At 50.8% G+C, this 140,800-nt stretch overlaps 4 protein-coding genes across 11 annotated transcripts; 2 read left to right on the top strand and 2 right to left on the bottom strand.

Annotated features, from left to right (window-relative positions):
* Positions 1–572: 572 nt before the first annotated feature.
* On the top strand, positions 573–3,755 carry MFAP4 (microfibril associated protein 4). The gene is made up of 6 exons (XM_055306612.1): positions 573–640; positions 952–1,027; positions 1,290–1,444; positions 1,933–2,029; positions 2,133–2,315; positions 2,675–3,755. Exons 1-6 carry the CDS (start codon positions 635–637, stop codon positions 2,920–2,922), a joined length of 765 nt encoding a protein of 254 aa, XP_055162587.1. The 5' UTR covers positions 573–634; the 3' UTR covers positions 2,923–3,755.
* Positions 3,756–3,946: 191 nt separating this feature from the next.
* On the bottom strand, positions 3,947–8,931 carry MAPK7 (mitogen-activated protein kinase 7). 3 transcript variants are annotated; one of them, XM_055306609.1, is made up of 7 exons: positions 8,776–8,931; positions 8,245–8,481; positions 7,467–7,632; positions 5,792–6,870; positions 5,024–5,685; positions 4,496–4,629; positions 3,947–4,348 (listed from the first exon to the last, which is right to left on the bottom strand). In XM_055306609.1, exons 2-7 carry the CDS (start codon positions 8,474–8,476, stop codon positions 4,195–4,197), a joined length of 2,427 nt encoding a protein of 808 aa, XP_055162584.1. In that variant the 5' UTR covers positions 8,477–8,481; positions 8,776–8,931; the 3' UTR covers positions 3,947–4,194. The 3 variants fall into 3 exon arrangements, with proteins under 3 accessions (XP_055162584.1, XP_055162585.1, XP_055162586.1); XM_055306610.1 differs by having other exon boundaries at positions 3,947–4,344; XM_055306611.1 differs by lacking the exon at positions 8,776–8,931 and having other exon boundaries at positions 7,467–7,627; positions 8,245–8,398.
* A 17,416-nt stretch (positions 8,932–26,347) lies between these two features.
* Positions 26,348–40,557, top strand: B9D1 (B9 domain containing 1). Of its 3 annotated transcripts, XR_008661956.1 has the most exons (8): positions 26,348–26,521; positions 28,218–28,286; positions 30,364–30,475; positions 34,757–34,853; positions 35,763–35,825; positions 38,201–38,268; positions 38,576–38,777; positions 38,887–40,557. XR_008661956.1 is itself a non-coding variant. In XM_055306476.1 (7 exons), exons 1-7 carry the CDS (start codon positions 26,459–26,461, stop codon positions 38,716–38,718), a joined length of 615 nt encoding a protein of 204 aa, XP_055162451.1. In that variant the 5' UTR covers positions 26,348–26,458; the 3' UTR covers positions 38,719–38,888. The 3 variants fall into 3 exon arrangements, 2 of the variants coding, with proteins under 2 accessions (XP_055162451.1, XP_055162453.1); XM_055306476.1 differs by having other exon boundaries at positions 38,576–38,888; XM_055306478.1 differs by lacking the exons at positions 38,576–38,777; positions 38,887–40,557 and adding an exon at positions 38,466–38,567.
* Positions 40,558–43,170: 2,613 nt separating this feature from the next.
* EPN2 (epsin 2) lies at positions 43,171–128,228 on the bottom strand. Of its 4 annotated transcripts, XM_055305108.1 has the most exons (11): positions 128,070–128,228; positions 90,842–91,606; positions 88,790–88,960; positions 87,910–87,912; positions 69,790–69,902; positions 67,099–67,191; positions 66,026–66,200; positions 50,629–50,802; positions 49,979–50,065; positions 47,791–48,006; positions 43,171–46,050 (listed from the first exon to the last, which is right to left on the bottom strand). In XM_055305108.1, exons 2-11 carry the CDS (start codon positions 91,434–91,436, stop codon positions 45,752–45,754), a joined length of 1,926 nt encoding a protein of 641 aa, XP_055161083.1. In that variant the 5' UTR covers positions 91,437–91,606; positions 128,070–128,228; the 3' UTR covers positions 43,171–45,751. The 4 variants fall into 4 exon arrangements, with proteins under 4 accessions (XP_055161083.1, XP_055161081.1, XP_055161080.1 ...); XM_055305106.1 differs by lacking the exons at positions 87,910–87,912; positions 88,790–88,960 and adding an exon at positions 123,558–123,649 and having other exon boundaries at positions 128,070–128,217; XM_055305105.1 differs by lacking the exons at positions 87,910–87,912; positions 88,790–88,960.
* Positions 128,229–140,800: the final 12,572 nt, after the last annotated feature.

Below are 140,800 nucleotides of genomic sequence, written 5' to 3'. Positions count from 1 at the left end.
GGACGCCTGCAGGCTGCGCTCATGGCTCAGAAATGTCCCAGCCTTGCCAGGAGACTGCCTGGCCCCCGCTGCCCCTAACCCCCTCCAGCCCCAGACAGGCTCCCACATCAGGAGCTCTGAAGCTGCCTCCCCAGCCTTCTGCGCCCCCAGAACAGGCCTCCCCTCCCAAGAACCCTCCCCACCACTCCTTAGCTTTCCCCCAAAGACTGATGAAACACAGGCCAGGGAAGGAGAAAATAAACAGACATCTGTAGGGCGGGAGGTTGGGGGGTGGATCAGGAAGTAGGGGCTGGGTTGGGGGTGCCAAGGGTTGCACAGGTCCAGGTGGTGGGTGTAGAGGCGCCCCAGGGAGCAGTGTGACTCAGTGGGGAGTGAGATCCCCACTGCCCTGCCCCCGACAAACCTAATGAGACGCAGGTGGCCCCTAGGCCCGGCCCCACCTCCCCAGGCCCCCTTGGCTCCCCTGACCGTGGAAGCAGATGCTGGTGCCGGGAAGGGGAGAGGGGGGCTCTGCAGCTCCAGGGGGTGGGGCCGGGGCGCCTGGCCAGGGCCCAGCACATAACTGTGGGCGGGTGCAGTCTGGGGCGCAGTCTGGGGCAGCAGACACCCAGCCGCTCCGAGCTGAACTGGCAGCATGAAGGTACTGGGGCTGGGGACTCTGGGCACCGTGGGCCTGAGCCGCTGGGGGAAGAGGACCCGCACCAGATACGGTGCTGGGAAGCGATCCACTAGAAACTCTGAAGCCAGGGGGGCTCCAGCCTGTCCCAGAGACCAGTTTCTCAGGCTTCTCAGGCATGGGAAGAGGGGGGGAAAGAGGGGCCAAAGGGCAGGCAAGGGGTTCCCAGCAGGGGGCAGTTTACCTGAGGGCCAAGTGCAGAGTGCACCAGGGGCTCTAGGGCTGGAGGAGGCACGAGGGGGGCTGCAGTAGGTGACCCTGTCGTCCTGTCCCAGGTTCTCCTGACCCTGCCGCTGCTGCTTCTCTGCACGCCTCCCTGTGCCCCCCAGATCTCCGGAATCCGGGGAGACGGTAAGCGGCCCAGCCAGCAGGTTGGGGGAGGAGAGGTTCCTGGGAACCATCATTTCTGGGAGTCCAGCCTCAGGGCTGAGCCCTGCAGGAGGCCATCTCTCCTCCACCCCGGGGCAGGTGATGATCTAAGAGCATCCTCCCCCACACCCCAAAGGAGATCTTGATTTCTGGTGACCCTAGGGACGGAGGCAAACTGCAGGGTGCTGAGGGGCCGGCTGCGCCTTGGTCCCCCTCCCCTCACCCTCCCTGCCCCTGCCCCCAGCTCTGGAGAAGCCTTGCCTTCCGCAGCCCCTGGACTGTGATGACGTCTACGCGCAAGGGTACCAGGTGGACGGTGTGTACCTCATCTACCCCTCGGGCCCCAGCGTGCCCGTGCCGGTCTTCTGTGACATGACCACTGCGGGCGGAAAGTGGACGGTGAGTGGGTCGGGGGAACAGAGGCCTGGTCCTGGTCCTGGCCGTGCGCCTAGGCTTAACCTCCGTGCACTTCAGTTTTTCCATCTCTAAAATGGAGCTCATAATAGCCACAGCATAGCGTGGAGCTGCTGCCAACACTGAATTCTAGGTGCCTGAGGCAGGTTAGTGCCTATATCCTTGCAATGGTTCTGGGAGACGGGGACCCTGTACAGAGGAACTGAAACCCAGAGAGGTGAATAACTTGCCCAAGGTCACACAGCCCCCGCCGGGACTGACTACCAGGAGCCTGACTCTAAAACAACTCCTCCCTTCACCTTTGCGCCTGGCACCCAGGAGCTGCTCACTGAGGGGCCTGGGGCCAGCGTGTGCCTTGTTTCGGGGCCCAGCTCAGTCTTTTACCAAAACACCCTCAGCATCACCAGGTCCATGCCTGGGTGAGGCTCCCGCCCCTGGGACTCTTGATGGTCCAGGCCTGTCCTCTGCTCCAGGTTTTCCAGAAGAGATTCAATGGCTCAGTGAGTTTCTTCCGGGGCTGGAACGACTACAAGCTGGGCTTCGGCCGTGCCGACGGGGAGTACTGGCTGGGTAAGGAGGGGGCAGGGGACACCCATGGGCTGGGAGCTGCCCTGAGCCAAGAGCCAAGGCTCTGCTAACCAGGTGCCCTCTACCCACACCCCCACACCCCCAGGGCTGCAGAACCTGCACCTCCTGACGCTGAAGCAGAAGTACGAGCTGCGAGTGGACCTGGAGGACTTTGAGAACAACACGGCCTCCGCCAAGTACGCCGAATTCTCTATCTCGCCCAACGCGGTCAGTGCCGAGGAGGATGGCTACACCCTTTACGTGGCAGGCTTCGAGGACGGCGGGGCAGGTATCCCCTGCTGCCTGCCTCACCAGCGGCCATCGGGAGAGAAGTCAGGGCTGGCACTGCCCGCTGGGCCCCAGACCCCTTCCTTCCCCCTCGAGTCCCTGAAGGATCGTGCTGGCTCCCACCCAGGTTGGACCTGGGCCCTGGGAGAAGCCGTGTCCACTCACTCCAGGGAGCCCTGTGAGGAGCAGCTGCTTCTCTTCATGCAAAAGCCAGCTTGGGGAGGGAGCCCCATCCTGCCAGGCTGCCACGTGATGCCTCTCACAGCGTCACTCTTGTCACACTCCACCCGCCCCCCACCTGACGCCAGCTTGGGGCTGGCTCCCTGACTCAGCAGCCCCATCCCTCCACCCCTCTGCCAGGCGACTCCCTGTCCTACCACAGCGGCCAGAAGTTCTCCACCTTCGACCGGGACCAGGACCTCTTTGTGCAGAACTGCGCGGCCCTCTCCTCGGGAGCCTTCTGGTTCCGCAGCTGCCACTTTGCCAACCTCAACGGCTTCTACCTGGGTGGCTCCCACCTCTCCTATGCTAATGGCATCAACTGGGCCCAGTGGAAGGGCTTCTACTACTCCCTCAAGCGCACCGAGATGAAAATCCGCCGGGCCTGAGGGGCTGGCCCCCATCAGGCCCTGAGCCTCCCCTGGCTGCTCCTGGTCTCCACAAGGGCCCCCTCTGCACCCCACCCCACCCCTGCCCGCTGCTCTCTTAGCACCTGCTTCCCATGGTGGGGGCCTTGTGGTTCTAGCCCCAGCGGGTCCTGTCACACCCAGGGTGTCCATCTCAAAGCCAGGCCTTCCGCACCTCACCTATAGCTATGGGGCCAGCAGCTCTCCTGGGGCCCCTCGGAAAGGCACGGCATTCCCCCCTGGACCCGACCGGGCTCCACAAGACTCTAGCTTGCCTCTGCCCTCCCCCAAAGGTGGAGAGCTGGGAGCTATACTCCAAAGCTATGGCTTTTGTGTACCACCTTGGTGAGCTTCCTTGCTGTGGACTCCTCCAACTGGGGCCCCCCCAGTATGCTAGACTGAGCTGGCGTCGTGGATGCCAGGCCACCCATGCGTGGCCATCGCTGCCACACCCCAGCATGCCCCCCACTGTCCTCAGAGCATCTCCCCACCCTTGGCCTCCCTCCCACAACTCATTCCCTAGTGGGGAGCACCATGGACCCCCCACCCCCATCTTATGGCCCTACTCTGCTGCTCCCACCCACCTGTCCCAGCCCCCCAAAGCTCAATGCTAAAACTGTATGTCACCACAGCTACTGCACGCCACTCTAAAACAGCTACAGTCAAGGTAGGCATAGATACCAGGTCCCCCCACCAGGACCTAGAGTTGAGGTCTGACCATGGTGGGGGGGTAGGGGGTGGGCAGAGGACAATCTCTGAGGGGCTGTAAGCAGGTGGGGAGTGAAGATCTCAATAAAGCTCAGGATCTGAATGAACTGGCTTTGGCTGTCTGTCGTGCATGCAATTGTGTTTGCTTGGGTCTCCAATACAAGAACCTGGCTCCTCCTTGCTCCCCTACTGACAACACCCTGACCTCAACTCTAAAAAGACACCTAGAGTTAGGCCCTAAAGGGAACCTTATATTTCACAGGCCTCATTTTGATGGCAAAAAGACTGCATCACAATATTAATATAATAATAATAATTATAATAAAAATACAATACTGAAAAGGATCACTCAGGGAGTAGAGGTTTCCTGATCCTGCCATGGCTTGGCGGTGGCTCAGGTGGCTGCTTAAGGCTGCAGAGTGTGTCTGAGATGAACCTGCAGAATAATCGAAGCTGAGCTTCCACTGCTGGGCCCAAGGCTCCAGCTCTTGGAAATGAGTCTTGTAGCTGGGTCCGCCCCGGGCAGCAAGGCACAGGCTGTGGACCTCAGGGCTCCTGGAGGTCCGGCAGGTCAGCCAGCAGCATCGGGGAATCCATCTGGATCTCACGCTGCAGGGACTCAATGTCAGCAGGGTTCATGCCGTGGCCCTCCAGCCAGTCAGCAAGCAGGGAAGCCGAGAGTGAGGCTGAGTCTGCCTGGCTGCAGGAAAAAGGGAAGCAGGGAGAGCGGAGGGGAGAGGCCCTGTTAGCCTAGGCTGGCTCCTTGCCCATCCCACAGGCAAGCTCCTCCTGCACCAGGAAACCCTACCCACAGGCCCATTCCAGAAGCTTGGTCCAGCCATCTTACCCATCCTGTGGCCCGTCAGCCACTCCCATGTCAAAAGACTGGTTTAGGAATTCCTCCAGGTCAAAGCCAACACCATAGCCGGCCCCACTGCCCTTTGGAGTGCCCGAGAAGACTGGGGGCAAGGGGTCCTCCACCTGCAACGGGCGACGGCAGGTTACAACACAGGCAGTATCAAGAGCAGACAGAGGTTATCCCGCAGCTCTGTCCCGACCCTGCCAGTGACTCTGCCTGGACAGCCGCTGGGAACAGCACCAGCCTGGACAATTGCTGAGTGCCGGTCAAGGGCCTGTCTGCAGGCCAGGCATAACTTAGGAAGCATCTTAGTCGTCTCCCAACCGGTTCATTGGCATTAAGCTCCTTCTAAGAGCAAGATGACAAGTTCAGGGATAAAACCCCATTTGCCACTCAGTTTTCATGGAATAAAGGTACACTGAAGCCTCTCCTGTCCCCCCGCCCCCACCAAACAGCAAGGACTTCTCAAACCCATTTTCCCTGGGCCCAGATCCAGGTGTCTCCACAGCCTCTCACCTGTGACTTGGACAGCTGCTGAGTGACCAGGTTGACGTCGGGGGATTCTGAGGTGGAGGGCTGAGGGGCCCCTCCGGGCTCTGGAGGGGGCGGGCCAGATGGGAAGTAAGGCAGCACAGCTACGGCACCGGGGCCAGGCAGCCCAGACGGTGGCACAAGCGCAGGGGGAGCCAGGAGGCTAGGGGTAGCAGTCTGGAGTGGAGCTGGGCCAGGGGCAGGCCCCGGAGGGCTGACGGGGTGAGGAGCAGGCCCTGGGGCTGGGCAAGCAGGCTGCGGTACAGGACCAGTGGGGGAGCCTGCAGGTTTTGGTGGGGGGGCAGCAGGAGGACTGCTGGGCTGAGCTGGGGTGGGTGCTAGGACTGGGGCATGGGCTGGGGTTGGGGCTGGGGCTGCTGTGGGGGCTGCAGGCCGGGCCATGCGAGTCCAGCGCTCCAGCAGGCTGCGGTCATTGTCACTGAGCACCAGCCCAGCCAGGGGATCAGTGGAGGGACCCCCAGAGGTCCCGGCCCCCCGCTCCTTGCGTTCCCGCTCCTGCCGCCGCTTCTCCCGCTCCTTGGCTCGCTCTTGCCGCCTCCGCCGTTTCTCCTCCCGCTCCCGCTGACGCTCCTGGGCAGTCACGGGCTTTCGAGGCTCAGGAGCTTCCAGAGGAGCACTGGGGCCATCTGCAGAGAAGTTGGCAGGGAGAAGGTAAGAGTCTGCGGCCTGTCCAAACTGGGAGTACCCCTCTGCAACCCCGCTCCCTGGCCAGCTGCTGCCTCCGCAAGGCACCTCGGAGCCGGCTCCGCAAGGACTTGAGCAGGGCAGCTTTGAGGGCTGCCTTGGTGTTGTCTGAGATGGCACCCTCCTTCTTCGGAGGGGCTGGTTCACTAGCTGGCAGGGGTGGTTGCAGGGTCAGATCAATGGTGTCAGGTGCAGGGCCAGGACACGGCGGTGGAGCTGGTGGAGGTGACTCCATGGCACAGTCCCCACTGGGAGCCCAGGGACTGGGCATCTCAACATCAGGGCAGCCAGGCTCACTGGCCACAGGCTGCAGGGAAGGCTGGAAGCGGATCTGTTGGCGGATGCCCTCACGTCGTGCGTGGAAGTCCTCGATCTCCGCCACTATAGCCTCTTTAATGCGCTCCCGAGTGAGGGCTTCACGGTCAAAAGCAAAATCAAAAGGTGGGGCACAGTCAGGCTCATCATCAGGGTCATGGTACTTGGCCAGGAAGGGGTGGCGAAGGGCAGCAGCTGCAGAGATGCGGGCGCTAGGCTCGAAACGCAACATGCGTCCCAGCAGTGACAGGGCCTGGCGGTCGGCACCTGGATACACTGTCTCCCAGGGCACAGCCTGACGTGGTGGCAGGCTCTGGATGTAGGCCCGCACTCTCTCAGCCCCCACAGCCTGGATTACAGCTGGCGATGGGGTACCCAGCACCATCATGATCAGCTGCAGCTGGTGTACATAATTTTTGCCTGGGAAGAGCTGGCGCCGGGCTAGCATCTCACCAAAGATGCAGCCCACAGACCACAGGTCGATAGCCTGGGTGTACTCGTGCAGTGAGAGCATGAGCTCAGGAGCACGGTACCAGCGTGTGGCCACATACTCAGTCATGAAGTACTGGTGTTCAGCAGGCGAGGTGCACAGGCCACGGGCCATGCCAAAGTCGCCAATCTTGAGCTCACAATTCTCATTCACCAACAGGTTGGAGGGCTTGAGGTCGCGGTGGATGACCTGAGCCGAGTGCATGTACTTGAGGCCCCGAAGCAGCTGATACAGGAAGTAGCGCACGTGCTCCAGAGTGAGTGGCTGGGAGGAGTGGATGATCTGGTGCAGGTCACTCTCCATCAGGTCCAGGACCACATAGCTAGAGGGGACAAGAAAGATAAGCATGGCTACCTCGCCCACACTCCAGCCTCACTACAGCCTCCCGGCTCGACAGGTAATGGCCTCATCTTCACATGCCGCAGGGGCCAATGGGATGGTATAAAGATTCTAGATTTTCTCTAATGTTTCCATGAAGTTAAGTCACTCTTCTCTCTAGATCTAGTTTCCCCATCAAAGAAAAGATGGGGTTGGACTAAACCAGGGCTGGCCAATAAGTTTAGTTTGGAGGCATCTCCATTGTTTGGTATGGCTGCCTGAAAGACTCTGAAGACTGTGAAGGCTTACCCATTTTTTTAAGAAAATGCTCTATGATTGACTAGCAATATCTGCTATGAGAATAGAAGAGTGCAGTTACTGTATAAACATCTTATATTGGTCTTCCTACCTACCAAGATTCTATAAAATGGTAACCACCTGCACTCTTCTTGAGCAACTGCAGCTGTCCCCAGCAAAGCCCTAAGGGACACTGGTCCTGGAATAATGGGAACTTTCCCAGCCTGCCTTACATTAGGTTCAGTTGCCCTTCGAAAACTTCAGATCCCACCTCTGCCTTCCTCTTCCGTCCCTGCTCCTTACACAGATTTGAACTCCCCGTAGGGCACAGTGGGCCTCAAGATGTCCTTGATGGCGATGATGTTGTCGTGCTTGAAGTGTTTGAGGATCTTCAGCTCCCTGAGGGTCCGCTTGGCATTGGTGACCACGTCAAAAGCATTAGGGATCTTCTTAATGGCCACCTGCTGGCCTGGGGAGCAGGGAAAAGGCAGATATCATGAGGTACCTTAGAGTAGCTGCAGATTGGCAAAAGGCCCCTTTTAACATCTTCCTTCTAGAAGGCTGTTACCATATACTGAAGAGCGAGAACCTACTACATGCCAAGGCCTGCACTAAGCACCTTATGGATGTTATCAGATTTTCCCTTCACATCTATCCTGAGATGGATACCAACGGCTCAAACTTGAAAATGATGAAAACCTGGCTCAGCAACTTGTTGGAGTTAGTGGTAGGCTCGATTCTGATGCCTGTGCTCAACTACCTCCCTACACTCTCTCCATCTCAGACCTTACCCATCCCACCACCAATTCCTTACACCAGTCTCTGGCTCCAAAGACTTTTAGAAACCAAAGACAGGATCTGCATTCTGGTCTGAGATTGCCACTCTTCTAAAGAAATAGGCAAAACCACCACAGCAGTTTCCCAACACAGACCCCGGCATCCAGGAGGCACCTAACCGGTATCTGCTGACTTGATCCAGAATTTGGATCCCAGCTTTCCTTCCGGGCTGAGACGGGGCAGGTTTCTCACTCTCTGGGGCCCGCTTCCACATCTGTAAGCGGTGCACAACAGGGAAGCTCACCCGTGAGACGGCGGCGCGCGGAGGACACCACCCCATAGGCCCCGTTGCCTATGGTCTCGATGATCTCGTACTCGTCCCCCACGTCGAAGGTCACATCGAAGGAGCGGGCTTTGAGCAGGGCCAGGTTCTTGGCCGCTACACAGGCAGCGTTGTTGGTGGGTTCCGCCTTCACCGGCCCGGGGGGCTCCCCAGAACCGTCGTCGCCCTCTTCCTCCTTCAGGGGTTCAGCCATGGCGTCTGTGTGGAGACGCTGGTGAGGAGGGGCCCGCCGCCCGCTCCCAGGCCTCAGTTTCCCATCTGGGAGGCTGGGGAGCAGGACCAGGGAATTTCCAAGTTCCCTCAGCCAGCGGGGGCCAGGTAGGGAGCGAAAGAGAGCGGCTGGCACGTAGTAGTCGTCCCACACCCGGACTTGGAACCCAGAGCTCAGGTCCAGGGTGGAATGCAGGGTGGGAGGTGGGGGAGGCGCCGCCAGGCGCGGTCCAGGAAGAAAGGGAGGGGCGGGGCACTTCGCTTTTCTCGGTCAACACTCACCGAATGGCACCTCACTCCGACGCGTCCTCCCGACCTTCGGAGGTCGCCGGCGCTCCCTGCGTCCCCGGGCTCCCGTTCCCCGTGGAGGGATACTCCGAGAGTCGCTCGCTCACTTGTTCAAGGCCGCCGCCACCACCTCAGCGCCGCGCTCTGCCCCGCCGGTCCCCCCGCCCCGCCTCCCAAGATCACGCTCCCTCCAGCCCCTGGCCAATCGCTGGGCGCTCTCTGCGGAGGTTCCCACCCCTCGGACTTGCTGCGTCCAATCCGAGGCCACCTGCAGAGGAAACCACGCCCCCGCGCGCGCCCGCCCGCGCGCGTACCCGCCGCGGTCCAGCTTGCCCGCAGGAGCCGCCCAAAGGGCGCTAGGCGCTTCGCAGGCTCCCCGCCCAGCTCAGTACCCTGACGCATGCGCGCTAGCAGCCCCGGGCGCCGCGCTAATGGAAGGTAACGCCCCCGTGCGTGCGTGCGCACCGCCATCCGCGGGGTTGACTGCGGCAGGTCCCGGGGGTGCGGCGGCGCTCAGGCGCGTGGCTCTGTTACCTCGTCGGCCGGCTCAAGAAAGCCCTCTCGTTGAGGCCCCTGTTCCCCTGTCAGGCCTCATCGCCCGAGGAACTATGCAGCACCTCCTCATTTTCCCCATCGGTCCCGGGAGCTCCGGGAAGGCGCCACCCAGGGTAGAGAGTGATCGGACGCATCCAACCACAGAGACCCTGGGCCTCCAGGATTCCAGAGCGCCCGGCCTGAAGCCGCCACTGACTTCCGGCGGCTGAGCTTCCGGCGGCCCTGGGCCTCTGCTCGGGTTTTCCCGGCCTCCGCCGTGGTCCCTCCGCTGAGTGGCTCCGTCCCAGGGCTCCCGCGCCGCGGGCTGCTGCCGAGCTCAAGGGGACAGCGGGCGGGGCGTCCGGCCTCTACCCCTGCGCGGGGTCCAGGTGCCCGCCCCGCTCCACGGCCCGGTGGCTGATTGGTAGAGCCTTCCAATGAGAGAAGGCAGCGGCGACTTCGGGGCGGGGCCGTCCGAACCTCTGTGCGGAGGCAAGGTTTGCAGCGCGGAGCTCCAGGTGGTGCAGGGAGGAACAGCCTTTTGGAGCAAAGAGGGTGGTGCCGCCAAGTGAGAAGAAAGCTGGGGAATCGAGGCGAAGGTACGGAGACTGCGAAGCAGAGGAACGGGGGCTCCGGGGGCTCTTCCTTGGCCCCGAGTAGTGCTCGGTGGGTAGAGACTCTGAGTGCTAGGTCCAGGGTCTGTTCCTTAACATCACGGACTAGAGGCTGAAAAGTGGGTCCAGACCAGAAATGAATTTTGGCAAGCCTACAGACTTTAAAAAAATCTTTGGGGACGCCTGGATGGCTCAGTGGTTGAGCGTCTGCCTTCCGCTCAGGTCGTGACCCCGAGGTCCTGGGATCGAGTCCCGCATCGTGCTCCCTGCTGGAGCCTGCTTCACCCTCTGCCTGTGTCTCTGCCTCTCTCTTCTCTCTGTCTCTCACGAATAAATAAATAAAATCCTCAAAAAAACGAACAAGAAACAAATGTTCCATCGGCCCTGGTCGTGATCCCGGGTCTTAGGATCGAGCCCCGCATGAGGCTCTCTGCTTGGAGGGAAGCCTGCTTTCCCCTCTCCTCTGCTGTTCCCGCTGCTTGTGCTTTCTGTCAAATAAATAAAATCTTAAAAAAATTTTTTTTTTGTTTTATTATTCCGCACTGTTGTGTTTTCCTTTTCACATGCTAAGTTTATAGTTCAATCAGTTTCCCAAATTTAACACCTGTTGTATTGAATTGAGATAAATTAACTGCTCAGAAGTTCCTCCTCTTCTAATGGTGACAGTTTCTTTTTGGTAACCCTTTGCTGTACATTTTGGGGGTGGGATACTGAATTTTCAGAAGTTTATTGGGATTATACATTAAAATACATTAAGTATTAGGTCAGCCTCTGGAAAATCAGCTAATATTTAGACTTTAAAGGATCATCTGGGTCTCCTCAGTTAAGGCCAAATTATGAATTTGTGTCTGATTTTTCTCCCAACAGAGCAAAAAGCCAAAGCATCTTGTTACGTGGTTTGCATTGGATATTAATCAAGAAAGTATACTTGGGGAAAGAACATTTTCTGTCACTGAGGTCTGAAAATATTTCTTTGATGGCCTTTGTTTCGGGGACACAGTAGACAGACTTCCCTAACTCTGAAATCCGTGCAGTTTAAGGCCTGCAGTGACCCTCAGTGTAAGTAGAGGGCCTACAGAAGCAAGACACACAAACACATCTTTTCAGGGGACCGAGTGGGCAGCTGCGTGATGATCCCGTCCCATCCGGGAATAAAACAAAATCTCACAAGAGACTAAAAAACTATGTTTAATTACTTCTCTATGAATATTTCAGCGAGGCTGAGTATACAAGCTATAGGCTATTCAACATTTTCTGGCAAAAAACTGATTCTCATCTACTTTTCAATCCACTGTGAGCTGCCTTGTCTCTACTGCCACTTGGCCTTAACTCTGTCCCCGAAAAGTCCTTAATCAACTATAGTCAAATCCAACAGACGTTCCTCAGTCCTTGCCTTACAGAGCTCTGCTGCAGCTGACACAACTGACCATTTCTTTAAGAAAAAAATCATTTTTGCATGGCTCAAAATTTATAAGGTTTAAGTGGAGTGCCTGGGTGGCTGCCTTCAGCTGTAGTCATGGTCCCAGGGTCCTGGGATTGAGCCCTGCATTAGGCTCCCTTCTCAGGAAGGAGTCTGCTTCTCCCTCTCCCTCTGCCTCTTCCCCTGCTTGTGTTCATTTCTCTTTCTCTCAAATAAGTACATCTTGAAAAAAAAAAAGTTTAAGTGAAAAATCTTGGTCCTAACCCCAGGTGGTTGCTTTTATTGTCTCTACAAAGTCAACACAAGCAAACACAAATACACATTCTTATCCAATGCCTCCTTAATATATACAAGGTAGCAAACTAAATAATTTTCCTAAAGATCATTAAGTATCAGTAAGCAGAGAGGTGCCTCTTTTCTTATAACAGCCTTTTTGAGGTAAAATTCATGTGCTAAAGGGGCACCTGGGTGGCTCAGATGGTTAAGCGTCTGCCTTCAGCTCAGGTCATGATCCTGGGATCCTGGGATGAGCCCCACATCGGGCTTCCAGCTCAACAGGGAGTCTGCTTCTCCCTCTGCCTCTCCCCTTGTTTGTTCTCTCTCTCTCTCAAATGAATAAATAAAAAATCTTTTAAAAAATTCATGTGTTATAAAACTTCAAAGTGTACAATATAGTGGTTTTTAGTATGCCCGTAAGAGTTGTGCAAGCACAGCCTAGTTTTGTAATGTTTTCCTCAGCCCCCAGAAAAGGCCACATTAGTAGTCACTCCTCATTTCCCCTCCCCAGCCCCTGGCAACTGCTAATCAACTTTCTGACTCTGGACTTGCCATTCTGGACCTTCCTTACAAATGGAATCTTACGGTATGTGACCTTTTGTGGCTGATTTCTTTCACTTAGCACATTTTCTAGGTTCATCCTTTTGCATGTATCAGAACTTCATTCCTTTCTAACACTGAAAATATTCCATTTTATGGATAGACTGCATCTGGTTCATTCATCAGTTGATGGACATTTGGTTTGTTTCCACTTTTTGGTAGTTGTCAACAATGATGCTGTGAAATTCATCTACAAGTTTTTTTGTGGATATGTTTTCATTTCTCTTGGGTATGGAGCTAGTCTGACCAGCAATATTTGAGGGTTCCAATTTTCCACATCCTCACCCTCACCACCACTTGTTACTTTCCTTTTCTTTTCTTTCTTTTTTTTTTTTTTAGAGTCATCCTAGGGGTCCTGAAGTAATATGTCACTATGGTTTTGATTTGCATTTCCCTAATGATAAATGATGTTGAGCATTTTTCATATGCTTATTGGCCATTTGTCTTTTAGGAGAGAAATATCTATTCAAATCCTTCATTTTTATTTTATTTTTAAAGATTAAAAAATTTTTTTATTTATTCATGAGAGAGAGAGAGAGGCAGAAATGTGGACAGAGGGAGAAGCAGGCTCCCTGCAGGGAGCGTGATGCAGGACTTGATCCCAGGACCCCAGGATCATGACCTGAGCCAAAGGCAGATGCTCAACCACTGAACCACCCAGGCGTCCCATGTTATTTCCCCTTTTATTGTTGAGTTGCAGGAGTTCTTTATATATTCTGGATATAAGTCCTTTATCAGAGATATAATTTACAAATATTCTCATTCTGTGGGTTGCCTTTTCACTTTCTTGATGGTATCATATGAAGCACAAAAGTTTTCAAAATTTGAAAATGTTTAAAGGCAATGAATTCCAATTTACCTATTTTGGTCTTTTGTCACTTGTGCTTTTGAAGTCTCTCTCTCTCTCTCTCTCTCTCTTTAAGATTTCATGTTTTGGGATCCCTGGGATGGCTTAGTGGTTTAGCGCCTGCCTTCAGCCCAGGACTCCCCTGGAGTCCCGGGATCGAGTCCCACATCGGGCTCCCTGCATGGAGCCCGCTTCTCCCTCTGCCTGTGTCTCTGCTTCTCTCTCTCTCTCTCTTTCTCTCTCTTTCTCTGTCTCTCACAAATAAATAAATAAAATATTTTTTAAAAAATTTCATTTATTTCAGAGAGAGAGTGCATGCATAAGCATGAGCAGAGTGAGGGGCAGGGGGAGAAGCAGACTCCTCGTTGATCAGGAAGCCCTATGTGGAGCTCAATCCCAGGACCCTGTGATCATGACCCAAGCCAAAGGCAGACACTTAACGACTGAGCCTCCTAGGTGCCCTCATTTGACTCCTTTTTTCATGATGTTTGCTCTATGGTAGTGGTCTGGAGTGGAACCCACAATCTCTCTGAGGTGTGCCTGCATGCTGCTTGGCCAGACTGTTGTCTCCTCTCCCCCTCTGGAAGGGGAGGGGACTGCAGCCCCAGCCAAAAACCTCAGACTGTGAGTGGCAGAGGCCCATTTTCCAAAAGTAAACCTGTGACTTCAGGAAGATGGGATGGACACTGGGCCAGCAGAAATCGCAGATGTTCCCATGCACACCCCTCTGCCACCAGAAGTGTAGGGAGCCAGTTTAATGGATGAGCCTGCGAAGGACACTGCCTGGTCTCAACAAGGGGGGATTTCAGGCACCCAGGAGACAGGTGGGGGGGGGCAGTCAGGGACAATCAATCCCTCTGTGAGCCCATGGAACTCATCAGAAGTAAGGACCGAGAGGATCCCTGGGTGGCGCAGCGGTTTGGCGCTTGCCTTTGGCCCAGGGCGCGATCCTGGAGACCCGGGATCGAATCCCACGTCAGGCTCCCGGTGCATGAAACCTGCTTCTCCCTCTGCCTATGTCTCTGCCTCTCTCTCTCTCTCTCTCTCTCTCTCTCACTGTGTGACTATCATAAATAAATAAAAATTAAAAAAAAATAAAAAAAAAAGTAAGGACCGAGTTGTGATGCCCTCAGCTGGTGACTTTAGGCCAACCCCAGCCCTCTCTGAAGCTGTCTCCCCTTCTTTGTAATGAGGGTAGCAGTCTATTTTCCCATCATGCAGGGAGAAGTCTCTCCAAAACCGAAAATGTGGAGTTGGTCTAAATTATAACTGATCCCAGGCCTGATTTGAGCATGGGCCCTGGTGTTAGTGGCAGCAGCTGGAGGTGGGAAGGATTCTGAGCTAGGGCGTGGGGAGGACAGGCGGGCCCATTCTCCCAGAGCTGGAACCGTCAGTTAAGATTGCATCCGGCTGCAGGTAACAGAAAAGCACCAACCATGGCATAAACATGTGAAAATGTATCTCTTTCATCATGAGAAACTCAAAGTACTTTGCATCTTTTTATAAAAAGATTTATTTATTTGAGAGTGTGAGAGAGTGTGTGCACCCACACACATGCCCCCACAGGAGTAGGGGGAGGGACAGAGGGAGAGAGTCTTCAAGCAGACTCCTCACTGAACACGGAGCCTGACGTGGGGCTCAATCCCGTGACCATGAGATCATGACCTGAGCCAAAAGCAAAAGTTGGCCCTGAACCAACTGAGCCACCAGGGGCCCTGAAATCCAAAGAATGTTGTTGACCTTGGTTTAGCTTGTCAGGGACGAAGGCTATATCCACTTTGTCATCATCCTTATGATGTTTTCCCTCTTAACTCATGACTACAAGACAGCTGCTGCAATCCAGCCATCACATTTATGTTCCAGACAGAATGAAGGAGGGAGAAGGACGTGGTGCTACACCTGTCCCCCATCATCAGAGAGCAAACACCTTCCTGGTAGCCCGCAGCAGATGTGCACCACTTATGTTTTAGAACCACGTCATAGGCCATCCCCAGGTGCAAGGGAGGCTCAGAAATCCAGTGCTTCCATAGGCACATTGCTGCCCCACAGATGGGGGTTTGTCAGAAAGGAAGAAGTGGGGAGCAGATACTGAGTGGGTAGCTCGTAGGTAAAAGGGGAAAAGCCAGATCTCCTGGTCATGAGGGCAGGTGGGAGGTGCCCTCATGCCCAAGACCAAGATGGGCCTCTGCTAGGGACCCCTGAAGGCTGGCAGCCCCGGCAGGGAACTAGATCCCCCTACTTGGGGTCCACAGTCTCCCCAGTGCAACCGCCCTCCTCATCCCTCCCAGACTTTGGGACCCCCAGGCTCTTTCCCAGAGGCAGCAGGTGCCAAGGCGGCGCAAGGCCCGGAGCCTGTGTCTCCCGGGTGATGAGCAGGGCCGGGTGTGAGGCAGGTGCTGGCTGGCAGCTTCGGCCTGAGCCTCGGATCTCCACCCAGCATCGCCAAGCCCCACGGCCAGTCTCAGTCACACCATGACACATGCCTGTCTACTTAGGCTCACGGAAACACAGACATGCTCGTACCCACACAGAAAGGGACATGCCCTGGCAGGCACACTGCCAGTCACATGCACAGGGGTTGCAGAGACACATGCAGAGACACAGGAGCAATACGCACGCAGGGATATGCAAGCTGTTGGGACAGACGCTCTGGGAACACACGTGGGGGCTTGCACACGCGTGCAAACAGACACACACACACACCCCCCTTCCTTCTGCCAGTGCTTGTATTGGTCTATTTTTTGCCTCAGCACATGGTGGCCAGGACACACTGTCTCCACTCCATAGGTCAGGAGGAAAATAGGAAGGGATGATTTCTTCTTTTTTTAAATTTAATTTAATCTTATTTAAATTCAATTAAGATGTAGTATATTATTAGTTTCGGAGGTAGAGTGCAGTGATTCATCAGTTGTGTGTAACACCCAGTGCTGATTAGAAGAGGTGCCCTCCTTCATACCCGTCACTCAGTTACCCCATACCCCCCACCCCGCCCGCCGCCCTCAATGACCCTCAGTTCATTTCCTATAGTTAAGAGTCTCTTATGGTTTGTCTCTCTCTCTCTCTCTCTGATTTCATCTTGATTTATTTTTCCTTCCAGAAGGGACGATCTCTGCCTGGAAGTGCCTTACACACAGGAGACCAGAGTGGCCAATGCTTAATCCATGCGGCGCAGGCTTGTCAACGCTCAGACTTGGGGATGGGGGATCAGGAGGGGGTGTGAGGGGGCTGTTGCCAGGGGCCCAGCACCAGGCCACAGGATGTGACAGAGCTGAGCTCAGTGTGGCCGTGGGCACTCCTGCAGGGGAGGGACGACCCCCAGGCCGGCCTGCACGCCAACTGTGGTTTTGGTGGAGGGGAGAGCGGGAGGCCTGCGGGAAGAGGCTGTCCCTGGCTTCAAAGGCCTGGGTGGGTGGGCTGACCTCACGGCCAGAGGGCTCCAGCTTGAGGCCATTGCGGTTTCTTGGTACCCCTCCTCACGCCTGCTTTCACCACTCAACCCACCCAGGCTGCCCGGGGACCTAGGTGGGGACAGTGGGGTGAGGGGAGATGTCATCAGCACTGTCACAGGCTCTGGGGTCCCACCGTGGGGGCTGCGATCCTCTGTGGCCTCCGGGGAACCCAGCGGCTGGGCAAACACACTGGGGCTGACCTTGCCCATTCTGGAACATTCCCAAGGCCTGCCTGTGATCACCCTGGGTGTGGGATGGAGAATTGTACCCGCCCTGTCCTCAGAAAGATCCCAGGCCTGGGAGGGAGACGGACTCAGGGACCAACCTCATGGGAACTCGCCCCTCCTGACTCCCCCTCCCACTGCTCTTCTGTTCTTCTCCAGAATGTTGGTATCTCAGGGTTCGGCACCTGTCCCCTCCTCACTCTGGTCCTCCCGATCTCTGCGCTGACCGCTTTCAACCCTGCTCCAGCCGGGCTCTGTCTCCGAGCTCCAGATCTAACAGCCAGTGCTCTGCAGATGTCCCCCTGCCGACGCCCCGCAAACCCTCCAATTCCTGGGACTCATACCATGCTCACCAGCTCCCTATCCTGATGCTCCTCAGCTCACAGCCACCTCCATCCAGGGCAGGCACCTGGGTGTCATGTGACCCCCTCCCTCTCCCTCACACTTCTCCCCTCTCACCTATTCCCCCACCAATCTACCTCATCCAACAGGTTACCCAAATGCAAACTCTACTCATTGACGCCATGACACGGAGCACCTACTGTGTGCCAGATACCATTCCCAGTTCTGGGACTTTGGCCATGAGACAGACATAAATCTCTCCCTTTGAGGAGAGAGGAGCTCTGAGGAACTCAGATTTTAGCAGGATAAATTGACTCAATTATACAGTGTCTTAGAAGGTCATAAGCAGGGCAGGCCGGGTGACTCAGGGGTTTAGCGCCACCTTCCGCTCAGGGCCTTCCGCTCTGTCCCTGGAGACCCGGGACAGAGTCCCATGTCAGGCTCCCTGCATGGAGCCTGCTTCTCCCTCTGCCTGTCTCTGTCTCTGTCTCTGTCTGTGTCTCTAATAAATAAATAAATAAAATCTTAAAAAAAAAATTTGAGGGCCAGACAGAGATGGTGACAGTTGAGCAAGGATTTGAAGGAGGAGAGGAAATGAGCCCTGTGGAGATTGGATGGAAGAGCAGTCCCGGCAGAGGGAACAGCAAGTGCAAAGGCCCTGAGGCAGGAGCATCACTAGTGTGGTGGAGAAAGAGTGAGGGAGCTGCAGCTGGAGCTGAGTGAGTAGGGGAGCTGGAGGAGCAGACACACAACCTTCCCTGCTCACAGCCTAGTGCCAGCGACCCTGGTCTGTCACCAAGGCTACTGCAGTGGCCACCCATGATCCTCTCGGCTTCCCTTGCCTGCTCAGCTGTCTGCGCACAGCAGCCAGAGAGATCTTTTGGAGAACACAGATCAGATCATGTCCCTGCAGAAGCTTCCTCCTCCCAGACAACAAGTCCATCACCCAGCCCTGGCTGCCCCACTGGTAAGAAGGGAAAAGAGGTAGAGGGACCAGCTTCCCTGAGGTCTGAGGCCAAGTCCAGTGTGTGGACGACAGCTCACCTGGTTTCCTGTTGGATCAGCCCCGCCCCCCATCTGGGATCTGCTTCCTGCCTTGTCAGGTCTGCTGGGAAAAACTGGAGGAAATGGGCACAGGGTGGGTGTGGGCTTGGGACAGGGGGAGCTTGGTGGGATCCTGCTCTGCACACCCTGGGAGGGGGGAATGGCCACAGCGATGCTCCCACCCGGGGACTAAGCAGCAAGCCTTCCAGAACCTTCTCTTGCCTGGCACCTACAGGTAGGGCTGCCAGATAAAACACAGGATGCTCAATTATGCTGGACTTTCAGATAAGCAATGGATCGTTGTTTGGTTAATGGATTTCCGAAATACTGCACACATTGTGTGCTTTAGTTGGCTGAATCTGGCAACCCTACCTTGATGGCCACACCTGCCTCCTCCCTGGTGACCCAGGTCCCCCCACACCCCACATGCCCATGGTCTCTCCCTGCATGGTGGCCGGAGACTCTGTTAAAACCCAAGTCACCTCACATCCTTCCTCGCCTCAAAACCATCCACCACTCTGAGGCCCCGGTGAGTTCTCTAAACCCATCTCCTACCCCCCCGTGCTATGCTGGTAAAGTGGCTCTTGGAGAAAATACAATGAAAATAAAATACAAAAGATTAAAAGCCCTGGGGGGCTCTGTCAGTCAGGCGTACTACTTCTGATCTCAGCTCAGGCCTTTTTTTTTTTTTTAATTTTATTTATTTATTCATGAGAGACACAGAGAGAGGCAGAGACACAGGCAGAGGGAGAAGCAGGCTCCCTGCGGGGAGCCCGATGTAGGACTTGATCCCCAGGACCCCAGGATCATGATCTGAGCCACCCAGGTGTCCCTCAGGTCAGGCCTTGATCTCAGGGTTGTGAGTTCAAGCCCTATGTTGGGCTCCCTAATGGTTGTAGAGCCTTAAAAAAATTTTTTTTTTAATCTAAAGCCCTGATTTTAGCATTTAGCAATTTACATTGTGGTGTAAACACTCTGCCTATGGCTGATTTCAAGCTACCCACATGACATCCCTTAAGGCAGAGTTGTGCACAGTTGTCTCTTGTGATTCAATGCAAGTCAGCGTGAGCAGCCTCCAGGCTGCCTCTCTGTTCCTCAAACGTATTCCACCTCAGGGCCTTTGCACAGACTGTGCTTTGTCTGGAAGTGCTCATTCCCAGGTCCTTGCATGACTCACCCCTTCCCTTCTCTGGGGGGCTTTGCTCCAACTTTCCTCCTCTGAGAGGCCTTCCCTATGCACCTGTCTACAATAACCCTCTCACTCTCCAGCCCTTTACACTGCTTGATTTTTTCCCTCCTTGCACTGTTCCTGTCTGCTGAATAGCTGTTTTGTTGTCTCCCCTCCCTGCCCCCACCAGGAAGTCCATCCATGAGGGCAACAGATGTGTCTGTCTTGTCTTCACCTTCATCCCCAGCACCCAGCACAGTGCCTGGCACACAGGAACTGCTCAGTAAATACCTACTGAGTGAGACATAACTCTTGGCTCTCATGACCTTGGCATTTGTTTTTTTTGTATTTTGGTTTTATTTATTCATTTGATAGAGAGAGAGAAAAAAAAAAGAGAACGAGAGAGAGCACCTGAGCACAGGCAGAGGGAGGGGCAGAGGGAGAGAGAGAAATAGACCCCCCCCCTCCCTTAGATGAGCAGGGAGCCCGATGTGGAGCTTGATCCCAGGACCCTGAGGTCATGACCTGAGCCAAAAACAGACGCCCAACCAACAGAGCCACCCAGGTTCCCCTACCAGCATTTTTAAAAATCCCAAATTTTCATCAAGTAGAGGAAGGCTCTGCTTAGATTCTTCTCAGGCACCAGATGGAGACACTTGCATGGCTTTGTCATCTGGGACACTTTAATTAAAAAACAAAAAAATCATCCATCTGTTGTCCCCTTTCCCAGCCTTGGTGACTTTGGTTTATTTAAAAGTGATGTCATCTTAGAGTCTCTTCATTCTCAGCAGTCTCTCTTGCCAGGGAGCCTCTCCCACATTTCCTGGCTCCTCTCCCTCTCCTTCCTCCCCCTCCCTCCTGGGCTGATGCTGGGGGGTGAGGGCGCAGGGAAAGAGTGGTGCCCGGGACCACGAAGGGCAACCAGCACCTGCTGCCCCTCCCACAAGCTAGTGGGGGAACATATGCCACAGCACCACCCAAAGACGAGGCACTAAACGTCAACAGCCACAAATGGGCTTTCTTTGACCTACATAGTGTCACCTGAAAAGTCACCTGAGGTGACAGAGTTGTCCAGCTGTCTTTAAAGCAGCAGAAAGGGGCACCTGGGTGGCTCAGTGGTTGAGTGGCTGCCTTTGGCTCAGGTTGTGATCCTGGGGTCCAGGGATCAAGTCCCGCATCAGGCTCCCTGCAGGGACTGAGCAGAAGCAGTGGGACTGCTTCTCCCACTGCCTATGTCTCTGCCTCTCTGTGTGTCTTTCATGAATAAATAAATAAAATCTTTTTTTAATTAAAAAAAAACAAAGCAGTAGAAAATCAGGTAACTATGGATCCAGACACCTACAACCCAGGCTGGCATTCTGCTGGCACGAAGCAGTCCGGCCCATCAGCAGGTGTCCAGGCAGGTTGGCTGGGTATGTTTTGATCAACTGAGCATCGGATTGCATGGGGTGGTGCACCCACGAGAGTTTCAGTATTCTAAATGCCACCCTCATCCTCAACAATTGCCTGAGGTGAAGCAGGCTCCATTATTTCCTTATTTCCATGCTTGTTGTGTTTTCCTAAAGCCGTTCTGGCTAATGGGGTGTGTATGAGAGCCATCATCCAATCAGTGGTTTGTAGAAGGTATCCCGTCCTACATAAAACCTTTCTGGGGCCCCCTTGTCTTTCCCCCCTTCTTTGGCCCAGAACACAGGACTGTCCTGGGAGCCGAGTCAGCCATCTGTGGTTATGAGAACAAAAGCTATATATTGAGAAGTTACAGCAGGAGGACAGAAGGAACCTGGGTTCCTGATGACATAGCCGAGCCATGCTGTCGGTTTTGGACTGTCTGGATTACAGAGTCTAGTAGAGGCTGGATTAGAACCCAGGACTGCCTGACTCACTTCTCTCCAGCTCCTCCTACTGGTTAACTCCTGAAAGAAGCCATTCCAGATGCTTCCAACCTTGAACTTGAGATGTTAGGAGAGCATGCCCGGTTCCTGAGCCAGGTTTGGAGAGGCCAGGGATTCCCCACTGCCACCCGCAATCCCAGCCTTCAGATGACTCAACAGGAGAATGAGATAGTCCAGGCATTGCCCTGCTCTTACTAATGCAGACACTGAGGTCCAGAGTAGGGCAATAACTTGCCTAGGGTCACACTGAAAATTGGAGATAGGCTGGAGATGGAAACTGAGGCCCTATGGCTCTATGGTGGGCACTGGCCCAGACCCAGACCAGATTATTCTGTTGTGAGTCTTCTCCCTACACCCCCGCTCCCCTGGACTTGAACCTACATCCTCTCTCTGGCTGGAACCTGAAAGTTCAGCTCTGGCCCTTAAGGCTCCAGCTCCCCCCAAAGGGTCCCCCAAAGACCTGCACTCATTCACTCGCTCATGCAGTCATTCAAAAATCAGCGAGTGTTCCAATGTGCCCTCTGTCCATGGGTGCTCATGCAGTTCTCAGTGTGGTCCAGCAGACCCAGCTGGACCACAGCCTCTTCATGGCAGGGCTGTGGCTGAGGGGCTGAGGGCTCCAGAGAAAGCCCCTGGAGCAGCATGGGGCAGAGCACAGAATAAAGGTAGGCTGAAGGAGGGGACCTTTATCTGGACCTTGAAGTTATTCAGTAAGAGGCTTTCAGGCAGCAAAGGTGGGAGGGATACTCCAGGCATGAAGGAATAGCGTGGCAGCCCGGGTGGCTCAGAGGTTTAGCACCACCTTCAGCCCAGGGCGTGATCTGGGGGACCCGGGATCGAGTCCCGCGTCAGGCTCCCTGCATGGAGCCTGCTTCTCCCTCTGCCTGTGTCTCTGCCTCTCGCTCTCTGTGTCTCTCTCTCTGTCTCTCATGAATAAATAAATAAAATCTTAAAAAAACAATGAAAGAAGAGCATGTGGAAAGAAAACTGGGATGCACTGAGTTATAGCTTAAAACTGGTTACTTTAGGGGCACCTGGGGGGCTTAGTCTGTTATGTGTCTGAACTTGATTTCGGCTCCAGTCATGATCTGAGTTTTGGCATTGAGCCCCGCATGGGGCTCAGCATGGAGTCTGCTTGTCTCTCCCGCTGCTTTTCCCCACCTGTCGTTTGCATGTGCGTGCACGCTCTCTCCCTCAAATAAATAAAAAATTTTTAAAAATGGTTACTTTATGTGGATTTCACCTCAATGAAACATAAATACATACAATTTGTAAGAAGGCGGTGTGTGGGGATGCCTGGGTGGCTCAGTGGTTCAGCGGCTGCCTTGGGCTCAGGGCGTGATCCTGGTCCAGGGATCAAGTCCCACATCGGGCTCCCTGCAGGGAGCCTGCTTCTCCCTCTGCCTGTGTCTCTGCCTCTCTCTCTGTCTCTCATGAATAAATAAATACAATCTTAAAAAAAAAAAAAAGCTGAAGAAGAAGAAAAAGAGGCGGTGTGTGTGCGGGGGTGCGTTCCCGTGAGGCTGGGGGGCAGGGGATGGCGCCGGTCTGGCCTCTGCCCCACGTGGCGGGGAGCCCACAGCGTTCCGGCGTGGCTGCCCACTGAGGAGCCAGAGCTGGGCCCAGGAAGGAGCACCTGTCAGGGCGAGGAGAGGAAGGACGTGGCGCTCGGAGTCACGGGGACCATGGTTTGAATTCAGCTTGTCTTCCGATACACCCCTCTCATCAAGTCACTTCACTCCTCTGAACCTCAACTGTCGGAAACGGGGTTCCAGTGCCCCGCTCCTGCGGAGTAGCCGTGGAGGCCCTCAGTGTGGGTGCCTCAGAGCTCCATGGGGTGTCAGGAGAGGGAGAGAGCATCACTGCTGCTGTGAATTCTGGCCAGCTGCCCTCTGGGTCACCAGAGACTGGAGGTGGGGTAGGGTCTGAGTCCCTAGGTCACCTGGCCGGGCCTAGGTCTGTAAGAGGACATCTGCCCCCTGCCGGCCCTGCCATGGCAGCTCCCTCTTCCCCAGGCCAGTTCCCCTTTGCCAGGTGACGTGGGCCCTGTTTGGGTGGTGAGGTAGGGGCGCTGGAGAGGCTAAATGGCCTGGGGTGACAGGAAGGAGGTCAGACCAGGAGTGGGGATGCGGGGATGAGATCCAGGGCCCCCTGGACAAACGCTGCCTCTGCTGGGGCTGCTGCCCGCTGGCAAGGGGCTCCGGGCAGGGGCTGGGAACAGAAAGGGAGGGAAATAGCTGGGGCCACCGATCCCTTGAAGGCTGAGAGTCTAAGTTCTTAAAACTGGCAACCCAGACTTCGAGTCACAGGAATGTGGGTGCAGGATACAGATGGTGATGGGCACTGGGGTGTCTGGCCTGCAGGGAGGAGCTCCCTGTGGATGGAGCCTTACCACTAAAGATCCTGAAGGTGGAGCCAGATTGACAGGGTGGGGCACCTAACAGAGACCCAGCTGCCTTAGTAAAGAGTGAGTTCCCTATCTTGAAAGAAAGGAAGCAAAGCTGGATACCCTGACTACAATGGACTTCTGGGCAGGAAGGTGAGGATATCTCCCCGAGGGGGAACATGGTAAGGCGATGGGGAGAGGAGTTCAGAGAAGACTTCACACAGGTGGGCTTTGAAGGTTGAATAGGAGTTCTCTAGGCGGGCAGGGAGGAGATGGTATGCTGGACAGAGGAAAAAGCATGAAAACACGTAAGTATTCCAAGAACTGATTTTTTTTAAAGATTTTATTTATTTATTTGAGAGAGAGAGAGAGAGAGAGAGAGAGAACGCACAAGCGGGCAGAGCTGCAGACGGAGGGAGAGGGAGAAGCAGGCTCCCTGTAGGGAACCTGACAGGACTCAATCCCAGGACCTCAAGATCACAACCTGAGCCAAAGGCAGACGCTTAACCACTGAGCCACCCAGGTGCCCCCAGAGAGGGAAATTCTGCAGCATGCCAACAACTGGCAGGGCAGGAAATGGTGCCAACCTGCTGGATGTTGGTCCTGGCTGAGGGTCTGCCCATCTGTGACCCCCCTCCCCACCCTCCCCGAGCAGATCTCTACATTCCCGCTGAGGCCACTGCACACCCACACCTGCAAAGACACCTTTCACCTCCACCCTGACTGTCCTGACCTGAAGGTCAGCCTGCCTGAGGGCTCCCAGTGCACCAAGCCCCCCAGCGGGCCCACCTGAACTGGTGGTAAGGATTCCAGCTGGGTCCTGACCAAGCCCCACTGAGGCGCCCCCTCCCCTGCGGTCCTTCCTGAGGCCACCAGACTCTGTAGAGCTAGGCCTGTCCATCCTCCCATCCTACCCGGGGTCTCCCATTCCACATTGCCTGGCTGGATGGCTAATGTGCATGCCTGATTAGGAGCTTCCCACCCCTTGGGGAGACTCCCCCTTTAGGTCCTGCTTGAATGTAGGGTAGGCTTTGACATAGCTGGTTTCTTAAAAATTATTTATTAGAGAAAGAAAGAGAGCATGAGTGGGTAAGGGGGTTGGGGGGAGAAGCAGACCCCACTGAGCAGGGAGACCGACACCAGGCTCGGTCCCAGGACCCCATGACCTGAGCTGAAGGCAGATGCTTAACCGATTGAGCCACCCAGGCGCCCCTGACATAGCTGGGTTTTAAAACACTAGAAGCCCCTGGTTACTAGATAATCACAAGCATTCTGCTGAAAAGTGACTTTTGTATAAAACTGAACTTCAAAAGTGACAAGGAGTAAAGACAGGTAGAATTTGTGGGAGAAAGCATTTTAAGTGGAAAGAGGGTGTGAGGAGTGGGGGAAGGGAGTATGACCAAGTCCCTGGAGAGCAGACCTACACTCTGAGTTGTGTGTGTTGTTGCGGTGGGGCCCCCACCCATCTGGCCTCCTCAGCCTCAGCATCTCTCATCAGACTACCCACAGCCCCCTCCCCTAATCAGTTATCCTTGCTCAGCTTTCCGGAAGAGGTCAGTGGTCCAGGCTGGCCTTGACTCTTCCCTCCCTCTCCTGCACAGGTGTCTGAAGGGAGCCCCCCTGGTCTGCTTCCAAGCTAGCAGCTGGCTACTGTGGGACCACCCCCTGGGGTCCCTGCTGGGGGCATGGCCTCCTGGAAGTCTACACACCTGTGCATCCCTTCCTGGATCAGGGATAAGGTCTCTAATGCCACTTTTGACAACCTGGCCTGGAACCAGACAGAGGAGGCAGTGAGGCTCTTTAGCCTGTTTAGTCCTGGATGTGAATGCTGATTCGGCGACTTACCTGCTGCTGTGACTGTGGCCCAGCCACCTCCCCTGGGAATCTGCTTCCTCTCTGAGTAGTGGCCATGTATTCAATTATTCATTCATCCAGCACTGTTACCAGGGCTTCTATGTGCCAGGGAACGAGAACTCAAGATCCGCGTGGCCGCTGGGCTCATGGAACAGCGGGCTGTCTAGAGAGGGGAGTCAGGATAGTGATCAATGTGCAAATACAAACCACAGTGTGTGCTAAGGCGAACCGGATCGATGTGTTAACCGAAGCTATGACCCACTCGGGGCGGCCAGGGGGTTAGCCTGGTAGTGCCGTGGGTTCTGGCTCAGTCTTCCTCCGACGGCTGGAAGACTGGGATGCCAGGTGCTGCTCCTCCGTGGGCCTCCGTTTCCCCCTTTCACACCGAGGAGCCGTAACTCGGTTGTTTGAGGCCCTCCCCAGTTTGTTTAACAAACTTTTGGTGGGGGGCAGGGGCCTCAAAGCCCCAGGGGGGCATCCCCCTGACCCGCCGCAGTCCCCAACCGGGCAGCCCAGCCCCGGCCTGACTCGCGGCCTTCGCGCGCGTCACCTCCACTGGCGGCGGCGGCGATCCACCCGCACCGCGCAGGCTCCCCTCCGCGCGTCCCCGCCGCCGTCCTCCCGGTAGCGCCACAGCGCCATCTCGCGGCGGAGGGCACCGGCCCCACTTGGCCTCCGGCCGGCCGGAGTCAGGGCGCGCCTCCGCCCTTCGGGGCGGGCGCGGCCGGCGCAGAGTGGACACACGACCCTGCGGGTGTGGCCCGATCGGGCGGCGCGGCTAGGTTCTACACCGCCGGCGGACCGTTCCAGCTTCCCCGGAGAGGGCTGGGGCTGCGGAGCTCCGCCCCCAGCCCCGCCCCCGACCGCCGGCTGCGCTTGCGCACTGCCGCACCCGTGCTTTCTTTCGCGAAGGTGCCTTCCCACGAAATGTGTCCCACGCGCCACGCCGTCGGTTTCCAGGGCAACCCGGCACCTCTTAGCAGCCCCGCGCGCCGCGGGAGTCGTTTCCTGCGCCCCCAGCCCTGCCATGGCGGCCGCGGGCCCCAGCGTCTTCCTACTCATGGTCAACGGGCAGGTGGAGAGCGCCCAGGTGAGCGGCCGGGGACCCCCGCCCGCCCTCCCCCCAGTCACCCGCGGGGGCCCGTCCCGCCACCTCCCGGGCTGCTGCGTGGCCCGGGAGAGGCGCGTCTGTCCGGTCAGGCGGGGGAGGGGAACCAGCGTTTGAGAGACCAGGCCTGTGAGCCCTGGTTCTGCTTGTGTCCGCTCCGCTGAGTCCCGGGCAGGAGCCTAACGCGGGTGTAAGGGGAGGAGCGGAGACTCGCCCGGGTTGCTGGGCCTCGGCCCCCCAGCGCTCTGCACTCTGAACCCTGAGGTCCTTGCTTTTGGGTTAGAATGGAGGCGATCTGGTGAATGTGCGCCAACGACGGGGGTGGTGGAGAGGTCCGGGGAGGGTCTGTCGGGTCTGACCCACGCGGACGCTGCTCTCCGTCGCCTACACTTGGGGAGACCCATTTGTCGTATTTATGTGTATATAAGTGCACCACGAATTCGCCGTGTGCCGGACTCGGTGCCCAGCACTGCGCATTCAGCCCTCACCACAACCCTGTGAAGTGGGTGTTACTAGCATCCCCATTCTACAGATGGGAACACTTGCCCACAGGGAGTGGCAAAGCTGAAATTTGAACCCAGGTCTGCCTGACACCAAAACATTGGTTCGTTACCCTTCCAGGCTGTTGGAAGATGGTATTTATTGTATTGTGGGGATTAAGTGAGATGGTTGGGCAGAGCTCTGCCAGGACCTCTTACTAGGTCTCTCTTGCCTCCCTGTTTCATCGGGATAATGCTCCCGTGTTCCCACCCTGTCCACCTGCCCCTGCCCCTGGCCTAGCGTCCAAGACTGCCTTCCCTTCTTCTGTTCTGTCCCATTAGGGGCCCTTGGCTGGGCTGGATCATGCCTCTCTGCTCTGTCAGCACCCATGCCACTCCCACTGTGCCTCCTGCTCAGTTCTGGGTCCCTCCCTCTCTCCAGGCTTTGAGCTCCAGCCCTGTGTATACTTCATGTCCTGGTAGCATCCTTTCACTTTGGCAATGTTCCCTAGATCTCTTCTATACCCCCTTGTGCCAGGCTCTGGGGGACACAGAAAGCTCATTGCACTTGTTCCCTCTTCACAGTCAAACAGGGTTGACAGTTATTTCTGTCAGGCATCAAAGCTTTGGTGGAGGGAAGGACCAGGGGCTGACAGAGCTGGGGGTGGGGTGGACCTTAGAACGTTTTGAAGGATGAAAGGGAGTTTGCCAGATGGAGGAATGGGACGGGCAGGGCAGCCCCGGTGGCTCAGCGGTTTAGCGCCTGCCTTCGGCCCAGGGCGTGATCCTAGAGACCTGGGATTGAGTCCCATGTTGGGCTCCCTGCATGGAGCCTGCCTCTCCCTCTGCCTGTGTCTTTGCCTCTCTCTCTCTCTCTCTCTCTCTCTCTCTGTCTGTCATGAATAAATAAATAAAATCTTTTAAAAAAAAAAAAAGGAATGGGAAGGGCATGTCAGACAAGGTGGAGCCTGGGCAAAGGCTCAAGGGTGGTCGCAGCCTGGGACTGTCCCTTGGACTCCCACATCTCAGGCCCCAACCCTTCCACTGAACTCCGTGTCCCCATCCCCGGCTGTCTCTTAGACTCTACCCCAGGCACCCAGTGCCAGCATCCCTATTGGCTGCCCTTAGCTAGCCACCGCGGTGCCTGCCCCCCCCCCCCAATCCCTGTAAACAGAACCTGCGTGTGCTTCTTCCTACAGTTTCCTGAGTATGATGATCTCTACTGCAAGTACTGCTTTGTGTACGGCCAGGACTGGGCCCCCACGGCGGTAAGCTGGGCTCTTGGGCCTCCCTCCCTCACAGCCTCCATGCCTAATGGGGTTTCTGAAGGTGTCGATGTCCGCCATACCCCTTCATCTTCCAGTTCAGAAACTGTTGAGAGGTAGACACCGAGCTCAGGGGGTTCCAAACATGACTTTGTTCCTGGTAAAGTTGGAGCAGAGAATGCAGCCACCTTCAGGCTCCTGATCAAAGCTGCGGTCACTCACACACCCTGTCCTGGGAACTTGCACTTGGCAGCAAAGAGGAATGTGTGGGCAGCACAGGCCCCCGAGGGCCAGCCTGGAAGTATCTGGGCGGTAGGTCCTCTGTCCCTCTCCTGGCCCATGAGGAGGACTCTGGGAAGTCAAGAGGCCGAATAGAAGCTCTGCTTGCAAGACCGGCCTCAGAGCGATCTGTCTCCACAGACAGCCAGGCCAGAGTCCCAGTTTCATGGGGCAAGGTAGACAATAAGTACTGATGTTCTAATATGTTCTAGGAAAAAGTGCCGGGGACAGAGTAAAGTCAGGAAGGGAGGAATGGAGGGTAGAGAGAAACTGGAGTCTAGGTAAGGTGGCCAGGGAAGGCCTCCCTGAGATGGTAACTTTGGGTAAAGGGTGAAGGCAGGAAGGGAACAAGCCACATGGAGGTCCGTAGGGAGAACTGTGCAGGCAGAAAGGGCAGAGGTAAACAACAACAACAACAAGAAAGGGCAGAGGTGCACAGGCCCTGAGGTGGGAGTGTGCTGCGTGCCTGGCGTGCCCAGCATGCCCAAGGCACAGGGAGGAGGCCTGTGTAGCCAGTGAAGAGCATGAGCAGGGATGAGAGTGGTTGGAGATGGAGCAGGGGGGTTGAGGATGGGACAGGCCTTGTAGGACACAGTGAGTCAGTAAAAGAACCACGGCCTCACTCAGACATGGAACCCCCTCAGTCTGGGACAGAGACAAAGTGACCCGCCTTGTGTGTTCCATAGCATCCTGGCTTCTGTGTTCAGAGTAGATGGGAAGCAAGGGCCAAAGCATAGAGACCAAGGATTGTTACCAGAAACAGAGGAGTGAAGACAGCGCGCAGACAAGGCGCAGCCATGGGTGGGGTGGGGGTGACAGGCAGTTGAATTTCCAGTATATTTTGAAGATGGAAACAACAGGGTTCCCTCCTGGACAGATGCGGGGTGTGAGAGAAAAGAGTTAAGAATAACACCAAGCTTTTTAGCCTGGGCACTTGGGATCAGAGCTGCCATTCGGTGAGAAGACTGGGTAGAGCAGTTATGGGAGAACTTTCCAGAGCTCAGCCTGGCATGTGTTGAGGTTGAGGTTTCCCCCCAGATACCCAGGGGGAGGTGCAGGGTCAGCAGTGGAGGTGGGGCCATGCTGCCCTGGAGGCCCGAGATGGGGACCAGACTGGGGATGCAGGTTTAGGAATCAGCCCCATGACGCTTCCACATGAAGGAGGAAGTGGTGACAGCAACATTGAGAGCCCCCGCCCCCACCGCTGTGAGGAGGAAAGACCCAAAGTCAGACATATGGTGTCCCAGAATCCACCCAGGGGGAGTGCGTCAGAAAGCCACCAGCTGTGTCCAGTGCTGCTGTAGAGTCAGGTAAACTGAGGACAGAGAACTGTCCACAGAAAGAGCAACGCTGGGGTCACTGGTGCTGTTGGAGCCAGTGAGTATGGACGGCTTGATCAAGGAGTTTGCTCAGCAGGGGAGCTCCAACTGGGTTGGCGGGTGAAGGAAGAAGCCAAGTTGGCACAGTTTCTTGATAGAATCGTAGGCACACAGGCTCCGATGTGAAGGGTCTGGGGAACCTGTGCTGGAAGAGGGAACAACCTGCCGGGGCCAGTTCCTCAGCTGAGGGGACGGGAACTCCAGAACCCGCGCCCAGGCAGCTCTCCAGGTCGTCTGGCTCCAAATAAAAGCTGGAGACACCCAGGAGCTGCTCCATTAGCTCTGAGTCCCCGTCATGCGGAAGACGGTGTGTTGCCAGAAGACAGGGAGAAAACCAGCCCTCCCACCTGGCCACCAAGGTAAGGGCAGGGGTGTGGCAGCTGGAGCGCCAGCAGCAGGTGTCACAGTCACTGTCCTCACAGGGTCTGGAGGAGGGCATCTCACAGATCACATCCAAGAGCCAAGATGTGCGGCGAGCGCTGGTGTGGAACTTCCCCATCGATGTCACCTTTAAAAGCACCAACCCTTATGGCTGTGAGTCTGCAGGGCCTTCCCCCTCCTCCCCCACCGCCCCAGCAGGGACCAGGTCGGGGAGGCACCCCCAGGGCCAGCTGGGCCTTATCCTACCGCCCCTGTCCACTCTCAGCTCTTCTCTGCCCAATTCCTGGGCCCTTGTGTACCAGCATCATCATGTGCTCTCTTGTCACCTGGCCATTTCTTCCCATGTCCACCCACCACCCTCACCCCAGCTCATGGACTGGTGGTGGAACTGACCTTTAGGAAGCTCAGGGGGTGTCAGGTGAGGCTCCAGCCTCTGTGCCAGGGGAAGGCAGAGCCTGGGTTTGGGATGTTGTAGTCCAGCCGGCAGGCCTGACCCTGGTGGCCCTCAACCTGCCATTACGTGTTGTGCTCCAGCCAAACCAAAGCCACGTGCACCTCCTGTGCACACCCCTGAGCCACCTCTCTGAGTTTTGGTTTGTGCTGTTCCCTCTGCCATCTCTGATCTCCTCCCCAGAACCCTCCTTGCTTGCAGTGTTTACTGTGTGTCTTGCCTGGTAGTTACCATTCACTCTTACTTAATAAGCGCCTACTGCATGTAAAGGCCTGGGTTAGCTCCAGAGGGGCTGTGAATACTCACCCCATGTGCTCTTATCCTAGCTTCCTAATCCTATGTGGTGGATAGATTGCTCTTGGTTTCTTTTTCCACATCAGGAAACTGATGCAAAAAAAGTGACATCGCTTGCCTTTGGTCTTCTATCTAGTAGCTGAGCATGGATTGGATTTCAGGTCCATCTGATTTCATAGTCTGGACCTTTCTGCGGCATGTAGTTTGGGGCCTAGGCTTACTGGGTGTGGGGGGTCTGGAACAGGGGCTGCCTGGAGGTCCTCCTGGGCTGAGACTGCCATCTTGTCATTATCCACAAGTAAGAATGCTTCTGTAGGTTTCCTGGAGCAGGACTAGATTATGGCCCAGTCTCCTGCTGCTGAGGAAGCCTAGGAGAGGCGAATATAGTATTAAAAAGTGAAAACACGGGCACCTGGATGGCTCAATCAGTTAAGCATTTGCCTCCAGCTCAGGTCACGATCTCAATTCTGGGATTGAGCCCCACATTGGGCTCTCTGCTCAGCGGTGAGTCTGTTGCTTCCTCCTCCCCACACTCTGTGATCTCTCTGGCTCTCACTCTTTCTCAAATAAATAAATAAAATATTCAAAAATAAAAAGTGAAAACAAACACAACTATTTGCAGGCATCAGAGAGCCAGCAAAGTATTGGAGATTTCCCCAGCCAAGATCTAGGAGAAAACAAATCTAGAGATGTGATCTCACTCACATTGCCCCTTGGAGAATTAGCTGACTCCACCAGAGGTGATCCAGAGGTTGATCGAGACTTTTGACAGCTGCTCTGGGCTCGAGGCACAAGAATCAGGAAAATGGTCCAAGACCTTGAAGTGCTTGCTGCACCCTGGGAGGAAGGGAGAAGTGGGAGCAGCCCAGCTCCGGATCATTCCAGACCTTGGAACATGGTTGCAAAACCCCCCAAACTAAATAATCATAAGCCACATCTAACAGGGTGTAAAAGGGATGGAACAAGAATGGTTTATTCCAGAGGTACAAAGCTTATATAATATTTGAAATCAACCAACGTGATTCAGTGCTTTAAAAGAAGGCAAGTCATAATCATCCCCTTAATGAAGCAACCATGATAAAACTCAACATCTATCCATGATAAACACTTAGAAAACTAGGAATAGAGGAAACTTTTTTATTTTTTAACTCAGGGCCTTATAACCCCAAGATCAAGACCTAAGCTGAGATTAAGAGTTGGACCCCAACCAACTGCGCCACCCAGGCACTCGTAGAAAGAGACTTTCTTAATTGGATAAAGACTGTCTACAAAAAACTTAGAGCAAACATCACCTTTTCTAAGTGAAATGGTGAAAGATTTCCTTGTCGCCGCCACCACAAACAAAAGCATAGGAATTAGGAAGAATAAAACTGTTGCTTTTCATAGGTGGCATTATGTGTGTCAAATTTGCAGAATAACCTACAGATAAGTTACTAGAAATAATAAATTGGCATGAATGCCCGATATGAAATAGTAAAAAACCAGTGGCTTTTTGTATAAAAATGAATAGGATATGTATTCTCTTGTCCATAAAAAGTGATTCAAAATGGTATTTTATTTTTAAGATTTCATTTATTTGAGAGAGAGCACGAATAGGGTGAGGGGCAGAGGGAGAAGCAGGCTCCCCGCTGAGCAGGGACTGCCCCCAGGTGCCCCTAAAAGTGATATTTTAAAAAGAAATTCTTCACAATAATATCAAAATGTAACTTGTACTACATATCGAACTTCAGATGAGTTATAAAGCAGAATAACGAAGACAGTGTAGTTTAGGTCCAAGGATAGGCAAATGATCCAGAGAGAGCTCTGAGCCAGACCTAAGCCTGTGTAGACAGGTGATTCCTGAGAAAGGGCACTGGGAGGCAGGAAGGGAAAGCGGATCCTGTTGATAAACGGTGTTGGGACCACGGGATATGCACAGGACATGAAACTTAAGCCCTGCTTTGTACCATACATCCACCAAAGTCAGTTCCAGGTGGATGGCAGGAAAACTTTAGGAAGAGAGCATAGAAAACTAGAGCCATGATATCAAGTAAAGGAGGACTTTTTTTTTTTTTTTTTTTGAGAGCAGAAGAGCAGAGGGAGAGGGACAAGCAGAGTCAGTGCTAAGTGCAGAGCCAGATATGGGGCTCAATCCCAGGACCCTGAGATCATGACCTGAGCCAAAGGCAGACACTTAACTGACTGAGCCCACCCAGGCGCCCCCTGAGCCCTTTGGAAGAGAGCTCCATGTTCTGTTTTCAGACCAAATGTATGCATACCCTGTGTGGATAGGCATGCCCAGCAGAAACATGTGCACACATGGGGCAAGAGCTTCAGCAGAGCGGCAGAGAGCTCATAGTCTCACCATGCAGGGGCCCCCCAAGGAGAAACTACCCACATGTCCATCGGCACAGGAGTGAACCATGTCCTCGTGGTCTGTCCATAGCTAGCATGTTCTCTAGCACTGAAAAAAAAGTGACATCTCGTACACAACACAATTCGAATGAATCTCCCAAACATATTGAACTAAAGAAGCTGGATACCAATACACAGACTGTATGATTCCATCTGTATAAAGTTTTTTTTTTTTTCAATAGGTAAAACCAGAGCACCTAGGTGGCTCATTAGCTTAAGTGTCTGCTGTCATGATCTCAGGGTCCTGAGACCAAGCCCCGCATTGGGCTCCACAATCAGTGTGGAGTCTGCTTGGGATTCTCTCCCTCTCCCTCTGCCCTTCCCCCTGCTAGCTCACTTGCTCTTTCTCACTCTCAAAATTAAATACATAAAATCTTTCCTTTAAAAAGGATAAAACCAAATCTGTGTTTGGGATGCATTCTTTGGCAGGGAAGCGTTAAAAGCAGTGCTTTCATCAAGTCAAAACAGTGGCTGCCTCTGGGGGAGGGGGAGTGATGGGAAGGACACACACCTATTGTCCCTGACACTTGCTGAGCACCCCCTCTGCAGCAGTCGCTAATCTCCAGGTCTTAGGGGGGAGGGAACCAGGAGGCTGGGAGGGGAGGTGATTGCCTGAGGCTTGTCCTAGACCGCAGGGTCAGCCTGGCAGGATGGCTTCCTGGGCCTCCCCCGCCTCACCTGTCACCCGGGAAGTGGTTTCTCCCCTATGCTCAGAGGACTAATATACTGACCCAGAGGAAAGGACCTGATGTACCTCAGTGTTTACAGGGAATGCGTGCGATTGGTGTGATAACTTAAGGGAAAGTGCATGGGAGGTCTGTCTTCCCCTCTGACCTCTCCCACAGAACCCCGAAGTCAGCCGCTCTGGCCCACAAGCCCATGCAGTAGGCGCTGGAAACTGACCCCCTCCCCACCCCATCAGAAAGGAGGCTCCCAAGAGGTGGCCCTTTGCTCACTTCCCAGCTGGGTCCCTGTGCCTTGAATAGAGGAGCAGAGTGCCCTTGGGGGTACTCCCTGCATTTGTCAAGGTACAGGATCAGCACAGCATCCTGGCCCTGTGACTCCCTGGGCATCCGGGCTGAGCAGGGGGCCTAGCTGGCAGGATGTGCCCCCCACTGCTGTCCCCACCCACCTCCCCAGATTCTGGATCAGCAGAAGCCCTCCAGGGAGAAGGGGGGTGTCCCACTCCACCCCTGCCCCTTGTGCAGCCCACTGCCCCTAGGCCATCCCTGTTCTGTACCCTGCCTTCCCCCAAGTTTCCCCACCTGCTGACCCCCTGTCTTGTTTTTCCCAAGGGCCACAGATCGTGCTCAGTGTGTATGGACCAGATGTGTTTGGGAATGATGTGGTCCGAGGCTACGGGGCAGTGCACGTGCCTTTCTCACCCGGCAGGTAGGTGGTGGCTCTGACCTGGCCCCTGGGCCACAGTCCAGCCCTTGCTGGGCCATCTGGCTTAGGATCAGGGCACCCCCAGCGGGGCTGGGAGTGCACTGTGGTCCCCAGGGGCCTGGGCAGCTTGGCTTGGGGGGCAGGCTGGGTGGGGGGGTGTCAGAGGCCCCAGGAGGGAGCACTGGGTCCAGCTGCAGAGTGCATAGGTGGTCTGCGATTATGGTTCAGATGCTCAGTCTGCTCCTCTTGTGTCTCCCCGGCTCTGTCCCACGAGCCCCCCCCCCCAGTGTCCCTGTGTGCCCAGCCCTGCTGGCATCCTATGTGACCACCTGGGCCCTTCCTTTGGAGCCCCCACAGATGGAGAGATGCGGCTGTCTTGTGCGAAGCACAGTCACCAGTGTAGACACAGGGTATCTGGGGCACAGAGGTCAGGAGTTTGTCTGGAGAAGGTGGAGGGAGATGGAGGAACAGCCAGATGCCCTGAGTATTGTTGCTGAGATGGAAAGTGCAAGATGTGAGGGAAGGCGAGTGGAGAGGAGGGCTGGGGCGGGGAGGGGCGGGACTCCAGGCTCTGAGGGCAGATGGGGGCAGGTGGCCGCACTTGGGGGAGGGGGGGAAGTAGTCCAGGGAATGGTCAGGGACTTTGCCCACATCACAGATGGTAGAGGATTTGGACACCTCAGCATCCTCCAGACCCTTTAAAAGCCACTAGACTCCCCCGAACTCTGGGCTGTGCGAGGTGGGCCCGGTTTCCTCCACCTCACCCCCTGCACACAGCACTCCTGCCTGGGAGGCTGTCCTTGGCTCGGACTTGGCCCTGCCTGATTGAGTGCTCCTGCTAGCTGGAGTCTCGGGAAGTTCCAGCTCTCTCCTGCTACTCAGCACATCTGTCCATGAGAACATTTGTTTCAGGCACAAAAGGACCATCCCCATGTTTGTCCCAGAATCCACATCTAAGCTGCAAAAGTTTACGAGGTGAGTTTTCTGCACGTCACCATTGCAGAGCAATGGCATATTCGCCGGGTCACCCTGTGGGATCTTCCAGCCACTGTCTTTGGGGACACGTGGACACGGGTGCTATGGGGCTTCTCAGGGCCACAGGGCTCCCTTCAGCCGCTGTTGGAGGCTGCACACCTTTACCCTATGTCCTGTTACCGACCTTGGCGTCAGAGCCAATAGTCTTGTCAGATGGGGACAAGCCTGTCACATAATAGGATATTAAAGAGGTGGGACACAGGAGGATACGGCAATAAGAGCCAAACAGAACTGTAATAATAATCCTGACGGGCAATTTCCATCTGTTTGAAAATGCTTCACATCTGAGCAGAAACTCGAGCTGAAGTGAGGGCCAGTGTGGGCAATCTGGGGAAGGAACATTCCAGGCTTTGCAAGCATCACATGCAAGGCCCAAGGGATGGCAAGCAAGGCGAAGGTGGGGAGACCCCAGGGAGGCAGGGAGCCTCTTGCCCCTTACCACATCCAAGTCTGAGCTTAAAGGGCCCGCCAGCCCGGCCCTGGCTGGCTGGCTGTCCCAAGGTTGGGTACAGAAGCTCCTGTCAGCTTGGCTCGGCTGCAAGCCACCACTGCTCCTCATGTGGTCATCCAGGAATGGGCCCTCTGCTCACAGCTGGATGTGGGCAAGTGGAGGACCACCCAAGGTGTTGGAGTGAGGCTCAGGGGTCTGCTGGGCACAGGGACCACATTGGGCCTTGGCCCAGGAAGCCTGAGTTCTGAGGACTGGAAGGGGGGGAATCCCACCACCCCCAGAAGCCCCTCCAGAGGCCAGCGTAATGGGAAGGTGCCTTGAGCCAGTGTCAGCTTGAGGGGACAACACCCACCCCGCTGGGCCGTTAGGAAAACGGGGCTGTGCCCATCAGTGGGTACGGGAGGGTTTGGGGCTTTAGCCCATACCGCTGTGCTGGCCGGGGCAGAACCTGTGGGGTGCCTGGCTCACAGTGACTGCTTCCTATGCCCGTGACTTGGAGAGCTCCACTCCTTGGATGGAGAAACTGAGGCAGAGAGGTGGTGGCCCGCCACCCCGACCTGACTGGAACCCTAGCTTCCAATCCCCCTCTGTCTCTGGAGGTGAGCCTCCTTAGTGGCTGTCCATGCAGCCTGCAGACAGCAGGGGACAGTCACTGCTTTGTCCAGTACAGACCGGGGCCAGAACCCCACCCCTGGGCAGCACCAGTGGGCACTGGTACCCTCGTTGGAGGGCTCAGCGAGGGACCAGGGGCGGCTCAGGGTGGCCTGAGCCAAGGGGAGATTCCAGCGTGGAGCCGAGGGCCTCCTGGTTGGGGAGGGTGCCAGGCACTCATTGGGAGGGTGGCCTTGCCCTGCCAGCCCTCCCAGGTCGGCCGCTTTAGAAGAAGACAGGGCAGAGCCTGCTCTTGAACTGCAGGGACCTCCATAGACCACAGAGGGGCCTCTGTGCCCACGGGGAGCCCCCTGCCCGCAGCTGCCTTCCCGGCCTCCCCTGGACGGGTGCACACCCGAGTCTGCCGGGCCCACCCAGCCAGGAATGTGCACCTAGATTGTTTCCAGCTCGAGTGGGTGCGCTGGAGGCGAGGCTGCTGCTCCAGAAGGAGCTGCCCTGGCTCTGGCTGCCTGTGGCCTCAGGCAAGTGCCCGCACTGCCCTTAGCCTCTGAAAGGGGGGTGGTTACAGAGTGTGGGCCCCTGGGAGGGGCAGGTTGACAGTGGGCCTGTTGGGGCCCCCAGTGCCACAGCCCTCCCCTGTGACTGTGGGTCAGAGGATCATGAATCTCAGAGTGAGAACTGTAAATGGTAGGATTGATGTTTCACCTGGTAGTTGACCAAGTGCCTTCACCGGGAGCCCCGTGAGCTCAGTACCGTTGGGTACACATGAGAGGAACTGGGGTTCAGGGATTTGGAGGTGGCAAGTGACTTGTCCTGGATTCCACACTATGGAGAGGGAAGTGGAGAGCACAGAGCTGACCGCTGACCTCTCTACCCACCCCAAGGATGCCAATGCTGAACTCCAGGACAGGGCCCTCCTTCCCTGGGAGGACGGGGAGCGGGGGGGTGGTTCACACTGCCCGCACCCAGCCACTGTCCCCTCTGTGCCCCCAGCCCCACATCTCCCTCAAAGATGTGGGTGATTGTGACGGGGGGGCCGAGAACAGCACAGGCCTAGTAGAAGCCTGCCGGGCCTCCGTGATGCCACACACGGCAGGGGGAGCTGGCGTGGGAAGGTTCGGCCCAGGACCCAGCCCTGGGGCAGGGGTGGAGGAGAGCTGCTGGTTTCTAAAGCCAGGAGGGAGCCCAGGTCTCGGGTGTGAGGGACAGCCAGGTCGAGGATCTGCTCACCCAGGTTCTCCTGTCTAACCAGCTGGTTCATGGGACGGCGGCCCGAGTACACAGACCCCAAGGTGGTGGCTCAGGGGGAAGGCCGGGAAGGTAAGGCTTGGTCTCCTCACCATCACCCTCCCCAACCCCTGTCCCTGCCATGGGCAAGCTGGAGCCCGGGAGGGACAGGATGCAAGCCAAGGAACAGCCAGGCACTTGGGCGGACTGTGGGAGCAGCCCCAGGCCTCTCGGTGGAGCAGCACTCACCCTCCTACCCCCCACACCCCCTCACCCCACTGTCTGTCCAGGTGCGGCCCCCCCGTACTTCCTGGTGGGGGGTGTGGGCCAGGCAGGAGAGACCATGGAGGCTGAGCCATCCCCATAGCAGCCTGGCTGATGGCTGGCGTCCTCTCCCCAGTGACCCGCGTCCACTCCCAGGGCTTTGTCACTCTCCTCTTCAATGTGGTGACCAAGGACATGAGGAAGCTGGGCTACGACACTGGGCCTCCCAACACGCAGGGCGCCCCAGGGCCCAGCCCACCACAGGGCCTCCCCCGGTGAAGGCACACACCGGCCACGGCCACCACCACCACCACTGCATACGGCCCCGCGGCTCTCAGGTGACACAGGGCTGTCCTTCCGGAGAGCCGGCCACAGATCCATGTGCTTGACGTGCAGCCTCAGGGGGGCTGGGGCGGATTTTGATAATAAAGCATCACCTTTTCACAGAACCCAGGCCTGGAGCCGCCGCCTCTCCATCTGGCACTGCCCCCATCCCTGCATTGCTCAGGGGACACGGCTGCCCCGAGAGCCACATGATGGCCCAACTGGGATGTGAGTCTGGTTCAGGCCTGGCTCCACCACTGTCGGCCATGTGGCCTTTCTTCCAGCCACACATGCTCCTCCTTGGCGACAGGAGCTGCAGGGGGGCCCAGCCTGTCCCCTGCTGGCCCCCAGGCCTGTAGCCCCGAGGACAGGGTGGAAGTCCTCCCAGAGGCCCGAAGCTGCCGGCACCCGAGCCTTCTGGTCTCACAGCAGGAGTCCCGCTGAGCTGAGTCCTCCCCACGCAGATCCCCACAGCCCCGGGACTCTGTGCTGCTCGGGCCCCCCGTCGCGGCCCCCCCATGCCCCGTGTGCTCTGGGACCCGTGGTCTGGTCCTGTAATTCTAACTCCCTCCTCGGAATGGTTGGTGCCCTCTGCCTCTGCTGTGCTGAGAGCCACACTGGCCCTCGCAGCCCTCCTCAGCAGGGGCTCTGCTGGCCCAGCCGTGTCCCTGCGGCCCCGGGTGACACATGCAGCCCCCTGCCCCTCACCAGCATTCCTCGCTTCTGGGACACCCGGGCTGGCTGCCACCTCCCTTGCCCTTGGGCTTTGTCTCCAGCCCTCCTGACACCCTGTGCTCGTCCATGCAGAGGAGCCCGCCCTCAACTACCCTCTTCCTCACCACCTCCCTAGTGCCCTTGGCCTGACCCCTCAGCAGCCACCCATCTCAGTGCCTACCTCTCATCCCCGGTGATGGCCGGGTCTCCAAGATCCGCACCCAAGCAGCATCACCCTCCCTGCCCTGTGGGTCTTCCTGTGGTCCACAGCCAGGAGTCTTTCGTGGCCTGGTCCTGCAAGCCCCCCCCCCCACCCTGTGGGCTGCCCATCATCCCTCCAACCCTTTCCTCCCAGCCCAATTTAGAGTTCACGAGGGTCATCACAAGTACCTTCATCCCACACCCTCCACTGCTGGGCCTTGTGTCCCTCCATCTGCTTCACCCTGTGACAGGGAGCAGTTGACTGGGGTATTGTCACTGCAGCCAGCCCCAGGCCTGCCTTGCTCAGTCTGCAGCCAGGGCTCCCCCACAGCCACACGCAGACCCATCGCTCCTCCGCCAGCTCCGCTGGCATCTTAGAGAAGCTCCACTCCCTGTGTCTTTCCTCTTCATGTGTCCAGTAGCCATCACCCTCAGCAGAAGGGCTCATGGGGAAACAGAAACCATCCTAGAGGGGTGCCTGGCTGGCTCAGTGGGTGGGGTGTGCAACTTTTCATCTGGGGGGGGGTGTGAGTTTGAGGCCCATGCTGGGGCTTGGGATTACTTTTAAAAAATAAAATTTGGGATCCCTGGGTGGCGCAGCGGTTTGGCACCTGCCTTTGGCCCAGGGCGTGATCCTGGAGACCCGGGATCGGGTCCCACGTCGGGCTCCCTGCATGGAGCCTGTTTCTCCCTCTGCCTCTGTCTCTGCCTCTGTCTCTCTGTGTGTGACTATCGTGAATAAATAAAATCTTTAAAAAAAAATAAAAAATAAAATTTCTTGGGGCACCTAGGGCTCAGTGGTTGGGCCTCTGCCTTTGGCTCAGGTCATGATCCCAGGGTCCTGGGATCGAGTCCTGCATCAGGGAGCCCGTTTCTCCCTTTGCCCCTCTGTCCCTCGTGAAAAAATATATAAAATATTTTAAAACAATAAAAAAATAAAATTTCTTTAAAAAAGCAAGGGCTTCCTCTGTTCCACTGTCATGTCCAGCCCCAAGAGACACTGTGGTCCCACCTAAGGTCTTAGGAGACACTGGGCCCTCAAGGTACTCTCAGGTTTCCTTGCCCAGAAACCCATCCTGACAGGCCTGGTGCCAGGTCGCAGGGACCGGACTGCCAGCACCTTGACAGAGCGCTTCACCCTCTTCCTGTTCTGTTCCACAGTGCAGTTTGATCGTTTTCTTCTGAAAATGTTTAAACACAGAAAAGTTGAAATGAGGTCACCGTGACCAGCTGGACGCCAGCCGCCCCAATTCCACACCTGCCATCTGCCCGGACTTGTGTTCTTGTCCCTGCTTCCACCTGGCCTGTTTTTAGTGTATTTCAAGATAAATGCCAGCCATCACTACACCTCCTCCTGCACAGTTCCGCACGCCTGCCCGCGGCTAGAGTTCCGTATTTGTAGGTGTCAACACTGACACGGACAGAACTGCATACATCTCCAGTGTGCCACGAGCAGAGTTTCGACCAACAGGTGCCCGACACCCAGTCTGGAAAGCTACCGTCACTTCAGAAGGCTGCCTCATGCCTCAGCCAGTCAAGGCAGGGGAAGTCTAGAAACTTGGGAGGCTGAGGGCATTCTGTGCCCAGGAAGCGGGGAGCTTCCAGGGCGGAGATCTGGGGCCGTCCGCCAAGGACGGTTCTCCCCTCACTGTCCATTCTGTCCTCCACGGAGACGACGCTGTGTGCTCAGCACATCATCTTTTCTCTTGGGCTCACGAGAAGACTCCATTCCCCAGACCCCTTGCATACACATGGGTCCCTGGGAGTGGTTCTGGCCAAAGAAAGGGGGTTGAAAGGATGCTCAGCACTTCTAGGCCTGGTCCACGCAAAACCTCCCTTGGGTGATCCTTCCATCCTTCCCCTTGGCTCCCTGGAGGCCACGGTGTGAAGACGGAACATGGCAGGGAGGAGCCTGGGTCACTGAGCTGCCAGGAGCGTCCCCACTGGGCATTTTGTGAGCAACTTTTATTGCATTCTCCCACAGAGAGTTTGGGGGTTGTTTCTGCAGAGCCTATTTGAGTCTTGACAGGGGAACTGCAATCAGGAGTGGGTTTCCAGTATAACCAAAACCCAAACCAAGTGTATGTGGCGTACAGTTGGGTGACAGGCAGGAAGAGTACAGATAAAAGGCTGGACAGCAGGACAGCTCTATTAGGTGAGCGTAAAACTAGATAAGACACTCGTGCTGACGTGGGAGGCAGGTTCTGTGCCTGCTGAACCAGCTCCAGGAGCAGGCAGGGGTAGGTAATAGGATGCGTGGGGTGGGAGGCACTGTCGGCTGCATTTGAGAAGCTAGCACAGTAAAGCTGTGAGCTCAGGAAGGAAAAGGCCTGTTTGCACGCAGAAAGGACAGAAATAGAAAGGTTGGAAAAAGGAAATGTCTTCTTGAAGTCAAATGGGAAGAGGTAAGAAGGAAACATGCTGTGAGCACTGAAGTCCCAGGAAAACTTAACACGGGGCCAAGCAACTCAACCACCTGGTTAAGAATCAGGCTCCCACCATTATCCCAAATAGGCCCCAGCAGCAGCTGCCAGTGGGCTGAAAGCACGGGGGTAAGGCGGCAAGGAACTAAGGCGGGCTTGCCTCTGGGGAAGAATCTTATGTGTGTGCCTGTTACCTACCACCATGTAACAAACAGCTCCAAACGCTGTCACCTAAAACCACCACCATCCGTGACCTCTTGTGATTCTGTAAGCGACCCTAGGGTGCCTCCCCTTGGGGAAGGGATATGCTCTGTGTGGACTGAAATCAGTGTTTGGTGACCAGAAGGCCAGTAGTGACAGAGCCCAGCCATGTGGTAACCTGACCCACTTCCTGTCCCCCAGGGCACAAAGGAAGCCTGCATTTCCCAAACCCCTGCTCCTCCACAGGGAGGAGCCACTGCTAGGTCCCTACAAACCGCCCCCCTCCTCACTCTGCTCGCTCATTCCCTTCCATGGCCACCCGATGGCCACGTAGATCACAGGTGGAGTCGTCACGGTGGAGAGCAGCCCAAGGAGGTACCAGACTTTGTGAGACGTAAACGGGTATCGTTAAGCCACGGACAGGTGGTTTGTTAAGGCAGCGTAACAGCACGTGTCTGGAAACCGGCGCTGCCCACTGCCCCAACTCTGGCAAACCCTCCCCGGGCCCCGGGCCAAGTCCTGCTCCCTGAGCGGACACCGGGCCTCCAGGCCTTCAGCAGAGAGATGGGTGTGTGGGGCTGCCCCGGAGCAGATCTCTGCCAGGCCCTAGCCTGGGCCAGACATCCACCTGCAATGGGAACGCCTCTTCCATCCCTGCCCTCAGCCACTGTGTCCTCTGATGGCAGGATCCCAAGGACACCCACCAACGCCCTCGCAGACTGCCTGTCGTGGTGTCCCGAGGGCTGCCTCCTGGCCTGTCTCCTTCCCCAACATACAGGGGCTCATGCGGGCACCAGGAGCAGCTCCCGATCGCCCGTCTCCCGTGCATGCAGGTGGGGGCAAGGAAAGGACACAGCCAGAAACCGCATGATGATACAAATGATAAATTATATTTGTACAGTAAATAAGTATCAATAGTCAACACAAGTTCAAAACCAGCCACCGGCCCCTGAGACTGAGAAAACGGCTGGGTGACACCCCCTCACACAGCGCCCATCAGGAGGGAGTGTGATGGCATGTGTACTACACGCGTGGCAGAGGCCGGTGGCTTCATGATCAGTGCAGCAGGCAACAGGGACAAGGCGCCGGGGACGGGCCTGTGCCGGGGGACTGGGTGGGGCGGGGAGGGGTCTTCTGGGGCCTGGGCGGCCCCGTGGCTAGAATGTTGGGGCCTCAAAGTCAAATCAGGAAGGGTTCTTGGCTGTTACAGAAGAATCCCTGACCAAGTCATCAGGTGTGGTCTACTGGCCTGGGAAGGGGTCCAGGTTGCACCATGAGTATAAGTGCCTCCCAGGGGAGCAACCTGTGGGCCCTTCCCTGTCTCCACCCTCCCCGGGTGGGAAGAGGCTGGAGTGGGCTGGAGCCCACAGCCCAGCACCAGCTCCCCGGCTCTGGCAGAGGGGTGGCTGGCCAGGAGTTCCAGGGTGGCTCCTAGGGCCGCAGCATGGGGGAGCTTTTAGAGATGGGGGACAGGAGTGGCTGGGGAAGGCTGTTCTGACTCGGCCTGCTCACCTCCTGGCCTCTTGGTGCTCCTACGCCCTGCTCAGGGTCAGATCCCCTCCCGGAACCGGGGAGAGTGGAGGCACACCCAGGGGTCAGCTGCCCTTGGAGTCGGGGTAGAGAAGTCCACAGTGGAAAGCAAGACTGGAACGCAGGCCAGCAAACTCACCGGAGGAGGATAGGGGGGCTGGGGTAGGCGGCGAGGGGAGGGGTCCCTTCCCTGGGGAGAAGCACATCTTTTCTGGTCTTTATTTCATGACTTCATACTTTTTCTCCTAGTGGTGAGTGGGGCAAGGAAAGCAGGAAATTGGGAAGGAGGTAATATTAGTGCATGTTTGTTAAAAATCTATTGTGTGAGAATGACTTTTTTTTTTTCCTCTCCAAAATAAGAGCTGATTATTTTTAAGTCTGCAGTGTGTGTCTGGAGTTAGCAGGTGAGTGGGTCAGGGCCAGCCCTGGTCGTTCACCCTCGCGGCCTGGAGGCCAGCCCCAGGGAGCCGGTGCCCCCCACAACGCCTGCCGTCACACCATGCCATCCCCATCCTTACCCTGAGTGCGGATTAAGACAGAGGAGATCACAGACACACAAGGGTCAAGATGCCTCTTCCGTTTCAAATTTCCACTGTCAATGGAAGTCCTTGTTGATCTGTGCATGCCTTCAGTTACAAAAGGGAAATTAGCTGATAAAAACTGGTGAGTCACATTCATACATTAGGGTTTTTTTCCTTTAACTTGATGTTGGTGTAGCAGTAAGAAAAATAGCCTCTTTCAGGATCTAGCCCAAAAGATTGCAGGTCAATCAGTTTGGTAAGTCACCAAAAAAGAGAATAAAAGAAAGGAAAAGGCAACTAGAGGCTGAGACTTTTTGTTGCTGTTGTAGGTTTTGTTGTTGTTGTTTTAAATATACATCATCTTTTCTGTGTAACCAAAATCCCGTATTTTTCCCTATAAAGAATTTGCTTTAGTTTTTTCCATAAGGCATTTTTTTTTGTCTCTTCCTATTTAAATTTCCTTAGAGTTAAAAACCATAAATAAGAGGGTTTAAACCACTAACATGACATGTGCCAATATCTTAATTCAGCCAGACCTGGTAAATTCTATCAAAACTAGACAGTTAAATAAGAACCACGTTATAAAAATATTAGCCAAAAAAAGACTATTAGATAATTCTGCAAACTCAAATATGAAACTGTACTAAACAAAATATGTGCAAACGTATACAAGCATAGAGCCACGTGGCAGGGTTATGCTCAGATTAGTTTAAAGCTTGCTCTAGTGGATTTAATTCAAGAGTTGTTTCACGGTGGTGTTTACTTTGAACTCACACACGAGTCAAAGAAAAATAAAATATGCACAACCACTTCCCCTAAAGGTCAGTGTCTCGTGGCGCCGGTGCTTCATTCTGTCCACACCCGGGACTGCCTGGGGTGCTGCTAGCGCTGGGGGGGGGGGGGGGGGTTGGGAGCGCAGAGACAGGGCGGCCGTCCTGAGGCCTGGGCCAGGCGGTGTCCCAGAGGCCCTCAGGCTGAGGCGGCCAGGGTGAAGGCGACACTGGTGACGCTGACAACTCCTGCCTCCACCCCCTTCCTCGTCTAAGGCTCCAGAGAGCTAACCCATCTCCAGGATCAGGACCCCGCGCCTGGGAGGCAGCAGGGAGGCAGCCGGGTCGGGCCCCTCCCGAGGGCTGTGGGCTGGGGATGGGCAGGCGGGCAGCCTCAGAAGGTGCGGAACCCCATGTGCCATGTCTGACATCCAGCAGGTTTGCCGCCGTTTGAGTCTGAGGGTCGGGGCTATGAAGACAACCCTTTGATCAGGAAGCCGGAACTGGAAAGCTCTAACACCCCCCCACACACACTCTCGCACACCATTCCACAATCGAGTCCCTGCTCAGCATCCTCAGGCACAGATGCTCTGGGCATTCACTCTGCGGTGGGTCCCAGTCCTGGGCACTAGAGAAGGAAGGGGTTGGTCGCGCTGGTGGCCTGAGATGCCGAGGGAGGAATGCCCACGCTGCCCACCATGTTCATCGAGGGGGCGCCCAGCGGCGTCAGGGAGGAAGCGCCGGCCCCCAGAGTCGGGTGTGGGGCTGAGGAGGTCATGGAGGCCACCGCCATGGGCTCCACACCTGGGCTCGGCCCAAAGGACGCACTGGTCCCCAGGATTGGGCTCCCTCGCAGCTGGTTCAGCGTCAATGGCTGGGGCTGGTTTACCTGGAAGGGGTTGACGGGGGCCGAGGGCACAGCTGCACCTGGGGAGAGACCAGGAGGGGTAATGGGTACAGTCAGAAAGATACCCTGCCCACCCCCCCCACAAGTCGAAGGGCTGGAGAAGCTCAGGGCAGTGCCAACCAACACATGGCACATACACCCACTCCCTGAATCTACAATGTCTGGATGAGGAGACTAAGGCCGTGAGAAGCCAAGTGACTCGTGTGGAGTCACAGAGCCTGAATATGGCAGTGCCAGGAACATGCCTGCTCAGAGCCAGCACCCCAGGACTCCCTCAGCAACAAACAGCTGCCACCGCTCCCTTACTGTGTTTGCCAAGCTCTGTGACCACAGGTGTCTGGGAAAGAGAAGTGCAAAGGGGCAGGTGGAAACCTCAGTGAGAGGCTTGGGAGTGGCAGTCTCCACACTGGACCCTGGGACCCAAGGGGTGGCGTAATAAAGGCTCTGAGAAGCCCTGCAGTCAAGAAGCAGATGCAGCTTGATCTTATTCAGTGCTTCCAGAATTTATCACGCATCATAAAGCCTCTCCCCAGCTTTTAGAGAAAACGTCTGCTGGTACTCTGCCAAAACACCCGAGAGCTGCCAGCACTGTGTCTCCCAAGCAGCCCGGCCCTTGAGCACAACGGCTGCCTGCTGAGGAGCCCCCCATGGCCAGGGCCAAGAGGTGCTCCCTGTTACCACCGCACCCCGGGGTGGGGGAGGGGGGCAGGCCCTGCGGGGGCACAGCCGGCCTTCCCGCACCAGCCTCTCTCATTACCCTGCCAGAGCCCAGCACGCTCAGAGGTAGCAGGAGCCCAGGGGCCCCCACCCTCAGCTCTTCTCAGTCCTGGGGTCCTTCTCTACAGGGTCCTCTGAGGGGCTGTGGTGCCGGGCCTCAGATCCCGCTTTCTGGGGGAGGGTCTCAAACTGAACACCCTGAATAGGACAGAGGCTGGCCCTTGGGGAGCCTGAGGCCCTGCTGGCCTACCGGGGTAGGGGAAGCTCCCTAGAGGGAGCTGGGCTGGGTGCTGAGCATGACCATGACCGCCCACTGGAAGAGCGGATGGTGGGCACTCCAGGCAGGGGGAGCAGCACATGCAGGGTGAGGAGCTCGGCGCCTCTGAGGGTGTGAGCACCCTGGGAGGGCACACAAGGGAGGGCAGGGCCTTGGACACGGAAGCAGGGCTGGGGGCTGTCCTGTAGCCCCCATGGAGACTTTGAGGGTGGAGAGCAGGCCCGAGGGCGGAGAGTAGGCCCGAGGGCGGAGAGCAGGCCTGTAGACAGAACCCACAGCAGGGAGCAGGGATATGGGGGTAAGAGGGCGGGGCCCCCCAGAAAGGCAGAATCCAGCACCTCAGATGGCCTAAGTGAGGGTCCATGGGTCCCTGGGAAATGGCCCCCCAACAGGGGAACGTTGGGCAGCAAAGTCTGGTTCTCCCTCACCCGTCACCGCCCTCTGCAGCTGACCGAGAAGTGGCGCTCGCTGGAGGGTCTCCCTGGCCATGGGACCAAGTCAGGGGCAGCTTCTGCTCCGTGCTCTCAACTGAGAGGAGGGCTATTCCGCCCAACCCCCTAACTACACACTGGCATGCACGCTCCGCCCCCTGAGGCCCCAGAGAGGCCTAGGAATTCCGGGCATGGCTCCGAGGGTGGTGGCTCTGTGTCCCACAGGTAGAGCTCCCCCAGAGGTGGAGGAGAGGTCAGGGCCTGGGGCCCACCCCCCAGACCCATTCTCAGGAAGGGGGCCGACAAGCAGAGGGACCCCCCCAGCGAGAGCATACCTGGTGCTAGAAAAGGGTTGAGGGATTGGGCCGGTGGGGCTGGCCTGGTCACCAGCGAGTCCAGGTTCACCAGGGCCGCGTTGGGGCCCAGGAAGGACTCAGGTGTTTTCCGGGCGCTGCTGGGCTTGCTTGAGGCAGCGGGCAGGGGCTGGCACTCAAAGGGGTCCGGGCTCGTAGTTCCATTGTTTTGGGATGGTGGAGAGGCCACTGCCTCGGCTACAAGACAAGGACACAGGGGAGCACAGTGAGTATGGGGGGGGGGGGCCACCAAGACTGCCACATCCAATGCCACCAACCCCAGGAGCATCCCGAGCAAGACACAGACATTGTGGGGGGAGCCAGGTGGCCACGCGGAAGATGGAGATGTTCATTGCAGTGCTGTCTCCGACAGACCCGACCAGGGACAGTCAGACACAGGGGCAGCTTACAGAACCCCTGTTCATGTAACCAAACTCAGAGTGCAGGGACATAAGGCCTCATGATGAAAGAGGGCCATTATCACAACATCAGGTGAACAGCGACCGACAAAACGGTGCATACTGCACAATCCTCCAAAAACATTAGGATGTTATTTGTGGTTGCAAGCCAGGCATGGGCATTTCATGTTTTGCATGGGTTTTCACCGTCAATTTTCTACAATGAACATGAATTTCTTGATAGAGAAGAAAGCAAATTATTTTTAAAAATTCAGCCAACAGAGGATGTACTGAGACAGGCTGGGGAGAGGGGTTGCTTTGCGACATGGCAGCGGGGTTATGGGTTCTTAAAAATGGTCATACTCTCCACTGGATAATGCCATTTCTAGGAATCCAGTCTCAGGAAATGATGTGAAATGTGAACGGGAACTCAAACACAAAAGGATGTTCATCACAGCGTTATGTACTTCAGCAAAACCCGCAATCAACCTAAAATGTCCTCCCCGAGGGTAAAGAGCAAAATGGTGACTGCTGAGCAATACGAGTAAGTATTGCTACAGAATAGGTTCTAAAGCATTTTTAACAACACGAGAAAATGTTTTCAACCCGTTATTCCGCAAAGGGGAGGGAGGGAGGCAGGATCCAATGCTAGTACCAGCTGGACCCCAAAAAAAAAAAAAAAGAAGAAGAAGAAGGCCGTGTAAACAGAGCTCAGAAAAAATGCTGGAAGGAAACACAGTGGAGGGCAGAGGGGGTAGGTAGGATTATAGAGGGGTTCTGTTTTCTTCCATAAGCTTTTCTGCATTTTCTACAATGGAACAGCTTTAGGATTGGAGGCAACGATTTTGCAAGTGCACAACAAGATGTCCATGTAACAAGGCCACACTGCCTTCTCGCTGAGGTACACGCGGGCAGGCAAGGACAAGTAGGCTGCACTTTGGTCTGCCGAGGAGATGCATGGAATTTTGTCTTTTCAATGCAGCAAAAGAAAGACACTCCCCCCTTCCCCCCAACGAAGCAGCATGTTCTAGGCTGCCTCTGGTCCCCTGAGCAGAGAGGGGGCCAAGGGGCGGTCAGGGGTGCCAGGCTGCTCGTACCTTAGACAGAGGCCAGCCAGGCCTGTAGCTGCCGCTGGGGGACACGGTGGGAGGAGGCGGGAGGGCGGATGGAGAATGGGGGGCACAAGGAGAAGCAGAGAGAGGAAAGAGAAAGGAGAGAAGTTGCTCTATGTGGCTGGGAGGTGTGGCTCTGGCCTCGGCCCCCTCCCCACCCTATCACTCTGCACCCCACCCTGATGCCCTGCCAGCCTGGGGACAATGGGCCAGGGCCCTGATAAGGGCTGGGTGGGAGCCACAACCTGGGGTGATTAAGTAGGGCAGAGATGCCCTATCCGGGCCCAGAGCTGGGACTGTCTCTGAAAATCGGCACTGTGGGAAGTTGGCAGGAGGACGGTGGGCCCCACGCCGGGGTGTTGCAGGGGGTGGGGTGGGGGGCTTGTGCAGAGGACGTGGGGCCTAGGGGCGGGACCGAGACATAGGTGAATGAGACCGGAAGCACAGGCCCAACACTAGGAGAGGATGAAAGAAAAACTCAACCCCCTGACATTTCACTGCTGATGTGTGAATTACTGCCATCGGCCACTTACAGCTCCCAAGATCAAAACACAAAGAAAATGCATGAAGTTGATAGGTTTTGAAAGCAGGTTATTTCTACAATAACTGGACTGCAGTAACAAACAGAACATCATGGAAACTACAACCACCTTCACCTACCTGGTTTTTTTGAAGTTCGGAGGTTGTCAAATTCAGAAAAGTCATCTTTAATTGTACCATTCAAATTACTGAACAGATCAAAGGCCCCTGGGTGAACATAAGAGGCTGGTGAGTGTGCATGCACCACGACGTACCCGTGATTCTGACTCCCAGGCTAAATCCTAGGGGTGTGCTGGCAGCAGGCAGGGGAGAGATCTCTACACCTGCTCATGGGGGAGAACGGACAGCCAGAGGGCAACATGGGGTCACTGGTGGTCTGGGAGCGTTTGTGTGTCGCTGCTCCCATCAGCTCCCCCCCAAACTGAAGGAGGGGCTGATGGTGGAGAGACTTCTGAGCCAGGTTTGGGGGCTTGGACAGAGCCTGTAGGAAGCTACTGGAAGTACCACCAAGAAGGTTGCCTGCCCAGGCCCCCTCAGGAAGCTCCCTGTGGACAAAAGCGCAGGGGCTGAGAACGTCCATGAGCTCGCCCTTTACGGTGGGCTTATGGCATCGGGGTGGGGTGGGGTGGGATGGAGGGGGGTTTGCAGACAAAGGCTGCAGGTGACAAGGGTAGCAAGTGCAGACAAACCCACAGGTCCCATGCCAAGGAGCCAGGAAAGGGGAAAGCAGTGCACCCCAAGTGGCTCCCAGAGCCTGCACAAAGTCTCACCAGAGGCTGAGACGGGCTTGGCAGCTGAGGCTGCAGCCCAAGCATCCGCTGTTTTCCCGGCACTGGGTGCAGGCTGCTGCGGGGCCGCCCAGGGGTCTGAGCCCTTGGGGACGGAGTGTGTGCTGGTGCCAGTGGGCACGCCCCATGGGTCGACAGAGGCAGCTGGCTTGGCACCTGTAGGAAGGCAGGGTAGGCTCAGCTATGTCCTCAGAAAGGTCTGGCCAGCTGGGGTGAGAAAGGAAAGGACACTAGGCCACGTGAGCCACATCAGGGTCTGCCCCACATCAGGACAGGCAACCACCCTAAGGGTGCAGTCCCAGGCCAGCAAAGTTGGACAGAACTGAGGTCCAGGGCTGACAGCCACCGAAGGTTCCCACCCTGGGGAGTGTGCTGGGCACAGCCTGCTGGAAAGATACCAACAGCAAACAGTGGAGATGTTTATGCAGCTGAAACCCTTCCCCGAGTGCCTGCCACTCAGTCTCCCACGGAACTCCCAGAGCTAAGTTCAAGTCCACCTTCCCCAGAGTCCACAGGGCTCCCCAGAGTCCACAGGGCTCCGCAGAGTGAGCCCTGCCCAGGCATCTGACGCTCTAGCTGCAGGCCCCGGCCACGCCCTGTCCCCACCTGCTTTGAGTGGTTTTTGCTTTAGAAAGAAGGTGAATAGGGATCCCTGGGTGGCGCAGCGGTTTGGCGCCTGCCTTTGGCCCAGGGCGTGATCCTGGAGACCCAGGATCGAATCCCACGTCAGGCTCCCGGTGCATGGAGCCTGCTTCTCCCTCTGCCTCTCTCTCTCTCTCTGTGACTATCATAAATAAAGAAAAAAAAAATTAAAAAAAAAAAAGAACTTCTTAGAAAGAAGGTGAATAAAACAGATGAGGACAATGTGAAGAGGAACGGTAAACAAATGCCTATGTGCCTAGCCAATGTTTTCAAACGGGGAGTGACAAATCAATTTAGAGGCTCACAACTGGCACATTTTAAAAGGAAAATAACTGAGCGCACCTAATGTAAGGCGTCAATCCTACCGTGGAGACCTTCTATTCTCCATCACCTAGACATGGGTGCAAGCATACACACACATGTACCATGTCTCACCTTTGAGTGGAGTGACACGGCCAATGTTTAAAAGCCACCGCTGCCTTTCAGGGAGGAGTGCCTCCCCCGTGGCAACCCTCACCCCAATCTTTGTGACTTTTGTGTTAGCCCTTCCTTGGATCTTTCTTCTAGTTCTACCCTGCAGAGGTGCCTTTACTTAACCTATCCATCAGCTATGCCTACTTTCTAACTTTATACAAATGGAAACATTGTACAAAGTCTTTGTGACTGCCTTTGTTCAGCCTCTTCTGGGAGATTTCGCCCATGTTGATATGCAGCTTAAACTTGTTCCGTTTTACTGCCATAGAACATTCCACTCTGGCGAGGGGGAGGAACCACAACTGATTAATTAGTCTGCTGAAGGCACTGGCTTAGTTGCACTGCTTTCTTGTTCTCATGTCCGAGTGTACTCGTACCAGTGAGGACCTCAAGTCCTAGCCCCTGCCTCTGAACCCAGTGACACTAGGAGAGGCTCCTTGTAGCTGTGCCTCGTGCTGGGTGGATGCAAGTCCTGGCGCTCTGGCAACTGGCCCCTAACCTCACTACTGCCTCTCGCTCACTTTTTCACGTGTGCCAACTTGGTGGGCGTGCCAGGTCATCTGACTGTGCTTTGCTTTGCATCTTGTTGTTCTTTAATGAGGTGGCCACCTCCTATGGTTTGTTTACAGGTCTTCCATGATTCCTATCAAGTGCCTGGTCCAGTCTTTGTCCACTTTCCTTTGGGAATGTTTATCTTTCCCTTCTTGATTTGAGTTCTTACCACGCTCTAAATAATGTTTTACTTAGGTTACAAAAACAAAGAAATTACCTCCCAATTTGTGGCTTTTCTTTTCAGTCCTTAAAGTATCTTTTGATGACCACAGACGTTCTTAAATTTAATGGGGTGCAACCTATCAGTAAGTCCTTTGTAATTTGTGCTTTTCCTGATGTTTAGGAAAGCCTTCCCTACACCTCAACAGTCTTCTACAGTAACATCTACCAGATTTACAGTTTGCCTTGCACGCTCATGTATTTGCTCCATTGGCAACTGATTTTGGCATATGGTATAAAACACAGATCCAATTTCATGCTTTTCTACACAAACAAATCCTCTCGCCCCACTCTTTTCCCACTGACCTGCACACAGTGCCACCTCCACCATTAGTCAAGGCTACACAGATTCATTCCTGGGCTCTCCCTTCTGATCCACTGACCCGTTTCTGGCCCTTTGCTTTCTGGATTATCCTCACAGATATGATTACAATAATAAAAACTGCTTTCTGATACCTGATACCTTGGTCTTGTTCCTCGAGAATACTATGGCTATTTACAGCCTTTTGCTTTTCCATATTCATCTTAAAATCATCTTGTCAAGTAAAAAAAAAGAAAAGAAAAAGAAAGAAATTAAAACCTTGCTGGGGTTTTGGTCAGAATTGCACTAAATCTCAGATCAATTTGAAGAAAGAGCTGTTATCACTATTAACAGCAAAGTCTCCAAAAAACAAAAACAAAAAAAAACAAAATCAGAGGACATTCACTTAGGTCCTTCTTTAAGTGAATGATTTGAAATGAAAGATTTAAGTGAAAATTTAAGTCAAAGATTTAAGTGAGAGATTAAAGTGAAAGAAAAAGAAATTAGAGAAAATTTAAGTGAGGATTTAAGTGGAAGACTTCAGTGAAAATATTTTTTATTTTCCCCTTTATTTCCACAAGGGATTCTTTCATACACCTCCTATAAAATCTATTCCTAGGGACTGGTATATTTTTAAAATTTCATTTTTATTAATTTATTATATGCAGAAAAAAATGTAATTTTGTACACTGATTCTTGCAACCTGCAATCTTATTAAACTGTCAATTCTAATCATTAAAATTCATGCAAGAAAAAAAATTAAAAAAATAAAATTCATGCAAGTTATTTATTCTTAGAATTCTTTTTTTTTAAGATTTATTTATTTACTTATGATAGATTGAGAGAGAGAGAGAGAGAGAGAGGCAGGCAGAGACACAAGAGGAGAGAGAAGCAGGCTCCATGCCAGGAGTCCGACGTGGGACTCGATCCTGGGACTCCAGGATCGCGCCCTGGGCCAAAGGCAGGCGCCAAACCGCTGAGCCACCCAGGGATCCCCTATTCTTAGAACTCTAATACCTCTTAATTCTAAGAGAGTTATCTGAGGAGAGTTTTTGGATATTCTACATATCTGACCTTATCATCTGCAAATGATGATGGCCTAATTTTTCCCAGTTCTTATATTTTTTCTCTCCTTTTTCCTATCTCATCATCCTGGCTGGGACCACCAGTCCCAACATAAAGCATGAGTGTGCACAGTCAGTGAGTCTTGTCTTGCTCTTCAGTATCCGTTTTCTTTTTTTTTTATCCTTTCATTATTTATTTTTTAATAATAAATTTATTTTTTATTGGTGTTCAATTTGTCAACATACAGAATAACACCCAGTGCTCATCCCGTCAAGTGCCCCCCCTCAGTGCCCGTCACCCAGTCACCCCCACCCCCCGCCCTCCTCCCCTTCCACCACCCCTAGTTCATTTCCCAGAGTTAGGAGTCTTCATGTTCTGTCTCCCTTTCTGATATTTCCTACCCATTTCTTCTCCCTTCCCTTCTATTCCCTTTCACTATTATTTATATTCCCCAAATGAAGCTTTTGCACAGCAAAGGATACAGTCAACAAAACTAAAAGACAACCTACAGAATTGGAGGAGATATTTACAAATGACATATCAGATAAAGGGCTAGTTTCCAAGATCTATAAAGAACTTATTAAACTCAACACCAAAGAAACAAACAATCCAATCATGAAATGGGCAAAAGACATGAACAGAAATCTCACAGAGGAAGACACAGACATGGCCAACACGCACATGAGAAAATGCTCTGCATTACTACTTGCCATCAGGGAAATACAAATCAAAACCACAATGAGATACCACCTCACACCAGTGAGAACGAAGAAAATTAACAAAGCAGGAAACCACAAATGTTGGAGAGGATGCAGAGAAAAGGGAACCCTCTTACACTGTTGGTGGGAATGTGAAATGGTGCAGCCACTCTGGAAAACTGTGTGGAGGTTCCTCAAAGAGTTAAAAATAGACCTGCCCTATGACCCAGCAATTGCACTGTTGGGGATTTACCCTAAAGATACAGATGCAATAAAATGTCGGGACACCTGCACCCCGATGTTTATAGCAGCAATGTCCACAATAGCCAAACTGTGGAAGGAGCCTCAGTGACCATTGAAAGATGAATGGATAAAGAAGATGTGGTTTATATACAATGGAATATTCCTCAGCCATTAGAAATGACAAATACCCACCATTTGCTTCAACGTGGATGGAACTGGAGGGTATTATTCTCAGTATCTATTTTCCATGCTTTATATTAAGATGGTAGCACTGCGGGAGGGAGGGAGGGGCATCTGGATGGCTCAGTGGTTGAGCGTCTGCCTTTGGCTCAGGGTGTGATCCTGGGGTTCTGGGATCGAGTCCCACATCGGGCTCCCTGTAGGGCACCTCCTTCTCCCTCTGCCTGTGTCTCTGCCTCTCTCTGGGTCTCTCATGAATAAATAAAATCTTAAAAAACAAAACAGTACCATTTACCACTTACAGGCGTTCTTCCTTTATTAGATCATGGAAACTCATCATTCCAAGAGTGCTAAGATGTTTGCAGTAAACAGCTGATGAATTTTATCAACTGGTTTCTGTCTCTATGATGATGACAGCATGATTTTATTCTTTTGGTCTGCCACATGGTACATGAATACATCTTCTGAGGATTTGTTCCTTGCAAACAAGGTTTCTCATGATGTACTATATCATTTTCATATTTTTTATTATGGATTTCTACTTGTTTCTTTGCTCTCTGCGTCTATATTCGTAATGGGGTGTCCTGACAGGTCTGTTCTCACACTGCACGTCCTGTCTGGTTTTGGTGTTAAGGTTATGCTGGTCTCATAAAACGGGCAGGGACACTCCTAATTTTCCTACCCTCTTAAGGAGTTTGTATAAAGGTGGAATTATTTCTTGAGTGGTGTAAGAATTTGCTGGTAAAGCCCTCTGGGTGGGTCGTGGGGGTGGGAAGGATTTTTAAGCCCAGACTCAATGGCTTTAATGATTACAGCACTATCCCTTTTTTGGGGTTTCTATTGTTCTTGGTCAGCTTTGCTGAGTTTTTTTTTTTTTTTTATTTAAAGATTTTATTTATTTATCCATGAGAGACACACAGAGATTGAGAGAGAGAGGCAGAGACACAGGCAGAGGGAGAAGCAGGCTCCATGCACCGGGAGCCCGACGTGGGATTCGATCCCGGGTCTCCAGGATCGCGCCCCGGGCCAAAGGCAGGCGCCAAACCACTGCGCCACCCAGGGATCCCTGCTGAGTTCTCTTTAACAAATTTTTAAAAAATATTTTATTTACATGAGAGAGAGAGAAAACAAGTGGTGGGGGAGCAAAGAAGAAGCAGGTCCCTCAGTGAGGAGGGAGCCTAATGTGGGGGGCTCAAGCCCAAGACCCTGAGATGATGACCTGACCCGAAGACAGACACTTAACTGACTAAGCCACCCAGGCATCCTCTCTTTTTTAAAATTAATCATGCCAGGGATTTCTCTGTTGTATTTATTATTCTTTTCAATTACCAATATCTTTCTTTGCAGATATTACAGCGGGTCTGTGTTCCGAGGCACGAATTTCTGTTCCTATCCATATTTCATTTCTTCCACCTTACTTGGGTGGCACACATTTTAGAATGCTGCTAATGTAAACGCTGAAAGCAGTCAATTCCCCTCACACTGTTGTTTCAGTTGCCCCACGAATTCTGAAATAAAAATATTTACCTTATTGTTTTTGGTTCTCAATGTTTCTGTGTTGTGTTATAATTTCTTCTCTGACCCAAAATTTCAGCAGTGTCTTTCAAGTGTTAAATGTATGGAGTTTTTCTAGTTTTCTTTTTGTTGTTGAGGATACTGTGGTCAGAAAATGTGTTCTGGCCATTGCCAACTTCCAGAAATGTGTTGAGGCTGGCCTTTATGCCCAGCACACAATCAAGGTTTTGTCAGTACTGGAAACGTGTGCTCCCATCACTGGAAACAAATCCACTACCTCATGAACCATGCTGCTCAAATTGTTACATTCTCACTACTCTTGGTAAAATAATATATACACATACTAGTCTCCACATCTTTGTTGCTGGCACAGAATTCCTGAAACCCTTGTCATTTTTTTTTAAAGATTTTATTTATTTATTCGAGAGAGAGAGAGAGAGAGAGAGAGAGAGAGAGAGGCAGAGACACAGGCAGAGGGAGAAACAGGCTCTATGCCGGGAGCCTGACGCGGGACTCAATCCCGGGACTCCAGGATTGCGCCCTGGGCCAAAGGCAGGCACCAAACCGCCAGGCCACCCAGGGACTCCCCTCTTGTCATTTTTTAAGGGACCAGGCACTACAAGCATCTCTTGCTCTACTGAGGTGACCATGAGTGCATTCCTGGCTGGCTCCTGGCTGAAGCTAGAATAACCAGAACCCCCAAGCCTCGATTAGAAGCTGGGAATGTTCTGTTACCTGGAAATGTCATGTTTTACCTTCCTTCTTAAGGAAAAGTTTCAATGAATATAGAATTCTGGAGGGTCATGGTTGTTTCGTTGGTGTTTCAAGACTTAAAATGCATTTTACCATCATTCAAGGTGGACGGTTTTTCTTCCAGTGCCCCAAAGACCTTATCCTACGGTCCTCCAGCACTGGCCATCCTTGCAGAGACGTCAGGTGCCAGTGTGCCTGCCACCCCTTTTCCACAGACCGCCTGGCCCCTGTGGGTTTAAGATGTTCTCTACAGTTGCCAGGTGGGGATTTCTCTTATACCCGGCTTACGATTCACCAGGCATCCTGGATCTGGGAAGCAGCACCTTGCCACGAACCTAAAAACCCTCATTCTCTTTTCAAACATAAACTCTTCTGGAACTCTAAAGAGTTGGGTGTTAGGACATCCTCATTCTGACCTCTGTGCTTCCCATCCACGATGACCTGCCCACTGTTCCCCAGACAAACACCAAAAGGCACATCCACTGCCCGCCACCTCTGGGTCTTCAAGTCCCTCCATCTTTCCCACTCTTCTTGCCTTCACTAACTCCTCTGGAATCCCTCAGCTTTCTTAGAGGACTCATTTGCCTCTGAGTCTCCCTGGGCTGGGACCTCGGGCAGAGCGTAGGTGTGAGGGTAGCACCAGGGACAATCTGGCTGAGCTCCAAAGCTCAGAGAAGGCAGCAGGAAGGGTGGTGGCTGCCAGTCTCAGAGTAGGCCATGGGGTGCTCCTCAGGCCTCTGGGAAGGCTCACGTCCCGGGGCCCCATTCCCAGGCATGTCCCTCTTAGCAGCCCCAGCAGCTGTGTGCAGGGATGGACATGCAGGTAGGCCGTTCCCTGACTTCCAGAACCTGAACCCTCTGCCAGGCATTCTACAGTGCTGTCTTTATTTCTTCTGGCCCCTGAGATGCTGAGTGGCTCTAGGCCTGTCAAGCCTGTATTAGCTGCCACTTTGACTGTCTTTTCATTTTTGGCTGACAGCGAGTGGGAGTGGCAAAGGATAGGGGAGGACAGTGCTGCTTCTGCTATTTCCCAGACTTGTCACTGCAACCACAGTAATGCTGTGAGCTTAACAAGGGCCAAGGCAGACTTTGACTTGCAAGGTTCATTCCCACCATCCCTTGGATACGTAAGCCTGTCAACTTCTGTGAGGACTTGGGACTTCTGCTGCTGCTGCCACAAACCTACAGCCCTCTAGAGGCCTCCAGAAGCTGCTCTGGCCTTTCCCTACTGGTCCTCTCAGAATTGCACACAGAGACACCTCTGCACTGCTCTCCTCAGGCCCATCACTGTCAGATGCGACAAGAGGCCTCGTAGGACACTGGTCCCGGCTGGAATGACACAGTGCCCCCGACATAGCACCTCAGGGAGCCTTAGTTCTGCATCTGGACTAGAGTGAATGACCTGGTAGAATCTATGTCCACGAGAGAGCAGGATGGCAAGGCTGAAGAGATGAGTCAAGTGCTCAGAACTGCCCGGGATGTAGTGGAGGAGACGTGGGTTCAAGGAAGACCTGGGCCCTAGTGCCAGGCTGCTTCCGGCTCCATGTGAGCACAGGGGTGCTGACACACCCGCAGTCTCCCCTTGCTCACAGCAACCATGAGCACTGAACAAGCTCGTGTCCCAAGAAGCCTGCCACCCAGCCAACATCCTCCTCGCCCACCTGTGCTAGGACATGGACTGTGGGTCTCACATGCATTCCCTGTGCAGATCTGACCACCCCGGAGGACACTATGTGAGAGCGGCTGTCCTTCCCTCTTCTCGCCCCCATCAGGGGACGCCCTGGTCGCTCTCTAGCACCCTCCCTGCTTCTCCTGAAAGACACCCTGACTTTCCTTGGGAGAATTACCCCTAGCTATTCCCAGCCCCAGTCGATCTAACCTTGCTCTGGCAACAAGAGAGGATTTCCACCAGCTAGCAGCAACCTGCAAAGTCCCCCACTCCCAAATCCCCGGATGGTAGAGGGCTACAGAGAAATCCTCCCCATCTCTTGGGCTGTGGACTGGGAACACGAGGTAGCTCCCAAGGCAGCAGAACCTGGGGCTTCTGAGACCAGAGAGGAGATGGGAAGGGTCCAGCAGGTGGGGCAGCACAGAGGGTCTGGGTCCTGGTGACAACCCCTGAGCCATGGCATTAAACCAGCCTGAAGACAGAGCTACTGTCTCTACTGAAGCTGCCTGCAAGGTAGCTTCCTGAATAGACTACCTCCCCAAGTGGTGGTGTGTGTGGAAGGGTGGGGGGTGTGTGCTGAGAAGGGCATGATCCCCACCCTGCAGTCTCTACCTATCATCTCATCCCACAGCCACCCAGCCCAAGCCCAGCCCAAGCCCCTCACAAAGCACCTCCCCCTTGCTCTCACTCCTGTGAGAATCTGTCTCCCCAGCCAGAGTAAATGTGCACAGAATGGGAGCCGGGTCTGCTTGGCCCATGCTGCTCCAGTTCCCTGAGCTCAGAACTGAGCCTCACATGCAAAAGACACTCAACAACTAAGTGGGCACTGAAAGGAAAGCAATGAAGGAACCACAGAACCCTGGGCTGGAAGAGACTTTGCGGTTTCTGTGCTCTAACTCCCACCAGTGAGGCATCTTTGAACACTGCTGTTCAGTAACCACTTCGGATGACTCTGGGTAAATGTCTAATTCAGGTGTTAGAACCATGAACAGCCAAGAGCTGCTCCCAATCTCTGACACTCCACACAGGGTTTTCAAACACCTTAGATTTGGCAGGGCTTCATTCACCATGCAGTTCAGGGGCCACCGGAGAAGTGGTTTTCAACTGTGCTTGTCCTTATGAATTTCTGGAAGGATGTCAGTAAAATACAGTATCTCCTCCCTTCACATACACAAACTCTGGGGAGGGCCTGGGCATTTGTATTCTTAGAAGCTCCCCAAGTGAATTAGAATGGGCAGCCAGGATGTGCAAGAGCCACTGAGCTCCTGGAGCACTCAGGTGCCTGGCCAAGCCTTCTCAGAAGTGGGAGTCCACCATTAGAGGGCCAGCTCAGACATATAGGTGGGGACAAGCCCTTGTCTCCCAGAGAGGTGGTCCTTAGAGTCACTTCGCTCTATCTGAGCAACAATTGTTTAGCACTCACCAGGCCCAGGTCCAGGTTCTGCTTCTGAGAGAGAAACAAGAATACATCTAACGCAATCAGCATGGGGGTCAGAGGCAGCTGGTGACCCTGGGATGGGGTGAGGCAGTCCTGTGGACAGGGGGACTGTGTCTATCCAAGTACAACATCTGAACCATGTGTTCAGAATACACAAGAGTTTACCATGCAGACCACAGGACACAATGCAAAAAAGAAGGATCGGGCATTCACAGGAACCCCAGCGAGCCCCTCAGCACCCCAGACCTGCTATGCATGTGAAAAAACAGGCTTTGCTCCTCCATCCAGACCCTATCTCAGACAACAAGGGTCTAAACATACTAGCTGTCCCCGCAAACCGATAAATGTGTATCAGTAAGAGTCAAAACAAAGGCCTGCCATCTTTCTGGAAGAGCTCTTTCTACACAAACACTGTGACATAATGAAGCTGTAAACACTGCACATATTTTAGTGCGTTCTCCATGAGCTGCCACCATGCAGAGCCCCCGTCATGCTGGGCTCTTAGGTAAGGCTTCCACCCTAATTCTGTGCGAGAGCCTCTTCTGACACCTCCAGTTATTTCCCACTTGCCTTGCTTCCCTTTTAGAATATGCTGAAATAACAAAACCCATGCATGGCCAAGACCTGTAAAAACTAGCATGCCTAACACTGACATCAACACCCTCTGGCCCGGAAAGAACACCCTGCCCCGGTGCTGCCATGCTTACACACACAGCACAGTCACAGCTCAGAGAGTTCTGGATGTGGAATGAAAGATGTCCCTGGCTCAAATCCTGGCCAATCACCCAGACAGCCACGGATAAGCAGCTCAGCCTCAGTGAGCTCCATTGGGTTTCCAGTCCACAAGTAGCAGCTGGGGACCTATGTGCATTCAGGACACCGTGTGGACACTTTTTGCTCCGCTGTGGGTCAGGAGTCACAGCAGGCCACGTACTGTGACACCTCACTCCCCTCAAACCTGCCTGGGGGACGGACGCATAATGCGCCCTCTGCTTTCCCATGGGTGCCGACTGCCCACAGAAGCTAGCCTGTGGGAAAGCGGGCAGCAGCAGAGCTGACACGACAGACCCCCCAGTAAACGCCCCCCAGTGACAGCACGGCCGCTGGGGCCCAGCACATCTTCTTCCTCCATGAATGGACAGTAGCTTTGCTGCAAGGCTCCTCTGTGCTCTGTCCTTCCACGTCCTCGACATGGCCCAGGCCACGACACAAACCAATAAATAAATGCTCGTTGAAAGCACAAGTGAATGAGAGCAAAGGATGGAACCCAGGGCAGAAAGATCAAGCAGCTTCCGGCCTCCTCCTCTGTGGGCCCATTCATGGGGAGCACGTGTCCCTGGGCCCCTCACCCGCCAGCCTGGCTCCTCTGAAGGCTCACATATGAATATTCATGTGCACAGGGGGGCAGTCACATTGTGGGGTCACAGAACTGAGTGGCGAGGGTCACCCAGAAACCAGTAGTACCACCTGCTGCCACTGGGCCAGAAGACAGCCTCTGTCCTGGTCCGGGCAGCGAGCGGGCCTGAGTCAGCCAAGGCCTTCTGAATCACCAGGCTGTGGGCCCTTCTCGTACCAGGTGGCTGCTTTGTGTGCCTGGAACAGAGGAGGAAGTGCCCTGCTGACCTGGCGGGCTCCGACTGCCCTCCTCTCAGCCCTCGGCAACTTCCTCCCAAGGCCCCCTTGGCCAAGCGGCCCCTGGCACTGCTTGGAAAGAACTGGAGATGGCAGGGCTTGCTACAAACGGTGACTTTCAAAACAGTGTTCCTTTCATCCGGAGGGCACAACTATCAGTGCTTGGGCAGAGACTCTCTAAATCCTTCAAATTTAAGAACGTGTTTCCAGGCAATGGGGTGACTCAGAAAACACACACTAGTGGGTTTTACTAGAAACTAGTTGGTAAGTCTGACACCACATCTTGCTCTGGAGCAGTCTCAGAAGATGAAAGCAAGGGGGCTGCTGCCATTCTCCAGCATGCTCAGGAGCGTCTGAGGCCATCTCCTGCAGTTATTGAAAAGCGGAGCACTAGGACTGCAGACCTACCTCCAGGGACAGCCCTGTGCTGTCCCACTGGAGCCACACTGTTCAGAGTTTCTAATGATACCTGCAAATGCTCATCACATACTGCAAACAGAAATACCTCTACATATTATAAGACTGTATAAGATGACCTCAACTGTGTAAAAACATAAAAGCCCAGAAAAAACAGGAAGCAATAAGCTAACATGTTAACACTGGTTCCCTCTCAATGCTAGAACTGGAGGCGACTTTTCCAGGACATGCCCACAGAAGCCTTCCACAGCAGTCCACGATGGCCTGACAATTCCAGGATTAGGAGCAGTAGTAAGTACTGAACTGACCCCTATTTTGCTGTGTGATCCCAGAGGAGTGAATGGCCTCTCTGGGCTTTGGTGGCCCATTTTCTCCCTAGGCCACTGGTTAAAATGCCAATTGCATCAGAACCAAGGACAGGGGCCTGGGTTGGACCAAAGCAAGAGATGGCAAATTAGCGATCCACGAACCACACTGGCTACCTGTAGATATATTCAATCAGCCCCAACCATGTTCTCAATTTTTAAAATCCACTGACTTAAAAACAGATTTCAAAAATTTAGGTTTCAATTTTCTTTAAAAAACTAGATTCACAGCAGCCAAAAAGTGAAAACAACCCAAAGGGTCCATCAACTGCTAAACAAACTGTGGTATATCTATAAAATGAAGTATTATTCAGCCAAAAAAAAAAGGGGGGGGGGAACAAAGTAGGGGCACATGCTACTACATGGATGAACTTTGAAAACATTATGCTAAGTGAAGGAAAGCAGTCACAAAGGCCACATAATGTCTGATTTCATTCCACAGGTGAAATATCCAGAATAGGCAGATCCAGAGACAGAATGTAGTAGCAGGCTGGTGGTGGCCAGGGCTGGAGGCAGAGGTTAAGAGGTGTGACTGCTTAATGGGAACAGGGTTTCTTTCTGGGATGATGGAAATGTCCTGGAATTAGTAGTGATGCTTGCACACACTGTGAATGGCTAAGAACTACTGAACTGTCCACTTTAAAATGATTAAGGTGGTGAATTATCTTGGTTCAACAATACTAGAAGAGCAGACCCATGGAGGCAGCATTCCCACGTGATGGTCAGCTGCCACTGGGCCCCAGATGCCTCTCCTCGGCTATGTCCCCAGCCTCTGACTGGCTCCCAGTCCCTGCTCTGTGCAGGTGTGGGAGATCCCTAAGTGCTGGAGGTGGTCCTGCTTCACCCACCAGGAGACTCCCTAGCATCCTATGAGGTCAAGTCTCTGGATTAATCAAGACACCCAGCTCAGACGGACACCTGGGGGGCTCAGTCAGTGAAGTATCTGCCTTCAGCTCAGGTCATGATCCCAGGGTCCTGGGATCCAGCCCACATAGGGTTCCCTGCTCAACTGAGTTCCCTGCTCAGCAGAGAGTCTGCTTTTCTGTGTGTGTGTGTGTGGTGTGTCCCACCCCCACCTGTGCACTCTCTCTTTCTCAAACGAATAAATAAAATCTTCAAAAAAAAAAAAAAAAAAAGAGAGAGAAGACAAAAGACACTCAACTCTGAAGCACACTACTGTCTACCAGCCAAAGGCAGGCAGGAGCAACCTGGTTCACTGAAAAGTCATAAATTCCCTCTCCTGACCAGGTAATACATACCCGTAGTACATTAAGTCAAACAATGAAAATTTGTCTCCCTTCCACCCCCAGACCCCACCCTAACCACCTCCCATCAGCCACTGATTCAGCATAATTCAATCTTCTTAAACTAACCTGACTCCTAGGGTGACTGCTTTCTTTCCTGGGTACTAGAAAAATGTCCTGTCTGCTTAACGACCCATTACACAACTTTTAAAAGGGTGTTAAAAGGGTGTTCCTGAAGAACATCCTACCCACAACTCAAGGTGGCCATCATGTTACAGAGGAATTATTTTTCAGACTTAAAACTAAAGTTAAAGGAGCACCTGGGTGGCTCAGTAGTTGAGCGTTTGCTTTGGCTCAGGTTGTGATCCTGGGGTCTTGGAATTGAGTCCCTCATCGGGCTCCCCACAGGGAGCCTACTTCTCCCTCTGCCTGTGTCTCTGTTTCTCTCTGTCTCTCATGAATAAATAAATAAAATCTTTAAAAACAATAACAACAACAAAACAACTGAAATCAAAGCCACTGTCTGGAAGGAGCCTGAGTAGAGCATTTCCCGAAGAATTGCCTTTGCTACCCATCCTGTACGCTCAGCATGACTTTAGCCTACAAGCTCCCTGGGGCCACAGCACACAGGCACGGACTATGTGAACCGCCAAGCCCCTGGCCACTGTTCTACTACTAGCATTTAGTGAGCGAGACCTGTAGGCCATTTGGCCTGCAGTTTGCCACAAGGTCCAGAGGACTCCTGCCAAAGGGAGTTTGGGGATCCGCCGAGGTCCCTGAAGCCAACAGCATCACCAAATGTATCTGGGACTGACACGGCCTCTGGACATGGCTGCCAAACCCTGATCCCATGACCCTGCTTCCCGCCCCCCCCCCATGGCCTGTCTCTGCACCCATCAAATCACTGCATGCCCTCAGGCTCCCAAGCCAAGCCTTCTGCTGGGAACACCCTTTCCTCTTCTTGGCCTGGTCACCTGCTCTTCCTTATTACAGATTCCTCCAAGATGCCTGCCTCATGCCCACCAGCCACCTGAACTAAACCCCATCCCAGGATGCTGGTATTCCCATCTTGCCCACACCTGCCCAAGACCTTGAAGGCAAGACCATTACCTGTTTGTGTCTGGGTCCCTGGATAGCAGGACAGAGCCTGGCATTTGGTACGCTTCAGCAAACATCCAGGGAACCAAACTGAATACAAAAGATGGTTCCAGTTTGGGGAAACAGACCCCCGCAAAGAGATTCAGGCAAGTTGCCACAATAGGAATTACAAGTTCCTAGACAGATCAAAGTGGCTGACAGGGCTCAAAGCACCCAGAGGGGGCAGGCTGGGGTGGAAGCCATCACAGAGCCTGCAGGCCAAGCCCTGTGTCCAGCGATCAGAAAACCCCCTATGCCCAAGATTTCTACCCAGAGTAAACAGATTGTGCCACACTCATGTTTCAAATCTCCTGCACAGATCCTCTTATATTGGCATTAAACAGAACTTTAAAACACTGACTTAACCTAGTAAATAGACTATTGCTTTAAGCCACAAGTAAGAAAAATTACAGCAAATGTATCCTCCTTTCATTAGCAAATCATAGTAAGCACATCCTAATTTCCGGCTATATATCATAGCAACCTGACTTAGAGGTTTCATGCTGTGTATTACAGTTTCTTAACCTGGGGTGCCGGGGGCAATTCTGAGGCCCAGAGACTTGACACATGTCCCCATGTGGGAAGAAGAGAGGAAGTCAGCTTTCCCTCTACCAAAGCAGAAAACCATTCAAAACAGAACGAGAGCCCTGTACCCCAGTTCTCCAGAGGACCTGACTGGACAGGACAGCTGGGGACGGGAGAAGCCTGGACACCCACCACCAAGGACCTGCCCCACTCCCACATCCACCAGGTGAGAGAGAGCAGGAAGCTGGGCCCTATGGCCCTTCATACATCTACCAGGCAGGCACAGGAGAAAAATGAGGTGGGTATTTACCAAATGGTGGCCACGGGTCTGAAGTGCTGGCTGGGGCCACCGGCCCGCCCCAGGGGTTTGTCTGGTTAGCTGAGGCTGATCGGCCCCAGGGCTCTGCTTTCTGGGCAGCAGGGCCGGAGCTGGGGAGGGCGTCCATTAAGTCCAACAGAGTGGTCTGCTGTGGGTGGGAACCATGCTTTTGAGACAAAAAAGAAGAGAACAGGTTTTACTTTGCTACAGTTACAGCAAATATCCATGCATTAGCCAAATACTGTACATGCCTCTTAGGAAAAGAAGCCCTGAGGGTGGGGTGGGGAGGAAACGGAGCTGCCCCATCTCCTGCCCCACCCGGCCTACCACCCCAAACAAACACTTCCCACTTCAGCCCAGGTTCCACCCACACCGAACTATGTGGGCCTGGTGCCCCACCTGCTTTCAAACAGCCCTCAGGGCTTTCCAGGATAACACAGGCTTTGGTGAGGCTGAAGCTTCCCTCCAGAATGCTGTCCCCACCCACCGAAGTTGGCAGCCATCAAGGCCCCCTCTCTGGGGACCTGCCCTGCCCTCCTGCTCCTGTGGCCACCAGAGTTGCTGGACACCAGAACACAGGAGACCACCGGACCCCCCAGCCCTGTGACAAGAGGGGGGCCTGTCTTCCGACTGCATGAGCCTGCTGAGAGCGGAACCATGTCCTGGTCACTTCAGGACCCACGCAGGCAGCCTAGCACATAGGAATGATGATGACAGCAGTGAAGACCAGCACTACTGGCCTCACCCCGTGCCAGGAACCTGTTCCCAGGCACCAGCCATTTGGCTTTTGTAACAGTTACCTAGCTGCATGGCTACCACTGTGCTCCCTCACAAGGGAGGAAACTGAGGCCCCATCAACAGAGTCCCCTCTCCAGTGCCCATCTTCTCCCAGGCTGGTCTAGGGAGAGCCTTGGGAATAAGAGCACAGGCACTGTTTTCACTCGTTCTCCCCTCACTCATGCTCATCACGGGCCCAGGAGTACATGAGAAGGCGCTATCCTCTGCGGGTGAGGCAACGACTGTGGGGCTGGCTTAAGCACAGACCTTCCCAGTGAGGTGCTTACCTCTTTTTTTTTTGGAACCTTAACCGTGTCTCTTCGGCTTTCCTCTAGGGCCATCTGTAGTCGGAGGTCATCCCCCCGCCTGAGGCGTTCTTCCTGCAGAGAACAACGGGACTGTAATAGCATCACTGTGCAGAACAGAGCAACACTGGCCAGGAACAGGACACGCAAAATCGAAGTATGTGTAATTACAAGGGAAGATCAGACAACAACTGGTAAAACACAGTTATTCTTCTATCCTGATGCAAGTGGAGCCAAGAGGGCTTCTCCCCACCACCTACCTTGTATGGCTTCCCTGGTTTGGGGGTCCCAATAGGGAGATGAGGGCATGGGGACTGCCAAGTTGGGGAAAGGGAACACTTATTCTAAAATGCTTTTTTCGGGCAGCCTGGGTGGCTCACCGGTTTAGCACCGCCTTCAGCCCAGGGTGTGGTCCTGGAGACCCGGGATAGAGTCCCACGTCAGGCTCCCTGCGAGCCACCTTCTCCCTCTGCCTGTGTCTCTGCCTCTGTGTGTGTGTGTGTGTGTGTGTCTCATGAACAAATAAATAATCTTAAAAAAAAAATTTTTTAACGCTTTTTTCTTTGGATGCCTGGGTGGCTCAGTGGTTGAGCACCTGCCATTGGCTCAGGTTGTGATCCCAAGGTCCTAGGATGGAGTTCTGCACTGGGCTCCCCATAGGGAGCCTGCTTCTCCCTCTGCCTGTGTCTCTGCCTCTGTGTCTCATGAATAAATAAGATCTTTAAAAATAAAATAAAATGCTTTTTTCTCAAAATGAAAATGGCTTTAGGAGCACCTAGGTGGCTCAGTCAGTTAATCATCTGCCTGTGGCTCAAGTCATGATCCCGGCGTCCTGGGATCGAGCCCCAAGTCTCAGGCTCCCTGCTCAGCAGGGGGTCAGCTTCTCTCTCTACCTCTGTGTGCTCTTGCTCACTCTCTCTCATATAAATAAAATCTTTATTAAAAAATGAAAATAGCTTTATAATTCTAATTATAGAAGCAACATCTCTCCTTATAAAATACAAAAGCCTGACAGACCAGAGAGGTATTAGGAAGAGGGTGAAAAACACCTATCATTGTATGTTTATTTCTAGGACTTCAAACAGAAAGGATTCATTATACAGTTGATCCTCCAACAACACAGGCCTTGTTAAGGGCACTAACCACCCCCCACCCCCATGGTCAAAAATCCACATATAAATTTGGCTCCTCAAAAATCTAACTACTAAGAGCCAACTGTTAACTGGAACAAAAATATATTGCTTACTGCATATTGTTTATTATGCCGTGCTCTTATAATAAAGTAAGCCAGAGAAAAAATGTTAAGAAAATTAGAAAAAGGCAGTATATTTACAGCACTGTATTTATTGAAAAGAATCCACACATAAGTGGAGCCTCACAGCCCCAAAATTTGTGTTGTTCAAGGGTCACCTGTATTTGATTTATATTTATTTAAGGCAAAGTCACCACATGCAGAATACGGGGTTGTCCTAGCTTTTACATAATAATGAAATAGAAATAAGTTCACTGTATTTATTATAAAATATGATAAATCATAGAAATAAGTTATTAACTAAAATGGGCTCCAAGTGTCCATCTGTCCCTGTATTCCTGCACCATCTTTCCAGGCTGTCAGGACAGAGCTAGGCATCCACAGGGAGGCATTTAATGTCTGGGCTTTTCCAACTGTGAACAGAGGGGCTATAGCTGAAGCCGTCCACTACAATTGAGCTTTAGGAGGTTTCCAGTTATTAGTGAACAAATCATGCTGGCACAGCCACCTTTGCCCTTCGGTCAGACTATCCTTAATATCTGTCTCTGCACATCACTTGTAGGCGACAGAGAGCCTCATGCTCCCTGACTCTGTCTACCCTCCCTAACCCAAGGTCAGCAGGGACAGACCTGATCACTGGGACCAGAAGGATGACAGCTTTGAAAGGTCATTTCCAACACACCTTTCCCTCCTTCTCCATGTTAAAGTAATGCATGATTAGAGAAAAACAGGAACTGAAAGAAAATTAAAACTATATACATTTCCATCATCGAAACATAATAAGCACTCTTATTACCTGCCACTTTTCCTCCTAGCCTTGTTTTCAGGCATTCAGATTCTCTTGATCCATCTTACCAAACCTCCTTCCCCAGGGACTAAGCCCAACCTAGGGCCCTCATGCCTTTCACTGAGGGGGGTTGTGGACAGCTGGGCTAATTCATGGAGACCAGGACACTTGGCTGTGTCTACAGAAGTGTTTCTGGGGGGCATTTCTGACTAGTTCATCTTCTGGCAACAGAAGGCTTTCCCAAATGGAACTGTGTAAGACCCCCTCCCTGACTGGGGGCAGTGGGTGGCACGAACAGTTGCAGCAACACAGAGTCACATCTTTTTTTTTTTTTTTTTTTAAATTTTTATTTATTTATGATAGTCACAGAGAGAGAGGCAGAGACACAGGCAGAGGGAGAAGCAGGCTCCATGCACCGGAAGCCCGACGTGGGATTCGATCCCGGGTCTCCAGGATCGCGCCCTGGGCCAAAGGCAGGCGCCAAACCACTGCGCCACCCAGGGATCCCCAGAGTCACATCTTGAAACAGAGGATAGGGCCTGCGTCTGTCACCATCCTCCCTGTGACCCATGCCCCACCTGGCCCCACCTGGCCCCAGCCCCCGAGCAAGCAGTCAGACCTGCCTGGCACCAACCTGCTCAGCTACTTCTCTGCTCATGGCAAGTGCCAGCTGCAGCTGTAGCTCCTCTTCTCCACTAGTCTGGGGCCGGGCCTGCTCCAGCTCAGAGGACACCCTTGGGGAGGTGGCTGTGGGGGAAAGGCAAAGTCACTAAAATGCAAAGCACAGGCTCATGCTCATGGTGACCTGGTCAAACCACACCCAGTCCCCATCTCACACCCATGAGGTATGGCAACAGCCCAACAACATAGGACTGTACAGAAAAGGTCTGCAAATGTTTCTAGGTTAAAATCCAGTTACAGAAAACATGGATTCATGGTGACATAAGCCATACAGCCGGCCACAGCCAAGGAAAAAGGCCTTCAGGAGCAAGCTGAAGGTCTGGCCTCATGAGAATTAGAACCTCAGTCTTCGCTTCAGAGCTGCACTGCTTCAAAGAGAGAAACTAAAATAAATAAATAAACAAACAAACAAATACACACACATATTTATTTTACAAGATGAAAAGTATTGCTCTTGAAAAACTCGATCAAAGAATATCATTCAAACAAGCACAAGGGCATCTGTGGACCAAAGAACTTCACTCAAGACTCCCACAACATTTAAGAATCTTACTTTGTATCCTATGGTGGTAAAGACCATGGAAAATGAAGCCCAAATGTTTCTGCAGCAACCCTGAGAATTTTTGTTTTCTACGTAGAACTGTGCATTGACTTGGAAAAAACACGTTTTTGGGTTTTTGTTGTTGTTGTTGTTTTGCTGTAAAAGCTTAGCTAGTGTAAACACTTGTAAGCAGCTCCTGGAAAGACAGTTTCACTGAAGGGATGAGATGCAAACTCCTAACTGATGTAACAAACCTCCAGGAAAGGTGGCTGTCTTTCTGCATTCATACTTATACCACGCTGGCCCTCCCTATACAAAAAACTCGGGGGCTTACATGGCCATCAGGATGTTCTGTGTATTAGGGAGTGTAGGTGTCTCCAGAAACCAGACATAAAGCTTTGGGAGCATGTGGCCACCTCAGCCTCCACCCCAGGAGAGGGTCCACAGCTTCTTTGAAATTCTCAGAGCTGGGCCCCACTGCCTCAGATGGTTCCACATTCCATCTTCACCCTGGGCCTTGTTCAAGCCATCCCCTCAGCTCATCCAGCAACTCCTTGGTTCTGAGCTCAGCTCCTCTGCCCTGGTCCTCTGGGACTGCCCTCCCCACCCAGGCTGGGTCAGCACCACCACCACTGCCACAGGCCCCCACCCCCACCCCCCGCCAGTAGATCTTGCCAGGCTCCTTGAGGAGAGTCCAAGTGTGTCTTCTCACCATTACAACCATCCTCAAAGTTTGGCAGAGCAGCTGGCAAACACCCACCAGAGAGAGAGAAGCATGGAAGCAGCGCAGATGGGGAGGGACAGACAGACAGACAGATGGAGAATTCAATTTCGTGGCGGATGGGTAGTTGTTTAAGATGCTCTAATTGTGTATCGGTTGTCTTCCTTCTTTCATTATGTCCATTCCAGCAAACCCAACCACCAAGACTCGCCCACCCAAAAGCTGCTTCTGCCTAAAACTCCAATCTCCACTTGCTTCTTAGGATTGCTTCTTTGGGAGAAAATAAAAGGTCAGGAATAATTCCTAAAAAGACAAGGTTTCTAGTTGGCTGGGCTCTGGCCACCATGAACAAAAAACAGGAAAAGAGGACTAGATATAGTCAGAGTCACAGAATGACCAGACAAGGCTGCGAGGGTCAGAGCACAGGGCAGAGCAGGAGACTGTAAAAGGCAATGCTCTCTTACACAATTTATTTTTTTTTTAAAGAAACCACAAAACATACAGCTATAAGAGTTCATTTGGAACAGTCCTCGGTCATGAAGCACTGTGTATGTGCTATGATTTACTGTCAACTTAAAGAACCAGACAAAAAAAAAAAAAAAAAAAGAAGAAGCCAACAATCAGTTGCCTCACATCTATTCTAAGCTACATGAACAAGTTGAAGATCAAAAAAAGAAAAAAAAAAAAGAAAGAACGAAAGAAAGAAGAAAGAAAGAAAGAAAGAAAGAACGAAAGAAAGAAAGAAGAAAGAAAGAAAGAAAGAAAGAAAGAAAGAAAGAAAGAAAGAAAGAAAGAAAGAAAGAAAGAAAGAAAAACATCCGGAACAATAAAAGCCATGTTGAGTGGCCCAGGTCAGTTTGCTGAGAACGAAACTAATTAAGTCAATTTTAGAGAGATCCCTTCACATGTGCTATCAAAAGTATGCATGTATTTTACCCACAAGGTTCGCTACACTAACAGCTCCACAGAGATTCCTGAATTCCCAACTGTACCTGAAATTGCACTGAAACTGCTGATGGCTGCGAACTTCCTAGATTGCTAAATAAAATAAATTATAATAAACTGTTAACTTTTTTCAGTATTTACATACATACGAACCTGTAGTTCAGTAATTTTTTCATATATAGCATGTTGCCTGTGTGCAGTTGAACTTTAAAGTTCATTGCAAAGCAGATTATCTTCTGTTTTTTTGCATAGCAATCAGAGTCGAAATTTGTTTGCTACATCAACAAATTAAGGACATTTTCACAAATTGAGAAATAAACAAATATGCCAAAAAAAAAAAGGCTAGGTGGTAAGAGTATCAAGTACACCTTAATAATCTGATTTATTAACAATATAGCAAGAAAAAAGTACATTTTTTAAGTGTAAGCCTCACCTATGTCAATAGCAGTGCTTAGGTTTGGGCTTTCTCGTACTATAGAAGCAAAAACGTCAGTACCCAGATTGTTGGAAACGAAAGAAGCCGCACAGTTTTGGGGGACAATTCTGGAGGACTCTTCTCAGGTGAATTTGGCTCCCCCATATCAGGTCCTTATCCACACGGGCTACCTGTTCCCAGCGTCTTTCCCGATAATCTCTGATGCTCGCTTCATAGAACCCTCTATAACACTGCACATTCGATGTCCTTCATTCGCTACCAAAGGGAAATGGGGAGTACATAAAGAAGACCTATATCCCATCCCACACCCCGAAAAGAGTGCTCTAAAAAGTGAGCCCCATCTTGGCAGGAAAAGCTGGGACTTGGCTGCACTGCCACAGGGCCGATTCAGCCCGGCCAGGGATGAATGGGCCAGGGCTCTGAACAGGGACCTTCTAGAGAAATGAGCCTCCCTTGTCCTGTGTGAGCCTTTCAGCACATCTGCAAGGCCAGACTGGCTTCAAATGCAAATGTACATGTTACTGTCTGCCATAACGGACGCTTGTAGAATAATGCATAGCCAGCACATACGGAAATAGCTTACCACATCAATGTGGAAATTAAAGACAAAGGGTATTCCCCTAAATGCTGTGGTTTTTATAAACGGATGTAAAGCTCAGTTCCACAGATGCAGAATTCACAGCCACCAGCCCTGAATATTAGCTGAGCTGCGCACAGCGGTCTCCACTGAGGGATGACTCCAACAGAGATATTCTTGCCCTAGTGACAGCATCTCAGCCCCACAAAGGGCCTCTTGTAGCTGTGTACATGACAGTGAACACAGATATGCTTGTGAGACAGGCCTGAACAGACCCTCGTGACCACCTGAGCTTGGCCCTGCTCGAAGGGTCTGCAGGTCCACACTTCAAAGACCCCCAGAAAAAGCAAGTGCCCGAGAGACTACTTTCTCACCCGCCACCTTCTGGAGTAAAGAGTAGGAACTGTTAGCGTAGGCTAATCACTAGTGGAGCATCAAATGCGCCCTCACCCTTCTACCACTAAGACATCTTTGTGTACAGCTCCCACCTGGAAGGATTCAAAGTCCTCAATTGCTGTGGGCGAGAATTAGAAACCTCCGCTCAGCCTCAATTGGATCCCTTCTAGCCTATTATCCTGGCTGAGAAAGCCAAGAGGAATAATTGAAGAGGAAGCCTATAGGAGCCAACTTGTCCCTCCACATACAGGCTAAGAGGAAGCCCAAGAAACACCTCCCACTTCAGGGAGACGAGAGCCTCTGGAGTTCCCTCCACTCCACTGCTCCAGGGAGTGCCAGGTCAAGTGTGGGTGCCCATACCCCAGGCTTTAAAGACTGTGTTTCCCACACGTGCTTCCAAAGCAAAGGCTGAAAGATTTTTCTAACAAAGATGCTTCAGTTGACCAATCTCGGGCAATTGTGAAAGAAGAAATTGAAGCAGTCAAGGGAATAGCAAAATAGGAAATCACTTTTTCTTATGCCGTTTTGCTATTTTCCTAGAAAGTACTCACGCAGCGTCTGTTATCACATCAATTAAAGAGAACAGACACCTGGGACACCAGCTGACCAGCAAATGGCTCTGCATGGTAATCAGTGTGACTTCTTTTTTTTTTTTTCTCATGCAGCTTTATTTTTTTTTTATTTTATAAATTAATTTTTATTGGTGTTCAATTTACCAACATACAGAATAACACCCAGTGCTCATCCCGTCAAGTGTCCCCCTCAGTGCCCGTCACCCATTCACCCCCACCCCCCGCCCTCCTCCCCCTCCACCACCCCTAGTTCATTTCCCAGAGTTAGAAGTCTTTATGTTCTGTCTCCCTTTCTGATATTTCTCACACATTTCTTCTCCCTTCCCCCATATTCCCCCTCACTATTATTCATATTCCCCAAATGAATGAGAACATACACTGTTTGTCCCTCTCCGGTTACTGTGGCCAAGTTCAAAAAGGGTGTTGCCTGAGTTCTCCTCTGGGATTTTGATGGAATCTTGTCTCACATTTAGATCTTTCATCTATTTTGAGTTTATCTTTGTGTATGGTGCAAGAGAGTGGTCCAGTTTCATTCTTCTGCATGTGGATGTCCAATTTTCCCAGCACCATTTATTGAAGAGACTGTCTTTCTTCCAATGGATCGTCTTTCCTCCTTTATCGTATATTAGGTGACCATAAAGTTCAGGGTCCACTTCTGGGTTCTCTATTCTGTTCCATTGATCTATATGTCTGTTTTTGTGCCAGTACCACACTGTCTTGATGACCACAGCTTTGTAGTACAACCTGAAATCTGGCAAATCAGTGTGACTTCTAATAAAGCTCACTGGTCTGTGAGCCCCACACAAGATGAGCTCCTGGTCTCCACATGTTTCCTGGCTGATGCCGGGCACACATGGCACAGCTGACAATTTAGAAAGAATGGAAGGTCACAGGCCTTGGAAGCCCAAGAAGATTCCATCTGGATCTTTTTTTTTTTTTTCCTTTTTCTTTTTTTCTTTTTTTTTTTTCCATCTGGATCTTAAACACTGCTGCCACCATCTATAATCCTGGGTCTGTTAGCTGACAGGGGTGCTGAGTTTCAAATCTTGTCCCTGCCACTTACTGGCAGTAAATGCACTCCTAGTACAAATGGCCTGATCTACCCAGGCTTTTGTAACCACATCTGTGAAATGGCATCTGTGGGAGGCATCAGGAGCACCCAACACTCAGCTGGCTCCCCCACAGAAATACACCTTGCCCCAGGTCACTGCTCCCTGTTGCACCCCATGACCACCAGACTACCCAGGGGCTGGAGCTGTCTGGCGCTCCCACTCTTCCCCTCACACAGAAGCCGTAAATAGGTATCCTCCTTGTACCTTGGCCCTCCCCAGGCCTCTGTGAGAACAGGACTGGGGCCATGGTCCTTGGAGGGAGGAGCCAGGGAGCGGATACCAAGCCCAGGGCCAGCTTCCGCCCTCCAGTGACCAGCTCCCGGCCAGCTAAGTTCCTTCCTCATTACTGAAATGCAATGAAGTGCTTACTGGATCTTTCTCAATGTGGTGACATCTTCCTGTGGCTCCACAGGCCACTTCCTGAGTCAGCAATAAAACCTCGGCCACCCCCACCCAGTAGCCTGGCCCAAGCTGAGGCTTCTAACCCTGCTCCCACAGACCATCCTCCACCTCCTCACAGGGAGGAGCAGGAAAGATTGCTTTTAGTCAAACGAGGCAAATTATGAGAAAATAAGTTCAGATCATTTCAGGTTAACATTAAAAGAAAAAAATACAAACGGGAAAGCCAAAAAGGTACAAGATGAGAAGTGCACCACAGTCAAATCACTCTCAGACCAAAGAGGGGTAGGGGTGTGTGTGTGTGTATCCCTCATAACAGAGGGATAAACCATAGCCCACCATGCTGTGGCCACCCTCTACCTCTCACATGACATGTGACACATGACCCACCTCCCAAGAGAGTTTCGGGCAAAATTCTCTGATTTGATTCTAATCTGGACTCTGAATTAATTCCTGGTTCACAGAACTATAGGTTGAGGACTGAGCCAAACACCACACAATGCAGTGGACAAACCAAGACCAAGAGACACTCTATGGGACAACTGGCCCAGTCTCTTAGTATATTAAGGTCATGAGAAAAAGATAATCTACTGTAGACAGACCAAAGGGACAGGATGGTCAGAGCAACATGTGGTCCTCGGGTGGTCTCAGTTTAGACACATCAGCTGCAACACACTTTGGGGACAACTGACAAGATTTGACTACGGACTGGGTATTGGATGATATTGGTACTGTGGGTTTTGCTAGGCGTGCTAAAGGCATTGTCACTCACCCTTCAGGAAGAGACACATACTATTTACAGGCAGAACGTGATGATGCCCGTAACTTATTTTTAAACACTTCAGCCTAAAAGGAAGTGGGAGCCACACCTCTCATCCTGCCCCTATTCCTCTTCCCAAAGGAAACAGCTGTTGACATTTTCTTGTGATTCTATGCAGAAAAACGTTTACTGCCTACTCTGTGTGGATCTGCGTGGGCGCACTTTTCTGACATTCACCCATGGGGAAGCACGTCTGTCCCTGCCATGTGTGTGCTGTGTTTCCTTGCTGTGGCCTGTCCTGGGCTGAGCTTTTTCCACAGGAGACAGAGTCCAGCGTGGAGAGTGGGGCTGAATGCCTGCACTAGAATCCGGACTGCCACTTCTCAACACGTGACCTTGGCCTAGGCAGGCAATCCTCCGAGCTTCAGTTTTCTCATTTGCAAAATGCAGACAGAGTACCTGCCTCCTAGGGTTGGTGAGAGTTCAATGAGCTAATCTTTGAAAAGCACTTGAGACCAGCACCTGGCATAGGATACTTCTACAACTCTCATCAGTGGCTCAATGAACCCTCAGCCTAACTTACAGACCAAGGGCTCAGAGGTGAAATGATTTGCCCAAGGTCACGCAGCCAGTGAGAGACAAAGTCTGACTCTTAAGGACTAGTTCTTTATTATCACCCTTTTCACAGAGGAGGTAAACTAGGGCCCAGAGAGGCCTAATGACTTGTTAACGGATAGCAGAATTCAAAAGCCAAGTCTTAGGGCCAAAGGGATCAAAGGTACTCTGAGACTTGAAGTCCTAACACTCAACATACACCATGCCCTGTTCTCTTGGAGCTTGTGTACTGGTAAGGAGAGAAAATACGAGAATAAAGCAAGCAGGGGGAGGGAGAGTCCCAGAGCAGGGGAGAGCTTGCTCTCTGTGTTCAGAGGTCAGGGTAGGTTGTTCTGAGCTACTGCAGCAAAGGCCTGGGTCGGGGAAGGAGGCCAGGCAGAAAGTAGGTGGGAGGTTCACTTGGGGTTAAGGGCAGAGGATATGAGGCTGGTAAAGGCCAAGGGTGCCCAAAGTGCCATGATGGAAGAGCCATGGTGGCTCTCGGAGCCTGTGGAGGGGCTTTGGTGGGTGTGGGTCTAACCAGAGCAATGATACAATCTGACTGGTCCCAGGGAGCAAGAGAGGGAGCATGGGCCAGGATGGGAGCTTTGCAGGATGTGAGCAGCAGCTGGATTCAGGACACCTATAACTGAGATTCTATTATACTTGAAAAGGCTCCCAGACCATCCAGCCTGATGCCACAGGAGAGTATCTGTGGCCTTGCCTAGCCTGGCCGACACCTCACAACCAAAGCTGAGCTTGGTGTAGGATGTGGCCACAAGGTGCAGACTCAGCACTCAGACTGCCACCTTCTCCCAGGGTGCTCTGGGCAGAGCTGGGTCCCTCAAGAATCCCAGTGAAGTCCTAACCACTGGTACCTCAGAACATGACCTTATTTGGAAATAGGGTCACTGCAGAGGTAATTAACTAAGATGAGGTCATATCAAAGCAGGGTGGGCCCTAAACCCAATATGGCTGGTGCCCTTACCAGGAGAAGAGCCACAGGTACTGACACAAGAGCGGAGGCCCCATATGATGCGGTGGGAGTTAGGGACTGGATTGCTGCACCTGCTAGGCCAAGGAACTCCAAGGATGGCCAACAGAAGCAAGGAGAAGGCAAGTAAGAATTCTCCCATACAGGTTTCAAAGGGAGTGCGGGCCTGGCGACACTTTGATCTCGGACCTTTGGCCTCTAGGTGGGTAAGACCATCTGTTTCTGTTGTTCTAAGCTGCCTGGTCAAAGCCTCTCTCAGTACAATCTCAAGGTCTTCCCCCTACCTCCCTGCACACTCTGACATGGGCATCTTCGACACAAGGAAAGGAACCGCCAACCCCCAGCTCCAGGACTGACTCTACTCTCCAAGGCTGCTCACGAATCCATGCTCTTCCCAGGCACCCCAGATTGCCAGCCTCCGCTCAGTTACTAGAATCCTCTAGTTCCTTCCTGCCTGTCCCCCTCCTGCTGTTCCTCGAATGGGAAAGAGATACTCCTCATCCAAAGTGTCCACTCCAATCTCACCTTCTCAAGCACATCTTCCCAGATCGAGCCATTAGGATGCTCGGTTCTTGCTGGCTCAATTCTTGCCACCTAGAGCAGGGCACCCTGTGGGCTTCATCTGCCCCTCTGGAATCAATACTCGGGCATTCTATACTGCTGACCTGTTTGCAGTCCGCTATCTCCCTGGCCTGACAAGGTTCAACATAGGCAGAGGCCACGTCGGGTTCGTTACAGGCACAGAGCAAGAGTTCAAACACCTGTTGGCTCATTTTCAAGTTTAGTTTCCAATAACTATTATCAATGGCTGTAACCTGCTCGGGTGCACTTCATATACCCCTTACCACCACACTGAGATGGTGGTGCTGCCAACCTCAGTTCAGAGGAGGAAGCAGAAATCCAGGGAGGAAGGAGGCAGACCCAGAACAATGGCCACATTCCTCCCAGGCCCAGGCTGGGCTGGAGACTAAGATGGGGGAGGGTGGAACAGAGACAAAAGGTAGCTCTTTTATTTGTCTGCATGATTCAAAGCCCATCCCGTCTGAAATAAAAGAGCAAGTTTGTGCTGTTCTCCTTGGGCTACAGGTTAAATGCTCTCCGTTAGCAGATCACCAGCTTGTGAGGTGGGGGAGTAGTGAGGGTTTGTCCACCCCATGAAGCAACCCTTCCTCATTACTGTTTTCCCAGGGGTCCCCCGTCGTCCCTTTCTTTTCCAGGAAGAGCACTGTGGGGGGGCGGGGGGGCTCAGAAGCTCGTCTAGTCCCAGTGGACATGAATGAACACTGGCACCCAAACTTGTAAGCAGGTGTGAACATCAACAAAGATCGAATTCCTCTCTTTTAATAGGAGTACTTGGATAGTAACTTCCATCTATGAAATTAGTGATGATCTGGGGTGCGTGGGTGGCACAGTTGGTTAAGCGTCCGACTCTTGATTTCAGATCAGGTCGTGATCTCAGGATTGTGGGATGGACCCCAATGTCCGGCTCTGCGCTCAGGAGGGAGCCTGCTTGAGATCCTCTCTGCCCCTCCCTTCACATGTAGGCGTGTGCATACTCTCTAAAATACATAAATCTTAAAAAAATAGTGATGATCTTAAAAAAATTATAGTGCTCATCTTGGGTTCCGTGGCTATCAACTGAGCTCCGTCATCCACAGCTGGGGGCACTGCAAATGATACCAGGGGTGGCACAAAATTTACCACCATTATTTACACTGGTGAGAATCTGAAAACATTTCTAATCATTAACGATGATAATAAATGGTCCATTTGTGGAGCATTTCCTTTGTGCAAAGCAGTATGTGCACAGCCTGCACACACTGGAATGTGGCACATGGAATTTACACAATACTCCAGGAGTACCCTTATCCCTAGTTTACCAATTAAAAGATGGAAACTTGCCAAAGTTAAGTCATCTACCTGAGGCTTAACATGTAAAACTAAGGCTGTGTAGCAACACAGAATGTGCACACAGAAAGATAGGTGCAAAGATCAGACTGCATCACTGTATTATTTCTCGCGGGAATCCCAAGTAAGGAGTCAGCTAAAGGGCAACCTCTGTTGCCACCACCATACAGGGATCTCTATGACTTGGGGCAATTGCCCAGGCCCTTGGCTAGCTTGTTCCTGTCACACTATGTGCAGAGTTAGAACAGCTAGATGGCCAGAAGCTCTGAATCACCTGCCACCCTTCCCCCACCTCACCTCTCCCCCTCCCCCGCCACCACACCTGGTGCACTGTCGACGTCTCTGCCTTTCCTAAACTGGAAGTCCACCAAGGGCACCTTGGCAGCTACTATGAGACCCTGGCTACTCAGTGCTGCCTCTGGCCACACAGATTTATGAAATGAGCAAGTGAGAAAACTTAATGTTTTGAAAGATGTGCTTTGCAAATATCATGTAGTTATAAATGACACTTGTTATCTTGTTCTATTATCTACATTATACAAAATATTAAATTTGTTGTTTTCATGGAACACTATTCAGACCTGTGATCCAGATCTGTCAGTATAGCTGCCCTTTGAGATGTCCGTCTTGGGGATTCCCTGGGTGGCGCAGTGGTTTGACACCTGCCTTTGGCCCAGGGCGCAATCCTGGAGACCGGGGATCGAATCCCACTTCGGGCTCCTGGTGCATGGAACCTGCTTCTCCCTCTGCCTGTGTCTCTGCCTCTCTCTCTCTCTGTGTGTGACTATCATAAATAAATAAAAAAAAAATTAAAAAAAAGAGATGTCCGTCTTGATCTGGCCTTCGATTCCTTTCCAGATTACCAAGCTTTGCCCTCAGAAAGATGGCCATAGCAAAACCACACAACCAGGAACTCTAAACCTCCCACGCTCACAGTTCAGGTAGCAGGACCCTGGCATTGAAATTGGATGAGCTGTTTGGTGTGAGCAAGAGGAGAAAATGCTGGTCCAGCACCAGGCCAGGATGAACTAGGAAGCTCCACCCAGTGGAATGCTGGGTGCAGCTGTTACAATGTTTACAGAGTGGTGGAGGAAGAGAGACAATGCTTCTGTTACAGTGTTATGAGACAAAAAGCAGGGATGCGGAGTTGCATTAATGAGTATGCAATCCTGTAAAAAAAAAAATGGGTAGAAAAAAGTCCAAAAGGAAATACACCCACATGTGAAGGACAGTTGTCATTGCATAGTAAGATTATAGAATATGTGTCTTCTTTTTGCACTTGGTACACTAACATGAATGGACACAGTACTTTTCTAATGCAAAATCCAGAGGTTTCTTTTCACATCCACACGGTGCTTATCAGTTAGCAGTGGAGAAGCGGGCCACCGAGTGAGCTGGTCAGAAGGACACTGGTTATTCCCCACAGCTGGACTAAGCTTTCTGCTGGCAGTCAGCAGGAGGAGACTAATTCAATTGACAACATCAATTTCAAGCTGCTGAAAGTCCAAGTATTGCCTGCTGACTGCAACTTTCTGAAAGGGCACTGCTACTGCCCAACAGTTGGAGAGAGGGGAGGAACAGAAGGCCTCTGCTCAACGAAAGCTGACACAGAATAGACCGCTGGAGAAGCAGTGCCTACTGCAGGCACACACCACAATCACCAGAAACTTCCGCTCACTGTGAAGCCTGGGCCCATCCCAGGGGCTCTGACTTCACTGGTCAGATGTGTGGTTTGGGCTCTGGGACATTTTGGGACATTTCAAAGCTCTTAGGCAGGCAGCTCAAGGGCAAGTGGCTCTGGGAAAAAAGAGGCAGCTGGCAAAATGAGGAATAGCATTTTATTACTGAACAAAAATTGGTGTCTATGAATTATACTGTTGCTGAACTCAAAGCATCAAGAAACTGCACAAATAGGTAAAGTGTTTATTTCTGGAAAAGCCCACTTAAAAAAAGAAGAAGAAAAAGAAACAAGGAAGGAAGGAAGGAAAAGAAGAGGAGAAGGTGTTGTTAGGGTTTATTTAGTGTTTAGTAAGTACCGTTAGTAAGTACTGTTCATTCAGTAAACGTTTACTGAACATGTCTCCTGGGTCAGGCCCTGTGTGCACTGAGCACAGACAAGGCTCTCGCTCTTGGGAGTGTGGTCTAGAATGTGCAGGGATGCAGAAAATAAAGTGAATGATAATTTTGGATAGTAAAAAATACTGTGAAGACAAAAGAGAGCAACATGATCTATAGACATTACAGTTTGATTTCTCTTTATATGGGAAAATAAACCTATCTGAGACCTTCCTTCTTATTTTTATTTAGATAATTTTTAAATTCCCCCTTGAAGTTGAATATTTGAAACTAGTCACTGGGCAGCCATGACCTCAGGCACTGTCACAGCTGTGTGAATGTCGTCCATTCTGACTTAAACCTTCTTTTCCCTGTTTCATACTCCACTGAGAGCTTAAAAACAACATTCTGTTTACCTATACTACAAAGGTTGCTCTAATGACAAATGGCCAGATACAAATATCATATTCATAATTCAACTTTCTATGGCATAAGTCAAAATTGACCCTTCACTACTAATTCCCAATCAGCAATTTGGATAACTGTTTCCATCTTATACTCTTGGACAATCACAGGAGCTCCTTAAAATCTGGCTCCTAGGCAGCCTGGGTAGCTCAGCGGTTTAGTGCTGCCTTTGGCCCAGGGCATGATCCTAGAAACCTAGGATCAAGTCCCACATCAGGCTCCCTGGATGGAGCCTGCTCCTCCCTCTGCCTCTGTCTCTACCTCTCTGTCTCTCTGTTTCTCATGAATAAATAAAATCTTTACAAAAAATCTGGCTCCCCATTACATAACACTTTAAATAGGTTTCCCTGGTTTTAAAAACCATAAAAGAAAAAAGCATTCCATGAGATGGGCCATACAATCTTAAAATTGCAATAGGTGTACAATGTATATTCATCTATTTTGTAGAACAATTTAAATACCACTTTTTTGGTTGGAAAGTAGGCACACCAGAGTTCTGGAAAATCTGGGTTCAAATTCCAGCTTTACTACTTCTGACAGAGTGGATTTGGGTAAGTTCATCTCCATGTCCTTAAGAACGTGCCTCCCCTGCCTCCACAGGCAACTGGGAGCAGTAGATGGACCAGTCACAGGGGAAGACAGAAGAGGGGTGAGGAGTATGCCTTCTGGCTACCACTAGCAACTGCGACCTGAGCGGCAGCCTCACCTGGCACCTTCAGACCCCACTCAGGACTCAGCCCTTGTGGTGAGAATAAGCATCTTTAGTGTTTGATGCTCAGACAGAGGTGTCAGTAACACCGCCGCCTCCGTGGGTCTACTGGCATTACCGAGCAGCTTCCTCTGTGATTCTATCTTCACTTGAAGAGATTAACTCCAGAGTAAGCTAATGCTGACAGCCTGGCATCCGCCTCTGCCTGGGGCTGCCAGCCTGGCTGCCTGCCTGCAATGCAGGGGTCCCCTGACTTACAGAACACATTTACCCCAGCAAAAAAAGAAGTCAAATGAATTCCATCTCCCATCAGAGTCCTACTCCATCTCCATCTCACTTGAAGAACAATCTGCCACCGGGTGAAAGGCCCCTGAGGGCTGGGAACCTTCTTCACCAGGCAGCTGTCCCTGGCCTTTCCTGAAACTGGGGAATTACCTGGCTGTCAGCCACCAACCACCTCTCAGCCCTGGGATGGTCCCCCCCACTCCATTCCTGGGCAGTGTCACTTAGCCCTGCACCTCCCACACTCTCAGGAGGCCTCAGTTGATCCAGGCTCCCTCCAAGGCCACACCTCAGGAAGGCTTCCGATGGACATGCTGGCTGTGTTTGATTTTTTTTTTTTTTAACAGTAATATATTGTTCTTATATATTCCCACATCCTCAAGTTCTCAAAAAAAGACCTATGTAGCATTCCCTTTCTCCGATGCCTAATCCATATTAAGATGTCCTCTTGTGCGTGTACATGTGTTTACATGCTCCAGCTCCACTCCCATAGACTGCCTGGCAGGGCTGGGGCCACGGTGACTCCGGCTTACTCCCGAAATTCCCTGCTGTGGAGAACCAGCTTCCCTGGAGAGTTCTGGGAAGGCCTTCTCAAAGACACATGTTCAACAGTGCACATGGCAGCTTTCAGACCCTCCCTAATGGGCTTAAGAATGGCTGAGCACCTGCAGAGGGAGAAAGCTATACCGTCCCCCCGCAATCCCACCCCACCCCACCCCCCCCTCCCTGAGAAACCATGAGCTCCCTTGGACTCATGCCAGGCCAGCAGAGTGGGGCTCAGGGCTGGCTCAGGCAGCCCTGCTGTGGGGATACAATCAAGACCCGGGGCTCCCCTTGAAGGCTTGCAAGCTGCTCTCAGGCCCTGCGGCCCACTCCCCCGGACAGGGAGTGCCTGGCCTTCCTGGATCTCATCTGGATCTTAGACTCTTGCTCAGCAACTCAAGAAGAATTATTCTTTGGTGCTGGTGGCTGGGAAAGTCAAAGCCAAGTCTGGATCCATCTCTGGCACTCATATGGGATTCTGGCCTTAGCTTATTTTCTCACCTTTATTTTCCTTTTGCCCCAATTCCTTGTATATATTTAATCCTCTGGTATTGCTTACGTTTTGTAAGCCAACTCCAATCCTTTTTGGAGTGAAGGAGGGCAAATAAACAAAATGCCTGTAATCTCTAGTAATCATTTGGTGAATCACTGTCCACAGTATGAGGGGGTGCAGCCCTGTGTGAGGAGCTCCCAGCCCAAAAGAAGGGCTGGTCTGAGGAAGCACTGACACTCTCCTGGGAGCAGAGCTGAGCCACACCACAGGTGGCTGCTCCACATCAACCAAAGGGCCAAGGGTGTCACCAAGACAGCGGATCCGCCAGGACAGCGCCATGCCTGGCCGCAGGTGGCAGCAGTACTTACACAAAGTGCACCACTGCCCACTTTGGTGCTGGGATTTCAGGTTGGTTCTGATTTATCTGAGGGAATCAGAGGGCAAAGAGCATTTCTATTCTCTGTCTTCCTGGTTCCTTTTTCTTTTCATTTTCTAAGAACAGGAATACTGGCAGTTGGCCTCCCACCCAGAAATCCAAGGTACCAAACAACACAGGATATGCTCATGCTGCAGCAAGGCAAGCGTGGCTCTGGCTCTGGAGGCTGACGGACTGGGTGCTCCTTCCTTCCCTCACCAGCCTCCATCCAGGGAGGCCAACCCAGGAGAGATGAGGGGCATGGGAGATCCATTCCCGACTTTGGAGCGTGCATGTCAGAGGACAGTGGCAATCTCATATTCAGGTCTCCACCTGGACTCATAGGTGGATTTTTGCAACCCCCTGTGCCACTTTGAGGTGGGTTCCCACAACCCCAAGACCTGCAATCTCTCCACAGCCTGCTGGATGTCATGACCAGCCCTGTAGAATGTAAGAGGGTGGACAGAGTTGAGGGCAGGATGATGGCCTGGGTAACAGGCTCACATCCTGCTCCACTCTGGCCAGCTGCCCTATCTGTGTGATCGCTGGTAAACCCCAACCTCTCACCCTGAAAGGCCTTAGCTTTCCCTGCACATAGCAATCCTGAACACCAGCTAATGTCAAAATCATGTCAGCAGCCAACAGAGGCAAGCCCAGGGCCCAGCCTTGGGTGGGAAGGGCAGCCAGGGCACCAGGGATTACAAAAATGTGAAGAAAACATGAATGCCAGGTGAATAAGGCCAAAGAGCTTAAGGCCTCTCCAGCCCAGAATTCTCCAAGTCCTAAACTTCTCAGACCTTCTCCATCCCTCCACCTGCGTGTCTAGCAGACATCCTGACATGTCCAGTACATAACCCCACCTCTGCACCAAACTACTCCACTCACAACCACCCATCTCCCAGTTGCTTAGTGGGCAGTCCTCAACTCCTCCCTCACCCCTGTCCAGTCCTGCAGCAAGCTTGCTGGCTCCCCTTAATGATATCCCCAGACCTCCACAGCCCCGTCAGGTCCACCTTGTGCCATCCCCCTTCCTCTGCCCTGGATAGGAGTAGTGGCTTCCCCACCCAGTACAGAGCCAGAGGGAAAAGCACAGTGAGGAGAGAAAGCAGGTAGAAACCTTTAGAGCAATCTCACGTTGCTAACACGTCTAAACACTGATACAAAAGTATCGGTTTGAGACTATCAAAAATGGAAACAACTACTCCCTGCCAGAGACAGTTTAAGAAGCTGCTTTCCACCTTTCCCCTGCCCTGACCTCACCTGCCATTCTGCTTTTCTCAGCTTTAGCCGCACCAGCTGCCCTCCTGGTCTGCAAATGCACCTAAACACCCTCCACCTCAGGGACTTTGTACTGCTGCTCCCACCCTCTGCCTTGAATGCTCTTGTAAACCTTCACACAGCATACTCCTCATTCACCTATGACCTTTGCTCCAACATCACTTTCTCAATAAGGCTTATCCTGATACCCTCCTTCACACCGTAGACCACCCTCCCTACTCCTCATGCTCGGCTGGGTCGTTTGGTTTTTGTCTCTTTTCCAGAGCACTCATCCTGCAACATGCAGATCATGCCTTAGGTTTACTGTCTCTCTTCCTGTGAGCAGGGGCAGATGGCTCTGTGCTTTGGCACACAACATGAGCTCTACACACCCTGGCTGAGTGAACAAGGGAACACGGGTGCCAGAGTGCAACCGGGGCAGGCTTCACAGAGAGGGCCTGGGAGCCATCCTCCAGGCACACACCAGCACAGCTAAGCTAACAAGGCAGCCCAGGGCCGTCAGGGGAGCTGTCTCCCATGTCAAAGGCTCCGGAGTGGACACTGGGAGATCCCTGCAATTTAGAAGAGTTCTCCAAGACCCAGAGTCAGCGTATCATTTGTCAAGGTGGAAGGTGGACACAAATGGGGGAGGCTAACAGCAGGAAACCAACCAGAAAGCAGACACTGAATTGAGGCCATGGAACTAGAGATGAAAGACAGAATCTGAGAGGTTTCCAAGGTCAGATCTACAGATGCATGTGGGAGGTGAAAGGGCGGGAGGAGGTGCAGGGAGGATCAATGGACATGGTACATGAAAAGAAGGTGCCCTCAAACATCAACATGATTACTGTGGGTCAGAGCAGCAGCCCAGGCATAAGGAGCCTACCCACAGTGCCTGCTAGGCCATGAAGCCTCTGGGCAGTCTGCCTCCCCTCCCCCGCGCCCACCAGGCCACCCCCGCAGGGCCTGAGGTCCTAAGTGTGTTCCTGCATCTCCCCTACCCCAGGCCTGCATTTCACAAGACCAGTCCCTAAACAGCAGGTGTCAGTGTGACTCCTCCACTGCTGCATCCTGGGCCGGTATGTCCAAACTAAATCAGCTGACAATAGTATATCATGCACTTACCTTACGCTGAACATCTTTTATGTGCCAAGGAAGACCAAAAAGCCATCACAGGCCAGGGTCCTGCCCCCTGCCCCCCACTGCCTCCAGGATGGGCAAGGTATGAGTTATGGAGAGCGATGCACATGCTAAAGAGTGCAAGGATGAAATGTGACACCGTGTTAATATTTTGTCCCAAAATTCTTCTGGGACAGGAGAAATTGTCAGAAATGACCTACTTGTTTTGCTCCTTAATTTCTACCAGAGCTGAAGAAGAGAAATCCCTGAGAGCTTTATACCTGGAGCAACTTGCCAGATGTATGAGTGCAAGGGAGGCACCCAAGTGGAAAGAACCGGACAGGACCAAGACTGGCCTGATGGCACAGGGTGTGTTCTGGCCAGGGTGGGAGGGAATGCAGTTCAGCTCAGGCAGGTTAATATGCAAATGTCCCAGGAAAGCCAAATTGCCACCAGAAGAGCCAGGTGAACACAAGATTCAAAACTGACCCTCCCAGTTACTGAATGGAACCTGGGAAAAACAAAGGGGGATCTGAGAGTCCTGGGGGACAAGGGAAACCTGCCCAGAACAGCCCCCAAAGATCTGGTGGAAGAAACAGCATGTGACTCAAGGGCCTCTAGATGATCCTTCAAAACATGCTTTCAGCCTTTTGCATTCTTTGCAGTGCAAAAGCTGGCCCTCCTCACAAAATCCAGTATAAATTGTTAGGGGAAGACAGGAGCACAAAGGAAAAAATCCCAGAGCTAAATATAGTGATCACACAAATACCCAAGTCAAACAAGCTGTAATATTAATGAGGCATGAATGAACAGTAACTGTTTCCAGGGCTGAATAAAGGCTGACCACCTTGTCAGGGAAGTCACACAAAGGCTCCTAGCTGGTGCCCCTTTTAGTAAGAGCAGAAGAGAACAAACAGTTCCCCCACCTCTATAGAGGGAGCCCCATTTGGGGGTTAGATCAGACTAAGAACATTTTCTTGTAGGCCAAAGGGAAAAAAAAATCTGTTTCCAGTTTAACCTGCAACAGTTGTAGACTCTGACCAGGATACATTATTAATTAGTCAAAAGAGAAGCCCCACTTTTAGTTGCCCATTGAATTAGGTATCTTTCAAACAGTGTGACCTAGAATTGACAGTACAGCTAACTCTCTGTTTACCACGGTAATGGGGATTTCTGGAAGGACGGCAGTTAATTGAGAAGCAAGAACAGTCCCATTTTGTCCTCATCAAGGCACATATCATCACTGCATCAAGGACGAAGGCTTCCAACGATTGTCCCCCGAGGCCCTCGGCTCTGCCTGGCATTGTCAGATTTAAACTGTACCTTTCTGACTCTTCAAGCCAAGTAGCGGACCCCACCACACCCTCCAATTTTTCAGGGCATGGGGACACAGGGGAAGCATGGACAATCACCTTACCCATACCTTACCCATAAGGCAGAAGAACTTCTAACAAATGACATATGATGGTTGGAGGGGAGCTCCTGAGGAGAAAGGAAGAAAGGGGCCCTGGGTCCGCAGGAGGCTGGGGGGTCCACCTCTCGGGTCCACCGAGAGGCCCAGGAGGAGACAGGGAGAGAGTTGGCTGTACTGCCGCAACAAGCACACCCCCAGCAAGCTGCCCAGCATTTCTAGGAAGGAGAAAGCAAACCGCCGTCCCACCTCGGGCTGCGCGGTCACAAGTGAGGCAGGGCTGGGACCAGTCACCATTTGGGCGGGAGGCCAGCCCCAGGTGCGGCAGGAAGGGGTGGCGCTGGCTCAGCGGCTGCAGCTCCTCGCTCTGACCCAGCGGAGCCCCTGCACGGTGCTGGGGACACAGCGAGGCCTCGGGTGCTGTCAGGCAGGGACACACACACACATACACACAGAGAGAGACACGCCATTAGAGGGAGTGGGAGTGGCAGACTGTGGGCCGAGACCAAAGGCCGACATGCTCAGAGGCAGTGTTGACCAATTCCAACCCTGAACATGTAGCCCAAGCTCAAGGTCTGAGGGAACCAGAAACGTCAGAGCTGGGACTGTGGCAGCAGCAGCCAGCCCAGCAGAAGGCCCAGAGGACCTGTGACTGGGGCCCGATCCAGACCCCCAGGCTCCTGCACCTGCACCATCCCACAAGCTACCGATGAATGGGATGCTGTTTCAGCCCTTGCTTTGTATCCTCTGGCTTCTTGAGAAAAATGATGGTAAAAGGCACATGGAGCACAGAGCTGCTTCCCGTGACTGAACAGCACAGACACAGCCACTTCCCAAAGAGACAGCCGTGGCAGTGTGAGACCAACTCGACCCACAACAGGCCTTTTCTGGGGATGGAGAGGCGGCATGAGATAAACAACTTCGCTTGTCACAGGGCAATCTTCAATTTTTGGTGCAACCTGACCCAGAAGGAGATGCAGGTCACATTTTGTTTCAGGTAGTTTCGTGAAGATTGCAACCTTCCCTTAAACAGTTCAACTAAGAGGGAAACAACTGTAACTAGAAACAGGGTCAAGAAAAATGCTAACTTGTCCAAGCCTGATAATAATTTGGAATTCCTAGAGACAGATAGTCTGACTTGGGTATGCAAATCTCCCAATCGACACATTTCTCAAAATGCTGCTGGTGGCAGTACGATGTCAAACTGAAGCCTGCGAGCAGGAAACATCAGGAGGTGGCCTAGTAACAGAGCCACTGACTAATAAATAAGGATCAACAGGAGTTTGCTGGGCGACAACTTCCTTTAAAAAGAAAAAAATGTTCTGTTCTGCTGACACAGTGTTACTGATTCCAAAAAGAAAGAGTGTATGGGGGCCTGCACTTTTGTTTTTACAGCCAGAAGATACAATTTGCACCTCCCCCACCCCAACAGGCCCCCAGGGCGACCTATCTTGGGAAAGCTGAGAGGCACCCTACCCCGGCCCGCTTTTAGTGAATGGCCAGGACACCAACATGGCTCACAGAGACCAGCTGGCATCAGGCCCCGAACTCCACTTCCCTTCCCTGAAATCTCGTCCGAGTGTGGGGCTAAGACCCAGCTTCCGCTGTGTGTGCCCCTGCCCACATGCACAAATGAGAAAAAGAGTGGCCCCACCCAGTGCAGACCCAGCCATGCAAGCAAATCACTAGGAGCTGTCGTCCACATGTTGAAAGAGGAGGTCCCACTCATGCTACCACCTGCAGAGGTCTCTGCCTTCTCCCTCTCTCACTGAGACAGAAACATCCTTTCTCACTGCCCTGTGATGCTGAAGGAGAATAACACTGAGCCAGTCAGGAGACCCACAGCCCAGTCACTGGGACATTTAATAGGAGATTAAAGAAACAAAATTATCAAAAAGGAACGTTCATTTCCTCCACCTACCAAACACCATCAACTCCCCACAGTTTGTGCAACAGGCCATTGCTTGGCTCCAACCCTTCTCTGAGCAGGAAGAGGGGCACGGCAGAACCACTCCAGGATGGCTGGCCCTGCCCAGATGTACTGAATCAGACCACAGAGTGGCAGAGGGTCTTGAGATCCCTGAGCCGAGCAGCCAAGGGACCAAACCAACCCCCAGTCCCATAACTGTAACTGGGTGCAGACCATTGGCATTGTTGTCTGGGCTGCCAAAAGCTGAGAACAGAGGAAAGATGCGAGCTCTGGCTTAGCCCGAGGGCACCCACCCTGCCTGTCGCCCAGTACTTCTGGGCCTGTAACCAACAATACTCTGGCAAGGGGTGGGGAGCACTTCCCCTACTCACAGCCATGGTAGGAGGCCGGTGACCCCCCGGCCTTGCCATATTCCTGCTCTGAGTAGCTGGTGGAGAGGTTGGGCTGGCTGGAGCCTCGGCCAAAGGTGATCTGGTTGCTGCTCATGCCGGTGGCCACCTGGGCCATGCGCTCTTTGGTTTTGAGAGCCTGGGCCCTCTCGGCCTTCAGCCGCTCCTCATCCTTGAGGAGGGCTACCAGCTGCTTTGACTTCTCGCGCACATTGATGCCCTGGTCCTTGCCGTCACGGTCGATGTACTGGAAGTCCTTCAGGGTCTGGATGGCAAAGATGTTCTCCCGACACTGCTGGGCCACCCGCTCGGAGCCTGTCTTGATGAGGTAGTCCAGCAGCGTCAGCGCCTTGTACACATGCCGCCAGTTCTTGCCGTGGTCGTTGAGCCGCTTCCACACCATGCTCATGATCTCCGAGAAAGCCACCACGTTGTAGGTCAGGTCAGCGATCTCCGTCATCAGAGAGCTGGACGGGCCCCACGGGTCATTGGACGTGGCTTCTCGCACTTTTATTTCAGCCTCTGAATAATTGTTCACAATGTTTTTCATTTGCCGTCTGATAGAGGAAGTCGCCATTTTTATGGTCTTTGTGACAAAGGTAAAAGTCCTTCAAAGAGAGAGACTTTCCTATGCCAGGGAAGTTCGTGCCCTGTGAAGGTTCAGTCTCTGTAACAGGTATGGAACAAGATCTCGGACGGTCATTTCCTCCACCGGAGCCTCAGGTCCAAGAAGCCAGAAGCCATGACCTAGAGAAAGAAAGAATAAAAGAAACACATTCCCTGTAGCATGAGCTCCTTCAAGACAACAGATTCTGGCTCAGTCTTTTTTGTAAAAAAAAAAAAGGCAGGTACCAAGGTCTGGTGGGGTTGGGGGGGGAGGGTGAGTACACACACTCCAGCCTCTCTAGGAGGAAAGAGATCCATCTTCTTTTCAAAATTATGACAAGATCAGTATTACAAGTTAATAGTGAATAAAATCTAAACTCAAGGTTAAGTGTTTGGCAGACAAGAAGTAAACATAACTGTTGTTCTATTTTCAAAACACTTCCACTGGCATGGCTCTTCTGTGGGTTGTATTTTCACTACATGGCAAAAGCCAGAGACAGAAGAATCCTAACACTGGAGGAAGCTGGTTCTGATAAATTTTAAATTATGTGTGGGAGCAAGAAAGCCTCTCATTTCAGGTATATCTTACCCCCAAAATGCCTATCTATGCCCCCCTTTTAAAGTAATCACTACAGGGGATCCCTGGATGGCTCAGCGGTTTAGTGCCTGTCTTTGGCCCAGGGCGTGGTCCTGGAGTCTCAGGATGGAGTCCCACATCAGGCTCCCTGCATGGAGCCTGCTTCTCTCTGCCCCTCTCCCCCCACCCCCTCTCTCTGTCTCTCATGAATAAATAAATAAAATTTTTAAAAATAAATAAATAATCGCTACACCTAACGTGTAGCTTGAACTCACAACCCTCAGATCAAGAGTCACATGCTCTTCCAACTGAGCCTGCCAGGTGCCCCTAAAATGCCTGTCTATGCCTTTAAAATCGTTCAACGCCTGGCTTTGGTCCACTGTGCTTCTACCTGCCCCGGGCATTTTCTGTGACCACTTTTCTCCTGACTTTTTATAAAGGTTTCCAACTACTCTTAGAGAGCACAGCCAAGGCCCTCCACCAGCTTTCAAAGTCTCCAGCACCTGGCCTGAGCTAATACAACCGTAGAAATTATCTCTTCCCCTCACTTCACAGAGGGGAAAAACTGAGGTCCAGGATTTCACATTAACAGGCCCTCCCAGCCCTATGCCACAAACACAAATCCCCACTCTCCAAAGAAGAAACATTTACTGAGCTCGAGCGGGGTCTGCATTTGACAGTCGACTCTGGCCCATGAGTTTGGTCTTTCTTGTTCACCAGTGAGCACCCAACACTATGCCCGACACAGATATAAATGCTGGTGAATGAATTTACAAAACAGATGAACAACAGCATCCGTGTCCTCAGGAAGGCCACAGTCTGGCAGGGGATAGAAGTGAGCACAGGGCACCTGAGGGTGCAGCTGGCTGTTGGAGGCTGCGAAGGCAGGTAAGGGAAGGAGCTTCAGCCAGAAATAACTCTGAGTATGTCTTCAAAGCTGAGAAGACCTGACGGGTGGGAGGAAGTGGTAATGCAGACTATTCTTCATCCATAAAATGAGGAAACTGAGGTCCAGAAGACTCGGGGATTGCCCAAGATAGAGCAGCATAGCTGGGGTCTGGACACAAGCCAGAACCCTCCCCTTGCCTATCCCCCACTACCACCTGCGGGGCTCATTCTGGGCTCTTCTGGCTGTCAAGGAGCCTTGGGCCTGGCTCTACTTTACTTACTGCTCAGGAAAACCCTCCAAGTAAGGTAGAGATGGGGAGCTCGGGGACCTCAAGTCACGAGGTCTGCTGACTAAGGTCACCTCCTCCAAAGCAGCCCATGCAGCCAGGAGCCTGCTACTTCCTCCCTCCTCATGCAGGACCCTTACTCTCCATCGAGCTGTGAGCTGTGGTGCTGCTTCTGCCAGAGAAACAATGGATGGCCTCCTCCGTCCTCATCTAAAGCCTCTGACAGGCAGTGGGAACATCCACAGAAATAAATAAGTAAACAAAAAAGTTGGGGGTGAGGGGAGCCACAGGAAACACAAAGATCACTTATCACATATGACCATACAAACAAGAGACAGCTCAAAATTTCATCCTGGTGACAATAATACATCTGCTATGGCTAACAAGGCCTCCTATCCAGCCTCAAATATGCCAAGAATTCTGTCTCCACCTGAAGCCACAGAATGGGGCTTCGGCAGAAGGCCGGCATGCTCTGCCTCTCCACTGATCTGGCCAGTTCTCATAAATCCTCTAAAGCCTGTCAAAGGACCAGGGATAAAAATTTTCCCGGTGAACTGCACATTTGATTTAGTTTGGTTTTTCATTCACAGCAATATTCACTGCTGGCAGAGATGGGATGGGCCTTAAAAAGCCAAAAAGAACACTTTGATTTTTTAATGAGCATCTCCCAGCTTAAAGTGCAAATACTCATCAAAAACAGCGGTAACATTCAGATGTACTTAATGCCCAGGGGCTCTAGGATGTGCCAGGGATCACCAGGCACTTCCATTTGTCACTCCATCTGGTGCACGGCAGGTATGACCATCCCACCCTCTGAGAAGCAGGAGGAGCTGAGATCCACTGCTGAAGAGGTCCTCAGCCACCTTCCTACAGGTCAGGAAGCAGCTTTGACTAAGCATCACAGCAAATGGTCTTCCTGGTAAAAAAGCTTCAAACAGTTGGCAATATATTGAAAAAAAAAACAAAATAATTTCCTGAGGGAGAAACGATGCCCCAGGCTGTGTTGCCCTTCTTCTGGTCCAGCCATCTGAGACCCAGTGTCCTCCTAGGGAGAGGTCAGGGAGAGGCCATGAGGCCCAACCAGCCAGGGCACCCACTGAGCCTCCTAGGCCTTCGGTGGCAAAGAAAAGACATCAATTCTTCTGATCAAGGGCCAGAGCTCCTCTGGGAAAGGAGTTCCGAACTGAGAAAACCAGGGTTAGGAACCAAGGCAGGGGTTTTCTCTAACAGGCTCAGCTTGCAAAGACATCTGTTAGCAGACTCTTTCAACTATTTAGGGCTTAAGAAAAAGAGAAAAGCTAATAAAACATTTCTTACAGTCAGAAAAATATATAAAGCCTTTATCATTTGAATGGCTACCTGCTATTTTCTTAAAGCTATAGACAAGAGCGGCTTTCAGGACAGGTACATGGTGAGGAGATCAGGGGATAGGAAATTCCTGATAGGAGAAAAGGACACGAAGGCACCTCCATAAAACCATATTCAAGGCCATCTGGGTGACGCACCTTACCGGAGACTTTGGAGACTGACACCTCCAATTCCAGCCATGAGAGAAGCCAGCTACACATGAGTGGGCCGCAGGACCATAGCCCTGGCTGTGTGTGCATGAGGCTCTCCCAGGCAGCTCCAAGACAGGGACCTGGGTGGTTCCATCATACTTGTCCATGGGGACCTCAGACCGCACTCTTCCCCATTTTAAACCTTCTCCCCCTCAACCTCAGGACCAGACTGTCAACACCTAAATATCTCTTCTCCCAGCAAACATCTGTCAGGCACTCCCTCCCAAAAGCCAGGCCTGAACACTCTCCATTCTCAAGGATACACCCTGTGCTATTTCCAGAACCTAAGTTTTGTTTTGTTATTGCTTTTTTGAACGGTGTGCATGCTCAGCCTCCCAAACTCTCCCTCTCAATCTGCCAGTTTTCTTCCGTTTCCAGCTTGCTGAGCCTTGAACTAACTAGCAGAGGACCGTGTGTTACTGCCTGAGCTCTTCACTCAAGCTTGGGAAGCTGTGGTCAGCTCACAAACACCCCATCATTTATTAGAAGCTTCCATTCAGGGCGCCGCCTTCAGTCCAGGGCGTGATCCTGGAGACCCAGGATCGAGTCCCACGTCAGGCTCCCTGCATGGAGCCTGCTTCTCCCTCTGCCTCTCTGTGTGTCTCTCATGAATAAATAAAATCTTAAAAAAAAAAAAAAAAGAAAGAAAGAAGCTTCCACTCAGATATGGAGAAGGCGGGAGGAAGGGGGGTGGTGCTGGGGACTGCCAAAACAAGAGGGAAAAATAAACTTTGTTAAAGTTTAAGCCAAGATGGCAAAAAAAAAGGGGGGGGGGTTGTTTTCATGAATTATACACTGACAACCCAGGGGACAAATGCCATCAAAACATCAGTATCTAGAAATGCCTTCAGAAATGGGAGTTCTATTGGGGCGCCTGGGTGGTTCAGTTGGCTAAGTGTCCAACTCTTGATTTCAGCCCAGGTCATGATTTCAGGGTCATGAGATCAAGCCCCATGTCTGGCTCTGCACTGGGCATGGAGTCGGCTTGAGAGTCTCTCTCTCCCCCCACAACTCGCTGCTCACATGTGCTCTCCCTAAAAAGAAACTTTAAAAACTGTAAAAATTAGGGCAGCCCCCGTGGCGCAGCGGTTTAGCGCCGCCTGCAGCCTGGGGTGTGATCCTGGAGACCCAGGATCGAGTCCCACATCGGGCTTCCTGCATGGAGCCTGCTTCTCCCTCTGCCTGTGTCTCTGCCTCTCTTCACTCTCTCTGAATGAATAAATAAATAAATCTTTAAAAAAAAAAAAACTGTAAAAATTAAAAAATAAAACAAATTGAGGTCTATCATCAGGAATTACTTAGAACTATTTCATTACATAAGAGATAAAATCTGTAAAATTCTGTTACAACTTTAAATATTTTCTGGATAGAGACAAGTTGGGATTTCTATTCAAAGCAAATGCATTTTTCTGCACAGGAGCCAGAGGATGTCCATTTACTTTCCTGGATGGGATGACCAGGGGCCCCCACCTTACCTCCAGCCCCACTCTAGCCCCAGCCTTGAACAGCCTGTTTTGAAACTGTATTAACCATTCATTTTATTAAGAACCAAGGCTTCTGATTCACGTGATAACCACCAGTAACCTCACTGAGTTGATAAAACCCAAAAAAAGGCAAAGAAGCTGAGTATTTCAACTGGCCTAGGGAAGTCTCACCATGTGCAATGCACATCTCTGTCAGGCCTTCCAAAAGGCCCTCGGGAGCTCTGAAGACTTTGCATCAAAAGCCTGTCTATTCGGTATGGAAGGGAACACTCATTTTTGTACAGTCAGGTTCCAATACTAGAAAAGGTTCTTTAAGCCAAAGGAATATTTCATTTCTGTCCTGGAAACGGAACCTGCTGTTTCTGCCTATGCAACATCCATATCCTCCTGAGAAAGATCCCTGGTCTTCCACAGGGGACATGGCCAGGAACAGGCCCAGTCCAGGCTCCACCAATCCGAGTACCACAGGCCCCCACCACGGTGGCTCAACCAGGGGCAGGTGGACGATCCAGGCTGGGCTGTCTGAGCTGTTAGAAGCCACCACAGGGCCTGGGTTTCCCTAAGTTTAAAAGTGATGCTGGAGAAAACAGAGCAAAGGGCAGGAGAAGGAGTGACAGAGAACACGGCTGGAACCTCTATGTCCACTTGTGCCTGAAGTCATTCATTCCCTGCATAATCAGCAGCCGGAGCCCACATGGTCATCTATAACCTACAGCACTGTGCGCTGTGCAATGAGCGCCCTGAGAGCAGGAAAGCCAGCCACAGCCGAAAACCAGATGTACAGCGAGGACCCCCTTCACCAGAGCCTCCAACGGGGCCTCACGGAGAAGTGCAGGGATACCAACCAGACTCTGCTCAGTCACACCTGACCTGTGAGCTCAGGCTGACCGAGAAGCTGCGTCCTTCCCAGGGAGGCCTGTCACCTGGGCCAAGGTCTGGCCAACACTCTTTTCAGAGTGGCCTATGATGGTGACCCATAAAGTGAGAGCTGGATCATCACATTTACAGGGGGCAAGCTGGGGAAGAAAAATTCTGGCATGTTTGAAAATACAACCAGAATTCAAAAGACACTGGAGACTGGAATTACACTGAATGAAACAGGCCAACAGGACAAAACTAAACAAACAAAAACTTCCAAGGCTAGAGTGGGGTCCCTGGAGGCAAGAAGAATTCCATCAAAACGCACTCCAAGGGTTTGTGGAACTGGGTGGGGAAATTCTTTCCGAATCCACAGTTCCATCAGGACAGAAATAAGAGGCCCTCTCGGGCATTCAGAGCAGCCCAGGTGGGTCCCAGCTCAGAGCCTGCAGGACTCTCAGCCGCTGTACTTCTGGGACACAGAGGCAGGATACTCCCCCCATCCATTGTGGTCTCCCCACATCCTTAAGGAGGTTTTGGCAGTGGCTTTTCAGGGATCAGGGACCATTATCAGGGTCAAGACCAGCTATGAGAGAAGAGCAACAACTGTTTCTCCCTACTCCCCAAAACCAGTCATGGGTCAACTGATACTGGCTGTGACAGTCCAGTCAAGATCAGTAAATGTCACTGAGTGAAATGATCAGAAAATCACCTCCGCAGATGACAGCTCAAACTATCTGTGCCTGGCGGCCTCCTATGACATCACATGTACCTCACATGTCTTAAGGCAAATGACAAGGAGGGCTGCGGGAAGGAGGTACTGCCACCTTTCCTGCAGCGTTGCACCAGTGGGGCTCACTCTCAGCCATATATCGAAAGCTCCTGGGGAGATGATTCAAAATTCCATACACACAGCAACTGGAGGCAGCACTGAGAGGATCTGACCAAGCTCCCATGGTGACTTAAGTATCTTGAAGGAAGTGCCACAGTGTCACCATATGACACACACAAGCACTAAGTTTGTGAAACACTGTGCAAGCCTTGATTAGTTGACTTTAATTTTCCTCTGCATGCAATCCATGCATGAGGAAGCATCTCCACCTTCTCAGTGGGGAGAAGAGTACCACGACCATTACAAGGAGGCTCAGTCAGGGGGTAGCTGAGACCACAACTCACATGACCAAATGGAGCCAGCTTCCCAGAAGACAACGGTCCAGTTAGGACAATATGGACAGTGCCACATTCTTCTCCACAGTCATCATTTCAGCCAAAAAGAGAAAGGACTATTATGACTCTGCATCAACCAAGCTAGCAATAACTCAGAGCCTAATAACCAATGCTCACACAGAGGGGAGAAATGAAAAGGAGAAAACAAAACAAAAAAACATCCTTTACATTCACCAGAAAAAAAGAAATGTTCTCTTCGTTTAACTGAACAGAGCAATCAAATTTTATATCACCATCCAAAAAATGGGACTAAAAAAGACAAAACAAAACAAAACAAAAATCCGCTGCATTCGTATACTCAAAGGGTTTTGAGGGAAAACAAACATTTTAGACATGACTTCCAGATGATAAACCGGGTCAGGCTAAATAGCTTATGCACCTCCTCTTGCTCCCTTCTAAGGGAGGTCTTCCCAGGGCAGTTGTCCAAGCCTATGTCTGTTTATCTGCCACCAGGGGGAATTGAAGGGCCCCCGTCCCCCATGCTGGGCAGTGCCAGCCCTCCCCCAAGGCAGGAGGGAGGGCCTCCCACAGAGAGCCTCCTGGGCAGCCTCTGCCAGGATCTGACAGTCACTGGAAAAAGTCAGACAGTCTCCTATAACTTTATGTGTTCTTAATTTTTCCAAAAGCAGGAGTACTGAAAACACACACAAGGAATTTCATTTTTCCTTAAAAACAGGCCCCAAGCACACAGTCTCAGAGAAGAGCAACACCCTGTGGGTGCAGATTACATAGGTATTGAGATGTGGTCATTTTTAAAGATCATGTGAACCAGGGGGGCCCCGGGTGGCTCAGTCAGTTGAGCATCTGACTCGGTTTTGGCTCACGTTGTGATCTCAGGGTCCTGGGATCAAGCCCCACATTCCGGGCTCTGTGCTCGGCATGGAGTCAGCTTGTCCCTCTCCCTCCCCACACTTGTGCACTCCTGTACACACACTTTCTCTCTCTCAAATAAAGAAATAAAATATTTTAATAAATATAAATATGTATATGTACATACACACACATATATATGCACATATATACGTATATATACATACATATATATATCATGTGAACCAGGGTCAGGAGACCTGCTCTGGTCATTCTGGCTGCACGCTGGCCATCTGACACAGCCACTTAGTTTCACTCCCTGATTCAGGAGACAGGGTGTATGGAGCTGTGCCTCCTCTCTCGTGCAGGGTCAAGGATCAAACACATTGATAGGTGGACCAAGTCGATGCATAAACATGCCATAAAGGAAAAAAGAATTCTTTACTGCTCCTTATCTCTCTCTTCTGTTCTTTAGAGTAGTTTTGCAAATGACCAATCACGGACAGCATTCTTTAAAAATCATGCCAAAAGCAAACAATGTGGTGTTGTCAACGCACAGATTCAGGAGACAGGAAACTGGGGATCTAGGTCCAGAGCCGTGACCATTCTGAGGCACCAACCGAACCAGTGACCTGGCTCCTCACTTCTAAAATGATGGGGTAGAACAGATGCTCTTCTTAAACCCTTCAATTCCCAAGACCCTCTTTCTGATAAATAGCTCAGTCCCCTGCCATCTCCATGGTGTCATGGGGAGCCTAACCTTCTGACCAGCCCCAACAACAGGTCACTGACTGCAGGGCTAGAATTCTGGCTACAAGCCTAGTGGCAGATGTTTCTCTTGGTCTATGGGGCTCAATGGTGAGCAAAACAGTAGGGCTTCCCTTGGGCCTTTAGAAGTGCGAAGGGTAGCCCACAGAACCCTTCCCTCCTCCCAGCAAGGCAGCTTGTATGTGACCCCTCGGCTAGAGAGTCTCTATTTCTAACACTCTGTGATTCTGCTACTAGAAATACCCACTAATAACAGACAGCAATGCCACCCAGAGACTGAGAACCACAGAATGGGGGCATCTGATGGCTCTACACAACCCATCCCACAACATAGGGCAGGCCCAGCTATGGATTACACTTTGATCAGTACAATTTTCCAACTTGAGACATTTGAAAAAAAAAATGCAGAGCTGCATGGGAAAATTTAGAATTCCCATGATTTCAGGCTTAATTTAGCCCTGGCTGGTCACTGTGATGGCACTAAGTCCTGGGCTGTCGCCATCCCCTGAGGAGCCAGCAAGAGAGAGAGCTGAAGCAAAGTGAGGGTAAGCTAGGGGTTCCTTCAGCCAGGACCCCACAGACTTGGTTTCAGGCACAGTGGTGACCTAACATTTTTCTCAAAAGGAGCTCAAGACACTTGGCAAGAGGAGCCTTGCAGGAAAGGTACAGGTATTTCCACCCTTCTAAGTATAAAAGCAAAGCCAGGAGGAAAATGACTGGTTTGCTCACCTCTGCCCTTCAACCTCCTGTTCCAGGAGGGCATATTGGACTCTCCTCGCCACAGCTGTGAAAGAACGAAACAGATTTCTGTGGGGAGCTGAGGAGTTACTTCCACAGATGTCAGATAGTGACGGCTGGTGTGGATGGACCCTCAAGGCTGGGCCCATTCCCCACCCCCAGGAGCCAGGGCTGCTGGGGGGGTGGGGGTCAGGCCAGCGCCCCAGAGACCAGAGGACAGTCTTACCTCAGCAAAAGGAACAAAAGGATAAGCCAAATTATCCTCAACTTGGGCCCTGGGCTACCCTGGGGAAGGTATAAGACCTGAAGGCTAACTCACTCTGTGCCACAGTGTGCTGTACCCTCTTCTCCAAACACTTTCCTCATTACTGCGATAATCTGCTCACTGTCACTTCAGAGAAACCTATGTGCCACAAACCAGCTCCTGCCATGCACTCTGCCCACCAGCTGCCTCTTCTGCCTGCATTCTTCCCATGACCGTCATCAGACGAGCTTTCTCATTTACAGCCCTCTTTAAATATCGCCTCCCCAGAACCACCAGTCACCCTGTCCAATCACCAGCTTCAATTCCCGGCAGAGCCCTGCTCTCTGCTGTGCATTTTGTCACTTGTTTCTCTCCTGTGCCCCCCTGACCTCTGTGAAAGCAGGGTCCTGTTTTGCTCTCCTCTGTGCCTGGAACAGAGCCTGACACACAGTGAGCGCTGGGTAAACCCAGGGGCAACCAGTAAGCAAATTTTACAAGTTATCTCTGATTGTGTCTATTCAGAGACCACCAGAGTGAACACCCGAGGGGCCATTCTCCTAGTTCCTGTTTCCCTTTTTGCTCACTATCACAGGAGGCCAAAACAGCTGCCCTGTTCCACTTGCTGACTACCCACTGATAAACTGCAGATGGGCAGGAACTGCCATGCCTGGAGCTTCGTGGATGCTCACATGATAGCAGAATCACCAGAGCCCAGGACTCATGGGCAGCATAAGTGCCACAGAGACCACTCAATGCCCCTGACAGCCTGGGCTCAAGAGCAAAGCCGGCCAGCCCTGGCCAGCATTCGAGGATCCCCCCTACAACGAGAATTTCTTATCCCGACCACATGAATCTACATCCTTGCCTTTCCAGCTGGGAGATCGGAGACAGATAAATGAGCTCCCCTTCACCTCTACTTCTACACTTGTCAGCTACAGCGAGGGGGTGCCTAGGGAGACAATGGCAAAGATAACTGGTGTCCAAATATCTGCTTCCTCTCCCCGGCAGGACCAAGGTGAGTACAGCTGTAGGCTGTTACCTGGCACATCTCTCAGGACAACTCAAGAAGAACGTCCAGAGCAGGAGAGGAAGGCCCATGGAAGCCTCTCGGTGAAAAATGTGCTGGGTGGCTAATGGTCTACCAGGGTGGTAGGTCCACTAGCACCTCTTTCCTGACCACAAAGACAACCTGTTAAACATGGTCACCCATTCCAGCTCTGCCCCTTTGTGGCTGGCCTTTCCAAGAGAAGTCTCAGATGTGCTAATTCTCTAATACTAGTAGTTGTGATAGAATAGCCACAGAATAGCAACAGAAAAGAGAAGAGGTTCCTTAAGAGAAGCTAGCAAATACTGAGGTCTGACTGTATGCTGTGCATGATCTAAGAACACACGTATCTTCTCATCAAATCTTCCTAAGGGTCCTAGAGGGAGCAATTATTATTATCCTCATTTTACAGAGAAGGAAACTGAGGCTCTGGGAGGCTGAGAAAGTGGCCCAAGCTGCACTGCCAGCAGGGGTTAGGACCAGGATCTGATCCCAGACCTCTGGCTTCTGGTTCCAGTCTGTGATTCTATTCCTTCTGGCTTCAGACCAATTCAGTGACCAAAGTCATGAGAGCAATGAATTTGTCCCTGCTGAATCTGCAAGTCTAGGAAGGTGCCTTTTGTCTGCATGTTTAAAAGGCCAAAGACACCCCTGTTCACCCAGAGGTCCTCTCCCCAGCCAGCTCACCAAGCCAAGTGAGCAGCGGCAAAGATGCTAGAGCTGGAAGGGCTTCAGGACTCACCTGAGCAGACGTCAAGGCCCAGAGCAGTTCAATGCTGTACCAGGATCAGGCCCTGGCGTTCCCAGCTCCTATCAGTGTGGCCAACCAAGGAAAGGGGTCTTAATGCTCTTAAAGAAAGCTTCCCCTGGAAATGTATAAGTTCTAACAAGCTGGTGATACAATGAAATTTGTCAGGGCAGAAGTCTGGAATACAAGAGAGACTCCAAAACTATTTTTTAAATTGTGTTTTAGGGGTGCTTGGGTGGCTCAGTTAAGTGGCTGCCTTCAGCTCAGGTCATGGTCCTGGAATCCTGGGATGGAGCCCTGAATCTGGGCTCCCTGCTCAGTGGGGAGTCTTGCTTCTCCCTCTGCTCCTCCACCTGTTAATTTTCTTTCTCTCAAATACATAAATAAAACTTTTAAAAACAAATACATATGTTTTTTTAAAATATTTTTTTAAAGTGTTTTAGGGGTGCCTGGGTGACTCAGTCAATTGAGTGTGACTCCTGATCTCAGCTCAGATCTTGATCTCGGGGTCATGAGTTTGAGCCCTATGTTGCAGCCTACTAAATAAATAAACAAATAAATAAATAAAATTCAAATTTAAAACTGTATTCTTCAGAACCCACATCCTTAAGAAATGATGTTTCTCTGGCTCTAACCATGTCTCCTACTAAATCAGTTACATCAACTTAACCTAAGAAGTGTGCATTATTCCTTTGAAATTGCTGTCGTCATCTGAAACACCACTCAGAAAAGACCGGGTCTCAATGCTGAAAGGTAAACTTCCTTTTTTGGTACAGAATAAAAATATTATTTCCCTCCTTCCTGCTCTGCTGGAGACATTCCCAGTGTTTTATTTACTCTGCAATACTGACTGGATATATTAGGAGGAAATGTTCCTTCTAACTCTTAAATGTCAGAGGCTGCCCCAGAAAAGGCATGAGCCAGCCCTAATGTCTTCTAGCTGTTCCTCTGTTTGCTTAATTTTTTATTATGTACTATTGGATGCATATAAAAGAATTAAGTGCAAACCACATGTGAGGCACAAACAAAAGGAGCCCCGGTGACCCCCACATTCTCCTCAAGGCCTAGAGCATGACCACAATGCCCACCCAGAGGGGTCCTTCCCCTCCCTACTTCCTCTACCCCAGGCCAACTGGGTTCTTCAGTACCTTGCTTTTAAAAAAAAAAGATGATAATTTTACCACAAGTGCTTAAAAACCAAATAATATACGGCCTTCCACAACTTGCTTTTGTCATTCAACACTATGTAGGGTTTGTTTTACTTTTTTAAGATTTAATTTATTTATTCATGAGAGACACAGAGAAAGAGAGGCAGAGACATAGCAGAGGAAGAAGCAGGCTCCCTGCTCCCTAAGGGGAGCCTGCTGTAGGACTTGATCCCAAGACCCTGGGATCATGACCTAAGCCAAAGGCAGATGCTCAACCACTGAGCCACCCTGGTGCCCCAATACTGTGTTTCTCAGACTCATCCACATTGCTCCATATGGCAAGTTGTGGTCCATCCATTACATTTTCGTATTTAACAATTTACCCACTCACTCTCCTGCCAAGGGACATCTAAACTATTTCCAAATTTTTGTCATCATGAATATATCTGAAGTCTGGTCTGTGCAGGGTGTCTCCTGGGACACACGTGCAGAGTTCTTCCAGAGTATGTTTCTAATAGTAGAACTGCTCAGCTCATTTACAGGGTGTGCAAAGTTCTCTGTGTATTTTAAAAATATCTTTGCTTCCTTCATTTAGAACATCATTTTATCATTAGAGAGCAGACATATAAATGGTTTAGTTGATACCAGGTTCAACAAGTATTCTTCAAACTCAGTCTATAAAGAACAATGCCAACAGGCCTGGGGGTGGGGGGTGGTTGTTAGGAGGGCACAAGACATGATTTCTGGGCCAGGCAGGGGGTATAACAGATGGGTTTACAAACAAGATCAGGACACGCTGTGGGATATGTCAAGTGCATCTGCATCAATGCTGCTGAAGAATGAGACACGAGCAAGTGTATGAGGGGTGAAGGCCATTCAGGCAGAGACAGCAAGGTGTATCGGAGTGCAGAGTACACAGGGAGCTGGCTGGCTGGCTGAGGCTGCAGGAACTCATTCAGCACACTGTAAAATTTGGACCGGCCAACTGTGGTTATTCACTTTCAAGATTCTGCCATATCCTCCCAATAATAATAACAACAACAACAGCTCTGTGGCTAACACAGAGCACTGTGTCATTTAATTCTCACTATATATGGCACTATTGTCCATTTACCATTTTTCTGTAAATCTACTTACTTTTAAACTCAAATACCCACTTTAAGTAATAACATATAAGAGGTATCACTGGTATCACTGCTATGGCATTTTGGAAGGGGGGACTGTTTTGTTCATTTTGTTTTTGAGATATAATTCATAGAGCACAAGATTCACCATCCTCAAGTGTACAGTTCACACTTACAATTTAGCATATTCACAGGGATGAACTGCCATCACTGCTAATTCCAGAATATGGTTATCACCCCAAGAAGGAACTGTATACACGTTATCAATCACTACCCATTCCCCCTCCCCCTGACCTCTGTCTAAGTTCTTTCTCTATGGATTTGCCTATTCCAGACATTTCATATGAATGGAATTCATCCAACCTTTGGCCTTTTATAACTTTTTCTTTTGCCTAACATGTATGAAAGGTTCATCCATGTTGCATTACATTATCAGTAATTCATTCCTTTTTGTGGCTGAATAATTTTCCACTGTGTGGATATACATTTTATTTACCTGCTTTGTTGGAGGATATCTGGGTTGTTTTCCCTGTCTTTGGCTATTACGAATAGTGCTGCTATGAACATTTGCATCCAAGTGTTTGCACAGACATGTTTTTAACTCTCCTGGGCATACACTGAAGAGTGGAATTGCTGGTTCGCATGGTAACTCAATATTGAACTTTTTCAACTGCCATAGTACTACGACATTTTTAAGATAACTTTTAAAATGAGTAACATTCAACTGTGTACCACTTAAAATTATTTTAGGAAATACTGCTAGAGCAGAGCTACGGAAGTTGGCTTTTGTTTTGTTTGGGAGCAGAGGAATGACGCTGTCAGTAGAGTATTTCTGGAATCCTGATCAAGCCACACAGGGTGAGAGGGCCAGGGTGGGGACATGGGAGGATGATATAGACAGGAAGACCACTTAGAACCCACAAGGGAGGCAATGAGGGGAACTGGGGCCTGAATGTGGGTGTGGCAGCAGAACGAAAGGGCAGGAGAGCTCAGACATAAACACAAAGCAGGAGAATCAACGCCTGACAGCCAAACGTCAGTCTGGGGTGCGAGAGACGGGATGATTTTGCCAGGAGGACAGAGGCAGCCTTAATAGAACACAAAGGTGGGAAGGGTATACAAGTTTCAAGAGAATGAAAGAAGCACCTAGAGGTGCTGGCCAAATAGGAACAAAGCATGAGGAAGGCACAGTGGCAGCTGGCACCTAAGGCTGGGGAGGGATACTGAGGTCTGCATGTTCCCCTGGGAGGGGCAGGTGAGAGGACCGGGGAGAACAGGGACAGGGATGCAACCCAGGAAGCTAGCAGCCACTGGGTGAAGCCCAACAAGTGCCAGGAGGGGATGAGAGACCCGGGAGAATCCCTCAGTACAGGAGAGGGTGATGCTAATCAGCAAGCACAGAGAAGAGACCAGAGGCTGTGGCAAGGAGCATGCTTCTGGGTCCTGTGAGTAGCAGTGGGTGCCTGGGAGGGCAGTGCTTTCTCCTAATGACACCAATGAGTGGCCTAGACACCCTCAAGGGGAGGCAACACGGAATGTCTCAGACCTGCTGCATCACAGCCTGTACCACTGTGGCAGGCTACCACCCCCCCAACCCCCCACCCTCATCTCAGAACAAAACTGAATCCATCACCCTCAATTCCGCTTCCCACCAGGGATCCTCTGCTGGAGGATCTGCCACCTGCTGCCCGCCTGGGCTTCCGGCTCTCCCTCCACTTCTCTCTCTTTCCTCCCACGACCTCTGGACTGTAGCTCTCGGGGGACAGAGGCCTCGACTGTCTCCACACTGCTGCCTGCCTCACAGGGCCTGGCACAGCGCCTGGTACACATCTGCCACAGGGATGAATGACTCCACGGGCCCCGAGTCCAGCCCCACCTGCTCACACACTGCCCCCCCCCACCTCTGTGTTCCTCTCCATACCCCAACCAAGCCACCAGATACTCATACAGAATATAAAACACGACCTGTCAATACTGTGGTTTAGAAATAATGGCTTGGCAGAGTGGAAAGATGGCTGCTCTCCCCACCACTTTTCGGTCACCTCACAGAATGTCCATTTTCTCTGGAAATAGGAATGGCAGCCCTCGAGACACCACAAGACAGTGGACAGGAACAGGCTGTGAGAATGGAGGTGAAAGCTTTTCCTTCTGGTAGTTTCCATGCTTGCCCACATGCTTAGCAGGCCCGTGGCCCCTTGCCACCATACCCCCCAACCCAGAAGAAGAGTAAAACAGGACCAGGCAGACGGGGGCATGGGGTGGGGGAGGATTTGGGAGTCAATTTCACACTAAATTGAACAGGCAAAAACAAACAGCAATCTGCAAACCATGTCATTTTTTTAAAAATTCTTAATGATTAAAGTATGCTACCAAATGTCAAAACACACAAGCCAAAAAGAAATTAGAGTTGCTATTTTCCTTTTGGTTTTATCTCCATTAGCCAAACGTTTTTGTTCAAACAATGTTTACATTGCCATTGTCCTACTTTGTTTAGAAAAATAATAAAAAGGGAGTGTTTCCAGCATGGAGGGCTGAGGGTGGACACAAATCTGCCCAGTTTCTCCTGGGCCCAGAAAACACCCCAGTTGAGAAATTTGTTGCGCCAGAGGCTGAGGAAGAACTGTTTACTTGCCTTGGAGTATTCACTGGCCACGTCAATACCAACCTCCTCCTCCTTCGGCCACCCTGGGGATAACCAGCCCATGAGAACAGGGCAGTCCTTCTGCACATTTATGCCTCACAAGGAAACCGTGAACCAGAGGCCTGGGGACGGCCTGGGGGTGGCCAGGGGATAGCCACTGGGTGACAGCAGGCTCAGCTGCAACTCAACTTACTCAGTGCCTCCTAGGTCCCAGAATTCTGCAGGGGAGGCATTTTACAGGTGAGAAATGAGAGGGTGAGTGACATCGAGCATGAGCTGGGGTGAGGTCTGCATCCCCTCCATGAAGCCACACCACTTCCTGTAAAAACTCAGATGAGCCCAGCCCTAAACCAGGGCTGATTTGTTACTCCGGTGAGGCTCTCTCTCTCCTCTCATACTATCACACCATCACCAGGTGCTCACTCCTAAGCTGCTCCTGGGACCATCTGAGGCCTTCTCACCAACCAGCTTTCAAGGCCAACCCATTTCATTCGGGTAATTTCTTTTCTTTTTTTTTTAAGATTTTATTTATTTATTCATGAGAGACACAGAGAGAGGCAGAGACACAGGCAGAGGGAGAAGTAGGCTCCCTGTAGGGAGCCTGACATGGGACTCGATCCCAGGACCCCAGGGATCATGACCTGAGCCAAAGGCAGACACTCAACCACTGAGCCATCCAGGCGTCCCTCATTCCAGGTAATTTCTACCCCAGAGCTCCTACCTAATGAACACTTCCTGGCCTGACCTATCCACACAGAACCGCTGTCCTGGGTCCCACGAATACCCACTGCTCTTCTCCGTAGTAATGAGTTCTACTGGCCAAGTATTTCCAGTTCAAGTCCTTCTGCATTTCCCCACCCCAAAATCAGTCATGGCAGGGGCCATAAAATGTGCTAGAAGTAACAGGTGGCATTTTTCTGTCAAACAGTTTGAAAGCCAGTGTGTGATTCTCCAAACTCCCTTCCCAAGGTGGTGGTAACAGTGGAGGCCTGAGGCCAAGATGGAGCCTCCTATTTACCCAAACAGAGAACATGTCCATGCACAGACCTGTGCACTGATGTTCATAGCAGCATTGCTTCTAACAGCCAAAAAGTGGAAACAGCTTTGTCCATCAACACATGAACGGGTAAACAAAATGTGGTATAGCCATAAAATGGAATATTACTCAGCCTTAAAAAGGAATGGAGCACAGATCCGTGCTACAACACGACGAACTTTGAAAATACACTGAATGAAAGGAGCCAGCCACAAAAGGCTGCATACTGCATAATTCCATTTATAGGAAATGTCCATAACAGGCAAACCCACAGATACAGAAAGTAGACTGACAGTTGCCAGAGGCTGATGGGGGCAGTGGGGGGGTGGGGGGTGACTGCTTAATGGGTATGAGGTGTTTGAAGAGTGATGAAATGTTGTAAAATAAGAGTATGCTGACAGTTGCATAACTCTGAATATACTAAAAACTACTGAGCAATATATTTCAAACGAGTGAACTTTATTGCATGGTGTATAAATTATGTATCAATAAAGCCATTAACAACAACCAAAAAAACCCAAACAAGGTGCCTCCATCAGCCAGGACCCATGAATAACTACCATGACCACACACACTGGACATGTAGCATGACGAGAAATAAAGTTTGCTGTGTCAGGCCACAGAAACGTGAGGGGCTGGTTGTTTTCACAGCATCACGTGGCCCATCCCCATATAGACTCAAAAAGCATCCGCACTATTGTATGTTCATGTTGAAAGCATGTCTGTGGTCAATTCACTTAAAATCCTGGAAGGAAGCCAAGGTTGTAGTTCATCCCAATAGAGATCAGACTCTGTCCCAAGGCCACAGTCTGAATCTTTAAACATAGGAGATGGGGGTGGGAGGGAAGTACTTAAAGAATCTGGCCAGATAGATATAATTCCTGGCCTGAGAAATTTTTCCAACTCGTAATGCAACGAAGTAATCTTCCAAAAATATAAAGAGCTCACAGAAATTGAGAAACAACCAATAACCCAAGGAAAAAAAAAACGGGAAAAAAACTGTCCACACAAAAATATAAATGGTCCTTAAACATATGACATGATTGGCTCACACTTCAGAAAAATGTAAATTAAAACTACACTGAGGACTAGGCAGGCTGAAGCAGTTGGGTTCTTTTATATCAAAATAGCACAACACCAAAAAGGAAGTTGAGAGAACCCCACTCTTTACTACCCAAGCCACACATGAGCCTTCCTGACACCTTGTAACTGTGTGCCTGGCACCAAGTGGAAAATAAACTCCAAGCAGCCAGTAAAACAAAACAAAAACAACTACATTGAGATACTTTTTTACACCTGTCAGGTTGGCAAAAATCCAAACATCTGACTCCACCTTCCCTTGGTGAAGCTGTGGGGAAACAGGTGCTCATACTTGCTGATGGAAGTACAAAGTACAACAAGCCCCGAAGAGGGCAATTTGGCAAAATCTATCAAAGTCACAAATGTGTTTACCTCTGACCCGGCAGTGTCCCCGGGGGATGTGACCCTTAAGTCCATCTGCACGTGTGGGAAAGGACACATGGGTAAGACTACTGGATGCAGGCACATTCTGCTGGAAACCCGAATGCCTTTGGATAGGGGATGGAAGTCAAAACAAAACAAGAGACACAACTTTTGTTCCTCCAAAGAAAGGAGTAACTTCACAATACTACATGGCTGAAAGAGAATGACAATTCTCCAAGCCCTGACACAGAAAAGTCTCGGGGCAACAGTGGTAGGTAAACGAGCAAGGTGTAGGATATGTGCAGTGTGTTCTTTTCTCCAACAACAACAAAAAAGAGAAATAAGGGTATAAATGTGTTTATTTGTATACAGAAAGACCAGAAGGTAGATATCCAAACTACTATATCTCAAAGTAGACTTTAAATATCTCTTCATTTCAGGCCTGTATCAATGTGTTGCTTATTCCAAAAAAAGGGGGGGGGGGCATCCCTGGTGGCGCAGCAGTTTGGCACCGCCTGCAGCCTGGGGTGTGATCCTGGAGACCTGGGATCAAGTCCCACATAGGGCTCCCTGCATGGAGCCTGCTTCTCCCTCTCCCTGTGTCTCTGCCTCTCTCTCTCTGTGTCTATGAATAAATAAATAAAATCTTTAAAAAAAAAAGGAAGCCCTTTCTTCACTAAAAAAACAAAAACAAATCAAAGCCCTTGGACACCAGGTCCCAGATGCTGGTGCCAAGAGCAGCACAGGGCTGTGTCAACCAGGTCCTCTGTCCTTTGGCCTGTCAATCTGTTAGAGCCCCACCCTCAGGCCCCTGCCTGCCCCACCACAGTTGGAAAGCGGCAGGAGAGGCACCAGCAAATAGCCCTGCATTGATCTCTAGCAGGCTCCTCACACCTGGAAGACTGTGAAAGCCCTGGCCCCAACCCTTGGTGGTCTTTTGCAGCTGTCCATCCCCCTTTCCAAACTGCACTTTCCCCTGCACGGCCCACAGATCCATGTACCGATCCATTTACCCCCAAACCCGAGCAGGCCTCTCTTAGATCACTAGAGGCAAGGCGAAGGGAGTGAAGAACAAGAAGTTATGAACCCGGGGATCCCTGGATGGCTCAGCGGTTTGGTGCCTGCCTTCAGCCCAGGCGTGGTCCTGGAGTCCCAGGATCAAGTCCCACGTCAGGGTCCTTGCATGGAGCTCGTTTCTCCCTCTGCCTGTGTCTCTGACCCCCGCCCTCTGTGTGTGTGTATGTGTGTGTCTCATGAATAAATGAATAAAATCTTTAAAAAAAAAAAAAAAAAGAAGAAGAAGCTGTGAGCCCCCACTCGTGCAGCAAGTGTGTCCTTAGCACCTGATACCAGCCCGGCAGCAGCAGAGCACTGGAGGATGCAGATCCATCAGACTCCACCCCCATCTGCAAAGAGCTCACACAACAGCCCTTAGGGAGCAGGGAAACACAGAGAGCAGATACCCTACAATAGAAGCCCAAAGGGTACAGGCCAAGCATGGCCCGGAGTGGTCAAGGGGGTGGTCAAGGTGGGCAAGTGGCAGGCAGAGCACATTCCAACCAAAATGAATGGCTCTGCACACAGCTTGGCAAGTGGAGAGAAGAGAGCAGTAAGAGGTGAGGCTAGAAAACAGCATGCGGGCCAAATGGGGATGTGCCCGGGTTGACAGAGATAAGGAAAGTAGACTTCTTCTGCAGGCCCTCCAGGGTGAGGGGAGTCTGGACCTCAGGACCCATCAGAGAACACAAGCTCTCCCACAGGCAGCCTGGGCCTTTCACCTAGAGCATGGCCCTCCTCCCAACCCTCCTCCCCACCTGCGGCCCAGCCAGCTCTGTCCACTAACAGGGAAAGCAGAAAGAGGAAAACCAAAGCTGCAAGCAAGGGACAGGCTTTGGCCCTCAGAGGGATGATATTCATTTGTCTGGAAATTTCCCTCTGAAGTGACTCAGCGCTCAAAAGATGCCAAATCAACGAGAGTAGTGCACTCTCTGGTCTTCAACAAAACAGCAGCAAAGCCGGTATTTTCACACCGCCTACTGGAAGGAGAGCAACCTTAGGCTGACCAATTTAAATTATATTTCCATGAGCCTCACAGGGCAGTGTTTTTAGAAGTCTCATTTCTGAGAGCTCAATTCAGAAGCCAGTAGGTTACAGAATGAGTTTTTTTCTCTTAAAACACACAGTATGTTTCCTTTTTCCAAGGTTTAAATGGATTTCCTCCTTCCAAATTGAAAAAAAAAAAAAGCCAAAACCCTCTGTAATAGCTTTTAAATTTCTATCAAAAAGATTTCTTACGTACCCACCAGTTGGTAGTGTGATGTAGCACACAAATGCAAACCTCAAAGTGACAAGTCTGTACTAAGCCATCCACCACCACCACCAGGCCCTGGGCTGGACGTGACATGCAGCGGAGCCTGCTCTCCTCCAGGGATATGCAGTCTTGAGGGGAAGCTGACATCTATTCACTAGAGTTGGCTCAGTAACCAGCCAGGGGTGCGTCAAGGACCTTCCACCAACTTGGGAGATCTGTTCACAGGGACTCACAAATAACCCCCTTTGCCTGTCCCCATGTGGTGCCAAGGCCAAGGGCCCCAGGAGGAAATGACCCGACATCGACATGTCATGGGTCTCCCTGAAGTGAGTCAGTTGACCCACGACCTAGACCAGCTCTCTGAGTTGGATCAGAGGGAGCTGGTGAGCCTCAGACAAACACATTTCCTAAGGAATTGGCCTGTTTCCTCTTCTGGGGACTTCTGAAAAGAGAGGCAATCAATTGTGTGGAAAGAACAGGCCAACACTCACATCACCATCTCATTATCAGTTCAGCGTCACCAAAGGGGAAAGATACATTCAGAGAACAAAATACCTGCCAGCCTGACTGTTGCTCTTATCTAAGGATGGAAGACAGCATCTGGGAGTCAAGGAGGTCTTAGGAATCACTTAGTCCTACCCTCTCATTTATATCACAGATGGGGAAACTGTGGCCCAGAGACCATGAAGTGACTTTGTCCAAGGGGCGAGTCTGTCCCTCTCTGGAAGTCTCTGAAGTGCATGCAGTGCTACTGGTGTCTGGTTCCACCATCCAGCTCTGAAGTCATCCTCCCCACTGACCGCTTCCCCCTCCAGACTTCCCCAGCTCAGCACCAGCACCAACTGCCTCCCCCTCCCTTACCTACATTTAACTGGTTAATAAGCCTTATAAATCCAGCAGAGAGTTCCCTACTGGCCTCCCAGAGCCTCTGGGGACTGCACACCCTGCCACCCCCAGCAAGAAAGGAGGGGACATATCACAGGAAGTGCTTCCCACTGTGGCCATTCAAGGGTCAGCTCTGCACCATCCTGGTGATGGCCACACAAACCATAAAGACCCCCGGGGTACTAAACAAACAAACAACTTGGGGAAAACCAAACTACTAACAGTGACTACAGGGACAAGGCTAGAAATCAAGTTCGAGTTTGGTCCTTCCTACTTCCAAATTTTCTTTGATGACCATTAAAACAGTCACCCTAAACATTCTCCGAGACTTAGGACAAAAAAAGAAAATCAGCCTGGAAATACTACATTGCAGACAGTCTATTCTGGTAAAGGAGATGGAAACACAATCAGAATTAGGTATAACCTAGGTCCCAGGCATGGGGCATGGGTCTAGAGCGGCCCCAAAGACCTGGTTACGAAGCCATCCTCCCACTCGGCAGGCCTGAGATCTGCAAAGCAAAATCCCAGTCACTCACTCCTCCCCAACCCTAGTACAGGAGTTAAGACTTCTGTGGTTCTGGCCACAGAGAAGAGTGCCTCAGAGCTTTCCCACTGGTTCCACTGGCAGGAAAACCATTGGAAGCTACAAAATCCTTTTTTACTCAGCTTCTAGGAGCTTACACCACCATACTTTGGGGTAGGCTGTCCTCCCAGACTCCACCCTTTCTATTTATCCTTGCCTTGTTTGCTAAACAAATATGAAACGGCCTAAAGCAGCTGGTTCCCAACCCTAGCCACACATGTGAAATCTCTGGGGAGCTTTGGAAACATACCCAGGCTCAAGCCCCTCCCAGAATAATTAAAACAGAAGGTGGTGGGGCATAAGCATTGGCATTTTATTTATTTTTATTTTTAAAGATTTTACTTATTTATGCATGAGAGACACAGAGAAAGGGAGGCAGAGACCCAGGCATAGGGAGAAGCAGGCCCCATGCTGAGAGCCCAATGTGGGACTCGATCCTGGGACTCCAGGACTACGCCTGGGCCAAAGGCAGGCACCAAACCGCTGAGCCATCCAGGGATCCCACCATTGGCATTTAAAAAAAAGAAACTCCCTGGGTGATTCTGATAAAGTCAAGTGAGCCAAGCAGAGAATCACTGGCTTAGAGAAACCCAGATCACAATGAAAAACAAGTAAACAAAGAAATACAGGCAATAGAGAAAGGGGGGGGGGGCAGGTGAGAACCCCAAGTGCAGGCCACCCCAGAGCTAGCATGAGCTGAGCTTCTTGATGGCCAAAGCAAAGAGGATTCACACTGTCCGCGAGATAGAAATGAAGCAGATTCACAGAATTTCTCCTTGTCCTGGGACCTGAGATGAATGCCTCCCTCCCACACTCTGAAAGAGGACACACAGCATGATGCAATGAGAGCATCTGCCACGTCTCACCCCACAGGGCAGGTCCTGCGAAGGGTACCCCCCACCCCCAGTCAGCAACGGACTGACCCACAGGGCTGTCCACTAACTCCTTGCTAGAAACAAAAGCCTCATAGGAATCAATGTCTCATATAAAACATGTTACCAGATCTACTTCGTTTTCCTGATAACAAGGTACCTAAACTGCCACCCTGAACTCCAGCACCTTGTCATGACAATGCAAGGGCACAGGCTCCATTTACTGAGGTACAGAAATAAAGGAAGTGACTCATGAAAACAGAGAGCTCTGAGTCTGTCCCCATAACTCAGGAGGGGGCAAAGTCAAGCATTGCCCTCAATGCCAATGCTGAGAAAGGCCACTGCCCACCCTCATACCCACAGCTGTGATCTCTCAGGTCTAAGAAGAGCAGGTCCTCCCATTTTACAGCCTGGTAACCAGGCCTCACAGCCACCAAAACCAAACAGTAACAGAAGAGGCCCTTGAGTCCCTTATGTCTAATGTACTTTTCTGTTACATATGATGTGCTTCAGTAAAAAGTTCTTTTTAAATGTGTTAAAAATCAACAGAGTCAGGAAGTAACCACCTTCTATCCCCTTATTTATGACATTTTCTTTTTGATTCATGCATATCACATCACCACATCTCAAAGTAAGCGCTGACAAGTTACAGTGGTATCTCACAATCGCCAAGGTGGAAACAATCCAAATGTCCATTAACAGATGAACAGATCTACAAATTCTGGTCTATCCACACAATGAAATGTTATTTAGCCATAAAAAGGAATGACACATGTGATCCCATGGTTGAACAGGGAAAACATGATGCTAAGTGAAAGAAGCCAGACACAGAGGGTCACATTCGTATGATACCAAGCACATGAAATGCCCAGCACAGGCAAAACCCAAGGACAGAGAGCAGAGCAGTCCGTTTGGGAGGCTGGGGGGGCAGGAGGAATAGGGAGCAACTACTTAATGGGCAAAGGCTGCCTTCTAGGGTGATGAAGAAAGTGCAACTATGCTGTGGTGATGATTGTGCAACAGTGTAAATATACTTAATGCCACTGAATTCTTAATACTTTGAAATGGTTACCACAATAAACTTTGTATTACATGTATTTTATAATAAAAAATTAATATAGCAAAATTCTCATTCTTTTGGGGCGCCTGGGTGGCTCAATCAGTCAAGCATCCAACCCTTGATTTTGGCTTAGGTCATGTTCTCAGGGTCATGGGATCAAACCCACATTGCGCTCCATGCTCAACACTGAGTCTGGCTTGGGATTCTCTCACTCCCTCTCTCTGCCCACTACCCTTGCACTGTGCATGCCCGTTGGCTCACTCACTCAAAATAATTAATCAGGTAATTAATTTTTTTAAAAAATCTGTTTTGCCCTAATAAAAGTGCTAATAAAATTCAACTCATTAAGATTTTATATAAAGATGATCATTATTCCACACGGGCAGAAAGTCAGTTTCAATCCCAGAGCATTCAGAAACCAAAATTAGGATGGCTGATCAATCTTGTCTTAAAAACAAGTTTCCAAAGAGTCCATATCTGCTAGTGATGCATATTGAAGCACTTGTCCATGAAGTAAGTCTGGAATTTGCTTTGAAATAATCGAAGAGGAAGGAGGGGGAGATTCCTAGATTAAAACTGCTGAAGCTCAGTGATGGGAGTTCACTGAACTATTCCATATTTATATGACTGAAATTCTCCATAATGAAAAGTTTTGCTTTGTTTTCAAGCAATTCCCGAATCTTTAATATTCTGGATAACAACTCTGCATAGGTAAAAGAACTAGATGCCCTTAAGCTGTCAATTTCTGGTGGCTCTACCTTGTGCCCCACAGTTTAGGGTCACCAGGCAGGCCTGTCCACAAAAGGCCACACAAAGGGCTCCCCAGAAAAGAACCAGAGCCCCAGTTCAGACTGCCAGGCAGCAGCACATGGAGTCATCCGACCTAGTCCTTCACACTGCAAACCAATACATTATCTAGGCCTCCAAGATGCCTGCTCAAAATTCAGCTATCAGCTAGGGCCTGGAAACAAGGAAATCTTTCACTGAAATGCCTTTAACAGAGCTATGGAACCCCCACCACTGGAGACAGAGCTTCCCTCCCAGACTCAAGGAAGCAGAATGCTGCCAGGCTCTCCCTAAATGCAGCAGGAGGTTAAAATTACAAGCCTACCCACTTGTTTTTCCTCCTTCCTCTTCGAGAACTAGATGAGGGGTGGGAGGCAAGGCAGGTATCGTTCCCTCCCCTCTGTTGCATTCCCAGTATCTAGGGAAGTGCATGGCCAGTAGTGGATGCTCTGCTAAATGTGTGTTGTGTGATCCTTACTTGTGCTCTAAAGGTACATTATCAAGACTTGCTTCTCACAAATGCCAATGCAAGACACCCAATGGAAGGCACCAGAATGTACTGGTGTTAGGTGCCAGAAAAAGAGAAGACAGGAGACAAGGAGTTATGGTACAAACATTACCACCTAAAATAGCATCAGAGATGCTCTGGAGTATAGAGCCCTGGGTCAGAGAGAGGGGGGCATGGAGTGGAGGTGTGGGTGTGTGCCAGGCAGAGGAGAGTGCAAGATGAGCATCTAAAGCAGGGACGGCAAGCACAAGGGCAAGGAGGAGGGCACGGAACAGGAAGGCAGGCAAGCTCCACCACTCTGAACCCGATGCTACCGCAACTAACTCCATATAGGACCCTGGTCTCCAGAGCAGGGCCTGGGCAATGGAAGGGAAACAAGGAGGCATCACGGGAGGGGTGAGGGCTGTAGAGAACTGGCACATGAAACCCCATCCAGAGATGGCGCCAACGTTGGCGCTGGCCCACTGTTGCCAGGCAACAGTGCAGTCCCCTGGCTGCCAAGTGTTCTGATTTGTCAATGAAGCTCCAAGTCTGGATTGCTATGTAAGATCTCCTGATTTTCATGTTGGCAACTGTGGGACACAGAATAATGCCTTCCAAAGATGTCCACATCCTAATCCCAGTTACATGGCAAAGGGGAATTAAAGTGGCAGATGGGAACATGGTTTCTGACCAGCTGACCTCAAAATAGGGAGAGGTGCCTGGATTATCCAGTGGGCCCAACGTAATGGCAAGAATCCTTAAAATGGAATTGGGAGGCAGAAAAGTCAGTCAGAGTGAGCCAGTATGAGGACATGACTAGCTATGACTGGCTTTGAAGACAAAAGGGGCCACAATTCAAGGAACATGGATAGCCTCCAGAAGCTGGAAAAGGCATGGAAACAGATCTTCTCCTAACGCCTCCGAGAAGGAATACAGTCCTTGCTATACCATGACTTTATCCCCCTGAGATCTGTGTTAGAATTCTAACCTATAGGACTGTTATTTTAAGCCACCGCATTTGTGGTAATTTGTTACAGCAGACACAGGAAACTAATACAGCAATCAACTTTAATTTTTTAAAAAAGGACAGTACAGCCCAAACAAAACATGTCTGTGGGCTGAATGGGGCCCGTGGACCACTTTAGTCTTCTCCATGGAGTGCTGAGGGTTGGGCCATCTCCTGGCTACTCAACACAGAGGCTAGCACACAAACTCTGATATGCATCCCAGGGTTTACTAGGTCCCTTACCTTCACAACCCAGTCAGAAAGTTCTCCAGGGATTTCTGGAAAAACAGCTGCTTGGGCCATCTAGCTGACTCAGTGGGTAGAGCATACAACTCTTGCTCTCGGGATCATGAGTTCAAGCCCCACTTAAGGGTAAAGCTTACTTAACAAAAAAAAAAAAAAAAAAAAAGCTGTTTGAGTGTAAGTAGCTCCACTCCCAAAGGACCTGTTAGCCACAGCATCACAGACCTTGCCCTAGGATCTGAGAAACTGGCCTACAGTAGAGGGTAGAAGTAGTGAGTACCCTTCTCAGGGCCACCACTCCTGCAAAAGCAAAGAAGGGAGGGCTTTTTAGCTCCCTGGGGAAGCCTCCAGGCCCTCCCTCCCAGCCACCTACAGGGCACTCTCTTGCTCACAGTGACTCCCCAGCAATGAGATCACTTTGGGTACTTTTTTTTTTTTTTTTCAAACAGCAGAGGAAACACTTTTCAAAGGAGCTCTTTTTAGTTTCCCACGTTCAGAGCAGAACGGAGCTGCTCTGATCAGAAGCAAAGTGAAGGACCCAGAGCACTGCCCACTCACCACCAAAAGATTGTGTGAAAGCCACATCCCAACTCAGAGTGAGCTAAGCACTCCGCCTGTTCTACAGCATATCCAGCCCTCCCTCTTCCACACCCTCCTTGCTTAGCTGGAGCTTGACCCTGACCCTGTTCTCTGGCCTGAAGGCCTCTCATCTGTGTCCCCTAGAACTCCCACTTTTCCTTTAAGACTCTACTTACCTATCATCTCCTCTGAAGTCTTCTCTGACCCCCAGATTCACTCTCAGTATCTGATACCACTTTTTAAACTTCTCCCTCCCAGGGCTGCCACACATTTCCCTCTGTCAGGAGCCACTCTCTGCAGACCATGAGCTACTTGAAGGCAGGAACTTACATTGCATCATTCATGCATTCACAAACTATAGGGCATAATAGCTGTGTGCTCAATAAACACTAAGGTTTGAATGAATTGGACTATAAACTAATACTAATTTTTTTCTGAAAATATCATAAATTATGATATTGTGATATGCATTAAACGCACCGGGTAAAACCTCCTTTCTGATCTTCAACTAATAAAGTGAATTTACCTCAATTAGGTACTCTAAGTCACAACTATCTTTAATATAATTACTTTGGGGGTGCCTGGGTGGCTCAGTCGCTTGTATCAAGCATCTGCCTTCAGCTCAGGTCATGATCCCAGGCTCCTGCGATACAGCCCTGCATCAGGTTCCCTGATCAATGGGGAGCCTGCTTCTCCCTCTCCCTGCTGCTTCTTCTGCTTGTGTGCTCTGTCAAATAAATAAAATCTTTAAAAAAAAAATTACTTTGAAGAAATGCAGTTTTAAGTTTTATAAGTAGTGTTTGCTGCAGTCTTTACGATTAGAGGGGGAAGGAGGACTCTGGCTCACAGGCTTTAAGGACTAGATAAGAACCCACTGTGCCTGCTCCATAGACCTGGCTGAAAATCAGGCAGAAGGAGGGTTACCAAACAGGTGGGGCACAATCTTTTCTCCTGCCCTCTCCTGGTCTACACTTTTGGCTAAACCAGGCCCCTCTGACCAAGGAGCTCAAAGACAAACTCCAGCAGCCCAGGTGGTCATCTCTCCCTGGCACGATGCCACTTTATCGGCGCCCCTTCCATCTTTCTTCAAGCTGGTCCTCAGTTACTCTACAGTAGCTCGGGGCCCAATGCCCTGCATCTCATTTCTGCAAAGGCTTCTGGCTCTCTTCTTGCTCCAATTTTCTCCCACCTTCTACTCCCTGACACTCCCAGAGGTTCCCCTGAGCACACAGTTCATCTTGTCAGCCCACACAAACCATGAAAATCATCTGGAGCACTTCTAAAAAACCTACTGGCTCTCCCTCCATGGTCTGGGGTGGGGCCCTAACATAGGCATTTTAAAAAGCTTTCCAGGCCATGTGACCTGCAGGTGCAGCCAAGGATAAAAACTGCAGGCTCTCAGGCTGTCACATCCACACTTTCCAGCCAGCACCCAGGCCCCCAGGGCACCTGCCCCTCCCCAAACAGAACCAGACTCCAGGACCTCCCTTTGTACTGACATGTACCCATACCCTTGTGCTGTCTCTGGAACTGTGACCTATCCAGTCTCATCAACCAGCCTGGTCAGGCCCTGCCACAGAGCCTCTCCCCAAACACTTGAGCTCCCTACTACCAACAACACCAAATCTCAAGGCCGCTGCCTCCCTCTTCAGAGCCAGTGGCCACCCTGCCACCTTAGTTCTCACTGTTCCCAGCAGGCATCCACCGAGCAGAACTGCTTCTGTGTAGGTGGGGTACACACTCCCCTACATACATGCAGGCACCTGCCCAAACCCACCCCAAGCTTTGCTCCCTGCTGTTCCCTCAATCTGAAATGCCTTCCCATCTGTCTCCTGTATCACACTGTTCCCTGTCCTTTGAGGTCCACCTCAAATCCTACCTTCTCCCTGACATCTTTGACTCTTTCAGATTTTCCTCCATTCTTGACGTCCTGACAAAGAATCAAAAGCACAGCTCAGCAAACCATCAGCTTCTAATTGTCTCACAAATGTTAATTTTGTCTTCTTGACCGGTGGCATTTTATTTACACCCATCATTTTGACTAGAGACCACATGTTGCATATTTTCCAGGCCCACATCGACCTCAAATATTCTGCTCTAATATCATGAAATTGTCCTTGATTTGATGCCCATACTTCTACATGAACTGGACTGCCTCTCATAAAGTGGCATAAAAATTATTCCCGTCATATATTTCCTAACTTTTTTGGGCCCAAAGTACAGTCACCATACTCCAGGACAGCAACAGATATCAAACAGGCATTCATGGAGAGGCTGCTTTCAAGTAAAAATGTGACTTTTCAGGCTGTCAGGATTCCTCTCCAGCTATGACTTTTTTTGGGGGGGAGGGAGGAGAAGGAAAGGGGGCAGACTTCGAATAGCCAACTTCTAAGTCTCATGATTTATTCACCACAGCCTTAAAGAGTTTACAAAACAACAAATTTGAGTCCAAACCTCCAGGGCCTCCCAAGAGTGCAGGGCAGGTACTGACACATAGCTGTTTACCATTCCTTGGCTTGGGAGCTGCAGGCAATTTTCAAACCTTGGGAAAGTGATCACACCCCAACCTCCACATACACTGTTAAGACCAGAAAAATCATCCATTTACTGTAAGTCATATGTTAATTGCCTGCTGAGGAAGGAGACACTTTATATTTTTATTTATACAACTTTTTAAGACTATCAAGTTCTTCTGTATGAATTTGATCACATTTTAACAACAGCATTAACCAGATTTTTTTTTAATAGTCCTTAATTCCCATGTGTCATGTTTACAGAGCCAATGCACAGAGCCTCAGGATTACAGAGTTACAAAGAAATGAGCCCTTTCCTCAGAGCAATTTGGGCAATTATTTTAACACAGTTTTGCAAACACAAAAACCCTTACCAGCCCACACAGACTTCCTCCCAGCCAGCTGGGGTCTTCCCGGGTCCCTGTTGTACGCAACCAGGCAGATTGAGGTCTCTGAATGTACTTCCATGGCCCTGGACTGGGAAGTGAGGCACTGTCACAGAAATAGCTTCATGAGGTTCCCAAACCAGATAGGTATGGGACTGGGTGGGTGCCTGTGAACAAGCCTAGCCCCTCTGAGCTGGTCTGTTCATCTGTGAAATGCGTACCTCCCAGGGTTCCTCTGAGGGTACGCAAGGCAATGAATGGGAGCACCTGGCACAGCTGCAGAGTGAGGTAGTGGAAATAACGCGGTTTTGAATCTGACAAAGGTGGCAGCAAATGCCAGCTGGGGTACTTACTGGCTACATGGCCTGAGGCAGGTTGCTGAACCCCTCAGAGCCTTAGTTTTGCATATGCAAATAGGGAAATAATGACTTTGTGGGATTATAATGAAATTAAATATTGTACGTAAAAGGAGCGGCATAGGGCCTGGCACACAGAAGACATTCAAAAACTGTCAGGGCTCACACACACAAAGTTTAATTTTGATAGACAAGCTAATAATTACTATTAGTGGAAAATCATTTCCCCCCACAAACTCTAAACATCAAAGAATATTAAATCAATCTGAACCATTGGAGGGAGGAGGACTGACTTCCATTACCACCAGTGGCCAACCCTAATGGCCCCGTGGGAGTCTGCCTGGTGCCCTGCCCTTTCTCAGCTGCATTTCTGAAAAGCCTTGACAGTGAACACCTTGTTTGATGTGTGGGAATGATGAACCAGCTTGTCAAACAGAATCCTAGATGCACTGCCTCTTCGAAGGGCACTGACGTCTTACATTCCCTTCATCAAGGAAAACGTCCTAACTCACATAGTGATGAAGCCTGTGACAACAGTCCAAGTTCTAATCACTTAAGAACAGAGCAAAAACATCTCTGACAAACTAAACTCCCTTCCCAAGTGTCATACCATCATCTTCTGAGCAATTTGGGAGCATTTCAGAGGCAGAGAAGCACTGCTGTTTTTGCATGTCCCAGCACAGTCAGGTACTGCTGACACCTGACACCCCCTACTTACTCACTCCGCTGGGGCAGGGTCCCCGAATCTGATTCCTGCGCAAGGAGCAGCAGTAGCACCCAGAAGCTGCACACTCTCAGACCTCCTGGCTGAAGCTGCACACTCTCAGGCCTCCTCCCAGATCTACCAAAACAGACACTCTGGGGTGGAGCTCCTCAATGTGTCTTGTCTAACAGGACTTCTGGTGATTCCAACACATGCTTGGAGTCTGAGAAACACCAGTCTATTCTGCAAGATGGTTATTATTAGCCCCATTTCAGAGAAGGAAAACAGAGCTCAGTGATTAGAGTGCTCAAATCCGCCCGGCCAGGAAACCAATTTGTACTCGCACCTGATTCCAAAGCTATTTCTCCCATGGCTTTTGTAGCCAAATTGTCTGGACCATTTAGAGCCCTCAGCTACTGAGCCACCAGGATGCGACGATGACATTAGCTTAAGAGGGGTGGGAGTGAGAGGAAGGATGAAGCCTGCACTCAGAAGTGATTAATTATAGATGCTTTTAAATCCACATCATGCATCAGGCCTAGATGGTCAGCCATCCCTCAGGACGGACCAGCTTTTCCCTGCTCTATTTATCAGCGGGGTTGCCATGAGGGGGTGCAGGGAGAGTCCCTTCATTTACAGCCCTCTGTGCACCCACTGCCTAGCATTGCTTTGAATAGGAAGAGAATTAAGTTACCTGTTCTGTCTCCAGAGCGCTTGCTTGAAAGTACAGCCTTGACAGGGACAGGAAACCTCTTCTGTGCCCAGGCACAAAGCCGGTTCCAGTACCTGGGGATGCTGGGAATGAGTCACCAGAAAGAATCCAATGCATGGACACAGAGCATTTTAACAATGTTGCAGATCTGGTTCAAAGAAGGCAGGCCCCTTTTTTTTTTTTTTAATCTAACCCTAAATCTGGTGTCTATCGGTTCAAGTGGTTCATTAAACTCTTGACTTTCAACCCACAGTGCTTTCACAGATCCTAGGTTAGGAAAAAGAAATCTCATTCACAATTCATAATCTTCTACATAGACTTGGTGGTGATTTTAAAGATTGCAAGTTTATCCTGTAATTTAAATTAGTTCACTTAAATGAATTCACACTGTGGGGCTTTATACAGAAGCTGGTGGAGTAGGAAGGCAGGTTTGGGAATCACACAGACCTTGGTTTGACTTCTGGCTGTGCCAGTTCCTCACAGATTACTTATCCTCTTTGGGCCTCCATTTTTCCACTCACACACAGATGGGAGGTAATCCCATGTTATAGGTTTGTTTGTTGTTCCCTTTGGTTCTTTTTTTTTTTTTTTCCTAAGTAGGCTTCAGGCCCAGTGTGGGGGCCCAAGGCAGGGATCAAACACAACCCTGAGATCAAGATCTAAGCTGAGATCAAAAGGAGAGGACCCCTTAACTGACTGAGCTACCCAGGAACCCCTGTTTTTGTTTTTGTTTTGTTTTCCTGAAATATGTTGATGTGAAGACAAAATGAAATTACATTTTAAAAAATAATAATAATAAAGACCCTGTCACAACTTTGCATTTCAAGACATAAAAAACTTAACCACATGACAGGAAAGTAGATCTAATCAAAAAGTCCACAGATGGGTTACACTGAATGCATGTACTTGCGTAAGGGCCCCTACACTTATTTCACTCTTTTGTTTTTCTAAGTTTCTATTTTTAGGCACCTCAAACAAGCTAAATCAGACCAAAGAAAATTCCATTGACAAAGTTATCAGAAGGTCTGTCAATTTTCAAAAACTCAGCAGATGCACATAAACAGTCATTTCATAATGCAGCCGACAAAAACAAAATGTGCTCTCTCCCACCCTCGGCAATCTTAGTTACATCACCCCATGGAACTCAGTCCATGTCAACTTGTGGTAGGGCTTTCAACAAGTCTCCATTTCTGTGAGACTCGCTTTCTCAAATGAAGCAGCAGGCACAATAATATTTTGGAATCCAACAGACCTGTTGGAATCCCAGCCCCATCACTCACTGGCTGAGTGATTTGAGTACATGACTTAAGCCCCTGGGCCTCAGTTTCCCCAACTGCAGAAAGAGGGTAATATGCATGTGGCTGATGACACACCCATGTGTCATGTAACATGACGTCCCATACGACATAGGACTGCTGGACCAACAGTGGTGGTCTTTGCAAGAGCAAAACGTAACAGTGGAGCGTGTAGTAGAAGATCAATAAAAGTTTGTTCCTCTGCCCCCAGGACTGCTTATTCACATCCCAGACCCCATGTCAGAGACTGAGGTGGGTGTTGGAGAAGTAAACAAAGACTAGCCTCAAAGATGTCACTGTGCCACAAGAGCCTCAGATACAGAGACAAGGTGATTAAGCACTCTAAAAGATTGCTTGGGGGTGGCAAGGCTTGGAGAGAAGAGTTAGAGAGGGACTCTGCTGAAATTGGCTGCCAAAGGCTTGACAAAATAGGTCTGTTTAAACGGAACACACGAAAGTCTGGCAGACAAATGGGGGGGCTGGGAAGTAGATCTACAAAATTCCTTCTCTCCCCAACCTCAAGTTCCCCCAATGCAAGCCCTTTTATTTCTGCAAGGCTCGGGGTCACCAGGTACTCCTGCCATCAAGTGACAACCACCACAGTCATCCATGGCCCATCAATCCAACAGGAAGGTTCTGGGGAATAGGAAGAACAAATGCCCAAAAGCTTTACTGCACTTCCCAAGAGTATGAAAAGAGAGCTCCATGCATGAAAATTTCTTGGCACTTTAGCCCACCAAAGACTGGAAGTTTACCCTCAACCTAATGAAATCTTTATTTAAAAAAAAAAAAAGCCCACTCTTTTAAGTTCAGGAAGAGGCAAGCCACTGAAACAAATCAAAGTCCTAAAAACTCTTCATCTACTTTTTGTAGGACTCTTATCAGAATCCCAACACTTAGGAAAGCCACGCCTTACCATGGAAGACCAGTTACCTAAGAGGCATCAACTGTATTTTTCCAAGGGCTTTTTTATAGGATGGGTTATTTTCTTTCCTTTTTAAGATTTTATTTATTTATTTGACAGAGACAGAGAGCACAAGCAGGCAGAGGGAGAGGGAGAAGCAGGCTTCCTGAGGAGCAGCGAAGCCCAGGACGCTGGGAGCCCAGGACCCTGAGATCATGACCTGAGCCGAAGGCAGACACTTAACCTGACGGAGCCACTGAAGCACCCCCGGGATGGGTCATTTTCAAGGCTGCATATACCATGCTAAGTATCATCACTTGAAAGTTTTATATTTCCAAACATGTGCCACCGTGTTTGACAAAACGCACCTTGCTGGGAGACAGTTCTCCACCAAACTCCTCATCTGTCAAACTGGAGGTTCAAGGAGGCAAAAAGCCTCCTTGAGAGATCAATATATCCCACAGGACAATCCAAACTTGCTCCTGCTCCAGGGTCTTGTGGGATACAATTCTGAATCACGTCTGACAATAATTTGCACTTTACCCAACTCTTTACTAGCCAGTATTTCATTCAATACTTACAAAAGAAAAGTCCAGTGGTAACATGACCAACCCAATGTTAAAACTAAAGAAACTACTAAGCTTTAAAAATACAAAAGTAAAAATACAGACAGATAAAAGTTCAGATCTTGGTAGCTTCCCCAACACCATCACTTATCCCAAATACAATCAACTGGAACAAGAACAAGTCAGAAAAAAAACCAGAGTCCCTTCTGATGTTCATTTAAATACAGATGAAAACTTAATTATCAGTGCAAACTCAATCACTGTTGTGCAGGATTCAGTATATGATTTTGCCAGCACCTATCATCTGCTATCTAGAGCTACAAGATGTACATGTTTTCTGCCAAATCTTCATTATCTTACGTAATTGGGAGAGGGGTAATTAAAATTCACCTTTTTCAATCGTTTTAACCTCCTGCTCCAACCTCTCCTTTCACAGGGCTTTTTTTGGGGGAGGCAGAAAAGAAGAACTCATACTTCACATCTTTTCCTGCTCATTATCTTGTGTGAATGTTAAAAATAAGAGGGGGGGAAGGGGTGTTATCCTGAACATCGCTTTTAAAATTCTAAAATGTGCGAAGAGAGCACCCGGGAGACCAAGCTTCTAGTTCTGGCAGTGACAGAGTAGCACTGCATGACCTTGGGCAAATCATTGCATCTCTGGACCCCAAAGATGGTCAAGCCCGGTCCTCTCTTAAAGCACAGATTTCAGACGCGTCCCCAGGACAAAACAGTGAAGGGACCCCAGGCTGTCGTGCCCCTGGGAGGAGGAATGGGCTTTTCACAGGCCCCTGCAGGGGTTTCTGGGGAGGGCAAGGTGCCCCCACTCCCCACCCCAACCCCTCCCCGCAAAGCCACTGGGCCAACTTCAGGTCGCAAACAAAAACCTGTTGGCACGGACTCCTCTAGGAAGGGCCAGCCTCTGCCAACGCGCTCCGCTCTGGGGGAGCCGCCCCACGCAGAGAGAGGAAGGGTCTCCTTGAAGAGGCCGGCCCCCACGCACCCATTCACCCACCCGGATCAGCCGAACGGGACCGCCGGGCGGGGTCTCTGGCATCCCACGCGGAACAAAAGGCAGCTGGAGCCAGGCTCTGCCGCCCCCGTCCCCGCTGTGCTGTGGGGGTCGGGGGTGGGGAGGGAGAACCTGGTCCCCGGGGAGGGAAAGGGGCCCCCAGCTCCAGCCCGAAGGAGAGGGGCGACCGGACGCAATCCCGGACAGCGAGGACCCCTCCCCCGATTCCTGGAGGAAACAGGGGCTGGGCTGTGCACGGGGGCGGCCGGGAGGGAGATCGGGCTCGGCTCCGGAGGCAGGGGGCGCCCGGCCCGACCAGGGGAGGAAAGTGCTCTGGGGAGGAGGGGCGGGGTGGTTCCCGCAGAAAGGTGGAGGATGAGGGCCTGGAGAGGCTCCTGGAGCTGAGCCCCTGACTCCGAGGATGTAAGAGGGAGAGTTCCCCGACAGGGAGGTTAGGGAGGAGGGGGGGCTCCCTTGAGGCTGAAAGCGGGATCCAGATGGGGAGGGGGCCATGCTCCAACCCGTGGGGCGGAGCCTGGCTGGAAAGGAAAGGGTCCCACCTGAGCTGGGGACCCAGCCGGGGCAGGCTCTGGGAGGTTGGCCGGAGGGCAGCCGCGCAGGGATGGCGTCCGCGCCCCGGGGAGGGGAGGGTCCGCGCCCTGGGGCCCCGCTCCCGCCCGCCCGCCCCCCCGCCCCCGAGGCTCGCGGGCCCCGGCTCACCTCCGCTCCTCCGAGCCTGCCCGGGTACGCGGCTGCGGCCGCGGGTGGCACTGGGGAGGCGGGAGCGACCGAAGCCCGCGGAGCCGCCGCAGCCGCCGCTGCCGCCGCCGCCGCCGCCGCCGCCGCGTCTAGCTCCGTTTGACACCCACACACCAGCCAACATGGCGGCCGGGAGGGGGCGCGCCGGCTGCGTGCGCGCGCCCGCCGGCCCCGCCCCCAGCCCGCCGAGGCCCCGCCCCTTCCCAGGCCCCGCCCCCGCGACCTCCCCCCACAGACCCACGACCCCACTCAGAGAGCCCCGCGTCCCCTCAAGCCCCACACACGCCTCTTGACGACCACCCTCCAACCGCCCACAAACCCTACCAAATTCATACCCGAACCCACGCACTCGGCAACTTTCACTCAGACACCCCGTTCCCCGACAAATCCCCCCCCCCCCCCGAACCCCATACTCCACTCCATCTCGCCAGCCTCAGGCGCGCACGCAGAGCCCTCCATCAGCGCTGAAACCCCGTTCTTACCCTCGCCTTGCAATATGCACTTGGAAACATTATTCCAATAGGGGCTCTTCTCCAGAGCTGGAGCCTGGCAGGGGCCAGGGGCTCCTGGGGTGCTGGTCACTTTCGGTGTCTCGAGCTGAGTGCCAGGGTCACGAGTAGTGTTCACTTGTTGAAAATTCATTGATGTACACTATACATGTGTGCACTTTTGTGTAAGTGTGTTCGTACTTCAAAAAAACTCAAAAATGGTTCTGAGAAGGGATGCATCGGCTTTGCTAGACTGACAAAGGGATCCATATAGGAAAAATGTAAAGCCCTTGGCTCACCGTTATCCTCATAAGAGGAATTTACGGACTCACCCCTTCGCAGGGCCTGACACTCACAAGAGCAACAGGATCCACCCCTTGCATTGGGTTCAACAGGTGCCGATGAGGCTCCTGCAATGTGCCAAGCTCTGTGTGAGGCTCAGAGGGAGACAGAAGACAAAGCTGAAGAGACAGACTTTGGAGAGGTTCCTACCCCAGAAAGGGTGGGATCAGCAGAAACCCCTCACAGCAGAGTCTGGAGTATGGGTCCCAGCTTGCTGGGTTGGCAGTCAGCACCATCCCTGTTGCCTGGATCCAAGAAAGCCCCGGTGACATGGGCATTATGCTTAGCTCTGGTTTCAGGGAAGCTGTGTCCATGAGTCCCATTCTGCCCTCACTTATAAGAGACCTTGGGCAAGTCACGGCACTTCTCTGAGCTTTGTATTTCTCCTCCCTAGGAGGAAGCCCAATGGATGAAGACAACTCATCTTTGCTGGGCCTTCCTGGGCTTTCTGGGAGAGCAGAGCTTTACATGAAATCATGGCCCATGCCCTCAGAGTTTGTAACTCCAGATGGATTATGCCAACACGCTGTGGGTGCCCAGTGCAGGCTGGAGTGCTTCCCATAGATTCAATGCTGCCCAATATAACTTCCAATGATGGAAGTGTTCTCTAGCTGTGCCATCCACATGTGAGCGCTTGAGATGTGGCTTAGTGTGACCCAAGGAGCTGAATTTTTAAGACCATATTTAGCTTTTTTTTTTTTTTGTAAGATTTTATTTATTCATGAAAGACACAGAGAGAAAGGCAGAGACATAGGCAGAGGGAGAAGCAGGATCCCTATGGGGACCCTGACATGGGACTCCATCCTAGGACCCCAGGATCACGATCTGAACCGACGGCAGATGCTCAATCACTGAGCCACCCAGGCGTCCTGACTGTATTTAACTTTAATTAATGAATTGAAATAGCCCTATGTGGCTGAACAGTGGCTGGCCTAAAACCCACAGCCCCAAAAGGTGAGCAGTCTTACTGTCCACATACTACAGACAAGAATGTGAGGTTTGGAGAGATGCCAGGGCTTGGTCATCCGGGCCAGTTTTTCTGTGATGTAGAGCCCATGGCCTTCCCAACCCAGCTAGCAAGTCTGTGTAGCCACAGACATAAAGTGCAAACTTTGGAAAGAGACCTGAATATACAGATAAAGAGACTATGAAGGCCACCTGGCTGGCTCAGTCGGAGGAGCCAGGCAACTCGTGGTGTTGAGGTTGTGAGTTCCAGCCCCAAGTTGGGTGGAGATGACATAAATAAATAAACAAACAAACAAACAAACTTTAAAGAGAGAGAGAGAGAGAGATGATGATGATGAGCTTAAAAGTACAGCCCAGGGAGTAAATTGAGAAAGCAGGAGATTGAGCCAGGCTGGGGAGTGGGGGAGGGCCTCCTGAGGCCAGAAGACCACCCACCATGTACAAGGTCTGAGGGGACATTCCTAAATTCCTCCAAGTCATTTCTCACTCTCACTGCTTTGAAGCATATAGAACATCTTTCATGGTCTCCTCTCTCAATGCATCCTCAGGATGAGTGCTTATGGTCAGCAGTCCTACTCCACATTTACAGATGATGAAACAGAGGCCCCACACAGCGGTGCTGGGATTCAAACCTAGAGCGTGGAAGCAGTCTTGCAGAGGAAGCTGCAGGATAAGCCAGGCACCTTGCCCAGCCCCAAGCAGTCCTAGGGCACAGGGCTGGAGCATGCACTTTCATCTGCCTTTCCCAGGGTAGTGTAGCAGGAGCATAGGGGTGCAAGAGCCTGGTTCCAAGGGTCCCAAACAGACCAGGTTCAACCACTTGCTGCTGACAAAATCCAAGGCAAAGAGATGAATGGTGGTAAAACAAGAAAGGAATTTACTTCAGTAAGGCCAATACCAGGAAGATAGTGGACTAGCTTCTCAAAGACTGTCTCCGAAGCACTAAAAATACTTCCAGGTATATGTGAGGAGAATGTGGGACAAAGGTCAGTGGGTGGCTGCAGGTGGGCAATAAAGATCAGGTCCATCATTGTCTTGGAGTGGATCACCTGCGGCAGGGGTCTTGCCAGCTCAGGGTGATCTTTATTGCTTGAGGGGGTAGTTTCAGTTCACCCAGGGGATGCTTTGCCTGCAGGGTCTTTTGTCTGAGTTAAGAGAGAAGCTAAAAAGAACTTAATCAATTAGAATGTTTGAGGTTGGGACTCCTGGGTAGCTCAGTCCGTTAAGCGCCTGCCTTTGGCTCAGGTCTTGATCCTAGGGTTCTGTGATCGAGCCCCACGTGGGGAGACTACTCCCTTTCTCTCTCCCTCTGCTGCTCCCCCTGCTCGCTCACTCTCTCCCTCCCTCTCTCTCTCTTTCTCTCTGTCAAAGAAATAAAATCCGTAAAAGAAAGAATGTTTGAGGTCAAAATGGAAGTCAAGTCCTCTTTCAGTTCCAGATGCATTGTGAGGCAGTGACCAGGGCGGGCTGGTTGGAGTAGTATTTCAGAAGCATTGGGATGGCTGTGCAGGCCAGGGATGTCTTGGACTAGGGAAGGAGAGCATGCTGAGTGAAAAGAATTAATCCAGTATAGTTGGAAGACAGGCAGGGACAACGGCTCCCCTCCTCTCCCTACCCAAGGAGGAAACCACCCTTCCCAAGTGATAGGTAGATGACAAAAACCTGATTGGGTGACAGGTACATGGAGGGGTAATTAGAGTAAAACAGCCCGCCAACCAGCCCATAGAAACCACTAGACTTAGAAACTTCAGTGGCAACCCTCTCAGGTCCCCTCCCTCTTTGGGAGCTTTGTACTATCGCTCAATTAACTTTGCTTTGCTGCCCACCACTCTTTGGTCCAAGCAGTGTGACCAAGAACCGTGGGCGCTAAAGGGAAAGGAATCCTGTGACAGAATCACCTAGTAAAGGCGCAGAAGGAGGTCCCAAGGATCTTCACCCCAGGTTTGAACTCTAGGCTCAAAGAGAACGAGCCCTGCTCTGGGAATCCAGAAATACCTAACTTCTTATCTACTGATTCGCTGCTTGACCTTGGTCATGTCATTGCTCCCTCGAGGCCTCAGTTTCCTGATCTGTGAAGTGAGAATAATCCTCCCCACCTTTTGGGATTGCATTTGGTTCAGAATGAAAAAGCAGAGGAGGAAATGCTTTAGAAACTGTAAAGCCTGTTAAAATGAAAAGCCACAGCCGCAAATGGAATTACTTGGGCAAAGCCACATCACCAAGCTAGGGCTTAATATCTATCCTAATTGTAGTATCACCCTCCCTCCAGAGATGTCTTTATATATATTTATTTTTAATATATATATATATATATATATATTTAAAATAATCTCTATGCCCAACATGGGGTTCAAACTCACAACCCCAACCTAGCCAGCCAGGTGGCTCTGAAATGTGCCTTAACCTGTCTTTTTTTTTTTTTTAAGATTTTATTTATTTATTCATGAGAGACAGAGAAAGAGAGAATGAGGCAGAGACATAGGGAGAAGCAGGCTTCATGAAAGGAGCCTAAAGTGGGACTCAATCAGACCCCAGGATCACACCCTGAGCCAAAGGCAGACGCTAAATTGCTGAGCCACCCAGGCATCCCTGTCTTAACCTATCAATCAGGATTTTCTGATAAGCACCAATGAGGTAACCTGTCACGTGGGCCTCTCCACTCCGCCCCCCCTCAAAGAAAGATGAGGTAATCTGTATAATGAGAACCCCCCCACACCCTAGTCTTTCCCTCTAAGGAAAAGTGGTCTTGCCTGAAACAATCCTTTTCTTTTGTTTATGACTTTCTTGCCCCACCCTCCTTCCTAGAAAAACCTTCCATTTCCCACACCTTCTCTGGAGTGCCCCTCTACTTGCCAGATGGGGTGCTGCTCAATTCATGAACCATTTAATAAAGTCCATTAGATCTTCAAATTTTACTTGGTTGAATTTTGTCTTTTAATCAGCCCTGGATGGGCGTTAGCAGTGTTTCTTATTAAGACACGGAAACGAAGCTACTGCCCTTCTACGGGCTGGAAACCTAAAAGGGCAGAGAAGAGTCATGAACAGGAGCAGAAACTGAAACACCACATAGAAAATCACAGGAGAGGGAACCCTGGGTGGCTCAGCGGTTTAGCGCCAGAGTGTGATTCTAGAGACCCAGGATCAGGTATCAAGTTGGGCTCCCTGTGTGGAGCCTGCTTCTCCCTCTGTCTGTGTCTCTGCCCCTCTTTCTGTGTCTCTCATGAAGAAATAAATAAAATCTGAAAGAAAGAAAGAAAGAAAGAAAGAAAGAAAGAAAGAAAGAAAGAAAGAAAGAAAGAAAGAAAGAAAGAAAGAAAGAAAGAAAGAAAGAATCACAAGAGAAAGGGCTGTGAGAGCTCACGGGGAGAAAATTTCCTTATAGCTCCTGGAGAGGGAGAAATCAGGGCAGACTTCCTAGAAGTGGAGGTACTGGAGTTAGGTAACAGTAATAATAACAGCAACAAGAAAGCAGTGAGCACTGTGCAAATGCTTTGTATGGATTATCTCATTTCCTCTTAACAACAACCTTGAGTTCGAGACCATCTTTATCCCCATTTTATAGATGAGATTCAATTTGTCTATAATCACAATGCTAAAAGGCAATGATACTGGAAAACCGGGCTCTCCTGATTCCAAAGCTAACCTCTTGAGAGGAATTTGAATAGGTTGAGAGGGGAGATTGCCCTTCAGGCTCCAGGGGTGGGTGTAGAAAAAGTCTGAGCCAAGCAGAGCTTCCCTCCTTGGTCATAGTGGTTGGTTTAGGACTGAGCACATGACTCAAAACCAGGCAATAAGACTCATGCCCAGGATTTTTGCAGAAACCGTTGAAAGACAAGAAGCTTCTCTTCCTATTAGGTTGCTGAACTAGTGGGATGTAAGGCTGGAACAGCACCACACTAGGAGACTCAGCCTGAGAATGAAAGTAGCACAGAGGTGAGAGAAAAGATAGAGTTCTACTGACATTATTTGAGCATCTTTAACCAGCCATCCTGCAACTTTCACCCTGGATTTTTTGACACACAAGCCAATATATATCAGTTGGAACTATTTTGCTAGAAAACCTAACTCAGGGCAGCCCGGGTGGCTCAGCGGTTTAGCGCCGCCTTCAGCCCAGGGCCTGATCCTGGAGACCCGGGACTGGGTCCCACATCAGGCTCCCTGCATAGAGCATGCTTCTCCCTCTGCCTCTCTCTCTCTCTCTCTCTCTCTGTCTCTCATGAATAAATAAATAAATTCTTTAAAAAAATAATAAAATTATTTTTTAAAAAAAGGAAACCTAACTCAATGTAGCTTAAATAATAATTGGAATCAATTAGCTCATTTAACTGAAATTTCCAGGGGCAGGGCTTCAGGTACAGTGTGATCAAGGTTCTGGCTCCATTTCTTTCACATATGCCATGTGCCTCCTAGGCATATTATCATTTTCCTTGTTTGGTGTCTTGACTGGCTGTAAATTGGCTATAGCAGATCCATGCCTCGCATCTGTAGCCACACCACCCAGAAGCAAACAATATCTCTTTCTCCCAACTAGCAAACCAATACTCAAGGCTTGCTAGGATCGGATCGGAAGAACTTGGATTGCCTGCTCTTCCCCACACCAACTGTGAGGAGCTTGAGGTGAGGGGGTGAAGTTATGGGAAGGGAACAGAAGCTGAGGAGGTATGCAGCAATGCCCACCACTCTAATGAACTCCCTTTCCTCCTTCCAACCGACTGGCTTGGGTTTTCACCACTCAGTACTCAGATTCCCGAAAATAATGGTCATCAACCTCATTTTCAGTTTACGTTTTAATTTTTGAGAATTCCATGCTTTTATACTTGTACCATTCACTAAATCAATCAATAAATGATCATTCTGCTCGGGATTATACAATGCCTTTCTTCCAAAGCTCTCATCACACCTCATAAACAAGTTTCAATGGCCTTCATCAGTTTTCCTCCCTTGGGCCTTATGCACAACTATAAAAGCATAACATCCATTTAAATATAGTTTCTGATCTTATGACACAACATTTCTGTTTCTTATTGACGAATAATTGTCAGGGTTTTCCCTCTGTGTTGGTGAAGATTTCAAATGGAACACTACAATTTTTTTTCTTTACTTTTGGTGGTGGGGAGGGCGTGACACAGAGAAGGGATGAAGGCATGAGGGGTGAGTGGAGGCTAGGACTTTCCTGTGGTGGATGGAGCGTGGTGAGTCTGATCCTGACGCCCGCAGGCACACAGGTCAGCCAAACCATAACAGTAGACACGTGCGGTCCCTTGTAGAAGGTAGTAGCCTTTACTTCCTCATGCCAAGAATGCTGAGCCTGGCTACTTGGCTTCCCGGTGGTGTTCGGACTCCTGCTCTTGCTTGAGAAAGCAATAAAAGATGGTGCATTTTATTTTTAAAGATTTTATTTATTTATTTATTTATTTATTTATTTATTTATTTATTTATTAGAGACACACAGAGAGAGAGAAACAGAGACACAAGCAGAGGGAGAAGCAGGCTCCCTGCAGGGAACCCGATGTGGGACGTGGGACTCGATCCTGGGTCTCCAGGATCACGCCCTGGGCCAAAGGCAAACACTCAACCGTTGAGCCACCCAGGCATCCCTTATTTTATTTTTCTGAAGATTTTATTTATTTATTCGTGAGAGACACAGAGAAAGGCAGAGACATAGGCAGAGGGAGAAGCAGGCTCCCTGCGAGGAGCCCAGTGCAGAACTGGATCCCAGGACCCTGGGATCATACCCTGAGCCAAAGGCAGATGCTCTGGGGCACCCAGATGCCCCAGAAAACTCTTGAAAAAATAGAAATATTTTTGCGCCTGGATGGCTGAGTTGGTTGAGCATCCGAGTCTTGGTTTTACGTCAAGTTTTGATCTCAGGGTGGTGAGATCGAGTCCCACATCAAGCCCCCGCATCAGGCTCTGTGCTCAGCGTGGAGCCTGCTGGAGATTCTCTCTCTCTCCCTCTGTCCCTCCACACCCCCTAAAAATAAATAAATAAATCTTTTAAAATAAAGACATAAAAATAGACATAGAATTGATGTACGATATGATATTCATTTCAGGTGTACAAGATCATGATTCAGTGTTTTTATACATTACAAACTGATCACCAGGATAGGTCTAGTTACTGTCATCCTACAAAGTTTTACAACATTATTGACTATAGTCCCTATGCTGTACGTTACATGCCTGTGACTTATTTTTATTATAGTTCTATAAAAAACAACAACGTTGGTACTTTGATAGGGATTTCATTGAATCTGTAGATTCCTTTGGGTAGTGTGAACATCTTAACAATATGAGTTCTTCCAATCCATGAATATAGTGTCTCTTTCCATTTGTTTCATATTCAATTTCTTACATCAGTGTCTCTTTTTAAAGTTTTTTTTTTAAAGATTTTATTTATTTATTCATGAGAGACACACAGAGAGAGGCAGAGACACAGGCAGAGGGAGAAGCAGACTCCCTGCAGGGAGTCCAGGACCCCGGGATCATGACCTGAGCTGAAGGGAGATGCTCAACCCCTGAGCCACCCGGGCAACCCCACATCAGTGTCTTACAGTTTTTCTTTCTTTCTTTTTTTTTTTTTAAGATTTTATTTATTTATTTATTTATTTATTTATTTATTTATTTATTTATTTTAAGATTTTATTTTATTATTTATTCACACAGAGAGACACACACACACACACACAGAGAGAGAGAGAGAGAGAGAGAGAGAGAGGCAGAGACACAGGCAGAGGGAGAAGCAGGCTTCATGCAGGGAGCCCGAGGCGGGACTTGATCCTGGAACTCCAGGATCACGCCCTGGGCAGAAGACAGGCGGTAAACCACTGAGTCACGCAGGGATCCCCGAGATTTTGTTTATTTTAAAGAGAGAGAAACTCAAGCAGACTCCATGCTGAGCAGTGACCCCAACATGGGGCTTGATCTCATGACCTGAGATCATGACCTGAGCTGAAACCAAGAGTTAGACACTACACCAACTGAGCCACCCAGGTGCCTCAGTGTCTTACAGTTTTCAAAATACAGGTCTTTCACCTCCTTGGTTAAAGTTATTCTCAGGTATTTTATTCTTTTTGATGCAATTGTAAATGGAATTATTTTAATTTATCTTTCTGATAATTCATTATTAATGTATAGAAAATAAGATTTCTTCATATTCATTTTGTATCCTGCAACTTTACTGAATTCATTTATTAGTTCTAATAGCTTTTCTGGTGGAGTCTTTAGGGTTTTCTATATATAATAGCATGTTATCTGTTAATCATGACATTTTTATAATAATATATAATAGCATATTATCTGTTAATCGACACATTTAACTTCTTTTCCTTGCCTAATTGCTGTAGCTAGGACTTTCAGTACTATGGGGAATAAATATGATGAGGGTGGACATCCTTGTCCTATTGCTTATCTTAGAGGAAAAGCTTTCAGCTTTTCACCATTGAGTACGATGTTATTTGTGGGTTTGTCATATACGGCCTTCATTTCTTTTTTTTTAAGATTTTATTTATTTATTCATGAGAGACACAGAGAGAGGCAGAGACATAGGCAGAGGGAGAAGTAGGCTCCTTGCAGGGAGCCCGATGCGGGACTCGATTCCGGATCCTGGGATCACGACCAGAGCCAAAGGTAGACACTTAACCACTGAGCCACCCAGACGCCCCCTATAAAGCCTTTATTATATTGAAACACATTCCCTCTATACTCACTTTTTTGAGAGTTTTTATCATAAATGGTTGTTGAATTTTGCCAAATGCTTTTTCTTCTTTTTTCATTTTTTAAGATTTTATTTACAGGGGATGCCTGGGTGGCTCAGTGGTTGAGCATCTGCCTTCAGCTCAGGGAGTGATCCTGGGGTCCTGGGATAGAGTCCCACGTCAGGCTCCCTCCATGAAGCCTGCTTCTCCCTCTGCCTGTGTCTCTGCCTCTCTCTCTCTCCCTCTGTGTCTCTCATGAATAAATAAATCTTAAAAAAAAAAAAAGATTTTATTTATTGGTGCCGAAGTGGCTCAGTCAGTTAAGTGCCCGCTTTCAGCTTGGGTCATGGTCCCGGGGTCCTGGGATCGAGCTCCACATTGGTCTCCCTGCTCAGTGGGGAGCCTGCTTCTCCCTCTCCTCCCTGCTTGTGATCTCTGTCTCTCTGTCTCTCTCTCTCTCTCTCCTCTCTCCCTCTCTCTCCAAATCAATCAATCTTTAAGTTATAAAAAAATATTTTACTTATTTATTTTGAGAGGGAGAAATGAGCATGAGCAGGAGGGAGCAATGGCAGACGGAGAGAGAAATAGACTCCCTGCTGAGCTGGAGCCCAATGGGGGACTCAATCCCAGGACCCCAAGATCATGACCTGAGCCAAAGACAGATACTTAACTGACTGAGCTGCCCAGGCCACCCTCGAATGCTTCTAATGCATCTATTGAGATGATCACATAATTTTTATCCTTTGTTTTGTTAATGTGATGTACCATGGTGATTGATTTGTGGATGCATCCCTTGTGTCACGAAAATGATGTATCTCACTTGGTCAGGATGTGTGATCCTCTGAATGTGTTGGTGAATTTGATCTACTAATATTTTGCTGAGGATTATTGCATCTATGATAAGGGTCAGTATCACAGAGACAGTTCTTAACACCTCAGTTTAGACTAGCCCAGGAACTAGCTGACTAGAGCCGTTGGCATCATTGTGGCTTTCTTTTCTTAAAAGATTTTATTTATTTATTCATGAGAGACAGAGAGAGGCAGAGACACAGGCAGAGGGAGAAGCAGGCTCCATGCAGGGAAACTGATGTGGGACTTGATCCCAGGTCTCCAGGATCACGCCCTGGGCTGCAGGCGGCGTAAACCGCTGCGCCACTGGGGCTGCCCTGGGCTGCTCTATTTTTAAAAAGTTTTATTTATTCAAGTGATCTCTACACCCAAAGTGGGGCTCCAACTCAGGACCCCAAGACCAAGAGTTACATGCTGTACTGACTGAGCCAGCCAGGTGCCCCCTAAAAGGTGTTGTTGGTTTAACATGCACAGAAAATTTTCAAGCTGTATGTCAGGGTATAGTGGAAAACAAGTCCCCCCTCCTTTGGGGCAACTACTGTGACAATGTGATATGTATGGATTCTCTCGGTGCTTGAAGGCTCGTATGTATCTGCACCACCCCCCAACCTCTACACATATGGCAACCTCCTCTATGCACTGCAGTGTACTCTTTTTACTTAACAGTGTGCCTCTTGGTGATTCTTCCCTATAAACATAGAAAGAACTGCCTCATTCATAATACTTGTGTATTTAACCAGTCCCCAGTGAATGGAGCACATTAACCCCTGCATTCTGTTTCCAGAAACAATGACAATGTGTGTCCTTTATCTGCAGGTTCCTTGTAGAGGCTCTCAAAGAGCATTCCACTCTTGTCTTTAGGTTATTGTAATGCCAGATATCCTCATCTATTTTTTTTTTAAGATATCCTCATCTATATTGGGTTCTCTCACACCAAAGGTAGGATTTGAAGTTAACCTTTGCTAAATTATTTCTGGTTTAGTCAGGTTCCACCTGACAGCTGCAGACGATATCTTTAGGAATTTGAATGATATTAGCCAACATCTTAGCCACCTGGAGGGGTTCTCCATTGGATTAACTGCCCAGAATTTTCATGGGCCACCCCACAGCACTGTCATGTCCATCAATTCTCCCTTCTAAGATTCTGGAGCTACCTTGGGTGGTAGCCTTTCCAAGCTTTGTCTTGGATTCTCTGAGCTACTCCATCTCCTACCACTAAATTTCTTTCTGCTTTTTTTCGTTAGTTAACCAGAATCCATTTCTTTCTTTCTTTCTTTCTTTCTTTCTTTCTTTCTTTCTTTCTTTCTTTCTTTCTTTCTTTCTTTCTTTCTTTCTCTTTCTTTCTTTCTCTTTCTTTCTTTCTTTCTTTCTTTCTTTCTTTCTTTCTTTCTTTCTTTCTTTCTTTCTTTCTTTCAGATTTATTTATTCATGAGAGAGACACACAAAGAGGCAGAGACATAGGCAGAGAGAGAAACAGGCTCCCTGCAGGGAGCTCAATGCGGGACTCAATCCCAGGACCTCAGGATCATGACCTGAGCCAAAGGCAGACATTCAACCACTGAACCACCCAGGGGCCCCAACAAGAACCCATTTATTTTCCTCATGACCAAAGACCCCCCTATGTGATGTCTTGTCTATCCCAGATCAATAAATAGCCGTCCCCACCCTGTACCTCCATTCAAGGTCATTAATAAGGGAATGTAGCAAACCTCTTATAACTGTGGCAATACTTACTCGAGTATTCAGAGTGGTTCTCCATTAGTTCTTGATATAATTTCAGATCTGAATAAATATTTGTTAAAGTCATGCTTAAATCTTAGTTTTATTTATCTATGCCCTCCAAATCATATTTTATGTGTAATAGCAAATCACTTGCTGCTTCTATTCTTAAAAAGCTCCTGTCTTTGAAACAAAGAGGCAGAAAGAGATGACATCATTGTGCTGGGGACCATGCCCTGCCCTTGATCACTCCTGGTCTGCATCACACCCTTCTGTCAGCATCAGCTAAGCATTTCAGGCAAAAGTCCAAATCAAGACTGAGATGACAGTCAACTCACTGGGTATGGCCCCCTCTAATGCAAAGGCATGACATTGGAAGTCAGAAAGTCAGGGTTCAAATCCTAGCTCCCTCACTCATTAAAACCATTCCACCTTTTTGCAGACCTAAGTTTTCCTGTCATATGGGTTTTGTCACCACAACTGTGGCCCCATCATGAAACCTCTGCCATAGCCACGTGAGGATAGTGAAGCAGGTGCTTAGACTGTCCTGTTGCTCTGCTCCTTGCTTTCCACTCCATTTTTAGAGTCCTAATCCCCTTCCTTATTCCCCAGAGGAAAAATGAATGGGCTT

The sequence above is a fragment of the Nyctereutes procyonoides genome, unplaced genomic scaffold (assembly GCF_905146905.1).
Source record: "Nyctereutes procyonoides isolate TBG_1078 unplaced genomic scaffold, NYPRO_anot_genome, whole genome shotgun sequence".
Lineage (NCBI taxonomy): Eukaryota > Metazoa > Chordata > Mammalia > Carnivora > Canidae > Nyctereutes > Nyctereutes procyonoides.
This window is presented reverse-complemented; position numbering and strand designations above follow the sequence as displayed.

Bases quoted from the DNA above. Each gene is read 5' to 3' on its own strand.
- B9D1 (XM_055306476.1), top strand. From the start codon at position 26,459: ATGGCGGCCGCGGGCCCCAGCGTCTTCCTACTCATGGTCAACGGGCAG. The intron at 26,522-28,217 runs GTGAGCGGCCGG...TTCTTCCTACAG, and splicing joins GGCAGGTGGAGAGCGCCCAG to TTTCCTGAGTATGATGATCT. The intron at 38,269-38,575 runs GTAAGGCTTGGT...TCCTCTCCCCAG, and splicing joins TCAGGGGGAAGGCCGGGAAG to TGACCCGCGTCCACTCCCAG.
- MFAP4 (XM_055306612.1), top strand. The intron at 1,028-1,289 runs GTAAGCGGCCCA...CCCTGCCCCCAG, and splicing joins CTCCGGAATCCGGGGAGACG to CTCTGGAGAAGCCTTGCCTT. The intron at 1,445-1,932 runs GTGAGTGGGTCG...CCTCTGCTCCAG, and splicing joins CTGCGGGCGGAAAGTGGACG to GTTTTCCAGAAGAGATTCAA.
- EPN2 (XM_055305108.1), bottom strand. From the start codon at position 91,436: ATGGCGACTTCCTCTATCAGACGGCAAATGAAAAACATTGTGAACAAT. The intron at 50,803-66,025 runs GTAAATACCCAC...GCCTTCCTACAG, and splicing joins AGACCCGTGGCCACCATTTG to GTGCCAAGCCAGCTGCCTCT. The intron at 46,051-47,790 runs GTATGCTCTCGC...GTCTCTCCCCAG, and splicing joins CAACCCTTTTCTAGCACCAG to GTGCAGCTGTGCCCTCGGCC.
- MAPK7 (XM_055306609.1), bottom strand. From the start codon at position 8,476: ATGGCTGAACCCCTGAAGGAGGAAGAGGGCGACGACGGTTCTGGGGAG. The intron at 5,686-5,791 runs GTGCCTTGCGGA...ACTTCTCTGCAG, and splicing joins CTTGCGGAGCCGGCTCCGAG to ATGGCCCCAGTGCTCCTCTG. The intron at 4,630-5,023 runs GTGAGAGGCTGT...CGCCCGTTGCAG, and splicing joins AGCAGCTGTCCAAGTCACAG to GTGGAGGACCCCTTGCCCCC.